The sequence below is a fragment of the Sceloporus occidentalis genome, unplaced genomic scaffold (genome assembly GCF_023333645.1).
Source record: "Sceloporus occidentalis isolate IW3139 unplaced genomic scaffold, rSceOcc1.0.p SCAF_271, whole genome shotgun sequence".
Lineage (NCBI taxonomy): Eukaryota > Metazoa > Chordata > Lepidosauria > Squamata > Phrynosomatidae > Sceloporus > Sceloporus occidentalis.
The window spans coordinates 790,122-930,000 of NW_028317251.1; the positions used below are offsets into that span (position 1 = coordinate 790,122).

The 139,879-nt window shown below is 47.4% G+C and overlaps 6 protein-coding genes across 6 annotated transcripts in view; 4 read left to right on the forward strand and 2 right to left on the reverse strand.

Annotated features, from left to right (window-relative positions):
- Nucleotides 1-28,480: 28,480 nt before the first annotated feature.
- On the reverse strand, nucleotides 28,481-54,317 carry LOC149275690 (rho guanine nucleotide exchange factor 10-like protein). Its single transcript, XM_089504461.1, has 28 exons — nucleotides 54,210-54,317; nucleotides 53,820-53,913; nucleotides 52,190-52,480; nucleotides 51,461-51,488; nucleotides 49,270-49,355; nucleotides 49,045-49,128; nucleotides 48,700-48,860; nucleotides 46,119-46,235; nucleotides 45,361-45,469; nucleotides 44,714-44,826; nucleotides 44,559-44,636; nucleotides 44,253-44,432; nucleotides 43,192-43,308; nucleotides 42,947-43,039; nucleotides 42,693-42,866; nucleotides 42,395-42,540; nucleotides 42,040-42,215; nucleotides 41,818-41,933; nucleotides 41,547-41,680; nucleotides 39,727-39,827; nucleotides 37,938-38,059; nucleotides 36,495-36,581; nucleotides 36,183-36,391; nucleotides 35,851-36,005; nucleotides 35,477-35,619; nucleotides 32,444-32,612; nucleotides 29,313-29,435; nucleotides 28,481-29,016 (listed from the first exon to the last, which is right to left on the reverse strand). Exons 1-28 carry the CDS (start codon nucleotides 54,315-54,317, stop codon nucleotides 28,481-28,483), a joined length of 4,050 nt encoding a protein of 1,349 aa, XP_089360587.1.
- An 8,197-nt stretch (nucleotides 54,318-62,514) lies between these two features.
- On the forward strand, nucleotides 62,515-66,753 carry LOC149275691 (protein RCC2 homolog). The gene is made up of 12 exons (XM_089504470.1): nucleotides 62,515-62,742; nucleotides 63,636-63,729; nucleotides 63,848-63,991; nucleotides 64,435-64,566; nucleotides 64,646-64,734; nucleotides 64,808-64,922; nucleotides 65,103-65,269; nucleotides 65,594-65,774; nucleotides 65,847-65,952; nucleotides 66,095-66,167; nucleotides 66,488-66,565; nucleotides 66,649-66,753. The coding sequence occupies exons 1-12, from the start codon at nucleotides 62,515-62,517 to the stop codon at nucleotides 66,751-66,753; spliced, it is 1,512 nt and encodes a 503-aa protein (XP_089360596.1).
- A 2,946-nt stretch (nucleotides 66,754-69,699) lies between these two features.
- Nucleotides 69,700-78,923, reverse strand: LOC149275692 (protein-arginine deiminase type-1-like). Its single transcript, XM_089504462.1, has 16 exons — nucleotides 78,841-78,923; nucleotides 75,938-76,118; nucleotides 75,720-75,792; nucleotides 75,541-75,602; nucleotides 75,220-75,337; nucleotides 74,837-74,962; nucleotides 74,290-74,453; nucleotides 74,112-74,203; nucleotides 73,661-73,772; nucleotides 73,421-73,528; nucleotides 72,784-72,938; nucleotides 71,628-71,769; nucleotides 71,350-71,443; nucleotides 71,159-71,247; nucleotides 70,839-70,964; nucleotides 69,700-69,933 (listed from the first exon to the last, which is right to left on the reverse strand). Exons 1-16 carry the CDS (start codon nucleotides 78,921-78,923, stop codon nucleotides 69,700-69,702), a joined length of 1,959 nt encoding a protein of 652 aa, XP_089360588.1.
- A 17,032-nt stretch (nucleotides 78,924-95,955) lies between these two features.
- LOC149275693 (protein-arginine deiminase type-2-like) lies at nucleotides 95,956-108,435 on the forward strand. The gene is made up of 16 exons (XM_089504438.1): nucleotides 95,956-96,050; nucleotides 100,616-100,799; nucleotides 101,019-101,091; nucleotides 101,891-101,952; nucleotides 102,223-102,340; nucleotides 102,420-102,545; nucleotides 103,669-103,832; nucleotides 104,682-104,785; nucleotides 104,939-105,050; nucleotides 105,163-105,270; nucleotides 106,233-106,384; nucleotides 106,824-106,968; nucleotides 107,415-107,508; nucleotides 107,614-107,690; nucleotides 107,970-108,098; nucleotides 108,199-108,435. The coding sequence occupies exons 1-16, from the start codon at nucleotides 95,956-95,958 to the stop codon at nucleotides 108,433-108,435; spliced, it is 1,980 nt and encodes a 659-aa protein (XP_089360564.1).
- A 2,669-nt stretch (nucleotides 108,436-111,104) lies between these two features.
- On the forward strand, nucleotides 111,105-113,796 carry LOC149275694 (succinate dehydrogenase [ubiquinone] iron-sulfur subunit, mitochondrial). Its single transcript, XM_089504435.1, has 8 exons — nucleotides 111,105-111,170; nucleotides 112,087-112,232; nucleotides 112,383-112,468; nucleotides 112,554-112,690; nucleotides 112,849-112,965; nucleotides 113,110-113,211; nucleotides 113,349-113,471; nucleotides 113,716-113,796. The coding sequence occupies exons 1-8, from the start codon at nucleotides 111,105-111,107 to the stop codon at nucleotides 113,794-113,796; spliced, it is 858 nt and encodes a 285-aa protein (XP_089360561.1).
- A 9,219-nt stretch (nucleotides 113,797-123,015) lies between these two features.
- LOC149275695 (polyamine-transporting ATPase 13A2-like) overlaps nucleotides 123,016-139,879 on the forward strand; it is a gene marked incomplete at its 3' end in the record, with an annotated part of 18,876 nt that continues 2,012 nt past the window's right edge. Inside the window, exons 1-30 of the mRNA XM_089504464.1 lie at nucleotides 123,016-123,040; nucleotides 123,228-123,304; nucleotides 123,560-123,727; nucleotides 123,858-123,916; nucleotides 124,275-124,389; nucleotides 124,628-124,707; nucleotides 124,980-125,057; nucleotides 125,195-125,264; nucleotides 125,648-125,782; nucleotides 125,942-126,008; nucleotides 126,217-126,348; nucleotides 126,441-126,608; nucleotides 126,725-126,835; nucleotides 127,029-127,075; nucleotides 127,321-127,509; nucleotides 127,909-128,115; nucleotides 128,519-128,620; nucleotides 128,735-128,891; nucleotides 128,988-129,108; nucleotides 129,359-129,483; nucleotides 129,585-129,727; nucleotides 130,100-130,210; nucleotides 130,442-130,521; nucleotides 130,939-131,091; nucleotides 131,331-131,427; nucleotides 131,634-131,857; nucleotides 131,943-132,094; nucleotides 132,985-133,157; nucleotides 133,557-133,720; nucleotides 135,771-135,906. Coding sequence (XP_089360590.1) covers nucleotides 123,016-123,040; nucleotides 123,228-123,304; nucleotides 123,560-123,727; nucleotides 123,858-123,916; nucleotides 124,275-124,389; nucleotides 124,628-124,707; nucleotides 124,980-125,057; nucleotides 125,195-125,264; nucleotides 125,648-125,782; nucleotides 125,942-126,008; nucleotides 126,217-126,348; nucleotides 126,441-126,608; nucleotides 126,725-126,835; nucleotides 127,029-127,075; nucleotides 127,321-127,509; nucleotides 127,909-128,115; nucleotides 128,519-128,620; nucleotides 128,735-128,891; nucleotides 128,988-129,108; nucleotides 129,359-129,483; nucleotides 129,585-129,727; nucleotides 130,100-130,210; nucleotides 130,442-130,521; nucleotides 130,939-131,091; nucleotides 131,331-131,427; nucleotides 131,634-131,857; nucleotides 131,943-132,094; nucleotides 132,985-133,157; nucleotides 133,557-133,720; nucleotides 135,771-135,906 — 3,666 coding nt within the window. The remainder of the gene's footprint in view (nucleotides 123,041-123,227; nucleotides 123,305-123,559; nucleotides 123,728-123,857; nucleotides 123,917-124,274; nucleotides 124,390-124,627; nucleotides 124,708-124,979; nucleotides 125,058-125,194; nucleotides 125,265-125,647; nucleotides 125,783-125,941; nucleotides 126,009-126,216; nucleotides 126,349-126,440; nucleotides 126,609-126,724; nucleotides 126,836-127,028; nucleotides 127,076-127,320; nucleotides 127,510-127,908; nucleotides 128,116-128,518; nucleotides 128,621-128,734; nucleotides 128,892-128,987; nucleotides 129,109-129,358; nucleotides 129,484-129,584; nucleotides 129,728-130,099; nucleotides 130,211-130,441; nucleotides 130,522-130,938; nucleotides 131,092-131,330; nucleotides 131,428-131,633; nucleotides 131,858-131,942; nucleotides 132,095-132,984; nucleotides 133,158-133,556; nucleotides 133,721-135,770; nucleotides 135,907-139,879) is intronic.

Sequence of the window (139,879 nt, forward strand, 5' to 3'; positions counted from 1 at the left end):
GCACCTTGGGGAAAGGAGATGATCTTTTCAAATATCATCCAAACCAATAACGTTTCCATAGCGATGTCAATGTCGTCCATCAATTACCATTCTCAAAGTCGATAACATATGATATAGGAATGTCTTCATCTGCCGTCGTATCAACATTGAAACCTGGAATTAATTAGTTGTTTCAAACATTTTGATAACCGTAGCCTCTTCAGCCCAGTACGGGAGTCTCGGATGGGATCTTTTGGCCATGCTAAGTTTTGTAGCAATCACCCGTAGGTGCGTTCCGAAATATGGAAATTGGACGGTATTGGAGAAATGATGCCTAATTACTAATACAATGCTGGCCATGTTTTAACGCTGGAGGTAAATGCCACTGGAGAGGCGACGTTGTATCGGCCTCCGGTCCCGGCCAAATCAATGTGAGGACATTCGCAAAGGTTTCATTATATTTTCTTTCATCGCGCAGCTTTTGATTGATGGATATTCAGAGGTTGCCATGGAAACTTGAAGTGCATTAGCAAGCAGGGCAATATTTGACTGGACAGTGGGATTTTTCATGTGAAGTGCCACTTACTCTGATAAACCTCTCTAGTGATCTCGTCGTCTCTCTTATGAAACCAATGCCACTTCATCCCTAATAGGCAAGCTCTAGAATTTGCGTGAAATACTGTGCTTTTATTGATATCGCTCAGGACATCTCATGAATTATTATCTAGTCCAGGTGGTTCCTTCGGGCGATTCTCGCTGGGATGAATAGTGAACGTTTCTGCAGGATATGGAGCAAATGATGGATCTTTCCGCGGCTCTCCTTCCACATTTCTGAAGTTACCTAGTAATTGGCGCAGTTTACATTCCTGATAAGGACGTTTTCTTCATTCTTTTATATTACATCCATGATTGTTATGGATTTGTAAAGACATTCGCCTACCTGCGATATACACATGTGTTAATCTAATGCATGATACCTAATAACCTGTATTTATTCACACACGCACAGGTCTTTCACTTCCATAACAATCACCATTGTGTGTACTTTCCCGTCAAGTCCGCCATTCATTCGCAATTTGCTCTGCCCTCATTGACACACACACACAATCAGACTGATTTATTCGTGGGAAGCTGTCTTTCATTCACCTGCAGTGATCTGTAATTTTTTTGTTCAAATCTGGATTATTCCAAACCAATTCCTTTACATTATTCCTCGTGTTGACAGTTTGCATTGTGCCCCGTATAGCACCTGCTGTTCAGCGCAGACATATTTTGTAAACATTTAAATACACCTCAAGTCACAAGAAGTTAATTCATGCAAACGCATTGCAATCTATTTGTTAATATTTCTCTATAGAACTCATATGTGTATCTATATGGGGTCTTTTCAATGTTAAGGACCACCGTATGGGGGTAGATAAATACAGCTTGTGGGTGTTCATTGACTGAAGTCTGTGCACCTCCGACCCCGTGAGAAATGCCTCCAATAACCAGGACTTGGTCTGGCATTAGAACCATCCTAAGAAGTCCACCTATTGACACTAGAAGGACAGTATAACGAGGCTATCAGCATCTCGATAATTAAGGAATGTAAAGAACAACTTCATTTTCTATACTGCGATCTGAATTAAGAGTTCATTTGGAGAGAAGATGTTTGTGGAATACAGCAGGACGTAACATACAAGGGCCGTCAGCCGCTCTGTGATTTGAGAGCTGGGGTGTCTGTCTCGTTCCTTGAGGGGGATATTCCTTCTGTGTTGCCACTGGTTTTATTTATTTAAAAATTCGTAGAAAAAGTTACAGCATCAGAGAATGTGGCCATTATTAGCTAAATATACAGCTCATCAGTGACCCCAGGCTCTAGGATCAGACACCCCTGTTTTGAAAGGTTCTACAGCACCAAAGAGATGTTACTTTGTATCCATCTCTGACTCACCGTATTCCATCCTCGTGTGAGTTAATTGTTGGGATTAATTCTTAGAATTTTCCCGCTTACGTGACATGTTTTCTGTCCTCAACCTCTAATTACCTCTGCGCCTCTCTGTAATAACGACTGCATCTCCAGCCTGATGTATGGATCATGGTCCCCATTACTCATCAACAGAATTACTCAACGCAGGACGGAGAAGTGACCTGCTAATGGAGGTGGGAGCATTTTATGGCATATTAAGATGTATTCGCTATACTTTACATATATTAGTTCGGGTTGTAAGCTGCTTAACACGCACAATCCTTTATTATTACAATAATAATCTGCATAAAGCACGAGAAATGGGGATTCGGTAAAAATCCAAGGCACGGGTTTAAGTGATGAGCAAATATGAGGATAAATGTAACAGTGTTATTAAATATCATCATTAATAAAATAATATAATAACTATAATAAGGGTCCTTGAGGGTAATGTGACATGGAATAGATAGAGCGGTACAGATAAATCCTTCCGTATTGAGACGTTTTATAGACGTCATCTGTCATATCAACCCAATACCAGCCTGCCCATAATCCAGCTTTTAGGGCTGTAGAACCCTGCGATCCCCTCATACTCGGCAAACATTCTGACTCCTAGAAAAGGGGAGCATCAAGGGAGGAGAGAGAGGGGCATCAGGGGTGCGGATGAGCAGACACTGCTTGTTCTAACACCAGTCTGCCCAAATGGAAGCGTATCTTTGCCTTTTGGGGTATTTATGGGTGTTTTCTTAACTGGCTAATAATACAATAAGTTATAATAAAGCCTTTTTATATAAATATTCCCCATATGACGGGGGTCACAGACCTTGACTAGAGATCCCCAACCAGCCAGCGATGGCTCTTTAGGATAACATGTAAAGCTGCAAAAAGCTGGAGCACACGTCTCGTACACGGCTTCCTTCCCATGCACGCAATAAACAAATGAACATTCTACATGCATTGAATGATTAGCGTGTGCTGCAGCCAATATGGAAGCCTGAAACCTTCCTGAAATGAGGAGCCAAATGCTGTTTGCCTTTGATCTACGCAAGCAATTAAATAATTATATCGGCAGCTATTTCCATAATTCATCCAAGCAGGGGCTCAGACTCGGTGAAAGACGGGAGAAGTGACTCTCGCTGAGCTCATTATGTGGAAATTACTGCGAGACCCGGCGTTTTTTCCTTTTTGGAGTTTTAGTTTCATGATTTAATCTTTTGTAGTTGAGCGTTTTGAAGTCTGTACTCGGTTGAACGTGAAATTTGGGGTCCTTTATGATGTAGGGTTCCACTTCGAACTGAAAACCCTAAACTTTCGCTTATAAACAAAGTATCGTTCATTTATTTTTGACTCTGTAATGAAACCTTTTGGAAAGGATAAGATTTGTCATTTAAGAATTCCTAATAATATTCGTTAAATCCGAGAGACCGAGCGCGTCGATGTCACGTGACGCGGAGGGGGGGTTGTTTCCGTGGGTGGTTAATTATAAGATTTACTTTACAAGGTATACGTGGTAAACTCGTTAGGCGCGTGAGGCTAATTTGTCAGGTCTTGTAATTTAGCTGCTGGACAAAAATATGTGTTATCTGTGCAGGAAACATATCGTGAAGCGATGGGGACAGAAATAACCCGGAACGGGGGAAGAGGAGCGGGGAGAAGAATATCTGTAACGTTTCCCACCCTGGAGCTCTTTATAATTCTATTTCATTCTCTTACTTTCACATGGAGGGGGAGCGGGGCATGTAGACTTCATATTATACTCTGCGGACTGTAGAAACAGAGAATTTATGGCAGGCGAGAAACATCCCCACCAAGACTCAAATCAAGACCCTTAAGTCCAGAATGTGTATAATGGAACTGCCTGTGGTCCGGAACTCCTGTCTGTACGTTATATAGAGCTCTATAAGGCCCTGAAGACAGATCTGAATGTTATTTGTAGCTGTAAAAGGTTCCAGAGTTACTCATGAGTATTAAATGCTGCTGTCCAGGGTCCTGAAGCCCCCAATGTAGTATATGTGTAGCGTATGAGGTCCTGAACGTATGTGCGTTGCGTGTAGCTCTCCAAGGTCCTGGATTCAGAGATCTCTGGATATTAAATGTATCTCTTAAAGTGTTTATTACGTGGAGTTGTGAATGGTACATCATTCTTACCTCCCCCTTTACTCGTTCCTTACTATCCCTTTATATAGGTAACGTTCTTGAATGTAAATGCGATCCCTCTGGAGCTATAGCACCGCAATCTATTAACTGACATTGTAAAGAAAGTGGGGCACCTTCAACAAGACGCAACAAAGCAGATGGACAACCAGGAGGATAATAAAACCATACATTATTTATCTATGCTATATCGCTATACAGATATCATGGGTCTGGTGGGCAGAAAAAGTGCTTGACGGTGCTGTACTCGGGTATTTTATGTGGCCAGATACTAGCAGAGGGTCTGATTTAAGAGGTGGGCTTTCTAACCTACAAAATGCTTCTAGAGATTCTAGAGGGTTATTTTTTTAGTATAAGAAGCATGAATGGTGTTTCTTGAGATTTACTCTTTTGCGGTTTGTCTCAATAAATCGATGCTATTGCCTTAATTTGCGCACTTGCTCAAGAATTAAAAAAGTATTAGAATGTTTTACTTATTTATACAGTCATTTTATCCATTGACATAACCAAGAAGCGCTGATGAGTTCCCAGCAAAGAGAAAAAAGCTCGCCTTGAATTCCAGTGTCACCTCCGTGTGTAGATTCGGCTTTGCCCCGGGGCTCCGGAATCAAGCTGTAAAGCAGTCAATGCGAGGAAGAGCATATAATAAGGCCCAAGGGTCTCGGCTAGATATTAATATTCTACCGATTTCCATTGTTTGCTCAGCCAGAGCATATGGAGGAGCTTGAAACGTGTGGAGTAAAGAAATCCCGTCTTTCTCTGATACGACAATAAATAATGTAGCCGCTGAAACGGGAGATAGATTCTCGATGAAATAATCTGCCCAAGGGGATGTCTCGCGAGCGACGCTTTAATCCTGTGAGGTCTTAGCTCATGTTAGACAGAGCAGAAAGTTGTCCGCCTGCTAAGAAGCACCCAATGGGGTAAAAGTGTTGGAGTGGATCTTGATGACTACAATTCCTATGATGCTTGGCCAAGCCTCATGGGCAATGCAGTCTGCCGCAGTCGGAGTGCCAGCGGTTGCCTGTTTCTAATTTCGGGTGGCTGTGACTTCTCAGAAGGTGCATGGACCTCAACTTGAGAACATAAGGAAGATTGATTTCAGGCAGATTTAAGAAGCATCTTGCTGAGATTAGGAACACATTATCTGAGGCTTAAGGATCCCTTCTCGAGTCGTTCCGCTGTGACATTTCTCTGAGACTTTAGGAAACATGTTGCTTTCTACCTGTACCTGCGACGGATGAGTAAAGCCCTCCACTCCAGGCTTTCCCCATTCAGAGTTTGGTCTGATTAACGAGAGCCGCAGTACGAGAAGTAGATTAAACTCCAAAGTAGAGCGGCTGAGCTGTGTCCTGTGACTTATTCACTAAACAATCAACTTATAACCCCAGCGGATAATCAAATCATCAACTCAAAACCCATTGAAAAAGGGGGAAGAAGTTTAAGACGCTTTGTTAATTGTTAAATGCTTTTTCTATATCATTTATCATTCAGACTTTTATCAATTCCGTTCTTGCTGAGTTCACAACTCTGGTGGTTCTCTTTAGACTTTCCCGCAAACTCAGGCCAACAAAGCTACAGCCTTAAAAGTAAGAATAATATTCCAAGGTGAGATGTCACTGATTATAAATTAGGTTTTCATAAAATATTTATTTTTTCTGCAATAAAACAGAACTTAAAGTTATTAGAGAGCTAAAAAAAAATAATAATAATCATACTGCTGGTTTTTGGCGTGTTTGTCACCGTGATGAATGAGCGTGTTTCCTTTATGTGCCGTGTTTATCGGGAATGTGATTGTGACCTAGTCTGGGGACCCGCTGTACCGTCAGCACAACGCAAAGCTACCATGTAATCAATGTCGCTGCGTGTCATATGACGGGGCGAAAACCTCGCGTGTTACCCCCTCGAGTATCCGCGACTCCCGTGCACATCCAGGGCTTTCCGCCTTTGCCCGCTCAGTGTTTATTTTAGCTCTGTCTGTTTGCCAACATGGAATTTCTCAACATTAAGATCAAACCCTCGGGGAATAAAAGGCCATTCAAAGAGGGGAAAATATCTCGACGGTCTGATCTGGCAAAAACAGAACTCATTACCGCTTCTGAACGCCTATTATTGACCGGGCTTCTCCATGTATTGGTTGGTGGCTATGGGCATTAATAATGTGTGTGTAAAGTTCTAGATCATTACGGGGGAAAGCAATTCGATTGTAATGAGAGGTTTATTTCAGATCCCATCTGCTCAGGGATCTACAGAATCCAAAACACTATGGATCCATGATCGATACACTGGACTCAAATCAATAGATTCTCACCCAAAATGCAGGCGGAATCCCACATACCTTCATTGTTACAAATAAGTCCAATAGTTACATTAAGCACCCCGTTAAAACCCGTTGTGGTTACCAGTCCTTGGTTTGGGGGGCTATCATGGGGGTTGTCCCACCCCTGCGTCCATGGTGGGCTCATGTCTCCCTTTTTATAATGCTTTTACAGTATATTAACCATCGCATAGCCAGTACTCTTCCTCTCCATGTTCTGTTCTAGTTAAGGGCCGGAAAAACTAGATTTAATGGATAAACAAATCCATTAGGAGAACTTTCAGCTTTGAAATCAAAATCTATTCTGCGTTGAAAGAGAAGGCAGATAGGATAACAAAGAGAAAATAATTCAAGTCAATGAGATGTAAAGAGCCTTTTTTCAAGGTGACAATGCAAGTAAACAAATCTATTTATGCTGTGACGTGTCACCGATTTCACTTTGTGCTCTATGGCAACAGAGTCATGGATACGGCAACGCGTTTCAAGGTCTGAGGGCGCTGGGGAAATAACTTTTTTTTGGTAGAATTATGAGCCCAGAACGCTGACCTTTTTCAGTTAAAGATATGCTTTTAGTAACTGTAACCGAGAGACAATGAAATGGTTCCGTGAAGGGACACAGTGGAATTTCCTTCCTAATTTTCTAAATGAACTAACCTTCCGTACCTGGATAATGAAGAGTCGCCAACAGCAAAAGGTTTGATGGAGACTAAAAGCTTAAAAATAAAACAAAAAACCACTGACTTCATCTCCAGTCTTTCACCAAAATGAAAGCAAAGCCTTGACTATAAAGAATATTTGGATCTTTGTCTCGTGAGTTGTTGTAAAGATCATTTTAAGGCCACGCGCTGGATTGTTGGGCAATGAAGTCCACGTGTTCACCGTCCTTACGGCTCCCAACATGAAGCCTCCTTCCCTCGGGCTGATTCTTTATATAAAGGCCCTTTTTATGGGGAGATCCCAGAAAGTTCTCAGTTTTGTGGGCTTTAAATCTTCCATCTGTATCTCGTTTTGTTTGGGACCCCGGGTATTAATCCTATGATGGTTTTGTGTCTCATACACAAAGATGGAGCCACTACCGAAAGGCTTCTAACAGGATGAGAACGTTCCTTCATCTCGGGTGTTTGAACCGTTCTCCGCACGCGTTAAAAGTGCTTCAACTCAGGATTTTGTGGCTTTGTTGAGAAATGTATTATCTGCAAGTAAGTCCTGAATCGTCCTGCACTTCTCCTAGCGGGCGGCCGGCGCGTTTTATGTTAAATGCCGGGCTGCTGTTTCCAGATATTATTCTATTTTATACAAAAAAAAAAAGACAAAAACGAAAACCACGGGGTGAAGACCTCTGCGGCTTCCCGAGCTCGGCTGCCAGTTGTCTGTTTTTACAAAGCTTCGCGGTCTATGAACAGATGGAGAGATATGGATTCAATCGCCAGGCCTGTGAAAAAATTTTACCGATAATCAATTCAGCATAAGCAGGGTCTGAATAACGGCAAAAGAGATTCCGCCGTTTTAAAAGCTTTGTTAGTCTCTTATCTATCTTTTGTGCCGTGAACATATTTCCCGCCGTGCCCCGGTTTCCCTCCGTCCGATTGATTGTTTGATTTGTAGCTTATTCGGAACTGGAAGCGAGAAGCTAAATTCTGAAAAATAATCTTTCCTACACTGGTTTTGACCGTCCTGTTTTGGGGCTGACTGTTACAAAGTCACAATTATTGTTCATCCAAATCCTTTTTTTTTTTTATGCCGTTCCGTTTTTCGTTGCGCTGATGAAGACGGAGGTGCAATAACGTTTACCACGCAGCTCGTTCCAGGATCCCACATGTGATCAAACTGTCTGAAAGAGCTGAAAAAGAATATCATTGAAGAACGAAGGGTTTATAGGGTGAAGTAATGATCGGATAGAAGTTCCAGGGCCCTTCCCTGCAGCACATCAGATTTAACTGGGTCACACAACATGTATGACTCGGAATAAAGCTGAGATTAACATGTGACTATGGCAGATGTTGTTGTCCCGTGTTGCAGGAGATCATGTCACCGAGCCAGGCATGTCCCACGTATGATTGGAAGGCATCCATATGGCTAAGCTGCTGCCACAGTTGGATAATAGCGAGTGGAAAGGTGGGAGTATTTCATATATAAAGCACATCTGATGTGTTTTCATAATTCATTTTTTAATTAAGCTTTCAATTAAATGTAGATGACGTGGGAGGAAGAGTCTAAATTTAGAAGGTGCCGTTCCACCCGACGTTTAATGAGCTCCAGCCGCAGAATGCCGGGAGCGCCGGCAGGAGACGGAGAATATCCTCCAACCTTTCTCAGACTGATAAATAATTAGCCTGATTGCACGTTGGTTTCAGATCTAACCTTTAGAAGAATGGGTTTTCTTACTCAGCAAGAAGCCCTCATATCTCCTTTCAATGACCTTCATGACAAGAGACTTACCCCAAAACGATCGCGCCCCATGAATTACTATGTATTGTTTGTTCTTTTGACAATTACTCCGCTACATGGCAGAACCACCCTGCCATCCCATAAATAATAATGTGATAGCGGGGTGGCAAATCACCGTTTGAAAGCATCTCCACTTTGTTTCCTCCGGCTGATTACCTGGGGCTACCCAGTCACTAAATCCAAGGGATACCCCCCCCCCCCCGCACGAGAAACCCAACAACCCCAGCTGTTTCGCCCAGCTCCTCCAACCCCTAGTTTTGTGGTGTTAACTAATAGCGCAGGTAAAAGGCGGCTGATTGACACCTTTAGTGGGAAAAAAAAAGCTTTTTCAAAGTATCGGAAAGCCGCTCTCTTCTGACTTCGGTTAAACGCCAGAGCTTTTGTATGCGAGACAGGCTGCCAATCCCCCAAACGAAAGACGAGGAGTTATTATAGTTTTGTTCTTTGTTTGCGCGACAGCCACGGATACATTGTTATTAGTCTGGTAAACGTGCGCGGTTTGCGTCTCGTTCCCAGGATGTAATGCAGCTTCGCGGCGGGGAGGCATCGCTCCAAGCTGGTTGGGTATTGTATGTGGTTTGGTTTATTGGGGTTTATACACCGGTATTCGTGAAAACTTTGCATGACTTGCCCAGAAAGAGGAAGAATCAACCTAGAGTTTCCGAAATGCCATGATGTATTTTGCAGAGAACGTGTTTAAACCACCATTAGTGACCGAGACGAGGTGGGTCTGTCCTTCAAGACCTTTTGTTAGGAAGAAGAACCTTTTCTGGAGGTCTTTGGCTTGAATCTGGGTGTTTCCAAGGTCCAGGCTTGGGTGCCTGGCAGTAAATGCCTCCTCTGGTGCCAACATTTTCCCAAGAAACTCCAGACTACTCGCTGAGGACAGATGGCAAGTTCTCTTCTGTAGAAGGTATAGACTCCCTCTGGGCAACCAGGACCCAGAGATGGACAACGTCATGGGCCAGTCTACCAGAAGAGGTTTACATCAGGCAAATCTTCACACTCGTTTTAAAATAATCTGTAATTCAGCCCATGGGGTACAGAAGGTGGAATGCACTTTAAATCATCTCCGAATCATTTTGTAATCATTAGGGCTTATAAACACCTTAAGTTCTCCCTTGATATGGAGCGAGAGAAGAAGCGGAAGGATTTTTTTTTTACGTGCGGTAATAAGAAGAGTCTATTAAATCATCTCTCCTCCACTCACATGGCACCGGGAATCACATCAAAGGCATGAATAAATTCATTAAAAATAACTCCTGGGGGGAAACCCGGCAAAACTCAAACTGAGAATCCAGGCGAGTGAACTGGAAAGGACGAGATGTGAAGAGGAGAGCGGGTTCTGGGAGGAAGAGGCTTGTTGGAGGCTGGCTCCCCCCTTAGGATGCTCGGTGCTGAGTCTGGGAAATCGGGACACTTGGCACTCGCTGTAACTGGGTTATATGCACAGAGGGAACAGGGCGAGCGGGGGAGAGACACGGCAGAGAGGTACAGGAGAGATATAAAGGAGATAGGAGGGAGAGACATGTATGATCAGACGGTACCGTGTATTATTATTATTATACGCTGCAGCATATGGAGCGCGGCGTTGTGGGGACTGAGCCCTCTGTTTGGGATGTAGCACTATTATAAACATGGCCGGTGTTTGGGATACCGTCTCCTCTGCCAGCCCCGTGAATATGACCCCTGCTGATGTATGTGAAAGGTCTGGCCGGGGAGTAAATTGGAAGGGAAAGAGATGTTTGCTCAGAGCGGCGTCCGCACGGAGAGCTGCTGTTACTTATTCATCCGCCGGGATGTTTGTATAAGGAGATCTGAAGTTGTCGCCCCCGCTATGGTCTGTTTGGTGTAGGGGACACGCTGGGGGCCGCTGCGCATGTATGTAGGATTAGGAGGAGTGCAGAGTACATCGACGGTATGTGAAGATATGAGAGAGTTTCTCGCAAACATCCAGACACCATATCTGGGGAGCGGCGATGGCAGAGCGGGAGACGGGCTCCGTGCGTATAAATATGCATGGCTTCCCGCTACCTCTCTACCCAGAGCCGCGGGCTTAAAAGACACGACGTGCGCAGACGCTGAGGCGCAAACCAGGCCTTTGTTGCCCCCGTGGGGCACTTCTTAGTAGCCCATTTTGTAGGAAACGGGTCAGAAATCCATTCTTTACTATCGTAGGATGTGTTGGTGCCACTCACTAGGTCCATGTGTATTGAACAGACGGGTTGAATTACCCCAGTTTCAAGTTCTCACTTAATCTTGATTAGAAAAGACAAATCTTATGAAAGCAGAAGATCTGCCAAGAAGTCTTATTTCTGGAGATTTTCTGATGTATCCGGAAATTGTTAAATCTTAATATGCAAAACAATGCAGGCAAGAAATAAAACATTTTCCCTGAAGTTAATTAAATCTCATTTATATTTATAACATCGGTTCCAACAAAAAAAAAAACGAGTAAAGGTCTATTTATCAGTAAAAGCCAATACCGCATGTTTCTGTCTTTTTCATGGCAATAAAGGGGAATTTTCGCTAAATTTCAGGTGCTGTGGCATTTAGGGTGGTGCTGGGGCATTTGGGGTGGTGCTGGGGCATTTAGGGTGGTGCCGGGGCATTTGGGGTTGTGCTGGGGCATTTAGGGTGGTGCCGGGGCATTTAGGGTGGTGCCCTCGTTAGCGGCAGATAGAAGATTCATCTCCCTGCAGAACATTAACCCGGCTCAGTAAAAGAGCGTTTAATTAGGAGAACAGAAAGTCATTAATTGCAAATGTGAGCGATAAGTCATCATTAAGAAGGTAGGAATAATTAGAGAGATTAAGATGGCGGGAGGTGGTAATGAGACTCAATCGTCCAACCCATTGTTTGAAGGTCCTGACTTGTGATGTATGGGGCATTAGCGGGAGCTGAGCTTCTATCACCGGCGGGAAGTCTGCATCAATTGAATAATAATCTGATACGGTGCCGGCCGCTAAAGGCATAAATCGGACCTACGGATGCGCACCACGTAACACGCTAACGGTATGTACATCCGTACAATGATCACGTTAAACAGCCCATGTCAACTAAACAGAGACACAACGTAACAAAATGTCAGGCGCCTACAGCTAACAAATGCATACATCAAGAACTTCATTATTTACCTTTTTTTGGTGAACAGTGCCGCCCCAGATGTAAATGAAGGTAATTTGCATACGATGCCAGGGGCTGATGTCATAAAGGCGGGGTTAATGATTAATAATGAAATCGTAAGCAGTATTTAATTCTTGAAGAGCGTTTCTTCGGTCGTTGCCATCCTTTCTATAAAGTAAGCGTTTGTTACACTGTATCCCAGTCTTCGATCCTTGGCTTTCTTTTGCCCTATTACCCCATCACACAGCTTAGAAGGCTAACAGACGCAGGGCCGTGTAGAGCAGAACAGGAAGGATGGGGTAATTAACTAGCAATAACCCCACTGACTGGGTGAAGACATCAGCCAATACTCTGGCAATATAAATAATGGCTGCTGTCCTCGGTACTAATGGGAGAGAATAACACAATCTGTAATGGAGAACAAACCAAAGTCTGAATTCTCATCGACCGATTCCTCGCGCAGAATTTTCCGTCAGACGATCCGTGGAAGGAGATGATTATTTCTAAATGCTCTGGAACTGATTAAGTGAAAAGCCGACTGAAGTCTCGCTGAACTGCAGACTGAGAGTCTGAGATCTTGCTTTAGAGCCGATAGAACTCTTCCTGGTCCAAGAGTCATAGGAGTTACAATTTAACAACAAATGGACCGCCGACTAGCTTCGCTATACACAGTATTGTGGGGGGTAGGAGGATTGGATAGGGTTGGAGGGAGTGGAGTTATCCAGAGGTCATTCTACCCCCGACCGGAGTGTTTATCAGAGATGTAAGATACTTTTTGAGCTATACATCTGCTGGAAATCTATCCGACACAGTTCCCAGATCCCATTTCTGAGTAAAATGTGTTTCGCGCTGGAGATAGTCTCTTCAGTCGCACGGTTCTGCCTTTTCACGTCGTCCGGTGGATTTTGTTGGAAAATGTATGAGGTTTGCAGACAGCCCCTTTGGACGGCCTCGCTTGCTCCATTATTCATATTTAAACATTGCCCTGCGTTGGAGTGGAAATATCCACCGGCTCAGATGTTTTGCTCCCAGCACCATCTGTTTGCTATCTCATGACTATTGATATAAGAGGATCCAACGCGTTTTTTTCACTGAACAAATTCCCCCTTCACTCGCTTTTCAGGACTTCACTTCCCTTATCGCTGGGAACTAAGATCGCCCATACTGCTCATGCGCAGGTTGGGTAACCGTTACACCCTGGTCCGGTATGTGAAGACTGCCGAGTTCCTACTGGGTTCAGTCACTGGACTGGTTATATTGTAGCTGCCACATCTGCCCCATGTCCTCACCCCGCTGTGTTTATCTGTTTAGTAAATACCCCCTTGGTCGGATCTGGTTTAGCGTGAGCACCCCTGTGATGTACCCGAGAGCCCAGACGTTGTGCACGTTCAGTAACAAGACCTGACGCTTTCCCCGTGATTATTAGGAACATTGTAACAGCACTCATTCCAGTCCTCCATGCGCGGTCTGGGTTGGTAGGATGTTCCTATCATATGCTGCTTCCAGACTCGCTTCTCCCCAGCGTTCCTCTGACGGGTAGAAGGGAGTCCGTGATATCTTCTATCTTGTATTAAGATGTTATTTTGGATTTTACTTAAGGGCGGCCGTAGGGGGGGGGGTCAGAAAGTCCGCCTCGCCTCTTGTTTTGTGGTTGGGGAACAGTCCGTGGGGGGGCTTTGGCTCTTGCGGTCCAAGAACTTTTGTTCTTGCCGTACAAAACTCCTCGCAGGTTTTACGCCCCTATCTACCCTATACCAGGCCTGCCAGTCCGTTTAATGATAACGAAGGACGACACAAGGTGAGGGATCCAGGCGGTGTGAGAGGGGGAAGCGGGGCTGACGTGCGCATGATTGAATCTTTGGGTTTTCGCTGCCTTTGGCTCCACGTGGGATTCGAGTCCTTCTGCCTCCCTCCAAATCAATTACAGCCGGCGATGCCCAGTAGGGCCACCTGGAGAGTGCGATGGCTTATCTTGACAACACAGGCAACTTAAACCACAATGGGCCCTGACTAGAGACGGGAATATAAACCTCATTAACCCTTTTGTATCCAGACACAAAAGCCACTTGACGCTTTAGTCAGGGATATTAATTCCCATCAGTCGCTGGAGGCAGGTAACATGATGAAATGCGTGGAAGCGGCTCACGTGAACATCATCCGAGATGATTTCATTCCCCGCCAGCATTTCTTACGGAGACAGGGTTTATACGGAGATAAAACATCCCGCTTCTCGCCCCTGGGCCCTTCAGACAGTTACACGTCCAGAGTCCGGGAGAAACACAGAGATGACGCCAATTGGGAGTCATAAATATGATCACAGTGGGGTAAAGGAGTCGTATCCGGACCGTGTGACCCTGAGGATCTGCCCATTTACCCCAAGACATGGAGATCGGGGTGAAAACCATGAGACCCCAATTCAAACTCTGATAGTTCCCAGCTATACTCTCCTGTTACACTATTACCCCTGCTGCTCTTCACCTGACTTACCCTGAGAACCCTCCTGGCTTTGACCTAGCCTAGCCTGGTACTCGTTCTTCTACAGATCGGACTTACCCTTATACCCCTCCTGCCCTGCACTTTTTATGTCACGTTGTGCCCTATTGCTAACTTCTGGTTTAACTGACCGGGGCATTTGGAAGAAGAATAATGTAGTTTATTTACTTTATGAAGTAATTTCTGGCTGTTTCTATGCACATTATCGGGGCTTTTAGGGCTGGAGACCCCTGTGATACCCTCATACCCAGCAAACATTCTGACTTCCTAGAAAAGAGGGGCATCAGGGGAGCAGAGAGGGGGTATCAGGGGAGGAAAGAGGGGCATCGGGGGAGGGGGGAATTTGGCCCAGAGAGGGACTGGCTAACCTAAGCAGGGATACTTGGTGCTCGTGTTGTTTGCATATCCCCTGTTTATGGCGGGCAGAAGTGGTTGCTACCGATCATTAATCCATTCTCCTACTTAATCAAATTAGAAATGAGGGGAGTAATGGAGCGTCGGGAGACGTTATTTGCAGGGACGTCTCTGACAATTTATGATACGTAATAAAAGGCCGGTTGTTAGTGGCCGCTCCAGACACATCTTAAAAACCACCACGCGCATAAAAATAGAATGAAGTTATGGAACACGCCGCGCCATTTATAGCCTTTATTTCACCGCCGTGACTTTTATTTTCTTTTATTTATTTATTTTTAACATATGAAAATAAATGTGAGGCGCGTTTTCCCCCCCCCACCTACATTTATTGAAAATATACTGAAATAACACAAAACTTGCAGCGCACCCCACTGACTCCTCATGGGGTAAATCAGGAAGGTCGCTGCGCATGCATAAATCGGCTTTGCGGCATGATTTTCTTCCAGCCGCGAAGGAAAGGGAGGCCTCGTCCTCATAGATCTGAGTATTGATCGCGTTTTGTGTCTTGGAAGCGGGTGATGTACAGCGCTGCAGAATATGATGGAGCTATATAACATCGATAAATAATACCAGTAATAATGCCGTATTAATGACCCAGTCCTGACTACGAGCTGCAAAGCATCCCTTCTCCGGGACATAAAGGCTGTGAACGGGCCGAAAAGAAAAGGGGCAACGCAGCTAAAAAGTTACCTGGAAGCGTTAGTACGTACACGTTTCGCACATGCTCAGTAGCACCCCCTTTGATGTGATAGAAACAGCAGCCAATCGGATGTATGCTACTAAAATACCAGTGTTTAGATGCATACATGTGACAGGCTGCTGCTGCTCCTCCTCCCATTGATTTTAATGGGAGCCCTGCTATTATTGACTAGAAAGTTCTACTGAGCATGTGCAAGAAGTGTACTGAGGTATGCTCCCTGCTCCCAGCAGAGGTGGCTGGGGGAGGAGTTACACGGGACAGACGGGGTATTTTCTATCTCCAATAACTAAGTAACGCCTGCACCGATTTACACGCGGTAAAATGCACCGGAGTCCATGCAGAAAAAGTGTATAAAAAACAAATCTGAGATTCCACTCAATCCCACCGTGTCCAAAGTAAGAGAAAAGAAGGGTCACCGCGATGCTCCGTCAGAGGACGTGTCCCGCTACCGGATCGCCCGGGAAACGCTTCCAATAACCCTTTTGCTTATGTTCGCACAGGGAGAATTTTTTTTTTCTTTTCTTTTTTTTTTTTTTTTTGCTTTCATCTTTTGCCTCAAAAGCCATAAATTGTCAAAAAGAAAAAGATTCTCAGACAGAGGCCAGTATCAGAGCAGCGCTAATGGAGAGATAAGTGGCACATTCAGGCATAAAAATATATCATTTTAAATAAATACCTGTAAAGAGAAAATGGGCTGTAGGTGAGACTCCTGCTGACATTTCTCTGGGAAGGAATAAAACGGCTGAACGTGTGAGTGGGAGACGCAGCATCTCCGGCTTTTATTAGGCACTCAGCGGCTGCGCTGAATGATGATACAAAGTATCCGTGTACGCTGCCGGGACCTAATGGTGTTTCTCTACGAGAACAATGATGAGCGATTGGCGGAGTCAACCTGAAGCCCCTCATTTATATTAATAACCCCGTCCTGGCTGGGAGGGTTTCTCGGCAATAAGAGATGGGATTTCACTCCGTTTCTCCAAAATAATTATTTTTTAATAAAGAGAAAAAGGCTTTTAAGTTTTATTTGTGCAAAGCGGTTATTCCGTTTAAAGGGGTTTTGCGGGAGGCCAAAAAGTTTGGTTTTTTTGGCTTTTTTTTTTTATTGGACTTTTTACATTTAACCCCAAAACTTCATCGACTCCGGTTACGGGGGGGACGCAGTTAATTAAAGCGAAGCCTGGACAATGTTCACCGCGGTCCTCGCTGGCAAACGTATTCAGCGGAATTAATATAATTGAAACATAAATAATTCACAAGGTCGTTAGAACAAATAAAAACACCCACATCTTCCTCCTCGTTGAAAGGATGAAATGGGGGCTTTCAGACACTGAAATGACAAAATAAAAATGTTATGGAAAGCTCTTTATCTCCGATCCGTTTCCCAGTCCCCTCTCTTTTCAACGTTTTTATTGTATTTCCAAATGTTTACTCGACCTAAAGAAAGTAAAATAATAACCGTATTAACGACACTCGTCCTCCGCTCTGCATGGAAAGGCCGTCCGAGCGGCTCGATCCGGGACTTCTAGCTGCGGGATCCCGGATATCGTGAAGAGGAGATGATCCCGCGATAAAGATCCGGGGTCGTTATTTCCCACTCGTTACGTTTTTAAGGCAAGGAGACCAACACAACGTAGCGACATTTTATGGATCAGTTTGGATCTTTTTCACCCCAGAATAGAGTGTCTGGATTCCTGTAGTAAAACAGAATACCATACCTCCCAAGTGTCCTTGTTTGGTTAGCCAGTCCCTCTTTGGTCCCCAAACCCCTCTTCCCCTCCCCTGATACCCCTCTTCCCCTCCCCTGATACCCCTCTTTCCTCCCCTGATACCCCTCTTCTCTTGGGGCTCAGAACTTTTGCTGAGTATGAGGCTATCGCAATTTTTCTGGAGCACAGTATGTGTTAACTTTGACAAGAAATTAATTTTTTTTAAAGTGGTTTATTTAAGACACTCTTCCTTTTTATAGGACCGATTTGCTATAATTACGACTTCATCATTGCACCAGGGCTGGTGCCAAATACCCCCCTCCCCCCCCCGCTCGCCTCCCTTCCTCCTCATCGACGAACTTGACACAGTAACAACAAGAGACGGAAAAAGTTACACCCAAAAATATCCTTGACTGGCTCGGAGGCTTTTATCCCGGCGGATGCTCGGAGGAGATGGAGATTTCATTGTGTGTCAGTCTGTGATAAGATAATGGGGGAATGTTTCGAGACGATTAGAGTCAAATTGTTCAGTCTGATCATCCGGCGGAGAAGTCAGGGGCGCAGACAAAGTTTCATATGTGGCTCCGGGAGCTCGAGCTAAAATTTGAGGTAAAACCAGGGCTATTCCGTAAAAACCATTTGTACTCGGTAACAATCCGAGCGGATTTTCATAAATCTATCCGCGACGCGTCGGAATTTATACCGAGATTCATCTCGGCTAATCCGATGAGATTTATCTGATTCTTGGGGATAAATCCTGCGGTTCTGGTGGGTCCGCGAGTCTCGGAGGGCCAGTGAGATTGTTCCAATACCGCTTTTTTTAATAAAATGCTGCATTTTATTGTAAACTATGACATATGCATCGATTTAAGTTTCAAACCTATATAGAGAATTCCAATGAGTTCAGTGCCTATTACAGCAAATATCCACCTAATACAATAAAAGGGACACCCGAGCTTAAAGAAAATACCGGAATATATGAAGAAGATCGTTATGTATGAGAATTTGTTCACTGACAGCCGTATGCAGCATCGTGGCGGAAACAAGATATTCGGGGACGCGGATTGGAGGCCGTCAGGAGAGGAAGAGTCTGACGTCAGGGCAGGCGGCACAGGATCAGACCTGGCAGAGGTGAATCGACCTTCGGGTACCCGGAGAGGACGACGTCCCCAACAGAGACCCGGACTCTGCCGGCAGATCAGCCCCGTCGGCCCGTCTAGTCACCGGTTTATCCTGATGAGAAGACGCTAGCCTTAATCAGTCCTTGGTCTCTAAGGCTGAACATGGATAGACTTTAAGGTGGACAACATCATTATCTGCCATCGTATGCTTGGCCACTACTTAGGACCATCTGGTTCCCTTCTTGTTGAAGGGGGGTCTCCATCTATCTGACCCTTCTTACAATCTATGTGTCATTTAAATGTATCTGTATGCAAAGGCTCAGGATGCGGAACCATCTCCGATATCAATACCCACCCCCTGTCCCCTCCAAACAAAAATAGTAAAACTGCATGGAAGACTCCAGCCTGAATTAACAAGGCAGCTAATTAAACGGCGCCCTCAAAATCAGCGGAAATAAAAAAAATAAAAATAAAAAAGTTGTATTATGTTTCATTTTCAATAGTCAGTAGAAAGAGTCTGCTTCTAATTAAGAATCTATTCATTGGGTAAATGGATAGGGGGGTGAGGCACGGAGAGAACACAAAGGAGGAGGCAAGAGTGGTACAGACCAAATACTCGGAGCCTGAGAGGGTATTGGTGGGCAATACGGAGCGTATAAATATACCCCGTTCCTTTTTGGAAAGGTCATGGTGCGATTCCCGTGGCCCCTCACTGCCGGAAGTCCTGGGGGTACGTTTATAGATTTTCGGGAATCGGGACGATCAATTCTTTATGAAACAAAAAGGAGATATTTCCATAAACGTCTGTATCAAACAGTCCAAAACCGTGGACTCCACCAGTAACTATTTTAAAAGTCGCTTCTGTTAAAGAAGAAATAAAACCAAAGGAGCTGAAGGATAAATAAGAGTACGAAGTATGACCTCCGCATCAGAAACGAGACCCGGAAGGCTTTTAGAACGCAGACGCATCTTTACGTTATTTGGATTAAATTCCCGAAGTGTGCGGTTGGCAGAGATGCTCCCGGGATTAAGCCGCGGGATGAACGACAAAGACCTCTAACACAAACCTTCTGTGTAAATCCCAGCGCGGCATCCAGCCGAGGAACCTCCGATACAAAACTGGATCTGGATAATCCCGACTCGCCCGAGCCTGCGCTTCGCAACTTTCTAAAGGAGCTTCTGTCATCAGATTCTGATCTCGTTTACTTCTCTGTAAGAATGTAGCAACCTGTTACCTGCTCCTCCTGCGCTCTGAGTTTTCAGGGAGGCTTTTACCCCACAATTATTCCTGCAACCCATTCTATGCTCGCCCCGGGGTACAGACTATCTTTATTTCCTCCCCTAGAATAGTCTCCTAATGGACTGATGAGAAATCTTTCTCTCTGACATTAGCTGAAGTCTCTCACCCCGAAGGATCCGTCGCCTTGGTCCTCTTTAATCGCCGGCAGCCTCTCTTGCTAATATCCGAGTCTGCGGTGACCTGTTGGAATGGATCGCTGCCGACAGACGGGGGTCGCTGCCGACAGACTGGGGATCGCTGCATTCAGGCCGGTTATTTGAAGGCGCCGTCCCCTCAGCGAGATATGTATAGAGAGATAACTACGACAGGACCCTCTCGCTTTTATTCGATCTATACATCGTGTTCTCAAACTCGCTGGAGGGTGCGTTGATCATGCGTTTGGGTGTTGGCACCACTCTTCGCGACGTGATCACATGACACTAAATACATCTTTTTCTCCTCCTTTCTGGTGGTTAATTTGCATATGGGGCTGCCACATGCTCTATATCCAAACATATTCAATAACCCTTTTCTCTGGCTGTTTGCTTGATGTTACGCCCTGTATGTTACCCTGTAGCGGGGCTGTAGATTTGATGTTACGCCCTGTATGTTACCCTGTAGCGGGGCTGTAGATTTGATTTTACGCCCTGTAGCGGGGCTATAGATTCGATGTTTCATTACTAAAATCTCGTGATGCGTGTGTAAGCGGCGCATGCAGGCAGAGCGAGGAAGCGCCGGTACTCGACTCCGTAGAAATGCAATCAATATGTAAGCAGTTTGCTGCAGACGCGCAGCTCCCGCAAAGATGGGGAGATTGTTTGCCGGGGAACCCGCTTCAATTTCAATGCGTTCAGACCTCCGACATACTAATTACTGAGTGAAAGAGTGTCCTTCATCCCCGCGGTATGTTCAGTAAGCTTATTAATCCAGGGAAGCCCACCTGAACGCATGCAGACACTGCAAATCTACTCTTCCCAGCAGGTTATACAGCAGTTTATTCACTAATATCGGTCATTACTGGTTGCCGTCCGTGTCTCCGGCCGCCGGTACGTCCGATGGGACCGGTTACCGACGTGTAGGACAGGAATCAGTAGAAGGTCCAGGGGCGGAAACACGGCCCCGTACCGAGCGTCGGATAACCGTAAGCAAAGAATGAACCAGCGATAACCGTTTGTGACGTCGCTCGTAATTCCGTGTATTAACATGCGATTAAATGATACGAATAATTAATAAGAAAGATGGCGGCTTCCAGTGGCTCGAATCTCCGGTGTCTCCAATGCGGAAATCGAATTGCTGGCTGAGTATTTGGCTGGAGCCCCAAAAATGTGTTTTCTGAGGCACCTGCCTCAATTATTTTATTATCTCTTTAATCGAATTTGCTGTTTCTCTATGAATCGCGCCCGGATTCCGTGTTCTTCTCGTGATACAACATTAAAAAAACGACAGCTTTTCCTGCGTCTGAAACGCGGATCCAATTTCTTTTTCCAAGAATACGTTATTTATTCATATCTGAGAAAATCCATCGCATCTAAAGCAAGGGATGTGAATAATATCCGCGCCGGTCCGCTTCCCCTCCTCCCGTCTTCCCACAATGCACCTGCCCCGGCTCTTCTGATTGGCTGCTCACTTTGTATACGTTTGAAACGTTGTAACGTGTTCTAGAACACTCGCTGACGCGACACAAACCCCGTTTCCGTGCCGATGACTGCAATATCTCCATAAATCTGAAGTTTAGAAAATCCCGGAGTTTGAGCTTAAAAATATTTTCATAAAAATGTGGGAAACTGTTAGTGAACACGAAGCGGTGCGGGGTACCCCCGCCCGGCATACACTGTGGCCCCCATTATTATAGAGGAATTGTTGTGCGGCCCCGGAGGTTGCGCTCTATACATTGGGGTCCGCGCTGAGTCTGGATCAAAGGGTCTTCTGGGAAATTAATCGCCGATTTTATTGGGATTTAATAAGACGAATGTTCTTGTAAATCAGTAAAAACATCACAATGAATCATCCCTCCGCGTTTATGTAGATGCAGAATGGATTTATTCTCTCTCTCTCTCGAAGTCCGCAATAAAAACTCCAGCCTCGTGACGAGCGGGGCGAGGAAAAGCCCCTTTAGGGGGTAATAGAACAAAACAAACCCCGCCAGAATGAGGAGAGCCCGTAGAGAACCCCGGAGGCGGATTGACTTTTCCCAGGGTAGCCGTGGGTAGAATAATTTAATTTATCCTTTTTTTTTTTTAAATATTTTTTTTTTTCAAAACAATGTATACTTTGTTGTCCGCATAATAATTGCCCCATAAAACCACGTCGCAGACCCTATAAAATTTGGCAAAATAAGTGGATTTGCAATGTCCCGGCATCAATGTTTCAGACGTATATGAAAAATGAATTCTTTATGATGTCCAAGAGAACACGTATTAATATTCAGCGGAATAAATGTGCGCCCGCATTAAACGAACATTTTCTTTATGGATTTCTGATTAAATTCACTTTATTTCGAATGAAGATTCCGCCAAATGTGTTTTTAAAGAAAGAGTTCCCCTCAAAGTGAAATGCGGCTGGGGACATTATTACGGGGTATTATTCCTCCTCGTTATTACTCTGTAACAGGGGGACCCGACGCGTTCCGGCTCGGGCGGTGAAAGGAGCCGCGGGTGCACCGGGGATCGGCGGTTATTCCGCTCAAAGGATCACCTTGGGTTTTATGTTTTCTTAACGGTCGCAGACTTTATTGAGAGAAAATGCCTTTTTGTGTCGCTGAAATAAGTGTCATTTGAGATGTTATGGAAGGCCCGGGAACCTTTAAGGAAGAACGTAATTCCGGTGATTACACCGAAACATGCGCGGCTTGGTTACGCTGAGCGGTTACGGGGAAGGTGGGGGCTGGGAGGGGATACCCTGCTGGGGTCTCGATTGCAGTAAATAAGAGTTAAAGTGCGTCCCGGGTAACGCGAGGCAGGCGATACTTATGTTATTCCCTACAAAGAGCTGCTAAGCGGCCTGAGCCCCTTCCTCCTCCTGTGCGTCGGTTATTCCTGCGCGTCGGTTATTCCTGCGCCTGCGCATTGTTATTCCTGCACGCCGGTTATTCCTGCGCCTGCAAGTCGGTTATTCCTGTGCCGGCGCGTTGGTTATTCCTGCACCCGTTTGGCTCTCCGTTCCGTATGGCAGGAGCGGAGGTATAGGAGCCGCGCAGGAGGCAGAGGTACGGGGCAGTGATCAGGCAGAGTAATCGCTGAAGGTAAAGTCACTGGATCTCCATTTATCATTTTAATTGAGGTTTAACGACAGCACGGGGTCATCAATCAGCGGGGCCGAGACTCCGAGCCGGAGACCCACGAGGCGCTCTTCGTATTAATCCCGATCGCGTTAGAGGTGACATCCCAGATCATCGCGGGACCAGAAGGAAGTCGAATCTCTCCCGGGAGAGCCGCCGATGGAGGACGTTAACGGAGTGATCACGTGTTCATCCTTTTCTGTCTGCATCGCATCACCGGATGACATCACCCATAGTTTATCCGAGTCCCGCTAAGACGACGTGTGGCCCGCGGCACGGCCCAGGAGCGCCAGCGGAAACATCGTGGCTTTTTTCATGGCAAGTCCTGAGGATTTCTCCAGGAGACTCTTCCAAACTTTCTAACTCATGGCGGCCGTTTTCTTGTTGGATTTCTGCCCGGCGCCCCTTTCTAGATCTGCCAAGACGGTCCCGGGCCGCAAATAAAACATCCCGCCATAAACGGAGACGTTTGGCTGATGTTGCAGGATACGGGAACGCGGTTCTTCTGCTGATTCTCTAGTTTGGGTGGAAAAAAACAGAAAATGCAAATTTCTAGAAAATGAAAAATGTGCCAACCCTAGCGGGCTTAACCCCTTCCCTGCTGGAAACAATTTGTTTAACATGAGCTGCCGCTGTCCATTCACAGCCAATGGAGGCAAATGTTCCAATGCTTTCAGGACTGCAATTCCCATCATCCTCATCCAGCGCGACAAGAGTAATGGAGCCGCTGTGTAGGTGCCATGCATGGGGGGGGCATTGCTTTGGTGGGGAACCCGAAAATGTTTCTGCTCGTGTCCCCCATCAACCCAAAGGTCCTGTGATGATGAAGGGTGTTCTAGAGTCACAGGGGAGCCTATGGATTCTCCGCTAACCCCGGGCCCTGGACAGCCCTCCAGCTCCATGTTGTTCGCGGCCCCCCCCCGGCACAGACTCTTTTTTTCCGTTGTAAATGGGGGTTGGTTTCCATGATGCTCACGGACCCCTGGGCTGCCAGGTAATTTGCCGTTGGGGCCACTTAAACGCGGGAACGCTGGTGATTTTCTGCTCCGTGGTGTGGAAAAGCTTACTAAAGATCTCCATGTCAGCTCTTTGCGACGCACAGCGAGAAACATGTCCCAATCTTCCGAAATGAGATTAGCAGCGCGTCAGAGCAGGGTCTGCCGCGTCGGCACTTTCTGTACGCCGGCTACCGATAAACGATTATTAATTACGCTCCGGGCCGCGAGCGAGTGAGAGCAGCGGATCCCGCCGAAGGTTCAGGCAAAGCAGGCGCTGCGTTTAGGAGATCCACCCCGGCTGCCCACAGCAAGGACTTGTAGTCACATTTACCGTCGGACACGGTGCGAGACTCCGCTCCTCAGATCCACGCTGCTCCTCGTTAGAAGGCCGGAGACGATCCCCTCTAATAATCCTATTTTATTCCTTTTTACTCTCATGGGATATGATTTTTTTTTTAACTCTTTAGCTGCCGGCCTCAAAGCATTATCTACCCCTTGTGCCACTCACAGCATTATCCTGCCGTGCGCCGTGCTGCATTGGGGGTATTCCGCGCATCCCATCATTATAAGGGGTGATGGACCTCGTGCCTCGTCCTCCCTCTCTGACGTCACATTGATCTTACCCCCCGATCGTTAGTCTGACGGGGACCCCAAGGAGCCGCTAAATCTGTTTATAAGGACGCGCCACCTCTGTGAGAATACAATGTAGCGAACGCCCGTCCTTCCCCACACAAGACAAACGGTTACTTATATATAGTTAGTTTATTTTTTTATATACTTTTATATGTTTCTAAATTATTCAGATATTTTTATTGGTTTCAGCTTTTTGCTCGAGAAATATTTTTTTATACATTCTGGAAAGTAGTCTTATCACCATAGCAACCAATAGAATGTTTTTGCTGATTGGAACAGTCTGCTGGTTGCTATGGCGATAGGATCGCGTTATCACGGGCCCGTATCCCTCCGCCCGTGGCACAGGGGTCCTTGTGAGGCGTCTCTGAGTCCTGTGCGCTGCGTGAGCTCAGAATTTACCGGACGAGGCTGGTGTAGAAACCACACGGGCTTTTTTTTGCTGGAAATTAATAGTGCGAATAATTGTGTAATTATGTGATATAAAAGCCAATGGTTTGTGAGAGCAGGTGTGCGAGGTCTGCGGAAGATCCTTTAATGCGCGGCCACACGCGGTCAGCGGGTTTATTGTGGATACGGAGCGGCCCTCCCCGAGCGATTCAAGAGCTTAAACCCAGCAATTACATGGTTAATAACTAATTACAATGAGGAATATTTTCTTTTAACTAAAAACATCCTCCCTGCGACGGGCAGAGCTGGCGCGGTGCTGGGGATGTTAGTGTGGGGGGGGGGGGTTAATGCCAGAGGAAGGTGCGGCTGGTTATTCCACCTGTGCTAAAGTCAAGTAGCTGATGTTGGGCGTCACAACATAATTTGTCAAGGGTTAAAACTTTTACAATATTCAGAGTTGAGGTCAGGGTTAGTGGCCCTGAGTAGTATTTATATGGCCCCTGTAACTAACACACACACACACACACACATACGTTCTAACACTAACTCACTCATACACCTACACATACACACACTATCCCTCTCCCTCACACCACGGCAGTAACATGTGCACACACACGCTAACAGCATATAATCACACGTGCACACTATACCACTACACAGTAATACGCATGCCAACACCATATGCTCACACACGCACATTCTTACACCATACAGCACCACACTTACTCTGTCACTATACAAATACACATACTCTCCAGCACACGCACCCACTCGCTCCAGCACCATCCACACATTCATACTTACACTCTCTCATCAACAGTGCTTTTTAAACATAAACTATTCGATTTTTTTTAAGGAAAAGGTGAATGTGATGCTAGGAACCAATGCTTGTTGAAATATACGTTTTATTTCTCTTTAGATACAGTTTCTATACATGTTACCATTTGTTAAAAAAGCTTTGTCTGCTTACCGCAGAAATCACTGCATTTTATTATTTTAGGGGTTATAAAGATCTATAGGTTCCTTTTGGGCTGGGTTCCGGGGGGGGGGTTCCGAGTTCTGAAAGAAGTGACAACGTGTCGACAGAGTGCAGGGAAGGGATAGCGAGGCTTGGCGCCCTCTACTGGATAAAGTGTAAAAGGTCGGGTGAAAAACTCTATATGAAGACTGCAGCAAACAGTTGCAGCTTTTCCATCTCCCGGCGCGATTAGGAACCCGCGGTGCCTCCTTTATAGAAGGAGCTGGGTGGAGAGGGACGGAGGGAAGCGCCCGGCTTTGATCAATAAGCCAGTGCTGTAGAAAATTGTTAAACGCTCTACGGGCCGGAGGGACCCGCGGGTATCATTCATATCATTTTATTCCTTTTGATCTCTGCTCTGTATCCCAAACCGTTTTCTGTCGATTCCTAGTAACCTGGGCCCGGCTTGCGCATGGAGACCGGATGCATGTAGGACGCCATTCATTCCTGCGGACGCTGCTTGCAATGCTTGGCTCTGATTGGCTTAGTTGGGCACGCTGCAGCTCTGGAGTTGTTGAATGCAAATACCATCATCCTCAGGCTGCTGGGGGATAATGTGATTTTTGGTGCAAAGGGCATCTCGGACTTCCTGGTCTTGGATTTAAATCTTTTGTTGTTGCCGCGGGGGAAAAAAGCTTTTATTAACAAAAAACATCTCAAAATTGTTCTGGGAAAAAGTGTTGCATTTAGTACTGGAGACTGTTGGTACACGCGGTCTGTACATATTTACACGCACACATGTACAGCACGGAGGAACAGCTGCTGCGCGGTTGCACATCTGCAGCCAAGCTGCTAATTACGTTTCCCTGCGTTTCCAGCCTCGCTCGGTCCCACGTTAACAGCGATGTCCTCTTTAGGAGCTTTAAACCCTTCAGCTGCTTTCCGAAACCCCAATCAAGGGCCATCAGACAGCCCGGTCCTGAAGCAGAGGTGCTGCTCATCACCATGGGGACACCCCCCGCATACAGCGCCATTAAGGAGACCGGCGCAGCTGCTACATTTATTATTCAATTCATTCCGTACCCAACGGAATCAGCCCAGTCTGGGGATGACAGAACTTTCTTGGATAAAGTACATTTTAAACAAAAATTACTGACCCACCACAGGATGAGACGGTACATCTAGATTTACACTCCTATCCCCACGAGCTGCGGCACGAGAGGAATATTAAAATTAACAACAATTCTGCGCTGTGCGATCCTAAATGTCTACGTTTCATCCGCCAAACCACAGCTGTCCCCGGCGCGGGTTCCCAACGGCCCCTGCTCCGTTCTCCGCGTGGACAGCCACTTAGCAGATCTGCGTCTTAATGAATTAAACCCACGTGTTTATTGAAAATATGCTTTATCTGTTAATAGTTACGTTTTAATTTAGCTACGACCCCCAGGTGTCTTATTAAATAAATAAGGCATTTTAACATCATGGTGATCTTCACATTATGCTTAATATCTCAGATTTAATTGAGATAAGACTTTTAATAAACACAATGAAGAGTTTGCGAAATCCCTGAATATTAAACTCTAGAACATTTTATAACGCAGTCTGTTTAACGCTACAGTTATACCATTAACCGTTACGACCCGCGCCCCGAATCCTGCTCCACCAAGACCATAGAGCTAACAATCACTTCGGCCCCTGGAAGTCAGTAGGAAGCTCGTAGGGGAGACAACGCCAGGTCCCTTTATCCCTCATTATAGCCTTAATCCATCACAAAAATACACCATTTTAAATCAAAGCCCAGAGTAACGGCGTCTGAGTTCAGATGGAACCACTCTTTCAAAAATATAGATTTTTTTTAATTGTGTTGAATAGACGTCAAAGCGTTCGCTAGAATTACTTTTAGCGTCCTGATCAATAAATCTCTCACCAGTCCTACTTAGTCCCCGATAGCAAGTAACATCATCAATAAACCTTAATGTGGTCAGTAGGTTAGAAGAGAGTCCAGCGACGTATTTATGTGAAATTGGCATAACGGGGCCACTTTTATTACATAATATACCAAATAGACCGTGCCTACATACCTTTACATATCTGATGTGTTGGCCTGGGGCCCCTGTAAACTTATTTTGCAGCATTTAACACTTCCCACTCCTGTACATTTATACAAAAACTTTGCAAATCAGCATTGCACCCATTTTAAATGTCCCTTTAAACTGTTCGAAAGCTATTGGGTTTTCTTTCCTCTTAGGACTTGGATCTACCATGTTTCTCGTGGCTGGTGGGACCTTTAGAGCTTATGAGTTATCTAAAAAAAAAAAAAAAAATTATTTCAGGGTTCCTATTGATCCTGGCCACGGAGATCAGGTTTTTATCGGATCCTGTAATGCCACGCATGTCAAGAAAGCCTTACCGAGTAAATGCCGTATGTAAAGTTTCCTGAGTACCTAAGGAATCGTCCCGTAATACGTTGTCAATGTAACAGCGTTTAGTTCGTACCCGACGTCCCAGCATAGCTTAGTAAAAATAGCCAGCGCTATAGAATAAGAGGCAGCTGCCACATGAGTAACGTGCTGTCGGTGTCTCCTCCAGGCTGCGAGGTGTTAGACGAGGGATGGAAGAGCCGGTACCCTGGGCCTCCTGACACTATAACCACCGAGGTGATCTCCTTTCGGTGGACGTCCCTAATGTAAGGCCGGCTCCTGAACCACACATCAGGGTCGTCTGCCATTTCGTAGATCGAGCCGTCCTCCTCGCTGGTTTCGGGGGTGGCAGTCTCCATCCTGGAGCCCTCTTTGGCGGACAAGTGGTGGCCCGGCAGATGCGAGGTGCCGCGCAGGCGGTACTGAAGAAGGATTCCCTTGAGCCGAGATGGTGCGTGGTTATCTGTGGAGGCCTCTTGGGCCAGGCTCTCGCCGGTATCATCTTTGGCGTCCACCTGTCCATCGCTTTCCTGCGTATCTCCTTCAGATCCCTGCTCGGTCCGAAGACATTCAGGGGCCATCGTAGTGGAAGCTACGGTGAGAAACTGCACCGGCCCACAGTGTCCATTCAGAGAAACCATTCCTTTTCCTAGCAGTAAAGTAAAAAAGTTAAATGTAAAAATAAAAAAATCATAAAAATACAACCTGTGTGTGTAATGATGACCTCATCGTAGTGCGTATGACCTAAGAGGGGTGTCTAGTCCTAAATATCGATACTGTGACATGGGGCAGCTTAACACCCTCCGTACAATAAATGTTGTTGTTATGTGCATTACTCTGCTCTCTTTGGTACTCGCGGAGAGACAGGAATAACGTGGCCGTGGTCCATGTGGGTCTGCAGTTCCTGAGGTCCATTTAAGGCATACAAAATCAAGTAGGACCCACCTGTGATTTTGGGGATCCCCTCTAGTTTTGGCACGGGTAATGTAATCAGTATGCCGAGGTCCGTTCCCACCCAGAGCAAGCCCTGGCACACCAGCAGGGCCGTGACCTTCACATTCTTCTGGCCTGAAGAGAGATGGACCGAGGAGAAGACATGAGACAAGAGCTCCGATGACATCACTCACACTTCACTTTCGTGTCATTACAGGATATTCCTTGTCAGACTATAAAGCTTCCATACACCATCGGGGTAAAAGGTATTAATGGGGACATTACTCTACAGACAATATTAATTACAGGGAGTATTAATGTATGAATGGGGACATTACTCTAGACAGTATTAAAGAGTATTAATGGGAACATTACAGTATAGACAGTATTAAAGACGGGGTATTAATACTGTCTGTAGAGTAATGTCCCCATTAATGATGGAGTATTAATGGGGACATTAGACAATATTAATGGCAGGGAGTATTAATGGGGACATTAGACAGTATTAATGACGGAGTATTAATGGGGACATTACTCTACAGACAGTATTAATGACGGAGTATTATTGGGGACATGACAGACAGTATTAATGGGGACATTACAGACAATATTAATGACGGAGTATTAATGGGGACATTACAGACAGTTTTAATGACGGAGTATTAATGGGGACATTACAGACAATATTAATGACGGAGTATTAATGGGGGCATTACTCTACAGACAATATTAATGACGCAGTATTAATGGGGACATGACAGACAGTATTAATGACTGAGTATTAATGGGGACATTACAGACAATATTAATTACAGGGAGTATTAATGGGGGCATTACTCTACAGACAGTATTAATGACAGGGAGTATTAATGGGGACATTACAGACAGTATTAATGACGGAGTATTAATGGGGACATTACAGACAGTATTAATGACGGAGTATTAATGGGGACATTACTCTACAGGGAGTATTAATGGGGACATTACTCTACAGGGAGTATTAATGGGGACATTACAGACAATATTAATGACGGAGTATTAATGGATACATTACAGACAATATTAATGACGGAGTATTAATGGGGGCATTACTCTACAGACAGTATTAATGACAGGGAGTATTAATGGGGACATTACAGACAGTATTAATGACGGCGTATTAATGGGGACATTACTCTACAGACAGTATTAATGGGGACATTACAGACAATATTAATGACGGAGTACTAATGGGGACATTACAGACAGTATTAATGGGGACATTACAGACAATATTAATGACAGTGAGTACTAATGGGGGCATTACTCTACAGACAGTATTAATGACGGAGTATTAATGGGGACATGACAGACAGTATTAATGGGGACATTACAGACAATATTAATGACGGAGTATTAATGGGGACATTACAGACAGTATTGATGACAGGGAGTATTAATGGGGACAGAGTACACACAGTATTAATGACGGAGTATTAATTTATTAATGGGGCATTACAGACAGTATTAATGACAGGGAGTATTAATGGGGACATTACAGTACATACAGTATTAATGACAGGGAGAATTAATGGGGACATTACAATACATATAGTATCAATGACAGGGAGTATTAATGGGGACATTACAGACAATATTAATGACAGGGAGTATTAATGTCCCCATTAATACTCCATCATTAATATTGTCTGTAATGTCCCCATTAATACTCCGTCATTAATACTGTTTGCACTGTAATGTCCCCATTAATACTCCCTGTCATTAATACTGTCTGTAATGTCCCCATTAATACTCCCTGTCATTAATACTCCCTGTCATTACAGACAATATTAATGACGGAGTATTAATTTATTAATGGGGCATTACAGACAGTATTAATGACGGAGTATTAATGGGGACATTACAGTACATACAGTATTAATGACGGAGTATTACTGGGGACATTACAGACAGTATTAATGACAGGGAGTATTAATGGGGACATTACAGTGCAAACAGTATTAATGACGGAGTATTAATGGGGACATTACAGACAATATTAATGATGGAGTATTAATGGGGACATTAATACTCCCTGTCATTAATATTGTCTGTAATGTCCCCATTAATACTCCCTGTCATTAATATTGTCTGTAATGTCCCCATTAATACTCCGTCATTAATACTGTTTGCACTGTAATGTCCCCATTAATACTCCCTGTCATTAATACTGTCTGTAATGTCCCCATTAATACTCCCTGTCATTAATACTCCCTGTCATTACAGACAATATTAATGACAGGGAGTATTAATGGGGACATTACTCTACAGACAGTATTAATGACAGGGAGCATTGATGTATTAATGGGGACATTACAGTACATACAGTATTAAAGACGGAGTATTAATGGGGGCATTACAGACAATATTAATGACAGGGAGTATTAATGGGGGCATTACAGACAATATTAATGACGGAGTATTAATGGGGACATTACTCTACAGACAGTATTAATGACAGGGAGCATTGATGTATTAATGGGGACATTACAGTACATACAGTATTAATGATGGAGAATTAATGGGGACATTACAATACATATAGTATCAATGACAGGGAGTATTAATGGGGATTTTACAGACAGTATTAAAGACGGAGTATTAATGGGGACATTACAGTACAGACGGTATTAGACAGGGAGTATTAATGACAGACAGTATGAATGGGGACATTACCCTACAGACAGTATTAATGGGGACATTACTTTACAGACAGTATTAATGTGGATATTACTCTACAGACAGTATTAAAGACTGGGAGTATTAATGTATTAATGGGGACATTACAGACAGCATTAATGACGAAGTATTAATGTAATAATGGGGCATTACAGTACATACAGTATTAATGACGGAGTATTAATGGGGCATTACAGTACATGCAGTATTAAAGACAGGGGTATTAATGGGGACATTACAGACAGTATTAAAGACAGGGAGTATTAATGGGGCATTACAGACAGTATTAATGACAGGGAGTATTAATTAAAGACTGGGAGTATTAACGTATTAATGGGGACATTATTCTACAGACAGCATTAATGACGGAATATTAATGTAATAATGGGGCATTACTGAGTATTAATGTAATAACGGGGCAGTACCTGGCAGCAGCAGGGTCCGGGTGGACACGTTGATCTCCTGCAGAAGCTCCAGGGTCTCCGTGTGGAAGAGACGGATGGAGGATCCGGTTGAGAAGGCCATCCACACACCCCCGCCGGCCCTCACCATGTGGGTGACGCTGGAGGCCTCATCCTGCAGAGCCTCGAAGCTCTACAAACAGTGACATTAAGGGGGTAAAAAGCAGTGATATTACCCCAGGCCCCATTATTACCCCATACCTAACATCACAGGTACAGAGACACAAATATAAAAGGAGGACAGACGAGGACAGACGGACGGGGGGTTTCTCCGGCCAACATCGAGTCGTTAAACATAAAGGAAATATGTGGATCCGAAGCCAAAATCGGCTAATTAAGACTTCAGCAAAACTAACAAAATACAGAGAGGTGACCCCTCCGGGCTGCGCGTGATTAAACAGCCATAAATTATATACATTGAAATTCTAAACTCATTAATCCGCTTCTCTGTCTCCCAAAGTCACCAACAGGTCACATCACACAAGAGCCGCCTGGTAACCAATTAGAACGCAGCGCTTCAGCAGTCGTACTCGCTTTTCTTTTAATTTTCAGGGTTGCTTTTTTTTTCAGATTTTTATGACCGTCGTTGAAATTGCATTTCTTTCCGTGGCCCCTCTGGCGATGGAAGGGCCGTTACTTCTGTTTATTAAGTAAAAATTCGTAGATGTCTCTGTGACTGCGGGCCATGCGCCAGATTTGTTTTTTAACCACGGGCCGGGAGAGAATGCTTTTCATTGCGCTGTAATCCTGACATCTTCACGCAGGGAAGAAATGAGTCCTAATGGTTTTTCCCCGAGACAATTTACCAACAATGTTCTAAAAGCAGCCAGTCCCGGGGTGCGGAATCAAGAACCGAAAAAAAGAAATCCAGACGAGGGCCTAATTAATTTACCCCCCGACTCCCCTACTCAAAGCCAATCAATACTTATAATTAAATCCTGGTTAGAAATGTTCCTGCAATAAGCCGTGACCATGTCATTACCAAGCAACTCAATGACCAAACTCAATGAAGCAGAATCCCATTTGTAGTCTGGGTTACTAAGCATGAAGCCACCGATAGGACGAATTCCCCAGGAGGGGAGCGGAAGGGAGGGGAAGAGATGGCTGCGGCGAGAGAGTATCTGGCTTTCACAGAGCTGAATTTCGATTAAATGCAACAAAATAGAAAAAAAAATCATACAAAGGTGGTGGGCCAGCGCGCAGGTGCCAGGGTCAGTCCTCCAAGCAGCCAAGGTCTCTGCACCATCGCGATTGCGCACAGGTGGATCGAGAAGGTTTAAACCATCATAAAAAAAATCTACCTGCACTGCCAAGGGGCTTGGCTAGGGTTTACCACCATCCACCTGTACTGGGCCCATGCCTAGACTACCTGTGCTGCTGAAAGGTCCATCTATGATGTCATCATTCTACCTCATTGGAGAAACTATGTTCCGTCTCCACCATCATGCTTCCTTCTACCCTTCACTATCCCCTAGTCCAACACTCCTCCTCGCTTCTGCCTACCCCACTGGTGTCATCACCCCTAATCCAATGAGTGGGTCCACCTGCCCCTCTACATCTGTGTCTTCTTTCACACAATGTATCTCCACCTCAACCAACATCCATATTACCCTGCGTCTTCCCAACATCTGCCCCCACACTCTGCCCCATTCCACTCCAAAGACAACACTAAATGAATATAATTCCAGAAAAGCCGTTTTTCTTCTTTTTAATGTCTATTCTGGGGCCCCAATCTTTATTCCCCGAGTGCAGACATGTCTTCCGCTCTCACATATCAATAATCTGTAATTATTTGGACAAAATGAACTCCGTAAATTGCCCCCATGGCTGCCAATGGCTGTTAAAACCCCTGAGTGGTTCCGATAGCTGCCGGACCGCTCCGTGCGCTGGCTGCCGGCCGCGTTTTTCCCACTTACTTAAGGCAGGGATAGCGTCCTGATTTGCATATCTAGTTTACCCAACATGCACTGCTGTCATTGCACTTTTTAAGGATGCCAGTCCGGCGCGTGTCTGCGTGCGATAACCCAGGGCTGGCCATGCATTATTCATCAGCATCCGCCGGCAGCTGCCAGAGTTACGACTTGTAATAGATGCAAACTAAGTTTGTGTGTTAAAATATGCAAGTGCGGAAAGAAGAAAAGGAAAGAAAACAGAAGAAAATGAAATCCAGATACAGCGTGAGCAGCAGGAGCTCTACGCCTCCCGGCCCGGGGGGCAGAACACGGACACGCGGTGCAACTTACAGGGCAAGTCTGGGGCTCAAAAGCAACCCCCCGACTGCCACTCCGTAGGGTTACTGCTGCCGTAAACTAAAAGAGGGCTTTACGTTATAAAGCAGGCATTATATCTGCTAGCGATGACATCACACAACTGTGGCTGCCCCCATGCATTCTCAGGGTCTCAGGGTAAATGGGCAGATTCTCAGGGTCACTCAGTCTGGAGCCGACTCCTTCATATTCTCCTCTGATTTAATTATATCTGAGGGATCCCTCCTTGGGTAGGTTATATGCGTTGCGTTTATTATGGTGATGGCGGCAGCCAAATGGTTCTAATAACGTTGCCTTAAAGGTATTCTGGTGACTTCATCCAGAGGTAAAAGGTATTCAGGATGAAGTCACCGGAATACCTTTAAGTCAATGTTATTAGAACTATAAGAAACGCAGCACACATAATCTACCCAGAGCCTACAAACACAAAGAACGCACTGGGGTGAATTACAAAAGGTTTTATAGAACGTCTCGCTGACAACGAAACAACCATTAACGGGAATCTCTGACATAGAACATTAGAGCGCCATCCCCAGGTCTCTATAAGCACTACTTTGTGGGGGTATTCCAGCGGATGAGAGGAGACGTCCAATAAACTGCCAGTTTCCCAAGCCAACTATGATGGACGTTGTAGATGGTCTTCTCCTCACCTGGTCGGCGCTCTCTATGGGAGAAGTTGGGTGTTTGGAGGGTGTACAGGGAGGGAGGAGAGGAGCAGCTATGTCCATACCTGGGTTTTTAGGGTCCTGGGGTCCAACACAGTCACTCGGTTCTGGCAGCTCACCCATATGCAGTCATCAAGGACCAGCATGGCATGTATTGGGCCTCTGCCCACCTTCACAGGGCATGGGTTCCCCGGGTCCCAGAGACCACCTAGAGCATGAGATCAGCTTCATAGATCACATTTTCCATCCACAGAAACCCCAAGCACCCTGAACACACCCCAAATTATCCCTGATACACCCTACAATTTCCTGAAACATCTCAGAAACTGAACTCTACCAAACCCACTCACCCCAATATCCCAATGTGACCGTCAACCCTGCCAAGAGTTGTGCCTCATGAGAGATGCCGGGGAGCCCACACAAGCTAGCCGGCACGTACCTTGTTTTTTGGGGTACAGGACCACGGTGCCATCTTGCAGCCCCGCACACAGAAAGTCTGGGCTATTCCTAAGGCAGAGGACGGGGTGGAGACCTGGACTCTTCACGGCCATTAAACACGGAGTACCTGTGTCCACATTGCCGTACACCATAATACTGCCGGGAAGAGGACGAAATGATGACGTCACACGATTTACTGAACACATCAGTTTAGTTCTGCAAACCCCCTCGGGCTCCATCTCTGACATCATGGCGGCATTTGCACCGATTATCTCAGAACAAGAAGAGATGGAGTTTGTTTCCACTAAGAAATGTATTCTTCATCCCCCTTACCTGCCATCCTGCAGCCCCACGCAGACCGCCGGACACACCGTGGCAGAAATATATTCCTCCTCTTTCTCGGCGCTCTCTGATTGGCTGTGCACATTTTCCACGCACAGGACACGGGACGGCAGCGGGAACGCCTTCATCATGCGCGGAGACGTATGGTTCAGGGAGAAGATCTGGATCTGCCCTACTCCATCCACCTGCCCACCTCCTAACTGCGCATGGAGAGACAGCAAAGTCAGACTGATGTATAACAGAGGAGGCCGCAGGGGGTGCCACGCAGATAATGGGACAAATGAATGAGATCAGCAAACTTACCCATAAATACCCCTGAGGCAGCCAGGTGCTGACCGACGAGAAGCCCAGGAGCGAGGTCTGTACCGGGGTGTGAACCGCTCCTCCCAGCTGCGACAACACAGGGGAGAGAAAACAATCAAAGAGACGGAACGCGGACAATCAAAGAGACGGAACGCGGGATCAATGTCGGGAAACGACGCTCTATGAAAGGAACAAACAGCAAGTTCCGGGGTGGCTGGATCCAGGATCCCCAGGAATACGGCTCCTCCAAGTGACCCGTCACATGCCAGCTGCTGCCAGCCGGAGACCGGCAGCTAAACAGGACAGAGAGAGCCGTCATCAGACACCCTGAGAGCGAGAGATCACCCCCAAGGAACCTAACCTACCACCTCACTATGCAATTATTAACCCTTCGTTTCTAATCACTCCTCTAAAGCTGAAGAATCTTCTGGGAAGGGGCCACATCTGTCCCTTCCACAAAAAAACTGTAAGAAGACAATGAAAAAGAGACATTAACCACAGCCAAGGCCGAGGAGCTTCCAGTAATTTCCTTCCACGGATCTGGATTGATCCAATTTACATTATCTGAGATCACAACTGTCAACCAATTACAATTTGCATTCATTTGATCCCTTTTAGAAAGATGAAAGGAAGGTTTAACCTTGTAAAGGAGGTGAAGCTCACAGCTCAAGGTCACGTTTCATCAACAAATGACGAGGTCCACAGCCAGGAGAAAAAGCAGCGCAGTGCCGGCGGCGAGCCGACAACCAACAGACTAATAGAGGGATCTGCAAAGGTTTCTCCCGCTAACGTTCCGCCGGTCGTCGTCATCGCTGGGAATTTGATGCTCATTGAGAAGCGTGTGAAGCTCGTTGCGGGGCTTCATACAAAGTTTCCTCGTGATGTATTTTGTTACATTATTATTAAATTAAGTTACAGAAGACAATTTATCCAACAGATGTGTCATATCGTACAATGCGGCACGGATCAGCGCTCACTCGGTAGACAGCATACGGCTATGATCTTCAAACAAAACCAAACAACGGAACGGAGAGAAAAGCAGGTAGAATCGTAGCAGAGAGGTGGTTTGGAGTGCGGTGGGAACGTAATATATACACCCGGGGGCAACAGGGCGGTCGAGAGAATCGTAAAAGGTCCCAATATTGGCAGGTTGGGTAGAAGGTCTGTAGCGTGTCGGCTGCTGTAGGGGCCAACCTCTCATACGTTGTGGTAGCCGTGACGGCGTATAATACATTGGATGCTATCAAAACACTTCATGTCGTATAATAAGTCCCAATTCTAAGGTCACCCCCCCCCCCAACAATAAATGTCCTCCAGAAAAGCTCACCAGTGGACAACCAAGTCCCTCGGCAGCGGAAAATGATCCCCACGCAGCCCATGACCCTGGATTCCTTCCCTTATCCCGTACTCTGTGCCCCAGGATGAGGAGTGATGGTGTCTCACCTGCAAGTCCGAAGCTTTGGTGGAGAAGGCTGGCAGGCGGCAGACCAAGGTAGGCGACCAAAAAGCAGCCTTGGCTTTCTTCTCCTCCTCTGGACACAACCATCCCGGCTGGTTCTCTTCTCCTTTTAAAGGGGAAGAAGGGGAGTCATTATCCTGGCAGCAAACATCAAATTCTACCGGAGGCAGCCAAAGCGGCCCCCTCCACCACACGAAAGGGCTTCAGGATATAATCCGGAATATTACCCCTCCATCCCACGCAGGAACCAGGCGTCGCATTAATACACAAACCTGAAGAAATTAGGCTATAGTCCTAAGCGCGTGAGAAAGGACCTCTATGGATTCACATGGACCGGTAGCCCCGGCACTGAATATTCCCGCATACGACGCCTGCCGCGGCTTAACCTATCAGAACACAGAAGCACCCGGTCCGGGAGACGTAGAAACAGCTATTTATAGCCAACAAAACGGGGGCAAAACCCAGAGATTTACCAAACCGCAGCCAGAACACGACTGGGGGTCTCAGCCGCTTCTACCTTGCTTCTTACTCTCTCCGGGGGCTTCACCAGGACAGAACCCGGCGGCAGAGACCCGACATGAACACCACGGATAGACAGGCCACTGGGGGGTATTACCGGCTCGTCCCGAGGGCAGAAAGTAAGCAAACTTCTGCCACTAAAAGGGTTAAACGTTCTTCACCCGGAATCGGTTATAAAGTCAAACCCGTGATGGGAAAACATGAACGCGAACGCTCAGAAACGCTTGGTTTTTACGCACAGCAAGGAATAAAGTAAGAAAAGTTAGTTTCAAAGTCTTTCTTTAGTATAAATCTCCGAGCCGGCAAGGGCTCCTAATCCAGAGCTATTACCGTGCGAAAAATGCAGTTTCAATGTATTCAAGAAACACTCAAACGACCTGAAAAAAACCCAAAGCGTTTCACTCCGGGGGATGAAAACATGCGAATGCAAGAAAAGCCGCTCTTAGGGGGGGGGTTTTTTGGTTTTTTTTCTTACATTTAGCCCGGATTTGAAAAACCTCCCAGAGCAAAACCATCAATAAATGAAAATACTAAAGCCACAAGAAAAAGGGGAACGTGAGATTAACCCCTTCAGAAACCCCAGACTCTGAAAGGCTTTGCCCGCTTAATGCAGTTTCTAACGCAGCGAGTTGGCAATCGAGCATAAAAAGCGATTTCTTCCCATTAGAGGCGAACGGTCTTTCTAACGCAGTCACGCTCCCCTCCGGAGGAGAAAGACCCGGAGAGACGGTTAAACGGGACGGAGCGCAATCAGCCGGCATTAAACCAGCTTCCGAGATGATTTTAAACAGATTTCCTCCCATTAAACGTCTCAGCGGCGCCCGGAGAAAGCGGAAGAAAGAGAATGGAGAGAGAGAAAGGAGGCTGAAGCTTTAAACAGCCCCGATGAGGCAGGAGAAGCCTTTACTCTCCAGCCCATCTCCTATTCCCGCTACGCTCACTCGAACGCTCACTCACTCACTCACACGCTCGCTGCTAAAATGCGATTTTCTAGAGTCTCTCTCTATCCGCGTTCGTCATGCGCGGCTTTCAGAAGGAGCCGGGCCGCCCACTGGAGATTATGAAGGAAAAGCAGAGGCGGAAAATAATGATAATTCAGCTCACGGTAAGAACGGCCAATGGAAGCTGCGATCCCACTCGGTAAATTGTCCCGGAGCCGCGGATTAGGGCCGGGAGGCAGGTGAGCCGTAGCTCTGCAGACGGCGATTAATCTCAGTACCCGTGGCTCATAATACCCGCCGCGCCCCCACTTACTCAGCGCGATCTTGGCTAAGTGCATTCGGTTCACCCAGGTGATTTTACTCAGCGGGTTCGGAGTGATGAAAAGCGCCATGAAGCTCAGGGGCCGGCCGGACCTGGAATGGAAGCAAGTGGAGAAATCAGGGGTTAAAGAAAAGCTGGACACAGTAATATAAACGCCACCCAGCACTGTATACAGTAATATAACCCCCCCCAGCGCTATATACAGTAATATAACCCCCCTCAGTGCTAAAAACAGCAGAATATTTTTAATCTGATACGAGGAATAAAAATTAGTAACGATGGGGCCGACCGAATCATGAAAGCCTATATATTTAAGAAAATAGCAGATTAAGAGTCGCTGGAAATATTCCCGTTATGGGGGGCACTCATTCTCGCTGGTTTCTGGGCTGGTTTCTAGGCAAAGTGGGTAACGAGGTTTGCGGAGAGACTCAGGAGCTTCATTTAAGGATGTGAATAGAGTTCCGAGTCATATAACAGTCAATAACACACAATGAGAATATAACGCTGGATGAGAATATATAACGCACGATGAGAATATATAACGCAGGATGAGAATATATAACGCACGATGAGAATATATAACGCACGGTGAGAATATATAACGCGGGATGAGAGTATATAACGCGGGATGAGAGTATATAACGCGGGATGAGAATATATAACGCAGGATGAGAATATATAACGCGGGATGAGAATATATAACGCGAAATGAGAATATATAGCGCACGGTGAGAATATATAACGCACGGTGAGAATATATAACGCACGGTGAGAATATATAACGCACGGTGAGAATATATAACGCGGGATGAGAATATATAACGCACGGTGAGAATATATAACGCACGGTGAGAATATATAACGCACGGTGAGAATATATAACGCAGGATGAGAATATATAACGCAGGATGAGAATATATAACGCGGGATGAGAATATATAACGCGGGATGAGAATATATAACGCGGGATGAGAATATATAACGCGGGATGAGAATATATAACACACGATGAGAATATAACGCACGATGAGAATATATAACGCGGGATGAGAATATATAACGCGGGATGAGAATATATAACACACGATGAGAATATAACGCACGATGAGAATATATAACGCACGGTGAGCATATATAACGCACGGTGAGCATATATAACGCGGGGTGAGAATATAAAACGCACGATGAGAATATATAACGCGTGGTGAGAATATAACGCACGATGAGAATACAGACGGCCCTCCGCCATCCCCAAACCGCACACTTCCAGCAGTAATTCAAGTAACGATAGGTAAATATCGCAGGCGTCGCACGCAGACGCCTCTCTCCGCTCCTCACCATATGGCAGCTTCTTTACAGATATTTGTAATAAAGGATTTCACACTAAGATTTAACCCGAACAATCCAAAAATGTACATTAAACACTAGAAAACAATGAATTTTAAAGAGCATTTTCACCTAAATCACCCCATTTTGCCTCCTGCGCACGCTGTAACGGCTCTGCCTGTTTCTGGAAACATCTGGCGATCGGCGCCACCAGGTGGCAGAACAGAAATTACCCAACGAACAATCCCAGCCCTCTCAGGGCCACCGAATCACGGGGGGCATTACTGGATCTTCAGCGCCCGTCAACACCGGGGCTCAAAGTGCTGAGTTTGGGTTTTTTAAGGGCAATTTGACCCCCAAACCACCTTATATTTTTTTTTAAAGCATGGACACTATATATACATATATATATCTATATATAATGTCATATTTTTTGTTAATGGAAAAAGGTTGATGGAAATTAAGAGTCCATCCCAAAAACTTACTTGTCCAATTTCCTGGGCAGATGAAGCTGAAGCCGAAGGTGGCATTTGTTGGCCGACTGGATTTCTTCTTCTTTTAGCCGGATGAGCTTCTGCAGGCCGAGGTACCAGTCCTGGGCCACCGTCATGTTCAGATTCTGGGTTCAACAAAAAGTACAGGTTCATGTGACCCCAAAAGCCAAAGAGCTTCAGACTTAAGCTGCCCCCCATCCCAGTGTAAAGATCTCTCTGTATCCCAGTGACTCGGAGGGACTGCAGGACGGACGTCATTCACCTGGTAGGTCCCGTGCAGGGTGCTGATCAGTTGTGTGATCTGCTCCACAATCTCCAGATCTTTCTTCACCTCCTGCAGTTCTTGGTAGAGACGCGGTGACCCCAGAGACACTTTACCTGCGGAGATAAAAGTCTGATTCAGATGACGGGACCCAGAGGCAGAGGAGCTCACGGACAGAGACGGAAGAACAGGGCAAGGAGGACCTGTCAGCAGAAGACATACTCTGGCCAGATGGTGATTGCCTCTTGCTGGGCACTTGAAGTCCTGGGGTGGCCTCCTTCTCCAAGACGTTATCTTCTTGTCCAAACTCTGCCACCAGCAGCTGCAACAATGGAGCGTTCCACTTCATAACGTAGCGAGGGCCAAGAGGTACCAGATTCCCAATATCCGGCTGCCCCCTAAGAAAGAAGATGCTGGGAGGTCAGAGGGGCGTCGAGAACTCAAAGGGAAGCTGCCTTAATGTTTAGTTCAAAGCATGTTAGGTCAATAGAATTCGTCACCAAACGAGACACGGTTGTCCTGCTGGTGGCGCGTGACCATCATGGTCTCTCATTCCTTAAGCCTTGCAAGGTCTTACTTGAAGTTGATGTTGGCGCAGACCAACACATCGTTCAGAAGAAACAGCCTGCGTTCCTTGGACTTTAGGAGCTGCCCCCGTTCCCCATACACCATCTCGGTGAACGTCTCGCACAAAAGAAGCTGGCACTGTCCGGAGCTCAAACTCTGCAAGTTTACGGCAAAAGAGAGAGAGATGAAGACCCGTAAGTGAATGAAGCTTCGCAAGGCTTCCAGGGAGACAACAAGAGCCGCGCTGTGCTACCTCTGCAGACCGGCAGAAGAAGGCCGCGGGGTGTCCAGGCACAGCAAGGACTCACCTTGTAGAGGGAGCTGCGGTCACTGATGCTCTTGCAGAGCTGCTGTATTTCGGCCATTTGGTCGGCCAGACGTTTCTGCTCATTCAGCTTCTCCGCCAGAGTCTCCAACTCCGTGAGGGCCAACTGGAGCGACAGCCGGTCAGGGTGTCCACGCGGGGTGTTCTTCAGCATGTCCTACAGGGCCGGAGAGGAGTGAATCTCTAGCGAGTTAAGGAGGTAAAGTGGAGAAGGAGGTAAGATGGCACAGACGTTACCTGCAGCAGGAGAATAAACTGAGGGAAACGCTGGATGGGTTTCACCATCAGCCCATAGAGAGTGACCCTGTCCGGGCTGGCCGCCTGCTTCTTCTGCAAGAGAAAGAAACAGCAGGGTAGGCAAGGGCAAGAAGACATGAGAGCTTCACTTGTGGGGCAGCGGGGGCAATTCAGTTGGAGGGAGGTGGGAAAGGCTTCTTTGGGAGTTGAATGCGGAGCTGCAGAGAAGCCTCCGATCCGCTCACCTTCAGGAAGTCCAGGAAAGCGGGTTTTGTAAGACAAGCCTTCTTGATGAGCGTCATGGCGTTGGTGAAGTTATTGACGTACTCGCTGTACACATCCAGCACCATAGATTTGGAGAACTGGAAGAGGAATGGGGGAGAGACGTTTGCGTTACGCCGGGGAGGGCTTCCTGCGATGTTACTTTTTGTGCACAGGTTTAAAAGCGTCAACAAAACATGTCCCAAAATAACAATAACGTCCATTTCTGTCCGAAGAAAGAAAGAACACGAGATACATTGTATCCACATAACACCACAATATGATGGGAGAAGGGCCGAGCGGCTCCCGCATCCCACACGAGATACAAAACCACAGATTTACAGAAAAAAGGGCTTTTCCTAACCTGGAAAATATAGATTTCAGATACTTCCTTTTTTAAGAAAAACAAATCATAAAGAAATCATCACAGAAAGGGTCGGTTCGCGCTTCCTCTTTTCTTTTTCCGGACTCGCATCCAGATGTGGCTTTTTCCTACTCTTTTCGGCGGAATGCGCCAGTTTTCCGGTTCTAGGTCTGCGGTTCTATGTTTAGTGACAAAACGCTCATTTTCAGGTATTTACTATAAAAACGTAGCGCTGGAATTTCTGGATATCGCACACAGGCCCCTGCAGTCTGCGTCTGGATCCTGCTCTGGACAGCGGATGTCAATAGGTATTCAGGAACCTTGTTAGTGGTTACCTCCTCTGCTGGAAGGCTGCTCTCTGCATTGACAAACAGCTCCCCTCTACATTCACAGCACGTCCTCTTGTTTTGTCTCGGTACGTATTTAAGGACTTGGATTATTTCCAGGGTTTATGTCTGTCCTGCCACCAGCGCTCCAACCCGGGGCTCATCCCCAGCAGCTGACGTCCCACCTGGCAAGGGCTGCAGGCGAAGCTATCGGTGCTTTTCCTGCATCCCAGCCCGAGATTCCTGTTCAGACCTAATTGCCCGGGGGGAGGGGGGGGCAGGAGCGGCGCTGAGTGATACCCCAAATCAGGGCATGAGTGATTACCCATGATCCCCACGATCACCGCCCACTCACCGATGCTACGAACAGGTCCCCGACCTTCTCCGATGAGTCCCACTCGGCCACGCGGGAGGCCAGTGCGATCTGGAACACGGAGTGACAGTGCAGGATCTCCTTCACTCTGGAGAAGACAAGCTGGCACTTGCGGGCGCTGAGGAGCTTGGGCTCCATCTCTAGGAGTGGGGTCCGGTAATCCTAGTCGGAGTGAGAGGACAGTGTAAGTGAGGCCACGAAGTGTGCGCTGCCCTGTTAGGTGAGCTCACAGGGTATACCCCGCGCAGGCAGGTAAGCAGGCAGGTAAGCAGACGGGACCCGACTCACCTGCAGGACGCGGCGCAGAGACTCCACGTAGCTCTTCTCGCTCTGCACTATGGAGGCCAGAATGTGCCGCCGCAGGATCTGCACGAGACAGAGGTTTGTGGTCTGCGCGGTGGGCCGGGGGTCGGTGCACCGACTTCCAAGACCCCCGCGCTTACCTGCTGGGCGCTAAGTCCCTCCGGCATCGGGCCGAGCTCGGACGCAGGGGGCTTCAGGTCCAAGTCCAATCCACTGATCTCCAGGAATCCCATCTCCTCCTCCTCCGAGTCCCCTGAAAAGAAAAGACACGAAGCCCTGAAGGACGGACGTGGCTCCTGCGGGAGCGGAGGGGAGAAGTGTCACGCAGCAGCGCATGCCCGGGCCGGGTGTCTGATTACCCGAGGAGACGCTCTCCTCTGTCACGCTCTCCTGCTCCCCTTTCTGGTTCTTGGTGCCGCGTCTCCTGAACCAGTTCTTGGCCCCCATCGGCCCGGGCCCCCTCCCTGCTCGCAAATCCATGGAAAGCAGAGATTTGCCCAGGAAGCTGTGCCGGGGTCCGCGTGGTCGCGTGTGCACGGCTCGCCCCGGGCTTGGGTTTCACTCGGAGGCTTTGGTGTCAGTGACTGGGTAGGGGGGAGAGTCACGGGGAGGGAAGTGTGAGCTGTGGTTGCCAGCCTGGAGGAGGAGGAGGGGGAGAGGATTTTGGCCCTTGGAGGATCTGCTGACAGCGCAGCTCTGCTTTGTGACTCAAATGTCACTTCCCTCTCTGCGCTCACAGCGACAAGCGCTCGGCCCCCGTCTACTAAACACAGCTGCCGTCTCTTACCCGCGGTCTCTTTCCGCTGCAGGAATGTTACTTTGCGCATGACTGCGATGCGCGTTTTCTCCAGCCCGTCTTTGGTGCCGCTCCGAGCCGCCTTCATCAGCTGCGTCATCTAAGGGGGCAAAAAAGCAGAGAGCCTGAACCCCAACACCCCGACCGGGGGGCATCAGCATATCGGGGGGGGCATCAGCATATCGGGGTATTACACGTTCATAACGGGCAGAACAAACAATACGATGAAATATAAAGTGTCTAAAGCCAGGAGAGACGGGAGAGACTGTCTAATGAGAAAGAGAGAGTGTGACAGAGTGTGAGAGAGTGTAAGAGAGTGTACACGCTCTACACGGGGAGAGACACACTCTACACGAATACACAACAACTCAACACACAGACGCACACGCATGTGCCGTGAACACTTTACGGCGGGGCAAAGCCGCCTGATGAGGCCAGTTCATTATGTGCGACACGCTTACAACACGTTCTATTCACATGTATCTGGGTGATGCTGCCCGGCAGTGAGACCCATGACTCCCGCGCTACACGGGGGGGGTTCGTTACTGTGTTATTTGGACACGGATGAGTCCCACACGTTTATTATTTAAGGAAGAGGCACCGGGCGTCATCCTCCAGGGCTGGGAAATCCTGGGTTTGCGGCCCCAGAGGGCCGGTTTGTTTAAAGCAGAAGAGACAAAACAGATAAGATTTTAAAAGCATGCAAATTGGGACCCCGTCGCTTTAATAGGGTCCCGAGGAACATGTACCTTCCAGCGGGGGCTCTGTGTCGGCTGGTGGGCATCTCTTCCCCCGACTCTCAGAGCCAGGAGGTCTCTTTTAGTCCTGCTGTACCTCTCCTTTAACCTATTCAGATCTGGAGAAAGCTGAGCGTCGGCCGGGCCAGCATGCAACAAACGCAGCAGAGACGGGTCCGCAGGGAGCAGAGAGACAGAGGACACAGAGAGGCGACAGTGACACACACACCGGGGAGCGAGAGCGCAGCCGTGTCCAAGCGCAGAGAGCAGCGTGCCGTCCGGGACTATAGGCGTCACAGCGCTAAGCGATATCCCGTGACCCATAGGGGAAGGTGGTCAATGCAAGCCCCCCGTACACACACAGGGACTCACCGTCATCACAGAGATCCCCTCCAGTCCTATTTACTGTATGTAAATATGAAACGCGGCCAAGATCCGGACACATATTTATACAGACTTTCTATTCTATGTATTATATTATATATATAGACAAAACCCGGCTGGATGCGAGGATGGGGTACGCGGGATGAGCCGACTGCAGCGTAATATACCCCAATTTAGATGGGTGACCTCTCATTGTGACTGCGGGGCGGAGGACGGGGGAAGCAGCTGCCTGGCAGAGACCCACACGGGGCAAATGTCACGTCTCCCGAATTCCACAGCAGATGAATGCCCTCTAGTGGCGCCACTCGCACCCTACATTATATATATATATATATATACGCTGTATACATATATATATGCTGTGTGTGAGTGTATATATATATATATATATATATATACTGTATTTATATACACACTGTATACATATATATGCTGTGTGTGTGAGTGTATATATATATATATATATATATATATATATATATACTGTATTTATATACACACTGTATACATATATATGCTGTGTGTGTGAGTGTGTATATATATATATATATACTGTATTTATATACACACTGTATACATATATATGTTGTGTGTGTGTGTGTGTGTGTGAGTGTATATATATATATATATATACTGTATTTATATACACACTGTATACATATATATGCTGTGTGTGTATATATATATATATATATATATATATATATATACTGTATTTACATATACACACTGTATACATATATATATATATACTGTATTTACATATACACACTGTATACATATATATGCTGTGTGTGTGAGTGTGTATATATATATATATATATATATACTGTATTTACATATACACACTGTATACATATATATATATATACTGTATTTACATATACACACTGTATACATATATATGCTGTGTGTGTGAGTGTATATATATATATATATATATATATATATATATATACTGTATTTACATATACACACTGTATACATATATATATGCTGTGTGTGTGAGTGTATATATATATACTGTATTTATATACACACTGTATACATATATATGCTGTGTGTGTGAGTGTGTGTATATATATATATATATATATATATATACTGTATTTATATACACACTGTATACATATATATGCTGTGTGTGTGTGTATATATATATATATATACTGTATTTACATATACACACTGTATACATATATATATATACTGTATTTACATATACACACTGTATACATATATATGCTGTGTGTGTGAGTGTGTATATATATATATATATATATATACTGTATTTACATGTACACACTGTATACATATATATGCTGTGTGTGAGAGTGTATATATATATATATATATATATATATACTGTATTTACATATACACACTGTATAGATATATATGCTGTGTGTGAGAGTGTATATATATATATATATATATATATATATATATATATATATACTGTATTTACATATACACACTGTATACATATATATGCTGTGTGTGTGAGTGTGTGTATATATATATATATATATATATATACTGTATATAGCATGTCTCTCAGCAACGAGACAGGAGAGGGTCAGAGAGGTTTGGGGCCTCCAAAGCTGATGATCAGAAGGAACAATATTCGGAATCATTAGTCTATCGCCGTCTCGGCAGGTATTTAAAGCTGCGCGTGGCAGATATGCGGCTCTTTAACATAAGACAAGACCAAGGTGAGAGTAACGCTTGGGTTCCTAAAGCCGCTGGGAAAAAAGGGCCAATTAGAAGGGCGGACGGCCCCATCTGCCGGCAGGTTCTAGGGTTCTTGCTCTCGGAACGTCCATCTCTCTAACAGACCGGAGTCTTCTCGCTCTGCTATATGTGAACTATATGGCTATTGTCAGGGAGACGGCAACATACTTACTGCGTGTCCCGGTGTGGTTTGACCAGAACAGCTTTGGGTCCCAAACCCCTGATGCCCCTCTCTCCTCTCCTGAAGCCCCTCTCCTCCTCTGATGCCCCTCTCTCCTCCCCTGAAGCCTCTCTCCTCCCCTGAAGCCCCTCTCTCCTCTCCTGAAGCCTCTCTCCTCCCCTGAAGCCCCTCTTTCCTCCCCTGATGCCCCTCTTTGCTAGTAGGTCAGAGTGTTTGCTGGTATGGGGGTATCGCAGGGTTCTCCAGCCCTGGAATGACTGAAGTGGATCTTTCGTACATGACGTTAAATCTCACCTTGGGCTGGAAGGCCACGAAGGGTTTGGCCGGTTTGGGCTTCTCTTCCTCCGAGTCCTCGCTGTAGCTCTCAAACTCACTGGAGCTCCAGCCGGTGTCTTCAAACTCTCCTCCGCATCCCTCGGGGCGAACGTTCTCGTAGATCAGGTGGTGCCCCAGCCCTGCGGAGCCAGACGCCGGGAACGTTACGGCACGTTGGTGCTCATCCACGGCCCCAAGGAGCCAGCAGGAAGATGCAAGGAGCCAGGGCTGCCTGGCTCTCGGCATCCGTCTGTCCTCACGAAGCAGTCACTGCTTTACCATTCCCCCTTCCACACGTGTAACATACATGTAACATGAACTCACCGCCCTGGTTCTCATGCTCGCATGGTACATCGTCATAAATTGCCCCTTCCTCTGCGCTGCGGGAGAGCCGCCCCGACGAGAAATCTGAAAAGGGAGCAGCGGAAATTAACTCCAAAAATAACGACCCCCCGTTTTATATAAAGAGAGGCATCCAGGGCCCTCCTGGCCGGACCTCCCCTCAGATCATTTTAAACCTTTAGTGCTGGGGTAATAATATCCCCTCACCTTCTCTGATCAGATCCTGCCCCAGACTGCGGCCCTCCACTCCAGGCTTTCCCGTAGGGTCCCCATTACCAAGCGTCCGGGGGGTCCTAAGGAGGAAACGCAACGGAAATGAGACAATCTCCAGACGTCCAGCGGAGCAGACGGCAGTTAAAGGGTTACCACGCCTGGGCATTTAGGCAGAGCTAAAAAAACAACAACAGCCCCTCTGCCCCGGGGCAACAAGAGCTGCTAACACCGAGAGCGGCAGACTGAAGGGACTGAACTGGAGCAGCGGCCCAGGAGGGGGGCTTGTATACGGTCCGGGGGGGATACGGTCCGGGGGGGGGGATATGGTCCGGGGGGGGATACGGTCCTGGGGGGGATACGGTCCTGGGGGGGATACGGTCCTGGGGGGGGATACGGTCCGGGGGGGATACTGTCCTGGGGGGGGGGATACTGTCCTGGGGGGGCGGAATACGGTCCGGGGGGGGGATACGGTCCTGGGGGGGGATACGGTCCGGGGGGATACTGTCCTGGGGGGGGGGATATGGTCCTGGGGGGGGATACGGTCCTGCCCCTACTGCCCCAAGCTGCCTTTACTTTAACAAATTTCCCCCTAAAGCGACGAATCGTTGCCCCCCAGGACAGGGCTGAAATCAGGGGGCCGCCTCTCATTAGGGTCCCAACAGTACAAAGAGCCGTAGATACATCGTCATCTGCGGTCACTTTAATTGTCGTTCCTCTCCGAGACCAGGTCACTGCAGTCCACTTTTGGTTAACCAACAACTGCGAACGTCACCCAAAGTCACTCTTAATCCGGGAAGCTTCCGTGGCTGCGTAGAGCGACTCTACAGACAACCTTTCAGACATTCCCATCAATAGCAGCCGCGTGACGACGGCCAAAGCCGTGATTCATACAAATAATAGATGCTGGGAGGCGAAACCCGAGCACGAGCCCGCCGAGCCTGTCTGCCGGGAGATCGGGGCGTCTCATTAGCAATTAGATTGCAAAAACTCGGCTAAAATTAACCTTCTGAATAGCGGGAGTGCTGCTGACGGTTCGCAGCACGCAGAGAGTTAATGGATCTCACAGACGGGCGAGCGTCACCGCGTTACCTCCAGGTAGTCTCTGTCGCTCTCGCTCGCCATCCCGGCCGTCTGGCATGAAATCTGCAGCAGCAGGAAGTGGCTGAGAATGGAGACCGGCAGCCTCCCTCCCTCCCCGATCCTCCCCTCCCCGTCTGAGCCCTGCAGGATCTCCCAGACACGACACAGGAGGGCCAGTCCCGGCCACACGGCCCCTCTATCCCAAACCAAAGCCGCTGCCGCCAACACCAACCAACCGGTGACGTTCATTAGCAACCATTAAACCATTACATAAATCATTACATACCAAATCCTTCAATACCTGCCAAGTGTCCCGTTTTAGACCCAAATCCGCCCGTCTCTCGGTTTCACCCCAGGGCCCCATTATCCGGATTACAGAATCCCAGCCGACGGCGTATAAACTACGTGAAACGCGCCGGCGCTGCGGGTGCCGCTCGCCCAGCTGCCGGACGTTGCGCTTCACACAATTAACTCCCCGTCGCGGCTATAAGAGGCTCAGCCGGGGCACGTAAGGCAGACGCGTTTCCTAAACAAACGCCCCGGCCCCGCTCCAGAATTCCTCCACGACTAAAACAAACAGCGAGGAATTTTTGGGGTAGGAGCAGCCGTCCCCGGGGGCCCCCGACGCATCGGATGTTATTTCCTGCTCTGAATGAGGGATTTTGTAATAAAGGGTAATCCGGAGATATTAGTGATTTCCAGCTCCGAATGACTGACACTGTACAGATCTGTACATTACATACGTGTAGCCATACTTTACATACATGTTACATACGTTGCATACGTGTAAACATGCGCTGACTCAAGGATTAGTAGACCCGGCCCGGCCGGTCTCTCCCTGCGAGATCCGAGAGAACGGGTTCAGTTTGGAAATTTGTGTAAAAATGCAGAATGTTAGAATGTTTGGGGGAATTTCTTAACCCCGCGAGCACGACACGCAACCGTAAGCTCCGAGAACCCGATAACGCTCCCCTAACACGCTGGGCGAAGAGGGGCGCTTGCACTGGGGCGAGGGCTTCAATCTGAATATTTATGGGTAAAAATGGTTTTATGGTATAAACAATAGTCGCCAAGAACCCCGGAGTCTGCGTTTGGAGCCACTTACCGGGGGGGGTCCGTCACGGGCGCAGGTTCTGTAAGGGAGAGAGAGAGTTCTGGTTAGCGAGGCTCGGGACACGCGGTGTAAATCGTCACGCGCCGATCTCTTTATTGTGAGGGGGAGAGTTTCTGGGGGCTCCGCGGGTCGCCTCCGCCGGTTATCCACTCAGCGAGCCCAAAGCTTGGGGAGCAGAAGCCGCTCTCGAGTGAGTATGAGTGCAGCTTTCATGATGCCTTCTTGATTATAAATCCCCTGTTTAAGTTCTTTTAGATCTTGTCTGGGCCGACGGCTGAGGAATGCAACTCCCATCACACCTGGAGGCTCGCTGTCTATTATTAGAGCCGCGCCGCACGTTTTAATTAGAGACTCTAATGACACATTCTGAAAATGACAGATGCTGCCGGTCACAGCCGGCCTGCGCTCACTAACCTGCGCGGTCTGCGCTCTCTAACCCGGCCTGCGCTCACTAACCTGCGCGGTCTGCGCTCACTAACCTGCGCGGTCTGCGCTCACTAACCTGCGCGGTCTGCGCTCTCTAACCCGGCCTGCGCTCACTAACCTGCGCGGTCTGCGCTCTCTAACCCGGCCTGCGCTCACTAACCTGCGCGGTCTGCGCTCACTAACCTGCGCGGTCTGCGCTCACTAACCTGCGCGGTCTGCGCTCTCTAACTCGGCCTGCGCTCACTAACCTGCGCGGCCTGCGCTCACTAACCTGCGCGGTCTGCGCTCACTAACCTGCGCGGTCTGCGCTCTCTAACCCGCCGGTGACGCTCACTAACCCGCCGGTGACCCGAGCTGCGGAGGAATTACCGGTACTCGGCGGCAGGTCGTCGGGCCCTTCCTTCCGTGATGGCGGAGGCGAATTGAGCGCGGTGCTGGAGGACGAGGAGATCAGTCTGACCTTTAACCTCTGGCTGGGCGCAGAACCCTCTGCTTCTCCATCGCTGTCAAAATCAAAAGCCTCCCCCACGTCCTCCTCTTCCTCCTTCTGCCGGGAGCAGCCAGTGGGCTCAGGGGTGACATCATCTGAGGGTATGACATCATCATTACATGTTACCTGGATGATCACTTCTCCCTGCTTCTATCACATTAAACATGTACTACGTGTCTCCTGTCTCCTCCCACACGCCGGATACTCCAGAGCTGGGGTGTCCGATTCACACGGAATAAAACATGTTGGGGGTAACACTAGGGCAGGCTTCTCACACATGGTATAAGGTTAAGCAGCCAGCACCGAGCAAATCACACACACACACAGCACCGAGCACATCACACGCACACAGCACCGAGCACATCACATGCACACACAGCACCGAGCACATCATACACGCACAGCACCGAGCACATCATACACACACAGCACCGAGCACATCACACACACACACAGCACCGAGCACATCACATGCACACACAGCACCGAGCACATCATACACGCACACAGCACCGAGCACATCACACGCACACAGCACCGAGCACATCACACACACACAGCACCGAGCACATCACACACAGCACCGAGCACATCACACGCACACAGCACCGAGCACATCATACACGCACACAGCACCGAGCACATCATAGACGCACACAGCACCGAGCACATCACACGCACACAGCACCGAGCACATCATACACGCACACAGCACCGAGCACATCATACACGCACAGCACCGAGCACATCACACATGCACAGGGGGGCACACTCACCGCCGGGTACTGACACAGGGGGGCACACTCACCGCCAGGGTACTGACACAGGGGGCACACTCACAGCCGGGGTACTGACACGGGGGGCACACTCACTGCGGGGGACACTCAGGGTGCTGGGGGGAGCGTGGGGATGTTATTGGGGGACATTAGAGAGCTTTGCTGTTACCGTACCTACTGGCTGGAAGTGAAACCGGGAGCTCCCTGCAGCCTCCATCTTTCCAGAGCTTCAGCCTGAAACACATCGACAGGAGCTAAGCAACTCTCTCCCTACCTGAGGCGCTGCCTGCCCCTGCCCCTGCCTACCCCCCCCCGGCTTCCTGCCCCTGGCTTCCTGCCCCTGCCTGTGCCTAGGTGTGACCAGCCTGGGGTCAGGAGCCTGTTTCCTGCAACAAAGTAATAAAGCTGTCCCCAGATCCCGGAGCCGAGGTGTTTATTTGCCCCGCGTCGGCATCCAGCAGACACCCCGCCTAATAATAACCCGCCGGGGGCCACCGCAGGGCCACAAAACCAGTTACCCAGGTGTAACTTTCACCGGGAACCAGGAGACCGTCCAACAGAGAACATACCCCGAATCAGCGCATTCCGCCCAATAACCACCAAAATCTACAAATTAGTTTGTGGGGCAATTCTCCTGCACTGAATACCCCCGACACACCTGTACACAGATACAGCGTCCCGTCGTCACGGTAATATATATGAGCCGGGGTATATTTTCCTGCTTCGCCCGGTTCGTCATTCTGTAAAATGTCCTGAAACAACAGAATTACCCGTCACGTCTGTATCTGCCTCAGTGTGTTATTTTGTCACGTGTGGACATTCCAGTTATCCCAGTACAAACCATTATGTTAGCGTGTGACTAACCAGTATCATAAAATAACAGGTGGGCAGATACAGGTTTTATTGACGGAACATGTCGGCACCGCCTCTGCCCTGTTATCATTATCCGGCCCCCCTGCATACCGGGGAAGGGGCCCCTGCTTCCAAACACAATGATACAAGGGCCCCAAACCTTCCACGTGTCTCCTAACGTATTATTAATACATACCCCAGAGCCGCTCCATGGGGCCTTACAACCAATACAATCTTCCAGCACCTGCAACCTCATGGGCAGGGCAGGCTGCAGCTTCTGCTCTGATTGGCTGCTGCCTGTCATGTGACCTCTAAGATGAGAATTGTGGGAGATTTTCCATCTCTTGTAAGACTTATTGAAGATGTCTTTATGTAAAGTATCGGTCAGTCTGCTTTAGTCTCAGCGTTGGGTCATACAGCCACGTGTCTGCTTTAGTCTCAGTGTTGGGTCATACAGCCATGTGTCTGCTTTAGTTTCAGCATAGGGTCATACAGCTATGTGTCTGCTTTAGTCTAAGCACAGGGTCATACAGCCACGCGTCTGCTTTAGTCTCAGCGTAGGGTCATACAGCCACGTGTCTGCTTTGGTCTCAGCGTAGGGTCATACAGCCACGTGTCTGCTTTAGTCTCAGTGTTGGGTCATACAGCCACGTGTTTGCTTTAGTCTCAGCGTAGGGTCATACAGCTATGTGTCTGCTTTAGTCTCAGTGTTGGGTCATACAGCCATGTGTCTGCTTTAGTTTCAGCATAGGGTCATACAGCTATGTGTCTGCTTTAGTCTCAGCACAGGGTCATACAGCCACGTGTCTGCTTTAGTCTCAGCGTAGGGTCATACAGCCACGTGTCTGCTTTAGTCTCAGCGTACGGTCATACAGACACGCATCTGCTTTAGTCTCAGCGTAGACTCATACAGCCATGTGTCTGCTTTAGTCTCAGCGTACGGTCATACAGACACGCATCTGCTTTAGTCTCAGCGTAGGGCCACACGGACACAGATACAGAAGGAGATAAGTGTCAGACACCTCAAAGTTAACCCCTTCTTACAAGGTGTCCCTATGTTGTGACATTACATGCCAAGGCTGCGGTCCCAGTGGTGGAACTCTGTTTACCGGGCAACATGTTTACAGCAAACAGCAGCAAGAACCAGCATCTAGCACAACCAGATCTGGACACATTTACATCGCCCTGCCTGGGGGCCAGGGGCCACTGTATGCAGAACAGGTTAGCCAAGGGTACTGGGCCGGCACGGGGTCCTGGAATACCGCGAAAAAAGTCTCCAACACGGCAAGAAATGGATAGAAGAACGTCCTGGTACAAAGAGCTGGCAATCCAGCTGTGACAAGGCACGGCGGGGGGGGCACGCGCGGGGGGGGGGCATCTGTGTTACACGGGGCAAAGCTTTGCTGGAATTATTCTAGAAGTGGTGTTTTAGACAGTTTGAGTGGATTTTCCGCATCGGGGACACCTCTGGGGTTACGCCGGTCCCATGAGCACAATACACCGTCTGACAAGCCTCAGCAACGACCACGGGCTGCGGAAAAGTAACATGTGACATGTTCACAAAAAGACCCCTGTGCCTGTCTGTAGTGCCACATGCTGGAGACCCCCGGGTACTGCAGGAAAGGGCAGACATTCTTTTAAAAACAGAGAAACAGAAGTCTTCATGTCAAGACTCAAACCTTAATCAGTCCTTGGTCTCCTCTCACTGTATTCACCTCTACCACTTCTACTTGAAGGCTGTTCCTCTTATCTACCGCCCTCTCAGCTGTAGTCCTTTAAACCTCAAGCACAGCCAACAATAAACCTTCTCAATCTTATCCACATTATCCATTTCTTCTTCCATTGGCGGGATGAGCAACTCCTATCACTGCCAACACGAACAGCTCACAGCGAGAGAGGGAGGGGGCGAAGGTGACAGGGAGGAGAGTGCAGCGAAGGGGCGGAGAGCGTCCCCAACACACCTAACAATAACGGCTGTTATTTCTGCAGGGAGGGCCTGTTAACTAGTTAAATGCTGGACAGACCCGAGGTCATGTTCTCCTGGCACGTGTTACAGGTTTACACGTATGTCGAGACGTGTGCTGAGACGTGTGCAGGGCTTTGGGGTACATGGTGAGTTTAGGAGGGGATCGCTCGGGTCTTCTTCAGATGCCATTAACCCTTTATAAGAAGAAACTTCATGGCACACTCTTTTTGGCATTAAAAGTGTTAATTTTTTTCTTTCTGACATCACTGTGACCTCAGAAGGGTAATTCACGTGTTCTAGACAGGCATGCAAAACGCCTGCTAATCGGGGAAAGTCACCTACCTGCAGCGGAAGAGGCGGCGGGCGCTGCGTTTAAACGCAAAAGGCTGTTTGTTTAGCGCTCTTATCTAACGCAGAACATTAGGACAGCTGCTGCAAGGGGGGGGCGACAGGTAGTCACATCAATCAGTGTTTCCCACGGCCGGACCTCCTCCGCTCAGCCACCCTTCCAGTGCCAGAAAGAGCAACTCCATCACAGCACAGAAACCCGGACCCTGCCGGCAGATCGGCCCCCATCGGCCCCCCCGTCTAGTCGCCCCCGTTTCTCCTGCTGTAAAGACTCAAACCTTAATCACTTGTTGGTCTCGTCTTAGATTCAGGAGCCGTATGTCTATCCCATGCATGTTTAATACCCTCACTGTATTACCCTCTACCACTTCTGTCGGGAGGCTACTCCACTTATCTACTACCCTCTTAGTAAAGTAAAACGTCATCATGTTGTGTAATGCTCCACAGTAAAGCATATGAATACATAATAATAATATACGTAGTAACTATTGTAACTAATATATATGTAGTAACTATTGTAACTAATATAAATGTAGTAACTATTGTAACTAATATATATGTAATAACTATTGTAACGAATATATATGTAATAACTATTGTAACTAATATACATGTAGTAACTATTGTAACTAATATACATGTTGTAACTATTGTAACTAATATACATGTAGTAACTATTGTAACTAATATACATGTAGTAACTATTGTACCTAACATACATGTAGTAACTATTGTAACTAATATACATGTAATAACTATTGTAACTAACATACATGTAGTAACTATTGTAACTGACATACATGTAGTAACTATTGTAACTGACATACATGTAGTAACTATTGTAACTAATATATATGTAATAACTATTGTAACTATTATATATGTAGTAACTATTGTAACTAACATACATGTAATAACTATTGTAACTCACATACATGTAGTGACTATTGTAACTAACATACATGTAGTAACTATTGTAACTAATATACATGTAGTAACTATTGTAACTAACATACATGTAGTAACTATTGTAACTAATCTTTATGAATACAAAGTACTTTCTGGTCTGCAGAGCTCACAATCCAAGTAATAATCCGGAGACACCCGGTGGAATAAGACTCACCTCCCGGAGGAAGAAGCGCCTCTCGGGGCTCCCAGTAAAGTCATGTAACCCGAGCGTTTGTGACTTGGGAGGCTATTTTAGACGGGTTTCTGGATGGGACAGTTTATCCGGCGAATTAACCCCACACACGCCGGCCTCTGTAAAACTATCGGGGTGAAAAAACTTTGCTGTAATCTGGAGACGGGCTGAAAATGTCTCCTGCGGCGTTTAAGAGGTCAACGCAGTGACATTACAATTTCCACCCCCTGTTAAGGCTCTGTTTGTAACTTAATGCCCCCCAGGAAATGCCCCTCGGTGCCAGGAGAGGAGGGGACTCCCCGGTGCCCCCATCACCTGGCAGCCCCCATACAGCGGGACTGAAACGGTTAAAGCACTCCTGTAACCTTGTAACAGACAAGGGGTTATTTATTTTTAACCCTTTTAGGCGATGGGAATGTGTGTTTACTTTGAGGATGTGGGGAGCATGTAACCTGACACGGTAAGGTGTGTGAGTCCCGTGTGCCGGAGGATGCTGCGTGTAGAGGCACCGCCAGGATAAATACACCCGCCTCGAGGTCCTCTTCCCAGAGACTTCTGTGTCCTGCGAGCCCCCCACATGTGGATGTGAGCAGGGAATCCCTGCAGGTGTCGGGGGGGGGGCGGTCACAGCCCTTTGTGCAGGGTTTGGGCTGAAGCGGCCTTGTTTTGGGACTCTGGTTACTACGGTTACAAAGCCCTCTTCTTTTGTCACCCATTGCAGGGAGGGGTGGTTAGTGGGTAAGGGGGTGGAACAAGCTGGGGGTAGGGAGGACGAGAAGCAGCAGCCTGGGGGCCGACACTGAGGGTCACTCACCCACTTTACACCACGGTCTTTGTTGTCAAGACGCAGAGTGGGGGCATCTTACAAGGTCTCCGGCGTAGGATGCAAATCCCGAGCCCCCGGAGCGAGCAGCCTGTAAATCCCGGGTCCCCGGAGCGAGCAGCCTGTAAATCCCGAGCCCCCGGAGCGAGCAGCCTGTAAATCCCGGGTCCCCGGAGTGAGCAGCCTGTAAATCCCGAGCCCCCGGAGCGAGCAGCCTGTAAATCCCGGGCCCCCGGAGTGAGCAGCGCCTCCGTTTCCCGGCTCCAGCAGCCTCCTCCGCTCCCAGACTGATCAATAGAAGCCGTCAGTGTCCCCCAAGCACACAGCATCCCGTGCAGCCAATCACAGAGCCCCGCTTCCCACCCCACGGGGGCACACGGAGCTAAGAGCTGTCAGTATCCAGCCAAGGACCACAGGGGTCACAGCCAAACCCCTCCCCCAAAAGCCCCCTCACCCCCCAGACTATACCAGAGCCAGCATGGGGTTAACAACGCTGCTCAGTCTCTGCCAGCACTGCAACAGTTAACATGCCTTTCATTCAGTCAAACACATCTGCAAACATGCATCCCGTGAGCCGTTGACAGAGAGACTGCTGTGGCTTCCCGGCGATCACACCGAATAATGAAAGATATTATTCACCGAATACACAAATTCTGACGTTCTAGAATGCGCTTTCCCAAAGGGCACCAAACACTCACCGTCACGTCGCGCCTGCGCAGCCCCCGGGGTAAAAGTCACTGGCAACAGTATTCCATGGTTGCTATGGCGATTGCTCCACTTTCCAAACTTGGTAACAAAGTTGCTCTTCATAGAGAGTGTTTCTTTCCCTTTTGTGTCTCGCCCCTCTCTCCCACTGAGCCCGTCCTGTTCCTCCCCTTCACTTGTTCCGGGCTGAATGATTGCCCCCTCTTTGAAGCCACGGGAGGCAGAATGAGAACAGAACATAACTGTCCATCTAAACACACAGAACTGCCCCTCCGGCCAGCAGCCTCACTCACCGCGTGCCACCGACGACTCCAGGGAACGGTCAGCGCTGTGGTCCGGAACGGTCAGCTCCGCAGGGAAGGTCAGCGCCGTGGTCCGGTGGTCAGCGCTGTGGTCCGGTGGTCAGTTTCGCAGGGAACGGTCAGTGCCGTGGTCCGGTGGTCAGCTCCGCGGGGAACGGTCAGTGCCGTGGTCCGGTGGTCAGCTCCGCAGGGAACGGCCAGAGCCATGGTCCGGTGGTCAGCAGAGGCTCCTGTCTGTCCCGGGTGTTTCTAGAAACGCGCCACGAAGCAGAGCGTTAAGTAACTCGGGGAGCCCATAACATACATGACACACGCATCGAACCTGTTTAACTCCTCATGTGTGCGAACAAGTACAGGCAGCAGCCCACGGCCCCGCCGCCGCCTCACACCCGAAGCATTAACACCCGAGCGAACCCTATTCCACGTGATGTTTCTGCCGGGGGGGGGCACACAGTCGAACACGCCTGACCGAGGAGGCAGAATGTTACACGCCTGAAATTAACATGGGTTTGGTCACATTGAATCACAATCGTGGCACCACGCCCTGTCACATTCGCCCCGCATCCCCCACCTGTACAGGATGCCCGGGGGCTTTCACCAAGTGAGGGGGGCAGGAATACCCGCATCGCCCACCCCCCAGGGGCAAACCCTGCAGTGACCATTACCAGTCATTGGCCCCTAACAAGGTAATGAGCCCAGCTCTGCCCACCATGATCCTGAGACGTGTTATTTATACTCGTGAAACACTAAAATGTAACGTGTCCTCACCTCACTGCAGTCACGGCTTAACCCTTTCTTTGTCTGACTCCGGCACACACAGGGTTAATCACGGAATCGAAGCTCCACTCTGTGGAATTTGCTGCGGGGAAGGAAAGGTAAATGATTAACATCCCCTAAAAATAAACACAGGTGTCTCAGTCCCACGGAAAGCACGGAGGGGGCCACATCCAACAAAAAGCACAAAGGGGCCGACGTCCCGCGGAAAACACGGAGGGGGCGACGTCCAACGGAAAACGGATCACATATGTGGCATCCCCACACACTTTAAAATGAAAAAAATATTTAATAAATGAAATAAGTTTAAATAAATAACATTTTCTGAACAGATAACAAAACCCAAAAAACACAAATCCGAACGGACCACTCAGTCTATTGTGCAGGTAAACGGAGTCTCATCCTCCTCCTCCGAGCCTCAATAGCTGCAAACTGATCAAAGCTTTAATCATCTTCACTATATACTGAGTCAGACACTGACCATGGTACAACATGACTCCCATCACTATACACTGAGCCAGATACTGATGGTGGTACAACATAACTCCCATCACTATACACTGAGCCAGGCATTGACGGTGGTATAACATAACTCCCATCACTATACAATGAGCCAGATACTGACGGTGGTACAGCATAACTCCCATCACTATACACTGAGCCAGATACTGATGGTGGTACAACATAAGTCCCATGACTATACACTGAGCCAGATACTGACCATGGTACAACATAACTCCCATAACTATACACTGAGCCAGATACTGATGGTGGTACAGCATAACTCCCATCACTATACACTGAGCCAGATACTGACCATGGTACAACATAACTCCCATAGCTATACACTGAGCCAGTCACTGACGGTGGTACAGCATAACTCCCATCACTATACATTTAGCCAGTCACTAACTGTGGCACAGTATAACTCCCATCACCATAGATTGAGCCAGTCACTGACGATGGTACAGAATAATTCCCATCACTATACATTGAGCCAAACAACGGTGGTACCGTACATATAATGCCCCCTTCCTCAGTAACACTATATAATGTACCCCCTCCCCTCAGTAACACTATATAATGTACCCCTCCCCTCAGTAACACTATATAATGTACCCCTCCCCTCAGTAACACTATATAATGTACCCCCTCCCCTCAGTAACACTATATAATGTACCCCTCCCCTCAGTAACACTATATAATGTACCCCTCCCCTCTAACACTATATAATGTACCCCTCCCCTCAGTAACACTATATAAGGTACCCCTCCCCTCTATAACACTATATAAGGTACCCCTCCCCTCAGTAACACTATATAAGGTACCCCTCCCCTCAGTAACACTATATAATGTACCCCTCCCCTCAGTAACACTATATAACGTACCCCTCCCCTCAGTAACACTATATAACGTACCCCTCCTCTCAGTAACACTATATAACGTACCCCTCCCCTCAGTAACACTATATAACGTACCCCTCCCCTCAGTAACACTATATAATGTACCCCTCCCCTCAGTAACACTATATAACGTACCCCTCCCCTCAGTAACACTATATAATGTACCCCTCCCCTCAGTAACACTATATCATGTACCTCTCCCCGCCCAGCAGGGTGAGTCCTCCCTCCAGCAGGCGGCGCTCCCCCGGCACTCTCCCCTGCCCCGGGCCCTCCCTGCTCCTGCCCCTCCATGTGTTTGTGTTTGTATTGAGTGCCGGCTCCTGTGCGTCTGTCTGTACGGAGACCTGGGTGGGCAGGACGGACGGATAGGGCCCGGAACCCTTTCAATGCCAGGAGGGTGCCCACAGTGACCGTGGGGGGTCCAGCTGAACAGAAAGGGCTTTAAAGAGCCGGCGGGGGAGTGAAGGGAAGTGAGGCGGATCCACGTGCTGCCGGAGACACTCAGCCTATTGTTCCCGACCAGCCTGACAAAGGGCCGGAATCTACCCTCCGCTGGGGCATCGCGGCAAATCACTCCATAAGCCAGAAGGTACCGGGCTGGGGGCATTTATCATTCGGGAGGGGGGCAGAAGCTGGGGACAAAGGCTGGGGGAAGGGGGTCGCTGCCTGCTCTCTTGGGGTACTTGGTAGACGGGTCTGGGCTGCTGCAGATCGCTTTTTGCCCCTGCCAGGGGCAGCCTGAAAGTACACGGGGTGAGAAGTCCTGTCCGGGGAGTTTCGCAGAGGGGACGGGGTGTCGCGGGGCAGATATAGGGGCTCAGCGCGTCTCCGGCGGGGGTCAGATATTGGGGGCTATCAGGAAGATGGGTATTTGGGGTAGGTGAAGCTTTAATGGGGGCAGCGGAGGGGTATATTGGGGTATTTCCTTTGTCAGGGCACAGGGGCTTCCCCCGGGGGTTCCCGGCTCTGGTGTGGCCCGGGCCCTCTCTCACCCCACTCTGTGGCCCCCTGGCTTAAGCCGCTATCTCCCCCCGCAGAGATGCCGAGGAAGAAGGTGACGGACGGGGCCCCGCGGCCTGCTGCCCGCAGGAAAGCCTCGGCCCGAAAGCGGGACCGGCACGAGTACAGCAGCGACGAGGAAGAGCTGGACGGCAGCCCGGGATCCGACGGTGCCCCCAACAGCAAGAGGGGCCCCGGGAAGGCGGGAGCCAGGAGCCCCGGGCCCGGAGTCATCGTCACCGAACCGGAGATCAGCAAAGAGAGGATTGTGAGCGGCTTCCGGATCTTCTATACAATTCCCATGAATGAATACACTATGTAGATATATATATCCCAATACTATATATACATCCCCCATGACCCTATTTATCCCAATACTATTTACACCCCTTAATATATATATATATATATATATATATATATATATCCCAATACTATATATACACCCCTATTACTATATATCCAATAATATATATATATATATATATAATCACACACACACATCCCCATTACTCTATATATTCCAATACTATATATATATACCCCCATTACCCTATATATCCAATACTATATACACCCCCATTACCCTATATATCCCAATACTATATATATATGTATATGTTCATTACTCTGTCTTCTTACCATATATACATACACACATACCATTACCCTATATGTATCCCATTACTAATATATATATATATATATATATATAACTACCCTATATTTATATATCCCAATACTATATATACACCCCCTTATTACCCTAGATATCCCAATACAGTACATACATCTCCATTAACTATATATATCCCAATTATATATATATATATATATACACACACACACACACCATTACCCTATATATGTTCCAATGCTATAGATAGATAACCCCCCCCCCCCCATTACACTTTCTCCACCTCTTTCTCTACTATATATCTTTATCCAAATCCTTTACTCTCTATACCCATTGTACAGCGCTAGGGAATATGATGGTGCTATATAAAAGAATAAATAATATATAGTATGTAAATGGATTATTTGCAATATATGCACCAATAACACATTATTCCTGATAACACACACACATATATATATATATATTTATAATAAACCGGCTAAGAGTAGATTTGTTTACTGACTGATTTCGTCTCATATTAGAAACTTGAAGGCTCCAAAGCGAAGGGCCAACTTCTGATTTTTGGAGCCACTAACTGGGACTTGATTGGACGTAAAGAAGTTCCCAAACAACAAGGTACGTTACGCGGGGCGGCCGGCTCTGCGCATCATATAGGGGTACGGAGCGGGTGTCTCGGGGGAGCTCCACGGGATTAACCATTAATGTACCGCGTGCCATTTCTTCTCTCCTACAGCTGCCTACCGGAACCTGGGACAGAACCTTTGGGGTCCCCACAGATATGGCTGCCTGTCTGGGATACAGGTCCGAACGGTGGCTTCCGGACCATGCGCTGCTCACAGTCTCCTCATTACCACCGAGGGCGGGCTCTGGAGCTGGGGTACGTGAGCCCCAAAGGCTGCTAGGGGCAAATAGCGGCTGCTGATGTGGCTGGCGCTCGGCCTGTGTACGTCAATGGTCCCCGTGGGCAAACAGGTCGGGACCACTGAGTCCCCGAGGGTTGCCCGCTAAAAGGCATCAGTAACGTGACGGCAGGAGGAGTCTGTAGACAAGTATCGAGATATTATTCCAGAAACCAGACCGCGCGTGATGTTCATAAGAGACGCTTAGAAACTGAACCATCATGGACCACGTTTCTGATCAGGATTTGTGCGCCATTTTAATCTATCGGTCCACCTTCCTGCGGCGTTAAACTGGTTTCATGGAAGGAAATGGCTATTGGGAGTCTTCTTGCAGGGCTCAGTGTCTCTGTGATGATGGTAATCAGCCCCATCCTGTGTCCGAGCAGAAACGTTCAGTGGTTGCATTCTGTCTGTTTTTTAGGCCGTAACGAGAAGGGACAGCTTGGACACGGTGACATCAAGCGCGTGGACGCCCCAAAACCCATCGAGAGTCTGAAAGGAGAGGTGTTTGTGAGCGCGGCCTGCGGCCGTAACCACACGCTGGCACTTACAGGTAAAGGGGGGTCTCTCTGCGGTTCCTCCGGCCGCACGTGGCCCCTCGGTCTCTGCTTAGCAGTCCCTTTCTGTTTCAGAAACCGGATCGGTCTACGCCTTCGGAGAAAACAAAATGGGTCAGCTTGGGCTTGGGAACAAAACAGACGCCATGCCGAGCCCCGCGCAGGTAATCGCCGCCCAGCCCTAGGCTTTATCTCGCTGTGGATTTCTTTCCCATTAAACGTCTTGCTTCTCCGCAGATCCTGTATAACGGGCAGCCCATCACCAAGGTCGCCTGCGGAGCCGAGTTCAGCATGATCGTGGATTGCAAGGGGAACGTGTATTCCTTCGGGTGCCCAGAGTACGGACAGCTGGGTACGAGCCGCACCAATTGGTTATGGGATAGCGTAAGCGTTAGACTCGTGCTTAGCGGATAAGTCGGAGAAGATGCCCCGTGGAAAATGTGCACGGCAAGCCGCTTGGTGACATGGCAAGGGTGAGCGGACCTTCTGCTTCCGCTCTCTTTTCATGTCTTTCTCCCTCCACCCTGTACAGGTCACAACTCCGACGGCAAATATATCGCCAGAGCCCAGCGCATAGAGTACGACTGCGAGCTGATCGCCCGCCGAATCGCTATATTTATAGAAAAAACCAAGGATGGGCAAGTTCTGCCGGTTACCAACGTGGTCGTGCGGGATATCGCCTGTGGCATCAATCACACGGTAAGTGAACGGGGCCACTCGTCAGATTAAACGTCTTTCCACCGGGAGATCTGCTGCGGAAGCCCCCTGGGTGATGGCAGAAATGCGAGAGCCCAGACGTTATGTTACAGGAGATTCTTGCCCAGCCTGGGGTAGTTAGTGTAGCTCCTGCCCCCTGGTGTGCTGCCCTCTAGCTGATGTAAAGGGAAGAACGGCTCGTTTCCTGACTCCTGGTGATTTAACCCGTCGGGAAGCGAGAGCCTGTCCGGCAGACGTTTGTCGCCGTCTCTGAGCCTGTGTCGCCTTGCGTTCTGCTCCGTGGTCAGCAGCTTGTTTTCTTCTCAGCTGGTGCAGGACTCCCAGAAACGCGTCTTCTCCTGGGGATTCGGTGGATACGGCCGGCTGGGACATACAGAACAAAAGGACGAGATGGTGCCGCGGCTGGTCAAACTCTTCGACTACCCGGGCCGGGGTGCCTCCCAGATCTACGCCGGATCCACCTGCTCCTTTGCCGTCAGCGAGATGGGTGAGTGCCGCCGAGGATGTAACCTCGCGTGTTTATGAAGGGACTCTTCGCTCACTCCGTGTTTGTCTGCAGGTGGCCTGTTTTTCTGGGGAGCGACAAATACCTCTCGTGATTCTACTATGTACCCCAAATCCGTGCAGGACCTGTGCGGCTGGAAAGTCAGAAGCTTGGCCTGTGGGTTAGTATTCAAGGCTCTATACAGCTTCTCCTGCTGTAGACGATGTCTTCCTCCCGCCCCTTCTCTGGCTGTCGGCTCCAGAGAGCGGCTCGCTGTCTTACAAACCATTTATTATAATGTTTGTTTTGTTTTTTCTTTCTAGAAAGAGCAGTATTATTGTGGCAGCGGATGAAAGCACAATCAGCTACGGACCCTCCCCAACATACGGAGAGCTGGTAAGGGAGGACTTTTATCCGATTCAGGGAAGCCAAATCCTGACATTGTACCTGGAGAACCAACACTGCAGGCAACGAGAGCGCGCGAGGCTGAGATGTTCGTGGTTTCTCCCTTCCGTACTGTGTATGGCTTATATGTGTATTAGAAAGCCGACATGTATAGCGGTGCGATCTGGATGTCCTGTTTCTCGATGTGTTGGGGAAAGGCAGTATTGCCGCTTTTCACTAGTTGTTTTCTGGAGCTTCTATAAACCTTCTCTTTGTACATTTTGACTCGCTTTGTGATATCGAAACTTAGAACCCAATTCCTCTTCCACCAGGGATACGGTGACAACAAGGCCAAGTCGTCCACCACTGCTCAGGAAGTGAAGACTCTGGACGGGATTTACTCGGAGCAGGTAAGGCGATCGGCACGGGCTTCGCTGGCCAGCATCACGTCGGCCGCTGGCATTTGACTAACCGCCGGGATGTTGTCTTTCAGGTGGCCATGGGTTACTCTCATACTCTGGTGGTTGCCCGGGATGAAACGGAGCAAGACACAGAGAAGCTGAAAAAGCTCCCGGAGTACAATCCTCGTACCGTGTGATGCTGAACAACACCCCCCCCCCACACTTACCCTGAGAGGGGCAGCAATACTACAACCACTCCTCTCTCACCCCTACTGATCTTCTCAGTGCTACCTACCACTGCTCGGCAGGCATCTCCAGCACTGGAAGTATAAAGGCAGCTGTATCTGGCCAAGGGTACCAGGACTCTTCTCATTCTTACATTCCTTCTCCATGTTCTTTCCCACTTTTTTTTGCTAGAAGAAAAATTCAGATTTAAAATACTTTTTGGGGTTTTGTTTTTCATGGAGACGATCAAGGTGGGGAAAGAAAGCAAGTTTGATGAGACCAGTTGGAGGTTGTTCTGGATCATCCGGTACCTTCTATCCCCACGTGGCTATCTTGACTACCAGGTGAACGATCCCTGCGGGGAATGCTGTCGGTGAATTCTCGCTGTGATGCTCCCAAACCTTTTTCAGTTCGTACAGAACCGGTGCCTTGTCAATGAGTGTGAGGACTTCCATTCCAGCAGAGCATCACTTCGGTGCCTTTCCTCCCATTCCAGTTAGTTTGTTAATAGCCATTAAATGTTGTTTTTTGCTTTAGATTAAGGGGGCCTCGCTGTCTTTTCGTTGGCTGTCGGCTGAGTATGAGCTGGAGAGTCGCTACTCGGGCGTCCCAGTTTTGTCTTATTTTTTAGGTTGTGTTAGAAATGGGGAGGGGAACGCTAAAGAGATAACGTTGCTGATCCTATAAGAACAAAAAATGTTTTGTTTTCTATAAAATGGACACCAGTCACTTAATCAACTGCTGGACTCCGACTCTCACAAAAGCCAAGTAACTTGGGCATCGTGGGAGCTGAAGTCCAACGCTTGCAATCGGTCAGCCCTGATGTAAGGGTGTTAAATGCCCCTCTGCTGTGTTTTTACCCCACGGCCGGGGCAATGAAATTCCACCACGACGATGTCTTCCCGCGGCGATCTAGAATCCGAGCACGAGGTTTACAGGGTTCATGGGTCACAGTTGTATCAGTTATGAGTTTTTATATTTCTCATTGTTTGAATAAAAGACGTCTTTGTGTAAAAGCTCTCCGCTCTCTGTGTTCCGGGGTATTATCCCGCGGCTGTCTGGAGAAGGGCATTTCTTGACTCGTCGTGCTGCGGGTTAAACGTTACGTCTTGGTTTTCCGCTGGTATGGTCTGGTGGTTTTTGCTCGTATTGGGTTGAGAGCGTCGTGGTTGATGCTTGGTCGCCAAAGTCTGGGTGGTCTCTTAGGGGGTTAGAAATCTATGAAATGATGTAAATCTGAAAACCTTAATGGGGAGGGGATAGTTGTGTCCCAGTCTCCATCATACTATAGGGAAGAGGCACGGGGGGCAGGAGGACCGCAGTTATAGAAATAAGCTGAGGCCAACTTGACTTCATCAGATACAGAGGGATTGATTATCCACTCAACCAGATTTCAGACCAATTCAGTGGCTAGTGTGTATTAGGATGGAAGGAAGAACCAGTTGACTTGTAAACTATCGAGCCGAGAACGGGTTCCAACTCGACAAAATTATTTGGGACTGGACCTAAAATTGGGCAAACGCTCAGTCGACTTTCCTTCGCAGCTGCGCGGTGGGCTGTGACTTTAGTGAATACCCTTAAATGCTCCTTCATTCTAAAATTGTATATACAGCTTGTTCGGCCAACCGGGTGCATCCGGCCCCCGAAACCGCAACTCTTAAGAGACTTGGGGCTAAAGCTAACTGAAACAAAATGTATCTTTCTATCGCAGATGTTACAAATGAACCAAATAAGAATCGGTGTTTTGGATATATAAAAATGAACATATCTGGGGTAGCGGGGTCTATGCGTGGATGAGCCTCGTGCGCCGAATGACTCGTTTCTCCAGCAGGAGGCGATGGAGACCTTCGGTATCTACCTGCGCCGGCATCTCTTTGTAGAACGTTGTTCGGGGGTCTCTGGGACGTTGTGAAACTATTTTTTCTCGTTTTTCCAGCTCTGCGAAACCGCTGAAGGTCAGAAAAATTAATTTAACTACTGACGCTAAGAGGTTAATATGATGTGCAAATCATTGTGTGTGTCGGTCAGGACACGCCGCGGGAGTGGTTGGCGTGATGTAGTGCACGCGATACATTAATGGCAGTCGTTTGTATGATTAACCCCAAACACGCTGAGTGTTTTGCTTCACAGCATTTACGGACAGTCAGTATACATTAACAATGTCGGAATACTGCAAACATTCTTATTGTGATCGCAGATGTTCATATTCTTCAAGTTTCCCAGCATCTAGAATTAGTTTTACACAATAAAATAAAGCGGCTCATCAATTTTGGTGCAAAGAAGTAAAGACTGGAGCAGCCAGCAGGGCCATTCCATTGGTTGCCGTAGTGACTGCACCAGCATTACATTTTATTTATGACCCCCTCCGTGCCTGTCCCAGGATTACCAGCAGCTCCTTTATCCCCTACCATCTCTGCCAGATGGTGCAACAGTGCATCAACAGCTATTTCTCGGAAATGACTTCCGAAGCTGATATAAGAAGCAGACCTCCTGCCGCAGCCATCGTTAAATCGGGTGGGTAAATTGGTGTCAACCAAGGGGAAGGGTACTTTAGCCCGCTGGCTGCCCACTAAAAGTGTCATGCCAACATTTTTGAAAGCTTTAAGAAGGTATTGGGTTTTGTGTTACATTAAATCACTGGCTGTTATGTATAAAAAATTATTCTGGTGCAAAGTTCTAAATGTTGTCTTATCACCATAGCAACTGGGTGATTTGTCCCTTCTGTTGGGAAAGCACTTGCCGAGCTTTGCCCCAGAATGACTTTTTATGGTTTCCGTGGGAAGATTCTGCCCTCCGGCCGCGTTACGGGTTGTTGGCTTCCGTGGCAGGATCCCGTATGGAGATGGCTTTCTGCGGCATGCTGGCAAATAATGCATTTCGAAGCCTTAGCCTTCCGTTAAAGGCCAAGCATCTGTGCGTTAGGGGGTACATTCCCACCACTTCCCAGGGAACTGCTTCCTCAGCACGTTGGTTCCACAGTGAACTTCTCCCAAGTTCAGGTGATAAGATTCATAGTCGTCGATGAAGACGCACTTCAACCCTAGAGGTTCCAGCAGAGAGCGGGCCCGCTCCTCCAAGCAACATTTCCCATTAATTACCGGTCCGAACGGCTTAGGGATTCCGAGGTAATTCCCCAGAACCAGCATGTTTACCTTGGGAAAGAAAGAAAGAACATGTCTGGAAGGTCTCTGATCTGGGTGCACAGAGGGCTTTTAACTAAAACACTTTATTGATAAAGACGAGACACGTTGATGGCTTCAATAGAAGGGAACTGGACCGCGTCCAACCTCTAGTACCCAGTCTAGTGACTAGATAGTAGGGCAAAAAGGTGTCTTGATGCCCATGGAAAAAAAACTTTGTGCCTGAAAGCAATTCCTGGACCCCTTCCATCTTCCTTTACCTTCTTGGAGTGGGACTCTAGTCATCTAGTCAACTGGTCATCTACTTGCGGGGGAATGTCAGATCTGTGAATCCACCGACATTGGGCACCGTTCTCTGCTATGCCATGTCTTAATAATGTCATAGGCTGGAACTCATTGCTAATGGAGCAGGGATCTCACCATCCACAGGGGATCCAGTGAGGGTACAATATCCACTCGTTTGTGGTTGATAACCCCTGAAGAACCCTAAGCCATCTGCTTTGTTCTCGGTGGCACCAGCTTTAATATTCTAGTGAAGCCAAGAAACCCGTCCCTACTTTGCCTCATCAGTCACCAGAAATAAAGAAAAGCCTTAACCTCTTGGCAAGAAAAATTAACTTCCTAGTCCCCTCTTTCGGTCTTTTGAAAGGCTTGTGGCTTTCTCCTTCGCACATCTTGTGGTTCCTGGAGCAGGCTTTAAGTACCCCTGGTCTGGAGGTATTTCTATGGACACCCTGTGACTGTGGCACGTTTGTCTAGGTGCACCAGGAATATAAATCCAAACCTTAAAACAACCTGCAATATGGCTGAAAAGAGACCTGGCTTGAAAACCAAGGGTGAAAAAACCTGTGTATTCTAGAGATGAGAAAAGTAGGAGAAACGCGCCGTCCTCGCTGGCCTTTGCGTTGTATTCTCACCATGTTCGGGAAGAAGGCGTCTGCCGTGCCGAACTCTTGCGTGTAAAGTATCGGGATGTCGATGATATCGGATTCTGTCAGCCCGAGTTCCTTCTTTAAAATCTTCCTGTTCAGGTCGATACTGTGCTGTATTATCGAGAGGAAATGCGAGAATTAGGTTATAGAACATGATGACATCATGTGGGGTTATTTGGGGTCACTGGACAGAACCTCAATGTACGTGTTTTAGTTAAAATGTATCTAAATAGGGAGTTTATTAAGAGCGCTTTGTGCGATTCTCTCCTTATTGAAGATTTACCTTTCCGGAGCCTCTTACTGACCTGGGTGCTTTCAGACGCCATTTTCAAGCGGTCGTCGGACAGAATGTCATCGATGGTGGGATACTCCGTATGATTGTTAGTTTGTAACCCTGATAATGTGAAGGGAAACAATAATCATGGAGCCGTCCAATGCAAGCAAACACACGCTTATCTTTCATAGCAAGTGCCCAGGGCGCCTCCATTGTTCTTACCCTCAAACATGACCGCGTTCCCATGTCCGTCCCGCTGCTTCTCTCTGAAGAGCGCCAGACATGCGCGAGGACTGGCCAGCAGCAGCCGGAACCCCTGAAACAAGCGACAGCAATGTTTTATATGACAAATGAAGCCATCTTTACCAGCGCTGGCTCCCAACCCCCTTCTGGTGTATTTTTCTGGAATGTGCTTCTAGCGGCCGATGTCTGGAAGGCCAACGGATATAGAGGGGGTCCAACTGGCGTCCAACCATCTCACACCCGTGATCACGCTCTACCTTCTGATCAGGTGCCGGAACGAAACTCATGAATTCGTCAATGTGACCCACAGTCAGCCAATAAGAATAAAGCTCCACAGGGGCCTGAACCATCTGCGCGGCCAGGAAATCTCGCACCACTTTATTCATTTTTATGTTCAAACTGCAAAGAATAGGAAGAACAGCCAGCTTAGTGGGTCCATTGCCCGTGTCACACTCCCCAGAGTCCACTCCAGTAGACTGATCGTGTCACACTCCCCAGAGTCCACTCCGTTAGACTTAGAGTGTCTGGTACCAGCCACAGCAGGCTGAATCGAATAATGTGTTAAAAAGCTCCCTATCAGAACAGCGTGCATGCGCAAACCAGGCTAGATAGGCAACAAAGTGTCTAGGTTTGCGGGCTTACACATTGTTTTAGGCGGCGGATTCCGGATCTCCCTGCACATCCTGATGTTTCCAAATGGAGTTTTGTTAGTGGGATAAAAGAGTGAAAATGGAGCCTTATTATCAAGTCAATAATGGTCTTCAACTTCTCACCTCTCTCCCTTCTGACCTTTATAGGCTTCTACCAACCATTCATTATTGTATTTTAAACAGGCAGATGTGTAATTCGTAATAATCATATGTTATTAAGTGATAAGGAAATATATAATTAGTTGGGTCGAGCCTCGTTACATTTGGATCCGTGGAGTTGTTGTTACGAGGTTGCTGTCTATTAATAACGTGTCGGAGGTTTGGTGGTTTTCAAATAAAATTTATACCTCCCAATAAATGTGATTTCTGATTATTACACGTATATAAAACACTCCACCTGGCTCCCTATTTTATTTCTGAGGGGTGCGTTTAGAAAATTATTTAGGGCATAAAGTTCCTCGTCCGGCTGCTAATTATCCGCCTCCTCCCAGATAAACGAGCAAACGGTCGCGATTTACGGCTGCAGCATTTTAAAATAAGATAAGGACGTACTGTTATCGAGCAGGTGTTAAGGAGTAAGGACTGGGGCAAATGATTTAGGATTAGAGGGTTTTGGGCCCTGGGATTATGGAGCTTGATCCCGGATTAGGGGATTATGAAGGGTGACAGTACATGTTATGTTAGCAGTGAATGTGTTTCTACTTATTAATCAATGTAATACTTAGATAAATATACTGAGACATCTCCGTGTGCGAAGGCTTACTCCGGCAGGCCGCTCCCGATCAGGATCCTTCCCAGCGGGTACTCCTTTCTGTTCACGGTCACCGGTGGACTCACTTCGAGGTTCCCAAAGGAATCCAAGCTGTTTATCTCGCTGCTGTTCTCCGGTTCCTTGGTCACATATCCAAAATCAGGACCCTGACGGAAGTAAGAAATTCAAATTATGGCCCAAAAACCTGCCCGGATGCATCGCTCGTCCTCCTTCAGCTCAGTGTGACAAAGGCGTGGAACTCCAACTATCGAGGGCCAACGAGACACCCCACGGCCAACTGGGGTGCAATGATTTCAGGATGAGATGGAACGACTTCTTTAAAAAAAGGTGATTTTGGGGCAAAGTTTGAAGACCGGATCAGATTTTTATAAAGACCCCCGCTGACCCCTGATATGCCCTTTTATTTTTTTAAAGACTTAAAACCTCATTGGCCGGTCCAACCTCCCATCAAGATTTTTAATCTCAGTAACATAACTTTTCCTGGGTAACTGGTTTTATGGGTTTGCAGGAGGAATATTCAGAAACATAACAAGAGAATACGAGACACTATAGAGGATGCGGAAATATATATATATTTATGGAGGGTCCGTGTTTCCGCTCAGATACTTCCTCTTGCTGAGTAACGTACCAGGATGTCTTTGAAAGGAAAATCTTTGAGTTCTCGATTCCTCGGTGAGTCAAAAACCACAGGGAATCGCTTGTGTGGAGCCTCCGTGTACCCGAACTCCATCTCATCCTGTGGAGCAGAGGACACCAGTGAGCGTCAAAAAACTTCATCAACTTTAATAAAACAAATCCTATGCCGCCAGACTGCATTAAAAGCTATAGAAATGGAAAATTTAGTTTAGAGCTTTTCAGCCGTCTTCACCTGGATCCAGCGATCCCCTCGGTTTTTCAGCTCAGGGATGATGTTCAGATCACATCTCGCTTTTCTGGTAAATTCTTTAATCTGCTTCACAAAGTTCTGGTTATCAAAAGTACTGCAGAAGAGAAACAAGCGTGAGATGCATTCAGCGGCATAGACAGCGGACACAAGGTGCGTCACCTCAACTGTGTCACCTGTGGTCAAGTAGAACATTATTCCATAACCTCCACTGCCAAAGGACACCGATGGAAAATCCTAAATCATTAGATAACACGTTGCATCAAGTTGCGCCATCTTTTAAACCTGGTGACCCCAAGAACCTTCATGTTTACCTCCAGGGCATTGGGAATGTGTGGTTTTACCCTGAGAATGTTCCCTTCTACCCTAGAGGGACACCATTGTGTCTGAAATCTGCAGGATTGTGGCAATAAAGAGCCAGTGGGAAAACAATTACCTGCACACATAAACCTCCAGGGGCTTTAGGGTGTTGGGCGTCATTATCCACGGGGCTATTCTGAAAGCCAACTTCTCCGTAAAGATTTCCATCTATATGGAGTAATAGACCAGAATGAGATCCCTTTTCATCGAAACTCACTCTGCCCCTCTGAAATCTCCATCTGGCCACCACTTACCCCAGATACTGTCTCCTGCAAGGATAGATTGACAGAGACAAGGCCAGAAAACGTGGCGTCTGGGAACTGCAGACCCTCCACATAGAAAAGTATTTCGTCCCTATGGCTTCGTTCCACCTTGTATGAGAGTTTTCCTCCTCCTAAGACATGTATATACGTGGACTCTAAAAGAGACACAGTTTATTGTGGTTTAAAGCTGCCCCAGACCCCTTAATAATCAGCATTACACCCCAGATGTCATTTGTAGCCCCGACCCCGTTAGCTGTGCCCACACACCTCAGATGGTGCAGATACTAAGAAGACAGGTAACTGTATCGCACGATGTCCTGCGTTAAGTACAATGCTACATTGTATCTACCCTGTATTACTTCACACGAGCCCATAAACAGCCCCAAATAAGAGCAATGTCATCCTTTGAAGTCTTTGGCCGGTCTTTGGACAAGCTGTTGTGGGGGGGGGGGGGGACCATTAAACCTGTAGAGGATTCTTGTGGGGTAAGAGCTGCACCCTGTACAGGTCTGCCGGTCTGCCTCCTACAAACACTTACTCCCTTTGCAAAACACCCTTAATTTATTCGAGTCAGGTCTCTCAATGTGGAGGTTGATTTGATGACCGTCGAAGAATTCCTCTGGACCTTCTGCCACCAGGACCATCTGCGACATGTCCTTGATATCTGAGCGATAAAGCAGGTTAGATCGGATCACCGCGGTCTATTGTGTTTCACATTTTTATCAACGTTCACTGCTTTTCCAGTAACTTTAAGGTTTCTGCGATTGTTTAAAAGCGATGGCCTTTTAACCATTTCACACCATTAAAATGTCCTGTATGTGAACTAGAACACACCATGCTACTGCTTGTTCTGCGCTCACCCGGGACATAAGCCATAGAACTATTCTCATGCAGGGACGCCTACGTTTCCGATTTCCGTACCTGCGGTATTAGGCAGACCCGCGTCCTCGCTGTCAGTGTACCCCGAGCCTTCTTTGTCGCGGTCACAATTCACCAGTAGAATGGCTCCCTTTCCGTTAGGACCCCAAGTCCACGATCCCTGAAACATCAAAGTTTACCAGGGGGTAAAACAAAGCTGCTGCCCAGCGAATATCTAAGTTTGGTTGGATCCGGCGTTCGGGACACGTCGGCGGAGACCTCAGAGTTTGTTTGCACAGCTCTCTATAAACATGATGCGGGTGACAAATAAAGCTCTAAACATTCACGTTCCTACGATGTAGAAGACGCGCGTTCCGGGTATACCTTGTCCTTCTCCCCCACCGTCACGGCTCCGGTGCGATGCACGTCTGCGTTCAGAGACACATCTACAGATCCAAAGAAAGAGACCACAGATTACGGTTCCGTGTCCCGCAATCCAGAACCGTCCCGAGTGTCGGTTTTGGGAGTGATGGCTGCATTATGTGTCAGGGATCGGTACTCACCAACGCAGGTCAAATACGCCAAGGAGCTGCCCAGCAAAGACTTTCCTTTTTGACCATAATACGTGACTTTTACCTAGAAATATGTTATAATTACAATTACTTGAGCCGTTAATGAAACGTAAATCCTAATCGCTGTACTTTAAAATAATCTGCTGTGCCATTGGTGGACATTAAAGAGCATGCGCCATTAACGCCCCTTCGCCTGAGTGCACGCTCACCTTGCTGTCATTCATCTCTTTGCTGGGGCGAGTACAAGACAGCATGACTTTCACCCCTTTGTTTAAGGGCCAGTTGCCTCCAGATTGTGGAACCTCCACCTTGTCCGGATTATAGACGATGGTAACGTCTATGGAACTGGTGCCGCGGACATTGAATGAGTCGGCCCCGGAAGGAACGGACCTGAAACACACGCCATATTCAATTCACGACAAGCACATGGCACGTTCTCTCCGCCAATGGAGATTTAGGACAATAAAACTTTATGTGTCCCATAAAACCATACACTTTGAACAGAGTAACTTTAACACCGCGAGGATCAGGGCGATGGCCAACGCATTTCTCTGCAACCGCTGGAATCCAAAGGGATAAATGCAGCTCTTTCTCCTCTCATCATAAAGGCTGCCTGAACCAATCAATCACAACCAGCAACCACAGAGCGAGAGATGACGTAATAGGGAAGAATAATGATGCCGATCCTGAGGACAGGAAGATAAAGTGACTGCTCACTCTTATACGTCTCGTATTTTAATCTCTGCGCGGTGTCCATACATTACTAAAATCAGAACCCCGTGAAAGAAGTATTGCCTTGTAGTGATAGGGATGATGTTTCGAACTTGTAAACGTGACTTACATGTCAGTAGCGAGCACCTAGGTTTGACCCCCAGCTACTGGGTATAGAGAACCGGTTGGACGAGCCGTGTTCAGGCTCAGGCGTGTTCTCGCCTTATCTCAAGTGAAAGGGCTTAATGGGGAACGAGGAAATATGACCTAGAGAACAGAGAAGAGGTTTGCCCCGGACTGCTAATTAAAAATCCTCCCCGTAGGTTAAAATAAATCCTAATCAGTTTAATCCGTATCGGCGACGAGATCCGGGTTCTCAGGCCATGTTTTAGCCTTTGGGTTGTCTCTTCTCTGGAGTCTCCGGAACCTTCCGTCTCCAATACCTCTTCTCCGACACCCGGATCGCCTGCCTTTGGCTGCTGAATCTGTATCTTTTTAAAAGAGTTCCGTTAACTGGATAAAATGAACTCATGAAGGACCGGAGACCGCAGTAACCCAAGTAATGGCGCTTCCTGCGAGCTCCGGGGACGAGATCCAAAAACCAAACCGTAGGAGATCATCAATTATACTAATCTGCTAATTATACATTCAGCGGCAACATCTTATGAAACATCGTTACCTCTATTATCATATAAATTAGAACCTCGCCGCAGCCTTAGAAGCGAGGACAACGCACTCTGCGCTCTCATGGTCCCCGGCAATTAGCGGCACCCTGATGACGCCGTCGCCCGGCGCAGGTGGTGCCCAGAATCTTGAGTTTTGCAAATGACTCAAAGTATCGGATTGACTCCTGGATACTGGGAGTGCGAGTCCTCTAGGGGCGGCTTTCAGGTTTAGGGCATCCGGGGATCTATCTTCATCCCAAATTATGGAGTAAACGAAGGAACCTGACCCGTGTGACAATGTGTAACATATTAATAGCGTGAGGTGGCATGGGCTCTGACCTCTCTTTCCATACTAAGCACAAGAAGCCATTGAGATGGCGTCCACACCTCCGATTTATTTTCATTAGACTCTATTTAAATTACAGAGAAGGTGGTAGATAAGTGGAACAGCCTCCCAGCAGAAGTGTTAGAGGGTAATACAGTCAGGGTATTAAACATGCATGGGATAGACACACGGCTCCTGAATCTAAGACAAGACCAATGACTGATTAAGGTTTGTGTCTCTACAGAATTAACTATTTAAATAAAGCCATCAGTTTAAGACCTCGGGGACCAGGGGTGGATCCATGACTCTTGGCAGGTATGAATTAGCAAGACTAATAAGGCTGATTGTGTCATCTTAAAAATATTTACTTAGTGAATACAAAGAGCAGGATTTTCTTCATCGAGTTTCTGACATTCTTGTTATTGTCAGAGTTTGTAAACTAACGCGGCTCCCAAACGGGGGGAAACGGTCCGATTTCCTCCATTTCATAGAAATGTAATGTGAGTCCGCCACTCGAAAAATAATTATATTTTATGTAAATAGCACCAACGATTCCCTACTTTCAAACAGTCTGACAAAACTAGAACCAACAGGGCTTGCCTTGGGAGCTTACAATCTAGTGGGGAAAATAAAACATTGTTAGTTATAACATCCTAAAAATATTATTAATATAACGGGTTAAACGCGCATAGCAGGGTTATTTTACTAAATATGTTATTTTAAAAAAATTTCAGCCATAAACGAGCTTTTTCCTGTTGGTCCGGGGCCTAGTTACCCTGTCTGCCCACAGATAATGGCACATGCCATGAATACACGATGCATGCAATGGAATAGTGGTACACGGAACGAATACATGGTACAAGGAATGAATACATGGTACGCGGAATGAATACACGGTGCGTGGAATGAATACATGGTATAAGTAATGAATACACGGTGCGTGGAATGAATACATGGTACGCGGAATGAATACATGGTATAAGTAATGAATACATGGTACGCGGAATGAATACACGGTATAAGTAATGAATACATGGTACGCGGAATGAATACACGGTACGTGGAATGAATACATGGTACGCAGAATGCATACATGGTACGCGGAACGAATACATGGTACGCGGAATGAATACATGGTACGCGGAATGAATACATGGTAAGCGGAATGAATACATAGTACACGGAACGAATACACGGTCTGCATAATGAATTTGTGGTATAAGTAATGACATCAATTTGTGGTATGTGTAATGAAATCGAGGTAAATGAGAGAAATCATCACATATAAAAAAATAATACATATGATGAATTTGTGGTACATGCATTATGTATAATGAAATCCGGGTACCATGAATGAAATCATTACACATATCATGAAATTGTGGTATGCCGCATAGCATCCTGAACTTACCTGTAGATGTCCAGATCGGTGTCATTTCCCACCACGCAGACCCCATAGGTGGGACGCCGGCTGGAAAGCACAACCTGAGACATGGCTGAGTCTTAGGCGTCTTCTGCCTTCTTCTGAAATGAACTTGCAAACAAACAGGCAACGTCCAGTCTTCCTTATCAGTAATCAGCTGTCAGCCGTCAGCAGCCCCCGACGCCGCGTCACGTATACTAACAGCAGAATTATTCTGCCTTAAGATGTATGAAAGGAGCCCCTCCCGAGGGGTGGAGCTAAACCTTAAAAATGTAACAAACTCATCTGGCAGGTGAGAGTTAACGTGGACCCGTCATCACAAGAACGCCGCTTTCCATTAATCCACACAAGTTATACACATATGTGTTTTTTAACTGCTCAGCTCTTTCTTGTCTTTCTGATTTTTTTTGTTGGGGGGGGTTTTCTTCTTTTAAATATAGATTTTTAGAATGTTTTTCTATTGTTTAATGAATGCTTCTTTAGCTGTCATGTTATCTAAAATTAAAAAGGGATCTGATTAATAGCCGCATTCCTGACATTCCAGGCAGTAAAAAGCCCTGGGGTGAATTTAGACAAAAAAACAAAACCAAAATTAAAAATAAATTCAGAATTTAAAAACAAATCAGCAAGTTCTTTCTCAAAAATAAACTTGTCTATTAAGTCAAAATGTATAAGTTTCCTTGCTGCGTTTTGCTGAATAGATAAAGAACAGCCCCGGAGGGAAAGAATTGGACAGAGGGGCCACATGAATGTAGTGCGGACGAGGTACCCATGGTCAAGCCTGTTTAAGGGGTTAAGGCATGACTAAGCTGAAATTTTGGCACTGAAAGTGTTAAGGATTGTGGCACGTGCAGGGCCAGAAGGGAGAGGGTAATTACCCTCCCTGGGGGGTATATAAGGAAGGGTCGTGGCCTATAGGGGCAATCATTTTAAAGAAAATTTTCCCGCCCATCCCTCCCCTAATTTTGGCGTTTGCCGGGTACTCTGGTTTTAAGCTGGTACGGTGCAGGAGTTAACCCTCTAGGTGCGGTTACTTGTGGTGCACAGAGGTGTAAGTGCAGGACACTCCAGGGGCAGGCGCCCCTGTTAATCGTAGGGTCATGTGACTGCCGCGCTAGGGGACGCCGACAGTTCCAGCAGGGATACAGGTGGTCGCGCCCATACCAGCAGGTTACTTATTTGGTTATTAAGTGGTTATTAAATGGTTACAATTGGTTATGTTTGTTTTAATTTTACAATAAATTATTGATATATATTGTGTCAAATTGGTTGTGTTAATAATATTTGACACTTTGTAACATATTAATAAAGGTTGAGTGTCGCGGTGCTGAAGTTATTTTAAGTCCGCACCGCGGACGAATAATTCCATATCTGACGTTTAATAAAAAAAATTTAAGAATAAAGAAGTGTCTCTTGTGTTATTTGAAAAAAGGTACCGAAACTGGACGCTACTTCATTCAAGTGTATGTAAAATGGTTTTTTTTTGCTGGTGTTTGTGCTTTACTTGCCCATTTGGACACTGGTGCCAGCTTGGTGGTATCCCTGGCCAAACTGACCATGTGGGGCAGTTTTCTGCTTCGTATAGAGCCATTTCAGATATCTGGTCTTTCCCCGTCATAATAAAGTGACGCTGGTTTAAGAATTTATTGGTGAAAAAAATAATTCCGAATCCCGCTTTTCCTTCTAAGCCGAAAGCTGGTGACACAGACACGGGTGACCCCCGTCACCTCTCTTATTGTGTCATCTTATGTTCCCGTTACACCAGAGACCCCAGGGAGACCCTCCAAACTGATGGGCTCATGGGTACAGGTCAAGCTTCCTGTTTGGACCCAATCGCCCTGCCGCAGCCGGGTAATTTATCAGCCGGCGGGAAGACGTTAATTATTTCTGACTGCTTATTATACATATTCTTAATTTCCAGCAGTTTTCATACCAGACACATGCCTTCCATTAATTGCCGTTAGTCACGATCAATACCGGAAACACGTTGATCGCAACATATTATGTTAATAAAGGCCTTTCATGAAAATGTTAATGTAGGGTTTGTCACAATTCATCCACTAAATCAATTTTCCTTATTGCTCCCTGATGTCGGAAGTCAAGGAGCTGGTGACCAGGAAAGGTGTCACGATAGAGACTGGGAGCTGGAAGCTGAGACAATGGCCTCCACAGAGATAATTCTTTAGTTATGTAGAATGTTGCGTGTCAGGTACATGTAATAGCCAATTCCGGCCAACCTTCACACGCTACATTCACACATGTCAAAGGTGTTGAAATGCAAAGCAAATCAAGATAGAATAATCATCTTGCAACAGTATCAACGAGAACGTGATGTATTATTGCACAATTATACCTTCTGCAAGCAGAAAGAATGAAAAAGAGAGAGGGCATGAGAGGTGAAGGGGAGTGGGCATGAGAAGGGAAGGGGAGAGGGAATGAGAGGGGAACGGGAGGGAGAGGGCATGAGGAGGGAAGGGGAGGGAGAGGGCATGAGCGGGGAAGGAGAGAAAGAGGGCATGAGAGGGGAAGGGGAGAGAGAGGGAATGAGAAGGGAAGGGGAGGGAGAGGGCATGAAAGGGGAAAGGGAGCGAGAGGGCATGAGGAGGGAAGGAGAGGGAGAGGGCATGAGAGGGGAAGGGGAGGGAGAGGGCATGAGAGGGAAAGGGGAGAGAGAGGACATGAGAGGGGAAGGGGAGGGAGAGGGCATGAGAGGGGAAGGGGAGGGAGAGATCTGGGGTACTCCGGCTAGAACTAATTCTTTAATCACGTCAAATCTGACTTCACATGTGTAATTTACACTGGGAACACCTAACTGCCAAGTGATAGAAAAGCAGGCACCAGTAGGCTGCTCTGGTTTTGTGTGATCAAACCCTCAAAGGAAAGGATGATAAATCTCAATACTAGTGGGGGGGGGCACCTCGAGCTCCATACAGTCCTCAGGACTTCAGCAATCTGAATAAATCACCCCCAGCCCTGACATATCTATCCGATCTGCCCCTGGGTCTGCAGCCACTCACCTGCACCTGCTGCCGCTGGGGCTATGGGATTCAGCGGATACGAAGTAAACATGTCTTATCGCTCTGATCCGTGTCCAACGCTCTACTCTGCGCTGATCCTGAGCCCCTCACAGGGCGTCTCTTTAAACATCCTCCCTCAATCAGCTTATTGTTGTCTTTGTGATGAGAATGTTTGCCGCGTTTTGCCCCCAACCCCTGCTCCCTGGAGTTATTCTGATAATAATTTAGACCCTGATCTCGTATTCATCCATTGGCGGTCTGGGTGCTGATACCTCGGGGTCTATGGGTGGCATCTCCGCGCTGACCGGAGACTTCCTACGGTCACGCCATGGTCTTTGTGTCTCGGTTCTGTTAAATGACCCCATGGGCTGGCGTCACATGCCCCTCGTAGTACGACCTGGTCACGCTTTGCTCTTCCTAACCCTGGGGGACTTTAGGAGAATTTAATTCCACAATCAGACCCCACAAAGAAAATATCTGGGCAACGTACGGCATCTTCTCCGGCACATAGAGGAAGCCTATTATTTAACCGCTAACAATTGGTCTAATTTGACCAAGAGGTTGGACGGCTGCTGGTGGTTCCGCTCTGTCTAAATCCCTGTGCTCTGTATTTACAATAAATGAGGATAATCCCTCCCCGGCACACGGACGTCTCCATAATCCCCAGCCTGACTCCACCATTAACTGAGAAGGAATGACAGCATTGTACAGCGCTACAGAGTTTGTCGCCACCATATCCAGTAACAGTTATTATTGCAGAGAGATCAGGGAGATATTTTATTTAGAAAACTTTTTTCACCAACACCCAGGATGTAGGTGCGCCCCAAAATAACTGCCCCCGAACCTCTCTATCAAGATACCCCACTCTCCCAACCCAAAATCTAAACCCCTTATTACTCTGCATACGTATCCTGCAAAGTATATACAGTGAACGGCGGCAGTTACCTCTCTAATGACAGGGGTCTCGGACCCCCATTACACAAACCCCGTCACACCCGCTGGAGGCACATGAGAGCGCTCTATTTAGAACATAGTGACGATGTAATGATCAGGTGGCATGGGCGGCGAGCAGCTTCTCTGCTGTGTCACGTTTCATAAACATCTAATCAAAAAAATATCTTAAAGATGAGGCCGTGACGGCGAATTCCAGAGCAGCCTGTCCCTTCAGCCCATCGCAGGACAGCCGAATAATGTCACCTACATTCACGCGCGTCACACAACCGTTAACTCGTATTTATTCAGTATTGTCCTCGGCGAGCGGATGAGCCATCGCCCTCCGGTAAGCCTCTCCAAGGAATTCGCAGCTGTTACTAACAATTTCATTTTCACCTCTACATTTTAGAGAGTTACACATTTTAATAAAATTTTAACCAAATGGTCTATTTTTCTTTTTAACGCCAATGGTACAATAAATGTATCCCGTATAAATTGTTGAACATAGTAATTACACGCGTCTCTGGCTAACGTCTCCGGCACATGTCTCCGGCACACGTCCTCAGCACACGTCTTTGGCACACATCTCCGGAACACGGCCACAGCACGCACCTCTGGCCCATGTCCCCGGCACAGGTCCAGGGCACACGTCTCCGGTACACGTCCCTGGCACACATCCGCGGCACACATCTCCAGCTTTGGCCCAACAGAAGCCCTTTTTGGTTTTCTTCATTTACAGTCAAAGCTGCCAAAAGTGTACTCTAACTTGCACATGAAGCCACCTCCCTGCAGGGCTGGATTGTGTGATGATTACTGATGGACCTGCGATGCGTCAGGTATGGGGGCAGGATGTCAAAATCCAGAAACAGCAGACTGAAGTGGGGCGACCTGTTACTGAGCCACGCAGACCAGGAACGGGGTCACGGCGCTGGATTCCATGGCAAGGGAGCAAATGCTACACCTCTCCGACACAAATGGAGAACTTGGTGGCTAATAAGGGCCCTTCAGTCCATAAAGTCTGGCCCCAGCCAAGCTTTAAAACCTCAGACCTGGGCAGCCCTCAAGTGCCAATTTCCTGATTATAGGGGTTTTTCAGAGGACGCGTAACACTGGATTGTAGCCCAGACACACAGGGTGCCACGTGGGCTCTGGTGGCTATCGGGTCATCTTGCTGTTTCCCCTCGATCAGATGGTTAGTATGATTTCACTGTTTGTAGTTGGGTGACCCATGTCCGGTGGGAGATGGTCGGATTGGTGTCCAATCAGTCACGAACGCTAATTTAATTATCAAGAAAATCACCAATAATTCCATAAAATGGGAGCCCAGAATCCCCCTCCGATAATTTCAGCTCCACGGACCCTACTGAAGCCCCTGATCCCACCTAGCGATGGCAGGTGTATGGAGACGGAGGCACGGCGTGGGCTGCATGTCAGCGTTAGAGGCAAGTTCTAGACTAGAAATGGTAATATAACTCATATAATAGCCAGCAATCTGGTGTTTGGGTTTCTCGGTCACAGGGAGACGTTTCACAAAGGATTAATTCATGACGTATAATAACAAATCTCTTAGTAGAGGAAAGGCCGATGTCTCGGGAGGCGTCTGTCACGTTGTGACCGTGCCACGCTGTCACTCTGACTGTCACTCTGCCAGTATGCGATCCGAGTGATCTCAGTCACTTTATCTCCTCGCTATCGGATCGGCGACTCATGCCTTTTGTTGTAAGAGGCTTCACCCAGATGACTCCCACCTGGTATTCGGTACCCGGTACCCGGTACGGCACACCCCGAATTGACGTAGCCCTCAATTACCCCTTCCTGCATTTAATTCATTAACCACAATCTCTCGCCCCATGTGGGGCATTTATCGGTGGAGCTGTGACCCCCTGTGCTGCCCTGCTGTAAAGATGTTGGACCTTCGCCGAAGGCTTTTAATCTATTTTGTGTGTTTTACTAACGGTCCACTGAATATACACAAAGTTCCCCCGAAATAGAAGGTTCTTACAATGACAGGAAACTGAATTACCCCCCAGGGGTAAACAAGGTCATAATAGTCACACTAATAGATTGTCAGCTCACGGGATCTTGGCCTTCGCCTCGGTCCGTCCCATAATGCCTTATAATATAATAGGTTCAGGTCCCGTCCCGACCGACCAGAATAACGAGAACATTCATTAGGAGGTGATTAAGAGAGGACGGGGCGGTTATAGTGCCTCTATCCCTAGAACAATGGTCCCGGTGCATTAATGCACTCAATAGCGAGAGCTTTAATCTAGCGGCAATTTAACCACGCGTGGGACAGGCTGCCTTAAACAGCCTCCCCAAGAGTTTGCATGAACGTGGCCCCAAATGGAGCTTAAAACCACAATTAAAGGACTATAAACGCCGCTTTACTGCGCGTATCACCAAGGCTGTTTATGTTAGATGCAGGAAGGAAGCGTTTATATGATGTAATAATTACACGGACGAGGATTCTTGGCCCTTTGTTAACTTCTGCATTTAATAAAGCCCTAGGTGCGGCTTCCACAACCAGATCCTCGAGCCGAGAGCACTGAGACCGACGTGCTAATAAAGCATGGATTTTCCAAGAAATTATTTATAGGATCAGCTTTGATCTTCAATAAAAATAAATAAAATATAAAATAGCCGCTGCCCTCTACTAGCGAGGCGGGGGATGGCCTGGTTTTATATCATTAGATCATTTTTTCTCCTTATTTCTTGTTTTTCCGATTCCCCGAAAGTCTCATCACTTTTATCATCGTTAAATCACTTATTAAAGCCGCCAGTGGCTTGTGATTTATTTTTGTCAATCTCTGTCATTATTTCGTATATATTCTATGTCATGAGACATGTGACTTATTGTTATTGGTTAAGGATTTATATAGCGCCATCATATTCGGCAGCGCTGTACAATAGGTTGTAACAAATCTAGTGGATGGATTCCTAACACATTTATTTTATTGTTTTCATTTGTAAGTGACATTACATTTATATTCATGCGAGTTGGCTACCAATGTACCTGAGCAGGACAGGTGGGTTACTGATAATCCCACGCAGGTATAGGTTACTCCGGGCGGACAGTGAGAGAGGTCATAATCATCCAGGGATGTGAGCGAGATGTGAGACACCCGCGTATAATCCGCTGAAATTGCTTTAATATAAGGGCGCACTGATAGCTGCCTATCCTAGATGAACCTGTTTGAGAACTTTTTATTAAAGTTTTAATAACTTGTGAATTTAAATACTGTCCAGAGGTAATTCAGATTATAAGTAAAGTATTTGGAAATGTGCTAAGCGAGAGATTAACCCCGATGTAGGGACGGAATCATCGTCCTGCGGTGTGTGTCGAGCCGAGAACTGCTGACCGGGTCTATCTATTCAGGGGTGTTTGAGACAATAAAACGCTATGGTCAATGAGACAATGTAACTCTAATGCCAATGAGACAATGTATCGATATGGTCAATGAGAAAATGTAACTCTAATACCAATGAGACAATGTATCGCTCTGGTCAATGAGACAATGTAACTCTATGGTCAATGAGACAATGTAACTCTAACGCCAATGAGACAATGTAACTTTCCCTCGCTGTGCCTTACTGTATCTGTCCAGCAGGCGGAGACAGAGAGCTTCCGAGACTACATAGATCATTGGCCTGGGTTATGGATATACAGGGGGTCAGAACTAAGGCAGGGGTATTAATGACTCATTCTGATTTATCAGTGGTGGCTGATTAATTTTATATTTAATATAACATTTGAATACCTAATTCTTTGCAACTGGTGAGACCTTAGAGCATGACTACCGTCAACCGTATCTGTTATATTCTAATAATTTATTGTGTCAAAGGGGCCTAAACCCAACATTCTGAAATAATGTGATTTATTAGCCACAATTAACAAAATAGGACTCCAGGGGCAGCCACTTGGCTCTGTAGAAGAGTTTCTTGAACACTCTTGGTGATGTATTATCTGGTAAAGCACAAACTGGGAGGTGATGACATCATAAGACACCATGTTACCCCCGCATGACTGAGTTTTCTCCTAAACGTCCAGGCAGATGTTCCTTGGATGTGCTGCAGAGGCATCTGTCTGGGGTTGATCTATGTGGTGGGGGGGGCATGCACAGACTTGCCTCCATACCCTGTGAGGCTCAGAGCCCAAACATTTGCTGGGTGACTGGGAACACAGATATTTAGTTAGTCTGGTAACTGCCATGTTTACTGCGTGTGCCTGCAAGTGAATATGGCTATTGTGAACTCGGGAAAACAGATAAATAGAAAGAGACATGCACAGAGAGGGGTATTTATATATACTGGTATATACACCCCTTTGATGTTCTGCATGCCTTCAGGAGAGTCTGGTTCAAAATAGGTTGAGCCCATTTAAAGACCAGAAAGTCTTCTGGCAATTACAGTGAGCCATAGATCCTAACATTATAATTACATGGACCTTAATTACCTAAACTTTGAGTTCACTGAGCACCATGAGAATTGTAGTTCTAAAACAGCAGGGGAGCCCGATCTCTTCTGCTCCTTAAAAGTCAATTCCTGCTTTGTAAAGTATTTTGGTCCTAGAAATTTAAGGTGAACTAAAGCCCTATTTTCATGTTAAATGCATATCGGACTTTGTTCTGCATGGGTTCCAGTGCATTGTACTGCGTGTAAATCGCTGCAGGTGTTACTTAGTTACTGGAGTTTGCACTTGTCTTATGTAACTCCTCCCCCAGCCGCCTCTGCTTGGAGCAGGGAGCATACCTCAGTACACTTCTTGCACATGCTCAGTAGAAGGGTAGGGCTTAAAAAAAGAGAAATCTCATTATCTCTAATAACTGAACAATATATGTTCCAGTTTATATGCAGTAAAGTGCATTGGAGTCCATGCATGTTTTAAAAATAAAAAATACAATTTTGGGGATTAGATTGTTCCTTTGATAATAAGAGCAGACCATACCTCTCAACAGTGTCAAAGCTGCAAAAAGGAGGACTTATGTCTAAGTCACATTCACTTATAGAAGGGGATAAGCCTAAAACCCACTAACTTTACATGTGTATAATAAATATACAAGTAATTCCACAAGTAACAGCTTGTATCAGAAAGTATCATAAAATTTGTAGGGGAGTGAAAGAAAGTTACGTGAAGGCTCTAGTGGGTCCACTTTAAAAATTAGTTCTGTGTCAATCAATATTTAACATTCTGTTCAAGTTTAATGTCCTCCAACATCAAAGCGAGATTCCCCTGCCTATATAAATACTTGCCCCTGTGTGACTTGGTGAAGGGCATTGTGGCTTCCCATTTGCCCCTTTGTACAGATGACTGAATCGCGCAGTGATATAGTGCCTCTGGTGTCCTTTACACGGAGTGAATGTATCTATGTAGAACCTCCCTGGAATGTTCTGCAAAACTTATACCATGAGCTCGCATTGTCTAACTGCTCTATGCAAGATTTAGTGCAGGCGCTGGGACTTTTCGGCTAACCTGGGATCTCCATGTTTAACCCTCCCTCCAGGTAGCTCGGGGCAGGAGGAAACCTTCATGGTATCAACAATGTTATTGTCCCCCGACCTCTACATGCTCTCCATCTCCATGTGGCTCATTCACACCTTCTTGTCGTGCAAACAATTAAAAGTAAAAGTCTGTGCTTCCTAATGCCCTCGATGGGCAAACAGCCCTTATCTGCCATTACATTGTGTCTTGTGTCTTCCTGGCTGACTGATAAGAGTCCTTTATTCTAGCAGAATCAGAAGCAGGATGTTCCAACATTTTGGGGGAAAATGCACCCTATTTAACATGTGATATTGGCAGGAACCATGTAATTATAACAAATGGTGGCGGGTCTATGTATCCAGATACAATAGCCGAGTTTGCTGGTTAACATCATAACAAAATATTCGGCGGCAGGCACTGCTAAATTTAGCCTTCAAGCGATGACTCTAAACCCCCATCATGGATACTGGGAGAGAAGGTTTCAGGGGCTCTTGCAATAACGTGTTAGAATTACTCAGCTCCAACAGAATCTAAATCCCATCCAAATGACACCAGCATGAAATACCCCGTGGGTATCACGTATCTCCCGAAAGGCGATGGTTTGTGGAATGCCCGCCATGCCTGGGCCAGAACAAATTCACATGATCTCCCCGCACTCAATATGCAATAACTTTCCTTAAAGAGGCGATTGGGGTTTTGGTGACCCTGACGGTTATTTTTAGAGAACATTGTACTGGGAAGACGGAGCGCTGAGTGGTGGATTATAACGGACAAGATGGATGAAGTCGTTATTGGGAATGCTTCTCATCGAGAGGACAGATTATCCCCTGATTGTTCGAGACCCATTAGTGAAAGCCTTCTGTGAAAGATGCTCACCGGATCCGCCTCGTGGACCTTTCCAAACGCTCGATGACTGATACATAAGTGATTCCTCATTAATGCGTCAGTCGTCAAATTAATATCCGAGCTGTGGACTCATCTGCACTTAGAGGTTCATTAACATCTCCAAGCCTTGATCTTTCCAGGGATGCTATGTACAGACATCCTGGGTATAGGACACTGATAGTGTCCCAGACGTGACCCGACAGCTATCCGTCTGTCTCACCGGCAGCGGCTTTCTCCTTATCTCGAGTAATGTGGTTATGGTTGCAGGAATTTGGGATACCAGCTGGCGACCGTTACCACCGCGTTCACTGCTATGGAGCTGCATGGCCAAACCGCAGTTTGCTAATGGATATTTAATTTAATAAATCGTTAGAACATGCGATCTGGTCTCTCGCGCAGGGAAATCTTTTCCCGATCTTTTCCATGAGTGCACTTTGATTGAAACACCGTAGTTCTCCTCTGTGAGCGCCAGATTTCATGGATCTCCTCCATGGAGAACGGAGGTCTATTGGACATCAGTCAGTAGAAATGGATCCCCTCAAAGTCTGATCGGGTGATTTCAAGATCCTGAGGCTTCAGGCCATGTTCTGTGTATTTATAGATGATATATCAGCAAGTTTAATGTGCAATAACTTGGCATGTAACGTGTTCCGTGTTACGCTTTTTCACTCCGTGCACTTGGTAAGGTACCGGCTTCTCCAATCAGACCATTCCCCGGATTTCCTGAACCCGTCGTGTGTTTTAAACCATGTTTTCCGGCTCCGGAACCTTCTGTTAAGTGTGGCGATAATCTTGGGAAAGGCCGGTCTATAAACACGGTGGTAAATTTGTGGTGTTAATAGGAGATGGCTTTCTCAGCCGAGTGAGGATTGCCACTGTCCCATCACCATGATGTCACCAAGATCCACATGGGGCAAATTATCTGCCGTTTTTTTTTTTTACCCTCTCCCGTCGGGGGACTTTGCTGCGTCCGCAGGAGAATGACATTCAGACGCTATGCGCTGTTTCAGGGTTTTGAAAACAGAAACCCAATCCTTGTAATGCATCCTCCAAGTGAAGCCTTCCCGAACTTCTTGGCACCTTGTTATCCCCACCGAAAGCTCTTTGGGGACAGGCTAAACCTAGGAACGAGCAATCTGCTCTTGGCCGCCCATGGCCTCCATACCACGACTGGCTGTGTTATGAAACAGTCTCTGATATTAACCCTTCGGCATGTGTGAAGCACGCTTCTCAGAGATTTACAAGAGAGGAATAAAGCGAGGGGCTATTATTACTTTACTGGGATCATTTTGTCCGGGTCGATGAGTCCAAAACGCAAAATTCTCGAGCCAGTTGTTGCGTTCATCAGTCTGTCTGCAAAACCTGCAGGGGTCCTCTCCAGGGACACTCAAGTGCTATTTAATTAATACCATTACTAATGGCGACACCTTATCCAGGGCATAATGGGGGGCAAATTATGGTATAGCCAGAAATTAGGGGAGATGGAGATAAACATACCCCAAACAGCCCTTTACTCCAGCTTCGGGGCATACAGGTGCATATTTATGTGCCCCAAATGCTGGGTATCAGACATTGTATTCACAGAGCTGAATCCAAGAAACTAATTCGAGGTTAAAAATATTCACCCTCCACGTAGATCCCACTTAGAGGACCTGTGTCTTTTTCACCCTGATCATCCACATACTAAGACCTCTTTAAATATTTATTCATTTATTGGTCTCTCCTTGTTTTCAGAGATTCATAGAAATCCACAAATTAGGCAAAATGGATCCGAATGCACGAGTTTAATATACATGTTTGGGCTGGGGGAAGCCTTTTTCTCTCGCACAAGCTCATACTGGCACTTCCTTTGAGCTTCCAGAGCAGGAAGGTCATCTGACCTGGAAGTTAAGAAAGTAGATATCCCCAAGTAATGTCCAATGATGTCCAAGTAATTCATATTCTGATGGGAAAATTGATAGTTTAGTAACTCGTTCCTCTAATGTCACTTCATTAGAGATGTAGAACGGGCTCCAGTCATTTAAACACAAATAAAACTATATTGGGTTTTCTTTATTTTTATAACGGTTTCTATGTGGAGAAAAATCCTGCATTTCTTCTTGTTTTCAGATTGTAGAAATTCCGTTTTCACGGTTATATGGATGAACCTTTGTACAGCGCTGCGGAATGTGATGGCGCCATATAAAACAATAAATCATAATAACACGCGAAGCCCGATGAGTGTCGATAGGTTGGAGAACGCGGCTGGAAAGTATCCAGCAATGTGTCCAAGATTTCACTTGGTAATTAGGAAAGCGCGTGGTCTGCTGACATGATGGCTGATCACACGTCCGCGGAGGGATTTAGGGACGTGACTTTGGGGGATCTGGCAGCCGCGTCTGGTCAGATCCCCAGGTAGAGGCGGTAATTGTTAGATCCGCGCTGCGTGTTTCCTAATTTGCACGCTCCAGGATTTCCTCCCGACGGTTTAAGATGGAAGGAGAGCGCTGCAGACAGAAGAAATACACAGAACTTCGCTCACACCGGGAATAGTTAATGGCGACAAAACAAGCCGATTTCTTAAATATGTTTTCATTATGCAGATGAGAAATTTCTAAATTTACTCCAATTGTGGTAATTAGCTGGATTCATTTAAATTAATGTAATTATTATGGAGAATGGAAATAAAAGTTATTATCAGGAAAGTAAACGCTTTACCGTCATTTATTCAATCAGTGTGAAGCTTTTGGAGATATATCGTTTAAAGGTTCACTTCATGGCGGCAGCCTGTGGCAGAGCCAGCATTATCTGATCAATTTACTCTCCTGAAGTTCTCTCCCTCCTCCTTCCGATCAGCAATTTAACAGGGGAGCGATGATATAATGGGGAGGAATAACCGAGAGCAGGACGTTACGATGGCTGCTTCCGTGGCTTTATTAAGGTGTTTCATTAATTCTTTAGACTTCGGCAGATTCGTGAAGCTGCAGCTTTTCATATTATTCACCCCAGGCGTGTGTGTTTTCACTGGACGCTGAGGATCAGGTACGGAGACGCGTTTCGGTTCCAGGAGATTTATCGGCGATACATTCGCCCGCGGCTGACTTTCCCAAACTTTCCCCAACCTTTAGAGAGGGGATTTGGTTGCTCAGTGAGAACGTGATGGATCTTGCTTTTCAAAAATCCGCGCTCGGTACAAATCTTGGGCAAACATTTAATATGCGGACGCGGCATCGATGCCCCCGTCACAGCGCTCCACACACTGACTTGGCACAAGGAGTGCTGGCACCGTGTCAGCTCCTTACCCTCCACGGAGAGCCCCAGTCAGCTGCTGCGCTCACCTGCTCCCTCTCGTCTTTCCTCTCCGAGGGCGAAGAGCTAGAACCCGATGAATGGAGGAAGCCGTAGGAGCGTACCTGGCAACCTGAGCTGACTCTTGGAATATTAACCCTTTAATAGCCCACCTTGAAGATTCTATGAATGCCTCGCCAGTTGTGTTACCCAACTGTCTCTAATACCGGCCCTCATGGAGACCTTGGAGTTTGTATTTTCTCAGCAGCTCATCCCAGATGTTAATTCTCTTGGAATTTTTTGTAAACTAGTATCATGTAAGAGATTTACACTTATTGGCGCCAAATGCACCTTTCCTTGTATTTTCCCCACCAGAGAGTAGAAGAAAGTCTTTAAAAGCCCGTAAGATCACGGGGCAGTTGTGTTGCTTCTAAAACCGACGTGTAATATTACTTTCTTAACGCAACATTTAGCTAAATGGGCCAAGAAGACTCAACGGTACTTCCCAAGTGTGGATATGGAGCCTCGGCACACGGCGGGGCAGCTGAACCCACCCGAGACCTCCCGTTACAAGATGGGATGAGATTACTTTGCAGTATTTTGGCCCAAACGCGACCGGAATAAGAAGCCGGTGCGGCCGGGTATCCAGAAAGTCCCTTCTGTTTATTTCTGGGTCTCTCGCACAGAGGACACGCGCCGCACTAAATGTCACATTCGCTCGTAAGACGACGGTTTATAAGTCTAAGTAACAGTAAAAAATATACGTTTAAAACGAACAGTTATTGGAGCTTAAAGTTTATTAAATTCCCATCAATGCAGGGACCGAAATGATGCCCTTACGTACAGGTACCCCCCTGGCCCACCAGGAAAGGCTTTTACGTGGATGTTCTGAATAGTGGTCATTAATAAGAACTTGGTTAGCGGGACTGATCATCGAGAAGAAGCCGGACATGGTCAGTAAAGGGTCTCATTGACCGCCGCGTCCCGCTCATCGCCATTAAACCAAGGAGGTGAAAAGCTCCAGCAAATGGGCCGCGTCACTCAGGGGGTACGGGCCGTGTTTGAACACGTTAGTCCCCCCACGTAACGTTACCATTTGATTAGCGGCTTTGTGCTCCTATTTCGCTATTCACTAGATCCGGGATTTATCGTCTGTCGGGTGAATCGTCGCCGCCGTGTATCCGATGGGGCGTTACATTTTCTTTGGCGGGTCACGCACCGTTTTATAAATAGAGGTTTGCGCCCAGATAGCGGATTAAGACGCGGTGCGCGTTACATTCACGGAATCCGTTAATATCTCAGCCGCCGTGAACGTGATTTTTGGCTCGGAGCGTATCACATTTTCTCACGAATTCGTATCTTTCCTCGGTAATCGCTATAATCCTCCAATCCCAGCGTTCCGGAACGTGAAATACCCCTGTCAGGGGCTGTGGAAAGATTTGAATGCTATCGAAATGGTTTCTGGGTCTCGTTGCCATGTGCGTATCTCTACAGCGGCCCAGGGGGTGCAGGAGCCTACAGAGCCCACCAACCCTGTAACCATCCACTGGGGAGAAAAAAGATGGTGCAGAAAAACCCTATCCCCATATGAGAAACTGGAGGCAGAGGGGTACAACACACGCAGGGGATAATCAATAGGGGGCAGTGCTCTTTTGCCATTAACTTATACAGGATTCCTTGTCTTCCAAAGAAAGATGTGTACCCTACTATAGCCGACCACAGGAGCTGACACTCTAATGTTTGCTTTCAGCTGGTTTTTCCCTGTAATGAATTCACAGTTTTCATATTCCCAAAAGGAGGGCGGCTTCCCGGACGCTAAACACTACCCGCCGAGCCTTTTAAACGTAAGGAAACAGATTTATTATTTAGTTATGTGTTTCTTATTTGTTTTCAAACCCCCAGAGAAACAAAAAGGAAAAAAAGAAACATTAAAGGGAAACAAACTGCATCGACGGGAAGGAATAACCAGACCCCAACAAACAAACAAACCCTGCAACGGCTACAAAGCCTATACCATGTATGAAGACATATAAAAGGGGCGCAGAACTGTATACACTTATGTCCTGTTTACCCATTGTACAGCGCTGTGGAATATGACGGCGCAATATAAAGCAATAAAAAATAGCGGAAAAGGGAGATTCTGGGTCAGTTCCTACCGAAGCCTTCAGAATTGCTCTTAGTTTAACCTTTTGCTATCCTGTTGGCACCCTGGCAGGCTATGTCACCCTATTTGTTTGACCCCGGTTATTTGCCCCTGGACAGGTGGTGTCACTCCGTTTGTTTGCCCTTGGCAGGTTTCCAAGACAGACGGTGCCCGCGCATGAGCCAGGTGTCTCAGGATGGATGATGGCGTAGCCGTTCTGGCCGGGCTTGTATCACGAGGAGTTTTCTCCCCTTCTGACAGGGGGCTGTTAGTGGTAAATCTCTCTATAATGTGAGGGGGTCGCCACGCGCGGAGTCAGCAGTGCTTGGCAGGCCTGCCACAAGCTCCATTGTTCCACGAATGATGGAATAATCTGGGTGATTGTCACGGGCCGGGCGCTGGCAGCCGTCTCCTGGCTGCACTCGATCCCTTTGTCTTTGGGTTAAAGTGTTCAGAATCAGACAAAGACATTAATTTACATTATTATTTTACCGTTCGTGGCGTCCGGGGGGTTAATAGTTGGAGCTAATAGGGGTAATTGTGGCAGATTAATAATTGACCAGAGGGCTATTTGCCTCAGTACCCTGGATATTCTACTGGCCAGGTGTGGCCCTCTTACGTTCTGCTCCTGGGGCCCAAAACCAGGCTATAAATTCAGCGTAAACTGAAATCGTGATAAGTTCTGCCACGAAAATGCATGAAACCGTGGCACGGGGCGCTCCGCGTGTTAATGATGATCTGTTTGGTGGGGATCTGCGATCACTGGGGACACAGAGGACCTTCTGCTCTCTCACAGGGACCCCGGGGCCAGTTCTCAGTGAGCTGTGCGGTGTTTTAACCCTTTCATTCATGAACCATTTCAATTAATAATTATCTCCTACAGAGGGGGAGCGGTGGGCAGCAATACCTACCGGATGCCCAATCCCTGTGTTTCTGGCTGTGTTCATTAACCCTGTGGATGCCATAGCAGTGTATGTGCCCATTAACCCTGGGGGTGCCATAGCAGTGTCTGAGCCCATTAACCCTGTGTGTGCCATACCAGCGTCTGTGCCCAATAACCCTGTGAATGCCATAGCAGGGCCTGTGTCCATTATCCCTGTCTGTGCCATAGCAGAACATGGGTATATTGCCCCTGTGTGTGCCCTGGCTATGCCCATTAACCCTGTGTGTGCCCATACAGGAACAGTCTACCCTCACATGAGGTTATCAGGGGAGTATTAAAGAGTGTGCCTTCAGGGGGCGTGACCTCCAGTATCGGAAAAACAGAACAGCCAGTGAGAGTAAAGGGGCGTGGCATCCGTTCAGGGTAGTCTTGCTGCTGCTACTGCAGGGGCAGCCCGGCAGTTATCCAGACACCTGGGACAGGTGACGAGAGGATGCAGCCGCTCAGGAGGACCCTGCGCCTGGACAGGGGGCAGAGGCTGCAGGCAGTGTGTGTGCTGGGCACCTGCCTCACCATAGACATCAATGGGTGAGATACTGCCCCAGGGGAGAGGGGGGCATCAGTGGGTGAGCTAATGCCCCAGGGAAGGGGAACCTAGCCTAGGAAGGTAAGGTGGTATCAGTGTGAGAGCTAATGGGTGGTTGTGTTAATGCCCCAGGAAGGAGTATCTAGCCTTGCTGGAGGGATTCATGCCCCTGTCTGAGCTGGGTTTTTATTATTATTATTATTTATTATAAGCACCACTTAGTAAATACCCCTTGAAGTGGGAGCCATAGGTTACTCAACACCACCTGGCACCCCATACTAATTAACTATCCACCAAATACCCTCCGGGGCCACTCACATCCCCAAAAGCTTTCAGAACTTAACCTGTGAGTCGTGTTTTTCTTCACCGATTTATGCGGAAACATTTCTATTTATATAACTGAATATGGGGGTAATATGATGCCAAAATACACCTTAACCCCTTAATGTGCGGCCCCCGCCACCTACACGACCAGGGTTACAATTACGTTTCAATAGTAATTTCTGTGCGGTTCGGAACCCTGTGATGGACGGAGAAAAGGGCAGGTAATCACTTCTCACGTACTGCTATTGCCCCATGCGGTGTATATAATCAGGTGGTTTGTGTCCTAGGGGTGCTCAGGGCTAAATCGAGCGGACGGCTGTGAAACCCGTGTATGATTTTTCTGCCGTGATTACAGAGGGGCGTTTAGAATGTTTAAATCCTCAGGCCGGGGGTAAAGTCACGGACCCGGGTATAGAGGGGGCGTTCTGTGTTATTTTGCCAGGTCCAAGCCCAGGAAAGCATTATTACCTAAGTACTGTGCTTATACCCCTTGCTTACGCCCCATACGTAGCACCTGTCTATCTAAACCCCAAGTAGCCCCAACCCATATCACTGGTGTTTTACCCTAAATCCCTGTCCTCTGCTTGTGCCAGTTTAATACCCCCCACCCTTCACGCCTCTGCCCCATCTTAGATCTCTGGCAGAATTGCCCCTGTACTTTAGCCATTATGAAGAGTGGGAATATGGTGACGTTCTGGGTCATTTGTATAAAGTGAGACCTGTGTGCTGCGTTACTGCTGTTGGCGCAGACGTAAAAGATGTGCAAACAGGTCCCTAGAGTCCTAACAGAGGTCTTAATTTCTACAATTAGCTTGTAATTACTCTGCTAAGCAATGTGCCCCCAAAGACCCAGAAAACCACGTCTACTTCTGGCTTTCAAGGGCTGGGCATGGAGAGCCCCTCTTTGGAAGGTGTGTGTGTGTGTATATATATATATATATATATATATATATATATATATATGTGTGTGTCGGGACTAATACCCCGGCCTGGGGTTCCCTTACATTACGCATAATGTGTATCGAGGGGAATGTAAACGGAATGTCAGCCTCATATGTGGAGGAAGACGTTCACGACCCTGGGTGCCTTCACCATCATTAATCTGCGGAGTAACGTTTCAGTGTTTGAGGTGTATGGAAAGGTCACGTATGTTTAAAATCCCCATAATGTCCTGGAAACCATTAGGCTCCATTTCATTCCATGGTATAGACTTCTTGCACAGTTCAGGGCTTTCAAAGTCCATGATGATGTATTCTGAGTCCATCTCATGTTGGTAGGCGCTCGGCAGCATGGTTTATCAGTGAAAAGGCATGCTGTAGTAGTAAAGGACCATCTTGCGTGGATTGTCCTTCCCAGAGAGCGGGTAATTACAGCCATTATGAGCTCTGATTGCGGGCCACTGATGGAGGTCTTGCTGGCCTCCAGCGGAGGTCTCAATTACTGCCAAAGAGCAACATGGTTCGTACATGCTTGGCTTGTAAACTTCTGTGAACATTGACTCCCTGTGGAGGTCTACGCGGTACAACCAAAGGTCCCGCTAAGGTAACTTAACTTTTTATTTATGAAATAATTGCAGTAAACTAATGCGTTCCCCATCTCTTGTGTACACCGACACTGATCCAATATATTATTTATCGATTTATATAGTGCCATCCTATTCTGCAGCGCTGTACAATGGATAATCAGGACGTAACAAACTACATAGAAACGAAAAGTGAAGAGGGACACCCAAAGAAGTTAAAAATCCAGAACATATGTGATTAAATGCATCGATATCCGTGACAGGGATGTAACATGTTACGTTTGAGGGGTTTGTGTCTTCCTCTATCCCTGTTACTGTGTCGAGTATTATTTCGAGCAGGATTAACAATCCCTATCAGCACGATCGTTTCTCGGTTCTATAGAATGATAAAAGTGGTCGATATCGGCAGGGCAGCCCTGGTGCTGGAGTTGCGGTGTCTGGCTCGGTGTCCGGCTCGGTGCCCGACGTGTGCAGCTGTGGCTCAGTAGTCTCCGTGACATGCGATGTCTGTCAGCGTATCAGTGTTGTATGTCAGGAGATATCCCGGTGCTGATGGATAGATTAGAATAACCTTCTAAGGATTTGTACGGCTTATAGCTAAGTGTGTCCTTTGGACGCGGCCGGGCGGCGGTTTTTGTCTTCCGTCCAACGCGTTCAAAAGCTCTGCAGAAATTCATCATTATCTAGCTTTTGGCTGTTGGTGATTCGAGTGAAGGTTTTCATCCAGGCAGTGACGCCATTTCAGACCATTACATATAAATATACATTCTGGTGTCTCTGACCCTGGAACTGTAAAATATAACTCAGTTAATCACGGTTTAGATTATTCATTATTATTAAGTGCAGATTGGGGATCTCGTGAAGTGCTTCTGTCATGAGCCCCATCCTATCCAGAAAGTAACCGGTTTGTTACTGCCTTGTAATGTTTGGAAATATAACCTCCTTTTGAAGAATTTCGCCAACGGAAGTCACATCAGTAAAGAGAACCAGATACAAGGGTCCATTAAACTGGCCAAAGCTTGTCTCTGTCCCGAGAAGCGTAATGATTGACGGCCACTTCTCCAGCCACGCTTTTTAGGAAGCTCTTTGTGGGATCCGTTTACTGCCCTCGTAAAACCGACCCCATCAGAGACGTTCAGCATTTGGTCAGAATTGTGATAGTCTGTGTTTTCCCTAAATTTCCATTAAGTTAGAAATGGATCCTTTTTTTTTTTTTTTTCATAATTCCGCTTTAAACTACCTTTTTTTGCCCTTTTTTCGCCTTTTTTTCATTGTTTCACTTTTTCTCATGCTGCCTTCTGTGGGGTTTTTTTATCGCAGGAATTGCTTCTACATAACCCAATATTATAAATAATATAATAGTAACTTGCCGGGAAAACAAGCTTTGTGGTTAAGCCGACGTCTAATTTCCTTTTCTTGCATCACGTATTCTTGGTAAAACATTTGGTGTTTTTTTCTTTTAGAAACCTTCTTCCTGTCCCAGTAGTTAAGAGAGAGGAAAGCGAATCTCTAGTAGTAAAAAGAATGTTGTGATCGTATTTATTCTGATAAACTGTTTAGAATTTTGTGTGAATGTAACCATGAAGAGAACACAAGGTCTCTGGTTCCTATTTTATGTAGGTTAATGGTTAGATACATTCTTTGCTGCAGGACACATGGTGAGGGTCAGATTTTTGTGGCCATGTGGCACATGGTTGCGATCATGGCTAGATGATGAGAGATGGAGAAGTGATACGTGTCTCTACCTCTATCCCATGATTACGTATTTACTGAGGTTGTATGTTCCAGTTCTGCATGACCGGCCTCATAGTAACCTGAGGGGATGGTTCCATCAAATGTTAACGTTCACGGAACCTCTTCTGCTCTTCAACCTTGAAAGAAGATGGTTTGTGTCCATGTAACCTTCGTTGTATCAGAGTCCAGGATGGGTTCGCTTCCTCCCCATAATACTGGATGGTGTCCCAATGTGGGTTGCTGGGTGATGTGCAGTGTTTTTATGGTAATAGGATGTCACGGGATGTGAAGTCACTTAGGTGTTTATGGGTGGACACAACAAACCAGAGCCCAAGTAGGATCACATTAGTTCTTTGATGGGTACCATGAGGCTCTCGGATTATGGAGAAAAGCTCTAACAATTAATCTCTAGCGAGTTCACTGTTTTCTGGATCTGAGTAAGCTGTGCCTGGCTCTGAATTCCGGAGGTCATATTCAGATTATTAAGAGGGTTTTGCTTGACACTCCATAAAGAGGATTTCCATTATCCCAATCGGGATTTGTTGGACTATTCTCTGGAGCCAAAAACTGGGTTTATCTTTTAAAGACTCCTTTTAGTACAGGGCTGATCCCTCAGACTACACAAGTGTTAAACTAGAGCCCCTGAATAAACCCTGCATCGGTCTCATTGACAGTTAATGGTGTTTTATTTTATAAGGTTACCCATATTTAGCCTTCAGCAGCAGTAGCGGGACGTGGGGTTATGCACAGGACTTTGAACATGCGTAAAGGCATCTTGCATGTGGCCGATTCTGTTAACCCCGTCAACGTCACGTTCCAAGCAAACATTGTTATTTTTCTTTCATAATTATGCTTAAACGTTACTTTTAATAGTTTAGTGTCATTTTTCACATCCTTCAGATGAAACGTAGAATTCAGACAGTCGATTGACGGGTGGCGGTTAGTTGGTTGGATGGGCTGACCTACCAATGGTTTTGTTACCTCCAGGGGGGCGCCAGTGGAATGCAAGTGGTTCAGCATGCGCCACACACAGAACATCGAAGCTGAAATTCTCAACAGTGATATCTCCAACCAGAAAGTCATCAATGGAGAGAAACTGTGGCCTCTGTCCAGTAAAACCATGGTAGAACTACAGATGAGCGCCCCGAGCTCTGAGGCCAATGATGGAAAGGTGAGTTGGTGCTACTCCGCCATAATACACTTGACAGACTAGTGATGGGTTAATGGCGGTAGGGAGCCAAACCATGACAATATATATCTCGGCACTTGCTTCTGGACTGGGGGCATTTCTGTAGCAAGATGTACATGATTTGTTTTATGTTCTTGGCATCTCCATTGCCATAAGTGACGCTGGCATCTTATGACATTAACACGAGGACTGATTTTGCAGGTCACGTTTGCTTACTATGGGAAAGGATCGGACGCGCCTGTAGATAAAGCCGGATTATATCTCACTGCCGTTGGTAAGTGGTGAAGCCCGATTTAGGTAATGTGAGGAAGTTCTGGCAACTATAGATCCTTCAGCCCATGCCATTAAAAGTAGCTTTGCATGGCTTTGCAGACGGCACACAGACCACTGGCAATGGAATGGTTAAGGATCATGTTGGTGCAGTTATTTAGAGGGTACATTAAATGCAGACACATGGATATTCGCTGATGTAACTGTTCATGGCATGGGAACTATAGGTCTCACAGCTGTCACCAGAGAGGGGCCTCGGCTGAACTGTGACTTAAATGGTATCCCTCTGTCAAGTTTTGGAAACTTGAACCTTGCCATGTCCTCCCTGCATTTCTAATAAAGATGTCACACAATGTGTACTATGTAAGGTCAGTGTGACACGAAGGAGCCAAAAAAAGAGGAGCTTGATTGAAGGAAAATCGCTGGAAAAATTGTTAAATATGTGTCCAGTAGACTAATTTCCTTAAAGTCCTGATTCATGACTTGTTATATGCATAAAGCATCATGGAGCTGAAGTCCTTCTTCATCTTCTCGTCTTGATACATATTATTAGGTGTCGGGGTCTCCTAAGACATAAACTTACTTGCCTTTTGTCCACTTTTTGGGTATCTATTTTATTATGTTTACCTTTATGATGAATATTCCTTACTTGGAGTAAATCCTTCCACAGAGCAATGGTCTGTCATATCCGGGATGTGACCTGGTAGGGCAGGGAATCCGCTATGCAGACATGTTTAACACGGCACAGTCTTAGGTTCTAGCCTTTGGCTAGTGGGTCATAAGTTAATGTTTTCTTTCCCCAGAAATCTCCCTGGATGTGGATGCCGACCGAGATGGTGTGGTAGAGAAAAATAATCCTCAAAAGGTAAATGTGTGAAATTTACTAATTGAAGCGAATTAAGTGGCACCACAACACTTGGGGAGAAACCTTCACATATATTTATATATATTAAAGGATTTATCAAAGTTAAACATTGGATTAAGTGAGAAATGTGAAGATGGATGGGATGAGGCAGAGAGCAAACTTTGAAAGGTTTAAATTAGAGAGGGTAGTAGGTACCAGGAAAAGCTTCCAGTAGGCTGTGTTGACCATGTGTCTAATATTTAGACATACTGTGTATATATATACATTTAGGCTTCATGGACATGGGGTCCTGATGGTAAAGGAGCCATCTTACTGGTGAACTGTGACAAGGACAGTCTATTCTCTCGCACGGTGGATGGAGGCGATGAGATTATGCTGAGTAAAGCAGGTAATTATCAGACTGCTCCGAACTCCGGCTGTATAATTCATTTGTTCTGAGTTCTGGATCTGTGTTTGCTTGAATGTAGATCTGCTGGACATGTCACGCATGGTCCTTCGCACCCGTGGCCCAGAGAAGCTCCCTGCGGGGTATCACCTCCTGCTTTACATCTCAGCCTCCGACTCCCAGAACCTAGGGGTCTTTCACTACCACAGTGAGTAATGGTCCGGGCATTGCTAAACGGCTGTATCTTTTTTTTTTTTTTGTTTTTCATCTTGCTGTGACTTTTATTCCTTACATTAGTTTTCCTCCTTTATGCTATGTATGTATGTATGTGTGTATGTGTGTGTGTGCGCTGTTTGTTCTCAGCAAAGATTTGAGGCACAAATCCCTCCCAATCCCCGACTGTGTTGGGTCTCCAGCTGTCAGTCTTCGCTCTGGGACAGGGGTGTACTGTTTAGTGATCATGCTGTGTCTATCGGTTTTATAGACTCAGCAAGGTCAGTAATGACGTCACTGCGGATTATCGTAGACCCGAGAGTCAGGTCGAGTTAAGCGAAGACCTGTCCCGGAGTACTGATTGATAATGCAGATGTGTGTCCTGCTGGACAGTAGCGTCTTGACTTACAGACTTCAAACACTCTTCTTCTTCACTAAATCCGCTCCCGTCATGCACGGCAAAATGCCACCGTTACTTCCACGATAGCATCGATTTCTTTGTCTTTCACTTTTATATGTTAATAATAATGTGTCCTTGTTCTTGGACGATTAAAATTAGGACAGGTGGAGGAAGAACAACTTCATTTGTGGTTGGAATGAATACACCCAGACGGTCCTCGCTAAATTGACAATGACAAATCTACTGACTCCATGAAGTGATATCAACACCAATGCAGGAACTCAGAACACGATCTGTGTTTGAGATCCCTGCTCCATTAATGAATGTTCCAACAGACACCGGATACTACAACAACAGGGAGCGGTGCAAGTAACGGTATTCCTCCCAGCGAGAGGAATGTATATTAGCCAGATTAGAGATATCACAAAGCCTGCAGTAATGGGATATTAGCAGCCTGGCAGGTCCCTAATGTTGAACTTTGAAATCATATTCAATCCTCCGGCAGAGAGTTGTGCATGGGAGAGTTTAACCTTTTGATAAATAGAACTCATCATTGATCTAGGACAATAACATTTGTGTGCTGATGGGGATAGCGTTTCTTTAAGGTTATAGAATGGATTTGCAGAAGAAATATATACTTTGGACTTCTTTTATAATGATGATCAAGTTATTAGCAGGTCCGCCAGCTTACGGATTTGTATTTGTCTTCTTGCTACAGATAAGATGTACACCCACGTCCTTGGGAGGAGAAAGCTGTTTTTTAAGGCTAGGTACACGGGGACCAACGAGCTGGAGTTCTTTGTAGAAGGTCTGCGTTTTCCCGACGTTGGGTTTAACGGGCTGGTCACAATCAAAGCCAGCTTGCTGGAAACTAAGGTGGAGGTAAGGAACATCATGGACTCTTTTATTGGTAGAACATCTGGTGTGGACAGAGTTCCGCAACTGTCGAGTCCAAAATAATCTATGTATTCCGGAAGACTTGCAGAAGATCCATCGTCAAAGTGAAATAAAAATGTTTTGTTTCCATGTAAAGATGGCCACAGCTCAATCATTTTGGCACGCTTAGAGTTGGAGCTGGTTTGGTAGTTGTCCCATTATTCCATGTGTCTGATGGCCACAGCTCAATCATTTTGGCACGCTTAGAGTTGGAGCTGGTTTGGTAGTTGTCCCATTATTCCATGTGTCTGATGGCCACAGCTCAATCATTTTGGCACGCTTAGAGTTGGAGCTGGTTTGGTAGTTGTCCCATAATTTTGTATTTTGGGTTACTGCCCCTCTCATTTCTCGCCTCCAATTTTAGATGGTTCTGTCTCTGGTAACAGTATCCAGCTCTTGACACCGCTGGGTTGTCTTTAGTTTCATTCCTCTTTAAAGCCGTCTCTCAGTGCTAACAACATTATCAGCTGGGGGGGGATGCTGCCAACATGCGCAGGACGTGCGCTCCTCAGAACTTCACCGTGTCAGGAGGAGATCTTAGGGGCTTACACCAGAGGGTGCAGGGTTACCGGTTCCCTTAAGTTAATGTGTCCCCATGTGATGTCTTAATTCGGAATACAGTTGACACGTCTCGTCATGTGGAAGACTTTTCTTTTCTTGTCCTGAGATCTGAGCTGTTTATTATAGGGCACTCACAGTCTTGGCTGTTTAGTAGTAACACAAGAATGTGATATAATAAAGTGTGTTACATTTTCAGCAAAGCTTTACATTCTTTGTCATTTCTTTTTCACATAGGGAATTCCAGAGACTCCTATCTTTACAGACATGGTCACTTTCCGCATCGCCCCCCTCATCATTACTCCAAATACTCTGGAACCCATCGAGGTTTATGTCTGCAGGTAACAGGGAAAGACTTTGTATTTCTATAAAATGTACATTTTATCAAATTTCAGCTTATTTTGATTACATGGTCTGATAGGAACCAATAGAATATTTCTGCAGACTTAAGGAACGGAACGTGTAATTGCTTGATCCCGTTTTTCTCTCCGTAGTGTCAAGGATAATTACCTTTTCCTTAAAGAAATCAAGAGTCTTGTGAGCGAAGCAAAGTACAAGATTCAGATCTGCTTTGAGTACGTGAACCGCGGGGATCGCTGGATGCAGGTCTGTGCTTTCCAGAGTCATCTGCGTTTGTGTTCTTTCCCAAAGCGTGAGCAAGATTTTGCCCTGTGGATCTGATACTAATGGAGGTATGACTGCTGTGGTTTCTTGGCAGGACGAAATGGAATTTGGGTATATCCAAGCTCCGCACAAGACCTTTCCTGTGGTTCTAGATTCACCGAGAGATGGAGAACTCAAGGATTTCCCAATCAGGGAGCTTCTGGTAGGAGAGCTTCAATGTCTTATCAATAAATGATCATACTTTGCAAAGCTTGAGAGACCAAAGGATGTCCATGTCAGTCGCATCCTGCGGACACAGAATTATTGCACCAGCTGTACCATAGGGGTGCTATTATCTTTACCAGCGACGATTGGGACTGCAGCCAGCCATTTGTATTTCAGATGGCATCTTTGTTATTTGATGACATTTCAGTTCAGATCCACTTCAGTTTTGAAAATAATTGTTATATTATTCTGATATTAATCGCGACGCCTTTAGCATTACAGGAATGGAAGAATAAGAAAAAAACTTTAAATCTCTTTTTATATGAAAAGAAATCAATGAACTTTCTCTGCAGATGTGACCTCATGTTTCAATCCACGTACTCTCCATTCAAATGTATTTTCAGTGAAAAGCTGTTTATAATTGTATCGTAATAAGTAGACCTTGCCAAAAGGACTTGGGGAATAAGTCTCGATTTCATGTCATCCTGAGAGACGTAAGATGTCTCTTTCGAGTGTGTAACAGTAGCAAACCTGCTGACTGATCCCCTTATAAACGAAGCAGCTGCCCCATGCCGCTAGACCCACAACGAGCACAACCACTCAGCACCTGCCATCATGCGCGGGTAATCACTCTGTGATTGATTATTATCTAATTTGCTATCAATATTGCTCTTATCTTGCAGACACCTGTACACACAAGCAACATATATCACAATGATAGCGTAAAAGGCTAACATGACGGTTACCATTTCTCAGCCTTTAATCCCCATATCTAATTTCTCTACAAATGCAAATCTTCACTTCATAACTATCCAAAACAGAATGCTGCCTACTTTTTTTTTGTGATTCTTCGATGTAAAATTTGTCTTTGACCTACTTTTTTGTTTTGACAAAACTGTATTTTCCTAGAATTTGGCTTTTTGTCTATACCATTTCTGTTTTTGTTTTTTTTCACGCCAGGGACCAGACTTTGGATACGTGACGAAAGTTGCAGCCTCTTCGGAAGTGACAAGTCTTGACTCTTTTGGGAATTTGGAAGTCAGTCCCCCCGTGACTGTTTCAGGGAAGAAATATCCACTGGGGCGTATACTGATCGGGAGCAGTTTCCCCACGTAAGGATAAGAGGGAGCTCTGCGTGTATGAAAGCTGCTCTGTTACTGAACCTGTGGCAAGTTTGCCGAGCGGGTGGGAGATAAGAGACTGCACTCAGTGTATAGAGGGAAGCCTGAGGCAGGGCTCCAAAGACTCACACTTGCATGATCTGCCCCTTTGTGGTTTAAATCCTCCAGTAGAGAAACCACTTTCCTCTATCATAGATTCCATGTGGTTTTTGGTTTAATCAAACCACTCAAATGGTCCATTAATTAGTTGTTTGAAGCCTATTTGGATGTCTCCCTCTTTCCAACAGAAGGGGTGTTTATTAAGTAATCCAGATGAGGTAGTGAGACGTATAGGACAGATAGTGAAGAGCTATCGCTCTTTAGGTTTTGCCTATAATGTTCAGGTGGGATGCTCACGCCCTGTGTTGTCTTTCATTTGTTCGACATGCAGTACGACTGGAAGGAGGATGGCCAAAGTCATCCGAGACTTTTTGTACGCACAGCGTGTTCAGTCTCCTATCGAGCTTTACACGGATTGGCTGTATGTGGGACACGTGGATGAGTTCATGACTTTCATACCAGCACCCGATAAAAAGGTAGTTTTCAAAATATTCCTTTATGGGGTTTCACTTTTATTCCGTTTCATTTAAACGGTGCAGAAGGTTTTTTCCAGTGCTAGAGAGACGCCATGAACTGCAAGTGCCCCACCAGTTTATACCCAGTACCATTCTGCCACCTGCTGGGGAAATGACTAACCGCACCTGTCCAAGTCCAGTATCCTAGTGATGAAAGGCATGCTGCGAAATACAAAATATACTTTTTTAAATATATAAAGGGTATAAGTATTTACAATGCATCTGTATATTATATACAGACAAACTTTTTTTTAGTATTAGGTAGTAAAGAAGTCACATTTGTAGGGCAAATTGCAGATGGGGAATATATTGTGAGCCAGAGGCATTGTTGATCAAGACCCCCATTTATTTTCCTCCGTTGCCAAGTGTTTTTCATGCTGCCTTTTAATACCGCCGCATGTTTCCAGGGGTTCCGTTTGCTCCTCGCCAGCCCTGCTACCTGCTTCCGAGTCTTCCAGGAAAATAAGCAGGAAGGTCACGGGGACGCCACAATGTTCCAAGGTACGATGAACCAGAAGAGTATTGCTACCCAAATTCACCTTTATATAGTTAATTTACAAACCTGCAACTAAAGAATGACTTTATCTTTGACAAACATTTCTCTAGGTCTAGAAACCAAAAGATGGACCATCACCAAGATCCTGTCGACGGATGCCATTGTGCAGGAGAATAATTATGCACAGGTAAGAGATCCGTATAAATAAGGGCGAACAGATCTTCTAAATATCCCTGCGAATCAGAGTTGGGATTGATATGGCGAGAGTAAAGCTGGACAAATCTTAGGACTAAGTAGCCAAAGTTCCTAAAAATGTTGCTGATGCAGAAAACGTTGCTGGGATATTATAATGTATTGAGATCTCTGAATACATCCATTACGGCTCAAGAAAACATCATCCTGGGTTCTTGAACTCCGTAGTTAATGAAACGTTGGTCAAGGTTAATGATGAGCCCTCTCTTGCCAGCACTGCATTGACTGGAACCGGGACATTCTGAAGCAGGAGTTGGGACTCACAGAAGAGGACATCATCGATATACCTGCGCTCTTCAAACTGGAAAAAAATGGCCAGGCTCTGGCTTTCTTCCCAAACATGGTAAGTACCGGTGAAGCTGGGACTCGACGTGCTGGACATGGTGGTTTTTCTACTGCACTGAACTCGTGGTTTTCATGACTCTCCTGGTTTCTCTGCTCAGGTTAACATGATTGTTCTTGGGAAGGATCTGGGAATCCCCAAGCCTTATGGTCCCATCATTAAGGAAACCTGCTGTCTGGAGGATTATGTCATCTCGCTGCTCAAGCCCCTGGAGTTACGATGCACGTTCATCGACGACGTCGTGTCATATCACAAAAAACTGGGGGAGGTGCACTGTGGCACCAACGTGCGCAGAAAGGCTTCCACGTTCAAATGGTGGCAAATGGAAGAGCCATAATGACCAGTTCTCCCTGTAAACCACCTCCTCTCTCTGCAGCAGCCCCGGTTTTCCCTATAAAGCATATTTTAGGATGTGACTGGCTTTGCTGATTACTAAACTTTTAGACACAGCTAGTGTAACCCAAATTCGGTGACCAAGATAACTTTAGAAATATAGTTTTGCCATCCACCTGCGATTAAATTATCCCTCCTTTGTTCTGAATGAAAACGAAGTTCTGTAACTTATGTATAAAAGGAATCCTATAATAAGGATGCCCGTAGCAGGCATATGAGGATAGCGCGACAGAAACGTATGTAAACATTTAAGGCGTGCTTCATGTATGACACAAGGTATTTCTATCGCTCGGGATCGGCAGCCGAATGTCCTGCTTTGCCAGTCTGTGTTTCTCCGAACACTAGCTGCTCACCTTGCGGTACTTATGGTCCTGCCCCGGTATTCTAGGTGGTATATATCATTATATATATATATATATAATATATTTAACTTTCTAAACAGATGTGTTTAACACGTAACACTGGTTAAGCAAGACTACACTTGTTAGTAACATTGTCACAGATCTGGGAATCCCTGCATTCCCAAAAGTAAAATATATAAATGTTTTACTGACATTGTGTCTGTCTGCTCAATGATTATCCAGACATTAACCTGTTAACTGGAGCACTGACTCCTAACTTATCTTCTCAATAGTCTAGCCTATCTTGAGTCAAAAGAGAAATGTTTAACTTGAAACGTAGATTCTACCTAAAGGTGTTCTGGTGAAACCGAGGACAAATGCCTTCTGTAGTTTTTAGTGCGCCCCCTAGTGGCTGTGCTATTCCCGGCAGTTTCCAGTTGTGGGTGGCCATCTTTGCTGGGGGGGTCTTTTTTTTAGTTGAGCAGTGGAAATTGGTCATTGTGTCATTTGGGCAGCCTGGACACACGTGGTGGGTCTTCTGGTAAGACAACAGGATTCCAATGGGAATCTATCAGATCAGAAGGGATTTGTCCCCTGGCTTCACACCACCAGGTTCATTAGATTTTTGTTCCTATTTTAAACAAAATGGATTTCTAGTGCTTTGCTATGGTAACCAGGGATTGCAGTTTATATACCGTCTGTCCGCCCCTCCTATTTCCTTCCCTTGCTTTCTTTGTATTAAAATACCTATATTTTGTATTGTTTTTGGGACTAACTCTGAAAGTGCCTGGAGAAGGATGCAATCATATTTTTTTTACAGTACTAACTTGTTGTTCCACAGTTTTCTAATTCTGTTTCTGGAAATGTTGTCATTTCAGCTACTTTTCCTTATGGGCATTCATTTCTCCATTTTCTGGGTCTTTCTGTATCTTTTTGGATTCTTTAGAACGTAGACAATAAATGTATCTCTGCTGTATGCTGCTATATTCACCAATGTTGCTCTTGTGTCCTAATTTTATAAAGAAATTGTGAAAACAGCCTCTTTTTGTACGGCATCAGGAAGCTCCTCCAGAAGAGGATCACTTGTTACTAAATTAAATTTCCAAACAGGTCCGGCATTTTATGTGGAAGAATTAAATTGATTTAGTCACAATTCATCCATCTTGCCACAAAATAACAGCCATGTTTCTGTCTCGCGTGTTAAAGTGTATCCATGATGTCATTAAAGCATGTGCCCCGTGTTCTGTGGCATTGGGAATATGACATATCATATATTACTAATGTAATAAAAACGCATTGGAGTCAAATAGATTCAAGACTGTGTTCTTTACCGGCAGCCATTTCTATGGAGCCTTAGTCTTTAAATTGGGGTGAAGGTTGAAACCTTTCCTTAAAGAGAATCCTTGGACTAGTTTCTTCAGATATGGTTGGATGGTATGACTGAGGTAAAGACTCATAATCAGTCGTTGGTCTCGTCTTAGATTCAGGAGCCATGTGCCTGCCCCATACTGCCTCTTGGCCGCGCGTCCTCTCAGTTGGGAAGAGCGGGAACAAATACATCACTGGAAGCCATCTCGCCTTCTCGCTGCATTCATGAGGACACCCAGCTGTGCGTTTTACTCCGGGACACCATTCATTTACACTCTCCACGCCAGATACACAGAAACCCCATAACAAATGCACCCCCTACACGTACGACATGACCGTACCTGGGAACTCTCAGGGTTTCACTCGGAGTCTCGGGGTGAAGGGGCAGATTCTCAGGGGTCACACAGTCTGGAGCTGTCTCCTTCATATTCTCCCCGGTGGGGTCACATATAAGACTCTCAGTCGGTGCTTTTGCTCCCAGTATGTTATGGTTGATATCCCTGCTTGAATGCAGGTGACTATTAAATAATGAGGACCGGTACTGGAGCCAGTTGGGTAACACATTTGGTGAGTCACTATATAGAATCGTCATAACTGGCTATCAAAGGGTTAATTTTTCAAGCACATGCAAACTGGTTTCTCTCTTAGCCATGGACCCGGTGGCTGAGGAGACTTACACAACTTCTGTAACCATAGAAACCCTAGATGGTTATCCAACCAACCAGAGAGATCACCACCCCGGGACAGAGCGCCCGCAAACACCATAGAGAGCAGAGACAGACTGTACGTGTTGTTGTCGTCGCTCTAGCCAGGAGCTTTAAGGAAGGTCGTTGCGTCTCTATGCTGAAAGGTCCAGGCGCATGCATTGTGGGAGCTCGGAGGAGGCTCAGTTGTCACAGGAAAAATGGCTGCGGTCGTGTTCTCCTTGAGACTTAGCGCACCCGTCCTGAGGACTGCAGGGGCCCTACAGGTTCGTGCTTGTCCAGGAGATGGAGCCCTGTGTTCTACACCGCTGTGACTCGCCTGTCACCCCGCAGACCCCCTGCTTCTCGCCTGTAACCCCCTGCCACTCGCCTGTCACCCCGCAGACCCCCTGCCACTCGCCTGCAACCCCCGTAGACCCCTTGCCACTTGCCTGTGACCCCTGTAGACCTGCTACCACTCGCCTGTCACCCCTTGCCACACTCCTGTCACCACATGCCTGCCACTCTCCTGTCACCCCCGCGGACCCGCTGCCACTCGCCTGTCGCCGCTGCAGACCCCCACAGACCCACCGCCGCTCGCCTGTCACCCCCACAGACCACTGACACACGTTTGATTATTAGGACGGGTAGGTCAGAGTTTGCGACAGATCTGCCTGTTGTCACCTTTACGCAGTAGGAGGATTCAGACCCGATTCCTGATGGGCTGCAGAGAACCACTGATAGAGGGTTTATATGTCGAGGTTGTTTTAAGGCATAGAATGCAACAAGTAATATTGTTTAAGCGGGTTGTGCTCCGGTCTCCTCCTAGAAGGATCACTGCCAAATATATGCTCAGAGACCAAGGGTCAGCTTAATTCCAGACTCTGGTGACCAGGAACAGAACGTTTTATGTTATAATATGACTTGTACTCAAAGATCAGGCTTTTTTGCTTAAAAACAAAATACACATATTAATTTGAACTTAAAATAACCGTCTGATGATTCCCAGTCACAGGCTTTTATATCTTCTCATTTATAATAAGCCTTGTGGACATCTGCTGTCAATTAAAGGTGACGCCTTACAATTCCTGACGCAGGTGAAACATTGTGTCCCGCTTCTCCGAGATCATGTTAAGCTCGTTTCAGGAGTGTTACACACGCGTGTCACCTCGCAGCCTTCTTATCTCAGTCTTTTGGTTACAGGTCTCCCGCGGGGCTCAGACGGCAGCGGCCGCTGCACCGGCTTCTGAGGCTGCGGCAAGAATCAAGAAGTTTGCGATCTACAGATGGGACCCAGATAAGGCTGGAGACAAGCCGCGCATGCAGACCTACGAAATTGACCTAAACACGTGAGTGGGAATAGAGGTGGCTGTTTGGTTCGTTCACACTTGATCTGTTACACACGAATGTAGATGTCGCAGTCTGCTGTATAGTTTCTGATGGATTGGTTACTTCTCAGTCCTGCTCACATAGTCTCTGTGGTTGTTTTGTCATCCCAGCTGCGGCCCCATGGTTTTGGACGCTTTAATTAAGATAAAAAATGATATCGATCCAACGCTTACGTTCCGCAGATCCTGCCGAGAAGGTAAATTGACTGTAATTGGTAATGATGGAGAAAATATGTATTATCATGATGATGATGATGATTATGTTCTGTAACTTTGCTCTAGGCATCTGCGGGTCTTGTGCCATGAACATCAATGGCGGTAATACCCTGGCCTGCACCACAAAAATTGACACCAATATTAATAAAGTGTCAAAGGTCTACCCTCTTCCCCACATGTACGTTGTGAAGGACTTAGTGCCAGTAAGTATGGCGAGAACGGGAAAACCTATGCTGTGTGACGCTGAATGTAATTTCTCTTGATAAATACAAGCTGACCATGCTAGGAAGGTACTGTAAATGATAACATTAATGGGTGCATTTCCATGTCCAAAAGAACCACATTTTTTTCCCTTTCCAAGGATCTGAGTAATTTCTATGCCCAGTACAAATCTATTGAGCCTTATCTGAAGAAGAAGGATGAGTCCATGCAGGGCAAAGAGCAGTATCTCCAGTCCATCGAGGATCGCGAGAAGCTGGTGAGTGCTAGCACACCTGGCCAGGGGTTTGGTTCACGGTTCTTTTCAGACCAAGAGCCCGGCTGAGTTTGGGCTGAGATTTCCATAAAAGTGATGGATTATGAATAATAATAATAATTCTCTCCTTCTCCCCTCTCTGCGCAGGATGGGCTGTACGAATGCATTCTGTGTGCCTGCTGCAGTACCAGCTGCCCCAGCTACTGGTGGAACGGAGATAAATACCTTGGGCCCGCTGTCCTCATGCAGGTAAGGTAGACTCGGTGCCTTCTGGGTCCCTGTCGGTGATTATTCACCTGTCTAGTAATTATTATGTAAAATCATGATATACATGGGGGGTACTTTAGCATGAATATTTCACTTCCATCCCCTCTTGTGATTTGCAGGCGTATCGCTGGATGATTGACTCAAGGGACGACTATACAGAGGAGCGATTAGCCAAACTGCAGGATCCCTTCTCTCTTTATCGCTGCCACACCATCATGAACTGCACCAAGGCCTGCCCCAAGGTATCTACCCCACCAGGTCTCCAGAAATGAAAGCATTTTAAGTGTTACCGTGGTAACCTATTTTCGTGTTACGTATGCAGAATTAGCAGGGATGTGGATATGTTGGATCCTGGATTATATACAAGAATATTATATATATATATTATATATAATGAATAATAGTTGCCGTTTCCGCACGTGTGTTTTGTTCTGTAACGCTTCCTCGTTCTAAAGCGGGTTCTGTCTTTTCCTTTCCACCTTTAAGGGTTTAAATCCTGGGAAAGCTATTGCTGAAATCAAGAAGATGATGGCAACCTACAAAGATAAAAAAGCGGCCAGCGCATAAAAGTGTACATATATATATCCGCTCTCTGGAGTGACGCCTGTCTGCGGTCCTGACAGCGGAGCGAGGACCCAGCAGCACTCGCCTACCCCTTGTACTCCGTGTGCTTCCTAGGGCTTGCAGGCCATTAGCACTGCTGCTGGGTGTTTGATTATAAGTTTCAGGATGTTAAGAGGTAATAAACAACTTACGTCTTTATTTTCCTCAACTGGCGTCTTCTCTCACGAACAGGAGGCTGTAGCAGGATGTGTGAATGTGATAGAACGTGGCGTTTTACAGATTACAGAGATACAGATTACTGCGTACCATGGAGAGCTCTGTATGCCGATTGCGGATGACCTTTAACCCCCTTAGTAAGCACCAGCCAGACATGTATCGGGCTGCAGCACTGGCAGAGGAGGGCTGGGCAACCACAACGCTGCTCGATATGGAGCCCTTGATACTGGGAACCTTGTCTAAAGTGTGTTGTCTACTGAGGAATAAGCAGCCGTATTTCACCCTCAACGGTGCGTTTACATCTCGGCACCCGGAGTAGAGTGATAGCGGGGGCGCGGAAGGCAGCGAGTGGTTTATCTGTTTTGGTGATAAGGCTTCACTATATAAAGCCCCCGTTGCTTTCCCCTCTCTGGTTGCATGCTTGCACATTAAGGAAGCCGGCGTAACCGCGTGCTGGACCTAACGTTCGTTATTTTCACTTCCCCGTGCGACCCGTGTGATTAAGCACATGCGGCCGTTTTCCTGCAGCCAACACGTCGAATGTCTGCGGATCTTAACATGTTTACAGCTGAGGTTCCACAACTCTCATCAAGCTTAGACAGCCACAGCCTATGATTTTGTAAGACCTACACATCCCCAGCTGGTCATGGTTCCTAGAATCTCTAGGGCCAGTACTGGATCCTTTCTGAGTGTGGTTAGAGGTGGGGCTGGTGGCAGGGTTTTGGGGTTTCCTGCTGTTTCTATAGACATTATTGGGGCTTTTAGGGCTGTAGAACCCTGCGATACCCTCATACCCAGCAAACATTGGCAAGTATGGGTGTCTTCCAATTCACTCTATCAGCAGGCAGATTTTATTGGACTGATTTGATGTGCTGTGTGTGATGGGAGTCAGGAGCCTGGTTAATCTTCACATGACATTGTGTCAACACATGACTAACTGTCATAGAGAATGCAGCATAACAAGGTTATCCCAGGACTGCCCTGTTACCCCAGCACAGGGTAAGTTGATTATTATTTATTATTATCGATAACCCTGCCTGCCCCTGATAATACACACAGCATGTGCCTGTGTACTAAATGTATGTAGTAAAAGGGAATAATCTGCCCCTGCCCTGTCAGCAGCCTGGGGTATTAACTATTATTTATAGAGCTAATTCCTTGTTAGATATGGAATTACTCCTCCCTGACCCGAGTAACTCCTCCCCTGGGATGATGCACATGGCAGAACCCCGCCCCTCCGCTGACAGGCTAGTGGAGGTACTACAAGTTCCAGCATGCTCCGCGGGACAGCCTGTGCCCGGTTGTTGCCGGGATGAGAGCCGGGCTGAGGGGGCAGGATGGACGCAGGTGAGAGCTGTGGGGCCGGGGCATGAGTGAGGCAACAACACCGCCCAGGGACTGGGAAATGGAGGCCATGGCAGCCACTGGGCACCGTGACAATAGTAAGAGGTGGGCACCGGGGGGATTAGCCTTCTGTGTAGCACTGAGAGGAGTCATGAGGTGAAAAAACTGTCAGGGGGCAGCTGGAGACCCTGGGCACTGGAAGGAGGGAATGATTTACTATGGACTGGCACTAAAGGGGTACCTGGGGGACTGTCTGGGTAAGGGAGGCTGACACTGAGGGGGCACCGGGTGGACTGGCACTGAGAAGGTACGGGGGGGACTGGTTGGGTAAGGGGGGCTGGCATTGAGGGGGGGGACTGGCACTGAGAGGCCACCGGGGGACTGGTATTGAGAGGGTACAGGGGGGGTATGGAGGGGGACAGGTATTGAGGGGGCACCAGGGGGGTGACTGGGATGTGCAGGGATGAGGGGATTGTAAGCTATTAGCTGTTACACTGTAATGGCGGAGCGAGGCGTGTAGTTAAAACGTACATTTGGTTGGTAAAGCTGCACCTGGCATCTTCTTCTAATATCTAAATGCATGTGACTGGTGCGGAAGAGCTACAGATACCATACAGCGTCCCCGGCAGGGAGACCGCCGAGCTTTCTCTGGGGCCCATTCCTTTAGGAGAAATAATGTGAACTTTATGTGGAATTCCTGTTTCCCCGAATTCTGCATTCGGGGCAGGAGGTCGGAGCCTGGGGGTGGGGGGACACCTGGGCAGATGGCAGATATCATTATCACCCAAATAGATCTAACGAGGAAGCAGCACAGACAAGGACACATGACGTGTATGAAGCGATCAGTCATGTAATAAGCAACGTCTGCATGGAGTCAACACAAAATCCGTGTCTATCGCGTGTCTGTCACAAGCAGCTGTGATACTCATTATTAATTTACACCGCGTGCCGCTCGTACATATTGTGTAAAAAGCCCCCCCGGCAGACTCACCGCGAGAATATCATTATTTCCAGTCTCTTCTCCCCGCTCCACAGTGACCAAAGTCATCCCAGTCCTTCCCAGTGGGGACCAGTAAACGTGCCCCTATGTGATGAATGCTTTTACCCTCCTACATTATACTTACCCTGTAACCCATCACGCGTGGCCCTGGAAACAAATGTCATGTATGTTTGCCCGCAGATCTGTTCTGCACGTTCCGTGTTTCCCGTTAAATGAGGGCGATTTAGTGGAAGTTTTTTTTTAAGGCAATTTTGAAGAAAACGGAACGTTAGAAAAGCTCTCGGGACCTCAGAGGGACGGTGACTTGCAGCGTGATCAGCAGCACTCGCCTTGTGACCCGGGGCTCATGTGTCGTTACTGGAAATGAACAACCAAGCGGCTACATTTTGAGGAAGCAATTCCTGTACGAGGTCAATGCGGGGTTAAAAAATGGGAAGACATCTTTGGCTTTGCTCGTAATTGAGATAAAGACCTGGGGGGGGGGGGTAGGTAATTTCCTTTATTTTTTAGGATTGTAGGAGGGTTTTTGCGTAAATCGTGGATTTGGAAAGACGTTCTGGGCCGTTGGCAAAGGTTGAATAATACGGAATCTCCAGAATAATAACCGTAGCAAGGCTTTATTTGTTGGCCCTCAGGGCCGGAACGTAACAGAACGTCTACAGTATAACGTATCTCGGGCAGCTACCGGTAACTCGGGGTGTTTCTGCCGGTTAGTAAGGAGAATGGATTCAGGAGTTCAGGTCCAAGCGATGCGGGGGTCTGAAGTCAGAGACGGCCAAAAAGGCGTGGAATTCCGAAGACCTCCAGCCCCCCCCCCCTCTGAAGAAGAAACCTCTTAGGTCCTTTCCTCTGATTGGAGGTGGAAGTCTCTGATGTCACTATACTATACGCGAAAGTCTTCCGGAGATCGCCAGGAATCGCGTGTTTGTGATGTAACGGATGATGTCGTGTTGTTGCCGGGCTGAGACTGTGTATTGTGTGATTTCAGAGAAGTTACTTAGTATTTGGAACGTATTTCCCCTGCAGGTAGTAAATCACTCCCGTGTTTATTGATTCCCGCAGATAATCAGACAGTGTCTCGCTTGGAGTGTTTGAATAGAGATGCAGAGCCGAGACACACGGTTTGTACGGATCGATGCGGGACTCATGGAAAGCGCTCGGATCAGTAATCGGGCATCCAAAGGAGGATGTGGGCCGCGGGTCCGTAAATCACGATACAGATCCCAGAGCTGCTGCAGGAAATATCCGACGCGTTTCACTGACAATGAGGCTTTTCCCATATTGGCAAGTTCTGTTCATGGGGTCAGTTTAGTGGAAAATGTGTCCTCGTAGCCTCTATGACACTTGATGTGTGCGTACGGTGGGCTTCTGTGGCCGGCAGCGGGGGTGTCGGGAGGGTCTGCAGTCTCTGCCGTGGATTGGGGGGTTGCGTTGGCCCTTTATACCCTTATCACGCTGTGTGTTTTGGAACAGGATTGCTGAGATACTCCAGTTTGTCAGGTTCTCCTCTGCATTGCCGGTTAATCTGCTTTCCAGGATTTTCGTGTGCTTTTTATTATTTGTTTTCACTTATCGCCACTTTTTCTTCCCCTGGAGACTTGCTGCGGTATCTGGACGGGGAGACTCGCCGCCGCGGCAGTATCTGGACAGGGGAGGCTGGGGTATCTGGACAAGGGAGACTCCCCGCCGCCGCGGTATCTGGACAGGGGAGGCTGGGGTATCTGGACAGGAGAGGCTCCCCGCTGCCGCGGTATCTGGATAGGGGAATCTCGCCGCCACAGCGGTATGTGGACGGGGAGGCCGCCCCCCGCGGTATCTGGACAGGGGAGGCCGCCCCCCGCGGTATCTGGACAGGGGAGGCCGGCCCCCGCGGTATCTGGACAGGGGAGGCCGCCCCCCGCGGTATCTGGACAGGGGAGGCCGCCCCCCGCGGTATCTGGACAGGGGAGGCCGCCCCCCGCGGTATCTGGACAGGGGAGGCCGCCCCCCGCGGTATCTGGACAGGGGAGGCCGGCCCCCGCGGTATCTGGACAGGGGAGGCCGCCCCCCGCGGTATCTGGACAGGGGAGGCCGCCCCCCGCGGTATCTGGATAGGGGAGGCCGCCCCCCGCGGTATCTGGACAGGGGAGGCCGGCCCCCGCGGTATGTTTAGGATTGGCGAAGGTGGCGAGGCCGGTATAAAATGTAGTCTCTACTTCTTCCGAATGAAATCACTCGCGGGTTACGGCTGTTTTTATCTGAACATAAGTCTGCATTGTTGTTCCGGAGACTGACGAGCTTTTCGAATGATCTGTGGGTCGTTTCGGGGCAGTCTCTGTGACGTGTTACTCGTGGGATCACATGCTTTGTATCAGACAGATTAACCCCAAACTCCCTGGCGGTCTCTTGCCGCTCCTATATGGTCACCGTGCCCCAGCACAGGGCAATAGAAAGGCAGAATCTGCCGGCGGATGAGAGCCGTCGGCCCGGTCTGTCTAATCCCCCGTTTACAAAATGTATATTATCGCCGGGTCACTTTGCAAAGCCCAGAACTTTGTCCCGAACGCCACCCAGTTCTGGCCACCACAATCCAGTAAGACCAGTTGTGCCGTTGGCCCTGCACCAGCGTGTTGACCAGGTTTGTAGGGATTCTGGCTGGACGTGGATTCTGCTGCGGACCCCCTATGTGTCGTTACCCTATAATCAGCGCTGATTATACCTTGCGTATGCGGTGGGGCTCAGTGATTGTGGCCCCAGGCGGCTGCTCTCTTACCGGCCCCTGCGGCGAGCGCCCACAGCCATACGCCTCTACGTTTAGGGCTGATTTTCTATCTCACAATGTTTGACAAAGTGGAATAATTTCTTTATATTTTAATTGGTTTAATTACGGGGCGCCCGACAGCGTTTGAGCTGTACTCGGCCCCCTATGTAAATCAGGCCAGCATAGGGACAGCTCTTAAAGAGACAGTACAGCAAAAGTTTAGGAGTCCCGCTGATTCCAAGTCGCCATCCTTCATATATCGCAAAACAAAAAAAGTCTAATTAATTTTGTTGTAGAAATTAGAATTTTGGGTAATTTTCAGCATTTTCGTTAATATCCCTTTAAGTCTGAGATCCTCTCAGAGGCCGCGGATCCTGTTTCTGCTAATCACACAAAATTATCTACATTACCTGCATCGAGGCGATTCCCAGGATCGAGCCGACGGGAAACAAATAGCCTCGTGTTTATTCACTAACACGCGGGTTATCAGCGGCGGTGCCAGGCATCACTAGCCGGGGGCCAGAGTGCCCACGTCATGCCGTTAATTAAAAATTACATATGTCACTGTCGCCGGATGGAGCTGCATGCTTTAAAGGGACAGTGTAGGGCATTTCAGAATGATTTAAAGGGGCTTGGTGGATTTTTTTCCTCCCCATCGTGCAGATTCCAATGTTAAATTGTGAACGTGGTTTGAAACAAGGCACTTTAACGGTTAGAGTTAAGCCTGTTGTGATGATAATCCTGTTTGTAATATGCAGTGCATGCGCGGCCCGTGTCTGTACCCCGTGCTGTGTATAGGTAAATACCCCGATCCCAGCTCGTAGGTCCTGGTTCTGTAGGGATTTGGGTCTCTTTATTTAAGGGGACGCTATCCTATAGCACAGGGAGGCGCAAGCGCTGAAAGAGTAAAGAATACTGTTTGTTTTTGATCTTATCATGCGTGGAAAATACATGTTGCAGGGCGCACACGATTTAATGGGAGCCCCCCCCGGTTTATACGTCCCTTGTGGTGGTTGGAAAATACATGTTGCAGGGCGCACACGATTTAATGGGAGCCCCCCCGGTTTATACGTCCCTTGTGGTGGTTGGAAAATACATGTTGCAGGGCACACGATTTAATGGGAGCCCCCCCCGGTTTATACGTCCCTTGTGGTGGTTGGAAAATACATGTTGCAGGGCACACGATTTAATGGGAGCCCCCCCGGTTTATACGTCCCTTGTGGTGGTTGGAAAATACATGTTGCAGGGCACACGATTTAATGGGAGCCCCCCCGGTTTATACGTCCCTTGTGGTGGTTGGAAAATACATGTTGCAGGGCACACGATTTAATGGGAGCCCCCCCGGTTTGTACGTCCCTTGTGGTGGTTGGAAAATACATGTTGCAGGGCACACTATTTAATGGCAGCCCCCCCCGCTTTATACGTCCCTTGTGGTGGTTGGAAAATACATGTTGCAGGGCACACGATTTAATGGGAGCCCCCCTGGTTTATACGTTCCTTGTGGTGGTTGGAAAATACATGTTGCAGGGCACACGATTTAATGGGAGCCCCCCCGGTTTATACGTCCCTTGTGGTGGTTGGAAAATACATGTTGCAGGGCATACGATTTAATGGGAGCCCCCCGGTTTATACGTCCCTTGTGGTGGTTGGAAAATACATGTTGCAGGGCACACGATTTAATGGGAGCCCCCCCGGTTTATACGTCCCTTGTGGTGGTTGGAAAATACATGTTGCAGGGCACACGATTTAATGGGAGCCCCCCCGGTTTATACGTCCCTTGTGGTGGTTGGAAAATACATGTTGCAGGGCATACGATTTAATGGGAGCCCCCCGGTTTATACGTCCCTTGTGGTGGTTGGAAAATACATGTTGCAGGGCACACGATTTAATGGGAGCCCCCCCGGTTTATACGTCCCTTGTGGTGGTTGGAAAATACATGTTGCAGGGCACACGATTTAATGGGAGCCCCCCCGGTTTATACGTCCCTTGTGGTGGTTGGAAAATACATGTTGCAGGGCATACGATTTAATGGGAGCCCCCCGGTTTATACGTCCCTTGTGGTGGTTGGAAAATACATGTTGCAGGGCACACGATTTAATGGGAGCCCCCCCGGTTTATACGTCCCTTGTGGTGGTTGGAAAATACATGTTGCAGGTCACACGATTTAATGGGAGCCCCCCCCCGGTTTATACGTCCCTTGTGGTGGTTGGAAAATACATGTTGCAGGGCACACGATTTAATGGGAGCCCCCCCCGGTTTATACGTCCCTTGTGGTGGTTGGAAAATACATGTTGCAGGGCACACAATTTAATGGGAGCCCCCCCCCCGGTTTATACGTCCCTTGTGGTGGTTGGAAAATACATGTTGCAGGGCACACGATTTAATGGCAGCCCTTTCCCGGAAGCTGCATTATTTTGGGGGCGTAAGGTGTGAACGTTGGGGCAGGAATCCCTGGCCATCCTTAGGGAGCGATAACTGTTTTGTCTGACGGTCCCTGCCGTCTTTTCATTCCAGTAAAGAGCTTTGTCTGGTGCTGAAAGGGTTACGCAATCTCCACGTCTGGGTGGAAAAACCTGTTCAGGAGGCAATAATTCCGCCCCCCCCCGGTGACCGTGTGGCTGTTTGTGACGCGTGGGAGCGGCCGCCGTGGATTCCGAGTGACGCAGCGAGCAGATTTACCCCGGGAGAGACACCTGCTACGGGGCATCAGGTGCACGGCGGGGACGGTGATAACGGTGAGGACCGGGGGGTGTAGGGGGTAATCCGGCAAGGTCCGTCCGGTCGCTGAACCTCCCCGGCTCTCGGATGGCAGTGAATGTGCCCCACGCTCAGGGTCCTTGTTAAATGAGGTTAATGTCTCGGGTTATAGGGGGTCCCTTTAATCCGCTGGATTCTGAACGTTCCCGGCTGCTGATCTCTTTGTTGGGTTTAACTCTTTCATCTGACTTTAAGGGCTGCTGCTTCCAGTTGCCGCCCTGCCGGTACGTCTCCGTCCGGTAGATTATGGCGTTAGTAGAGGGTTGGGGAAAGCTAATGGTTTCCGGGGTCCTGAGGTTCGGATATAGAGCCTGGCCCATATATGTTGTCATGTCGTGTTTTACTTTGGGTGTGTGAGGACGCGTGTCGCCAACATGTGCTGTAGTGTTGTACTCTGTGCAGCAGGCAGATCTTCCAGAGTAATGCTCAGAAAATGTACATGTTTTATTTCTGGGGCGCTGGGACTTATTCCCCCCCAGGCGGATTTTTTTTTTTTGCTAACTCCAGAATTTGGGGCTCGGGACGTAGGAACTCGGGGGACGTTTAGGAGCCGCTGGTGTCGCGTCTCTCGGTGGAAACGTTGCTTTTCCTCGATAAACTCCCAACGAATGATTGCACGCCGCAGAGCAAACATACATCCGCCCTCTATGTAATGAATACGGGTGTTTCCTCCCCGCGATACTCAGGATAGTATGGAAACGGGCTGCTATATTAATATTAAAGAACAATTTATTAGGACCTGCTGGCAGATACCACCCATTCAGCCCGTCTAGTCTGCCCGTTTCTCACTGTATTAGCCTCTACCACTTCTGCTGGGAGGCTGTTCCACTTATCTCACAGCCTCAGTAAGATAAAGCTCCCTTACGTTCCATGTGAAGCCTCTTACCCCTAGTTTAAGATGATGGTCTTTTGTTCTCTTCCTTTGAAATAAACTCCCCTCCTGTACCGTTAAATGCTCTGACCCGGCTATGATGTCATTTACCCAGATGTGACATTAAGTTAAGAAACCAAAATATTGGGTATGAAGCCCAGCCGAGCCTTTATTCTCTTCTTCCTTGTATACGGGCGAGGCGTCCCTGAACTAAACGCAGCGACGAGCTGCTGGTACCATCAGGTTTTATTGCATTTAAAGAGGGGTAATTCCCGGGGCTCTTTTCCTGGGGTGATGGCGGCTGCTTCCGTTACTCGGGGTAAAGTCCAGCGAGGAGACGGAGCGCAGGAAGATCTCCGGGTTAAAATATAAACACCGGGAACCACGTGAGATCCCCGCCGCGGAATAACAGCCCCCGGCTGTCCTGTAAATGCCCCGTTTCATGCGTTATATCGGGGCTCGCTTGCCGTGTGTAATAGCGTTGTTCGTCTTTTGTGTGTTTACAGATAGCCGCAAACTGCTGGGTGAGCAGCTGCCCTGCAACTACGGCTCCCTCCCGGCCCGCGAGTCCCAGCCGCGCATGGTGAGTGCATGGGGTTACGACTGCCCCGCCGGATGGCGTGGGGACTGTTGCGCTTCTTGTGCGTTAATCAGCAGCACGTAGACGATTATGCGTATTATTCTAAATAATCAGCATTTATTATATATTCCCGCTTGATCCGCCTGGAATGTCCTGGAATGGAGTATTTCCATCACCAAACCTCTCTCTCTCTCTAGATACCCCCTCTAGATACCCCCCACCATGTGTAACCCCCCCCCCCCATTGTGACCCCCGCAGGAGATAATCGGCTACCGGAAAGTAACATGGCAGACGGTCGCTTGTTACACGCTGTGCGTCCTGACCCTGGGCGTCCTGCTCGTCGTCTTCCACTGGCGCCCGCGGCTCTACATCCTGATGACCTGCCGAAGATGCCCTCTGGCTGAGGCTGACTGGGTGGCGATTAAGGTGGGTTACCCGGCGGGCGCTCGCCCTGTCTGCGTGCGTCGTGATGAAGGGATTTAGTATTTGCTGTATACGAGTGCAGCCCGCGGGTGCTTCGGCGTCTCCACTCACAGGTCATTTGCTGTGTTTGCAGGATGCGTTCAGACAAACGGCCATTGCCCGGGTACAGACCGAGGACGGCGTGGATGCCAGGTACGTCACCGAATGTAACCCCCCCGTCCCCGTCCCAGCCGAGTAGATTCCTGCCCAGCAAAACACAGGCTGGGGGGGAATAATTAGGGGCTTGAGTGGGAATTGTTTAGCTAAAACCCCATGGGCCACTTGGTGTAGACGATCCCTGGATGTTTCAGATGGTAAAACATCAACTCGGTCAGACAAACTGTGCTCAAGCCTTCAACGCCGAGAGCTCCATTCCATGAGTGCGCCGGGTACAAAAAATACAAGACGCGGTGTAATGAGTGAATTTACGCGGAAATGTTTATTTGGGGGAACTCTTAGCTTTCTGAGTCGTCCAGTTACCCCTTTAATTCTGTGTTTATTGCCCCCACAGCCTGGAGCGCGATGCCATCGGGCGCCTGGGCACGGCGGGTAATGGCAGTGTGGTGATCGGGGTCGCCGATGAGGACGACTTTAAGGACACGATCCAGTTACACAACAAGGAAGAGGTGAGGTTATCAGAGCCGGGGGGGAATAATACTCGGGGATCCCGCACCTTCATGAAACTGAAGACAAAAAAAACCTGCTACTACTCCAGGCTCTGTATTTTGTATCAATGTCTGGAAACATTTGTAATTATGTTTGTGATTGTTAGTGACAAAGTAATTTTTGGGTGGGAATCGGCTCGTTCCTCTGTGTACCCGGAGACTCTCGCACCGTCGTGACTCTGCTGCTCTCCCTCCGCAGACTGCCACGCTCCGATACTTTGTGTTTGAAGGAACGCGCTACATCTGGAGTCACGCTTCACACGGATTCATCCAGGTCTGGTAAGGGAACCTCTGGCCTGGAATAAGGCGACGGCGTGAGCCACGGGGCATATCATCAATCGATACTGACTCAAAGGATTGGGATTAGAAAACTGTAGCCTCCTCGAGGAAGGTGATTGGTAACAGGCGCTGAACATTGGGGCATTATAGCGGTCTCTGAGTCAGTGCCATACCCCGAGGACATGTCCGTTCTGTGTTCGGGACACAGCTTAGGATTTGGGGTGTGGGTTCCGGGCTCGCGTGCCGGGTTATTAATCGTTGTTTTCTTACAGTTCGTTATCTGATGGTCTGACTTGTGGGGATTTGCGGAGATCCCAATCCGGGCTGAGCCAGACGGATCACAGTATGAGGTGAGACAACGTTAATGGATCCCACATGAAGCCCCGACAGACTCAATCGGAATGCCGGTATTCTAGTCGCCGGTAATTTCCCAATGCTGCAATGTAACGTTCAGTCCGCTGCTAATGTTCATCTTTTTTCTGGGCAGAAAGCAAATTTATGGCCCCAACGAGATCAACGTTCCAGTGAAATCTTACGGGAGGCTGTTAATTGATGAGGTAGGTGTAGAAGTTGCTTGGCAGGCGGCTGGATGCACTACCCCCAGTGACCACTAGCGGGCTCTGCCGTCCTTCCGAGACCTTGCTGTCGGTGTTCTACTTCCTTTAATTATATGAGAGTTTTGCGCATGGCTAGTCGGACTCTGTTACCCGGTCACTGTGCATATCTGCACCTTAAGTAACAACACAATAACATCGGAGTGACATCATGTCAGTTGTACACAAAGCCACGTGTGATGTCACAAAATCCTCGTTTTTATGTAATGTTTTCCTTTGTAATTTTACCAGCGCACATAATTCAGTAATAACTGTATATTCTCCCGGTTTTCTGTGGCACTCGGCAGACTGCGCCCTAATCGTCCTCTCTCGTGCTCTCTCTCCAGGTGCTGAATCCCTTCTACATATTCCAGGTGTTCAGTGTCATCCTTTGGATGTGTGACTATTACTATTATTACGCCGGCTGTATCATCTTCATCGCCGTTGTGTCTATCGGGGTCTCTCTGTACGAGACCAGGAAGGTAAGTGGGTCTGGCCCAGGCATGGCCAGCCGGCAGACCCCATTCCCAGGCTTGATGGAATTGTAATTTCATTTGACTTTACATAAACTAAACTAGATAAACTATTGTATAAATTTGATTTATAACTGCTCCTGTCTGTCTGTCTCTCGCACCTTTTAGCAAAGCGTGACCCTGCGTAACATGGTTAAAGTGTCTGTGAGTCTGAAAGTGAGACGTGTAACTGGAGGTGAGCATGAGAAGCCCCCTTACTTACGGTGGCCTCGGTTTAAACAATTACTGCTTTATTTAAGGGAGCTCATTACCCACAGTCGGATACAGTAAGATAAACCTGCGTTCCCAGTAGATTTGGTGACTGGGGGTCCGTTTCTGCTGCACCTCCGTAAATTGATGTAATAGAGGGGATGCTGTAGTTACGCCGGTGGGTTGTTTTGCAGAGGAAGTTTTTGTGAGCTCGGAGGATCTGGTGCCCGGGGACTGTATCCTTCTGCCTCCCGAAGGCTTGTTGCTACCGTGTGACGCTGTCCTGCTGTCCGGGGAATGCATGGTCAACGAGAGTCTGCTGACAGGTGAGTGAGCGTGACGTTAATAGCCCCCGATATACTACCAGTTCAGGCCATTCTCCCCACCAGCTTAGCTCATGTTCCATGACGGCGTTTAGGTGAGAGTGTTCCTGAAATGAAGACTCCGTTACCTGACAGCCCCCTGTCAGCCAGCGCGGTGTATTCTCCGGAGGATCACAGGCGGCACACGCTTTTCTGCGGGACACAAGTCATCCAGGCCAAGAGCTACCTGGAGAGAGACGTGATGGCCGTGGTGACCAAAACAGGTGAGCTCTATGGCACGAGAGATGGTACTGCCGTTGTAAATAAATAATGAGCAATGAGAGTTTCGGAGAGCATGTCTTGTTCTTTGGGGTTTCTCTGATGAATTACTCCCGTGTAGGTTTCTGCACCCTCAAAGGGAATCTCGTCAGCTCCATCCTGCACCCCAAACCCATCAAGTTCAAGTTCTACAGGGACTCGTTCCTGTTTGTGCTGGTCCTGGCTGTTTTTGGTGAGGATTATTATTAAATGCTCTAATATTTTGCATGTTTTATGGCGTTAGAGGCAGGTTTAGGCTCTCTAAATGTTTTATCGATGCAAGATCCCTGTTGGACTCCATGCGGCCCTTTTCCTTATCTCCCAACGCCATTATGTAGCTAACAAATGTAAACTCTAAGTTTTTACCCAACATCTCTCCTTTTCAGCCATAATTGGGAACATTTACAGCATTGTGATTCTACTTCGGAACAAAGTGAGTGAATAAACCCCATTACCACCCCCTGCCAGTCCGCTTATTGCCCCCCCTTTATAACTTCTGCCCACTTCTTCTCTTTCTGCCCTCCCTAATAATGAATCCCTGCCTCGTAATTCTCCTCTCCTCACTCATCTGGCCCGTCTTCTTTCCTCCACTTAATTCCATTACCATCTCTCCCATTGTTTTTTACTCTCTCCTCCTTTTTCTGCCCCAGCATAATGTAAATTGCGCTGTCTCTGCAGGTTGGCTTGTCGAATTTGATCATTCGCACGCTCGATATTATCACCATTGTGGTGCCTCCAGCGCTGCCGGCTGCCATGACGGTGGGCACAATCTACGCTCAGAGTCGTCTCAAGAAAAAGGGGATCTTTTGCATAAGCCCTCCGCGTATCAACGTTTGCGGCAAGGTCAAGATGGTTTGCTTTGATAAGGTAGGTTAAGTAGATACGGCCAAGTCCATGATGGGTTAGACTCAGTCGGCGGGACACGTTGGCCGGCAGTGTCGCTGTGAACTAATAGATAATCGGAAATGTGTTTAGAGGTATTGTGCGGCTCAAACTCCACCAACACAACCAGGAGCTCACATCAGCGTAATAAAATCATTCGACTCCCAGAAAAGCAGTACATTCAAACGGAGCCCCAGAATGGTGACCACCAGAATGCTGCGGGCCCTCGTCGCTGTCTGTATCGACATTAATGTTACTGTCCGCTTGGGATCTTTTCCGTTCTACTGTTAGCTTTTTAACTGCCGGATCTGCTGGAGCTCCATGAATAAATTGTAATGTAAGAGCATCCTTGTCAGGAGGCTTACTGTCCTCTCCTGCTCCCAGACAGGCACCCTGACCGAAGAAGGCCTGGACGTCTGGGGGGTGGTCCCCCTGGAGAACACTCATTTCATGCCCATTACACACGAGCCCCGGTGTCTGCCCGACGGACCTTTGCTGTATTCGCTGGCCTCCTGCCACTCGGTCACTCTGCTGAAAGAAAGTCTCATTGGAGATCTCATGGACCTAAAGATGATGGATTCCACAGGTTGGGTGAGTAAGAGGTGAACAAGCGCCCGCTCCTCTGATGGGACCCTCTGCCCTGTGTCTCTGGTCTCAGTCCCTCCAGTGATCAAGGCAAATAACGTGAGGTTTTTTTTGGAGACTGAAAAAGTGTTGAAATAATCTCTTTAAACCCCAGAATCTAGGAACCGCCATAGAGGGATTGTCTGGAGCCAGGTTTCATTAGCTCGTTAAAGAATGTGTACCGCGTGGCAATCGTTGAGAACTTGGAAGAGATCATTTGTACCTAAATAATTCTCACTCTTATTACACGTCTAAGGGCGGAGGGGTTTTCAAACTTCCCTCAATGAATTATGTAGTTACTGATACATTTCTAGAACATGAACATGTATGTAACTGTAAGGTCAGAATTTATTTGGTTTCTGTGTATCAGACCCTGACAGATGGAGACACAGAAGAGGCAACTGGACTTTTTGGGACCAAAGTTTTATCGGTGATCAAACCCCCCATACTGGAAGAGCAGCCCTATGGACCGGTGAGTGTCTGTCCTACATAATATGTCCCATCTCGCCGCTGCTCAGTGAGTATTTACTAAAGGGGGATGACTCTCCAGTTTCGGTTGGTGTGAACTGCTTTTTTCTTTTTCTAGAAACACCATCTCTCGGTGGGCGTCTTACAGAGATTCCCGTTCTCCTCCGCCCTGCAGAGAATGAGCGTCATCTCCAAACTGCCGGGAGATGCCCCCTGTGATCTCTACATGAAGGGGGCGCCGGAGATGGTGGCCAGCCTGTGCAGGAATGAGACAGGTGAATAAGCTTCTCCAAAACGAGTCCGAGCGGACACTCGCGTGGCGTTCTGATGTACGGAGTCCAAATTCTTGGGTTCTGTTCTGTTTTTTTTAGTGCCTCTGGATTTCTCTGCCATGTTGCGCCAGTACACTCAGGACGGTTACCGCGTGCTGGCCTTTGCCTATAAAACCCTCAGCTCTGTCAAAAACTTTGAAGAGGCTCAGGCCATATCCCGGTGAGTAACTTAATAAAGGACACTTTTGCTTTTGGACCATTTCCTCCTTTTTTTTTTAGTACTGTTTTTGAAATATGAATATCAAACATCACGATCCTCAGTAGGAGGCTGAATTAGAGAGTACAGGGACGATGGTTAGAGATATATTTATGTATTTTTGGAGGATGTTCCCGTTATTCTTAGGACTATTCATGCTTGTTATGGGCTTTTGTAGCTTGAACATTTCTGTTTTTGCTCGCCTTTCCCGTAGAGAATCGGCAGAACGTGATCTCGTCTTTTTGGGATTTCTGGTCATGAAGAACGTTCTAAAACCAGAGACGTCGCCCGTCATCTATGAACTGCGAAAAGCCAACATCCGGACTGTCATGGTGACAGGTAACGGGGATTGGAGACCGCGGCCAGCGCTGGGAATAACGGGAAATGATGCTGGGACCGGCTGGGTGTTAATGGAGGAAACTCTTCTCGGTATCCTCCAGGAGATAACATGCTGACCGCTGTAAATGTCGCAAAGAGCTGCCACATGGTGGAGCCCACGGAGAAAGTGTTCTTTGTGACCGCGTCCCCTCCTTGCTACAATAACGCGGCCACCTTGAAATTCATCCCGGCTGACCCATCACCCGTAGAGGATTCGCGAGAGGTGACTGCTCTTTTCATTTCTCTGTCATTCACATCATGTTTGTCTTGTCATAAAAATCAAGCTTTGTGAAGTTTAAACATTATTTGCCGGAAGGATTCGCAGAGTAAACTTAAGACTGAGGTTCTTACCCCATCCTCTGGGAAATGCGTCGGGTAAAATCTTCACCAGGAGGTTGTTGGTAACAAGTCCAGCAGCTAATCCTCCGAAGGCTCTTCAGCACCGCTTTCCAACTTCATAAAATGTTTTTCTTTTCTGTTGTTTCTTGAAATTATTATTGTTGATGTTTTACCTGTTTCAGGGGTCATCTTGTCGTCCTTGTAAGAATCTCTCCTTCCTCTTTGTTGGTTTTCGCAGGGTCTGTACCAGCTTGGAGGAACCTTCCTCAGTAAAGACCCCTATTGCTTTGCGATGAACGGCAAATCCTTTGCTGCGTTGATGGATTATTTTCCAGATTTAGTCCCCCAAGTAAGGCTTGTTCTACTTCTGGTTCTATGTTTATTATTATTAATATTATTTTATCATTTTTATTTCAGTTCCTGTTATAGCGCCATGATATTCTGCATCACTGTACAATGGGACCTCTATTTTCATTCAATTAGATTGAAACTCTAACATTACAATATTTAGCTGAATTAATTGCCTTTATCCTTTATACCAACATCAGTAACGCATCGGTCTTCTTCCTCCCCTCTTCAGATCCTTGTCCGCGCCGCCATATTTGCCCGAATGTCTCCGGATCAAAAAACGCAGCTTGTGCACAGCTTCCAGGAGCTGAAGTAAGTGGTGTTTCTCGGGGCACGGAGTGCGGGTTCACCGGCAGCTTTGTGGCCCCGTTTCTTATTCTTTTCCTTTCTCACTTGTTTTAGGATGAATTTAGGTCTCTTTTAAGTCTGTTTAAAATAAGCCATTTAACATATCTCTTGTTCTGTCCGCTTACCATACACGCGCGTGAATATTATATTCACATTGGATAAATCTGTGCCGTTAATATCACGTCCATTTACATGTTGGTGTGATACCCAGGGAATGCATAGCCAGTAGACAGTGTTCTGCCGGCGCCCTGGCAGGGAGAAGACCCTATAACCACTTGAACAGGCTCTTCTTATAGGGAGAGACCCTCAGATTCACCCTGCAGGTGTTCTTTGTGCCCCTTGCCCCCGGGTTCGGACTGACTTCTCCTCCTTTTCCTGCAGTTACTGCGTCGCAATGTGTGGGGACGGAGCCAATGACTGCGGAGCCCTGAAAGCCGCCGACGCTGGGATCTCGCTGTCCGACGCCGAAGCGTCTGTCGCATCTCCTTTCACCTCCAAACTCAGTAACATCGAGTGTGTGCCCGCGGTTATCCGGTGAGTGCCCGCTGTCCTCCCGGATAACGCACCCATGTGGATGATACTATTTAGATTTAGACTGAAATTATTAGGAGAAATGTAAATATGTGAGTACATCCTAGTTTTTTATACATCTTCTAAAATTGGGAAAATATCTTCTATTTTAGAAAATATTAAATGCAGTCATTTCAAAGTTAAGCACAAGCTCAAATTACTTTTTTGTTGTTACCATAGTAACTATTTTTTGGGTGTTTCAGGGAAGGACGCTGTTCCCTGGAGACCTCTTTCGGGCTGTTCAAATACATGGCGCTGTATAGCCTCACCCAGTTTATCACCGTGCTGATCCTATACACGGTGAGTATAGAGAACGTACCCTGTGTCTGTGTTTCTGTATAGTGGCTGACATGTTTTTTACGTTGTGGTTTATGGCGGTGTATCTGGCTGCACGTGGAGTCACTATGACCAGTTACTACACATACATGTGTCTCGTGAGCAAGTTACCGGCGGCGGTAGCGATTTCCAGTTATTTGAAGTGCGTCACCCTCATGCTTCCCCCTCAGGTAAACACCAATCTCGGGGACTTCCAGTTCCTCTTCATAGACCTGGTGATCACTACGTCTGTGGCCGTCCTAATGGGGAAGACCGGTCCGGCCGAAGAACTGGGCATTAGAAGTCCTATGGGGACCCTGATTAGCATCCCGGTGCTGGGGAGTCTGATCCTGCAGTTCCTGCTCATCCTCATTATCCAGCTTCTGTCCGTTTTCTTTGTGCAGTCGCAGAGCTGGTAAGTCTCTCCTACATAATATGTTTCGTGTTGTCTCCAGCACGCTCTCTGATCTTGGGATGTCTCTGGATCCTCTCAATCACAGGTTTGTCTCAGTGAATTCCACCGATACGGCTCGCCTCCACCTGCCAAACTATGAGGACACCACGCTGTTCTGTGTGTCCGCCTTCCAGTATCTGGTCCTGGCTGTCGTCCTGTCCAAGGGTTACCCCTTCCGAAAACCTCTGTACACCAACGGTAAACTGCCAGGCTAATGTATCATTCCTTAGTGCATCCTATGGATTTGCACACCGGCAGGTGGTACGGTGCTCCCGAGCCCTGCGCGTGATTGGCACACCGGCAGGTAGTACAGTGCTCCCGAGCCCTGTGCGTGATTGGCACACCGGCAGGTAGTACGGTGCTCCCGAGCCCTGTGCGTGATTGGCACACCGGCAGGTAGTACGGTGCTCCCGAGCCCTGTGCGTGATTGGCACACCGGCAGGTAGTACGGTGCTCCCGAGCCCTGTGCGTGATTGGCACACCGGCAGGTAGTACGGTGCTCCCGAGCCCTGTGCGTGATTGGCACACCGGCAGGTAGTACGGTGCTCCCGAGCCCTGTGCGTGATTGGCACACCGGCAGGTAGTACGGTGCTCCCGAGCCCTGTGCGTGATTGGCACACCGGCACATAGTACGGTGCTCCCGAGCCCTGTGCGTGGCTGTCACCGGCACTTAGTACGGTGCTCCCGAGCCCTGTGCGTGATTGGCACACCGGCACGTAGTACGGTGCTCCCGACCCCTGTGCGTGATTGGCACACCGGCACATAGTACGGTGCTCCCGAGCCCTGTGCGTGGCTGTCACCGGCACGTAGTACGGTGCTCCCGAGCCCTGTGCGTGGCTGTCACCGGCACGTAGTACGGTGCTCCCGAGCCCTGTGCGTGATTGGCACACCGGCACGTAGTACGGTGCTCCCGACCCCTGTGCGTGATTGGCACACCGGCACATAGTACGGTGCTCCCGAGCCCTGTGCGTGGCTGTCACCGGCACGTAGTACGGTGCTCCCGAGCCCTGTGCGTGGCTGTCACCGGCACATAGTACTGTGTGATGGATCCCGCCTGTAGACTCATGGTTTCTGTGTCTTTATTCCAGTCCTCTTCCTGCTGCTGCTGATCTCGCTGCTTGGGCTGGTGCTCTGGATCACTATCTACCCCCTCGGTTTCATGAGGTATTTGCTGCAGCTAAAAGACATAAACGACTTTAACTTCAAGTTCGTGCTCATCGGACTGGCGGCTGTGAATTTTGTAGCTGCCTTCATAGCGGAGGTAGGTCTGTACCCGGCACGGGGCGCGTTCATCACACCTGGAGCAGGCCTCGGGTTAATGGCTAAGGGCTCACCATCCAGGGGCTTTGTTCCAATGTACACATTTTTTGCCGTTTTGGGTTTTTATGTGTGTGTAGCTGAAAGACACGCGCGCATGCAGGTGTTGAAACGTTCTCTCGGTGTTGAGGGTATCAGGTCAGGGGCTGCCTGTTCAGACATGTACCTCGCCTGCTTCAAATTACACCAAACATCTTAAACACTGTAATCGCTGGGAACCCGGACGGGTGTTGTCGTCCCCCGACCCCGCCGATAAATGCTCGGTCGCACGCACCGCCTGTGTTTTATATTACGTGTGCCACGTCCGTTTGGCCGCTCACTCTCGCCTACCGCTGTTTTCCAGACTGCCTTAGACCACGGATATCTTAACTGCCTGCGGCGTCTACGCAAGAAAAAAGAATCCAAGAAAGCCTATAAAAGACTCGAGGCGCATCTTCGCGGCCCGGGCTCGTGGCCCCCCGTGAATCAGACTCTGCACCCCGGCTCCGTGCAGCCCTTCCTGGTCAGGTAGCAGGAGCGCAGAGCCGCCGAATGCCACGTGAAGGGCCACAGGCCTGAAAAACTCTATGCAAGCGTTAGGTCAGATCTTTAACACGGACTTCCCTGTTCCATACGAGGAAATGACTACAGCCGGAGCTTTCCATTAAAGAGAATTTAATATATATAAATATAATATATTGTTTTATTTTTCTGGGATTTTAAATGAATTTACGGATCTGCTGTTTTCCCAAATACAACCTTTTTTAGTGAATTCTTTGAGCCGCCCCACACTCCGCTCGGTAAGAATCACTTGATCTCCAAGGAAACCTCCAAGAAATCCCGTCCTGACGCGGGCAGGGGGCACGTAAGCCACCGTTTTGCCCTGGTTTTGAGTGACCATTTTTTTTTCTCTACTTTTGTTTGATCCACAAAACTGGAAATAATGTGAATTTTACCATTTTTCCTCTGAATGGTTAGTGAAGCTCTTTGTTACGCAGCCCCTGGTCCCCAAACAGACAGAAAATGAATATGTTTTTTTGTCCAATATCATTACATGATGCATTTTTGGGCCAAATTCAGTTGTTTACATTGACTTGAAAAATGAATAGATTTTGATGTAATAAATCAATATATAACTTTTTTAATGTTTGTAATAAAGTTTTTTGTTTTGTTTTTTTGAACCTGACCATAGGCTATAAATATATGAATGAATCTCTACGGTGTCTGTGTGTTTTCCACTCTAAAGCAGAGCGCTCTGCAGCCAATGGGAGCTCAGCTGGGCTGACTCAATCTCTCATTGGCTGAAGGTAGCCGAAATGCCATCTCCCCCTGTTCTGCCAAGGGTATCAGCCGTCACCCCGGTGAGGTTCGAGTCGAGCCCTGAAATCGGTTTACAACAAAAAAGAGATTTATTTTCTCTTCATTGTGCTTAAAATTAATTTATTTGTATTTTTAACTCTAGATCCAAAGAGAATTTTTGGCACTGCCCCCTCGGCCCTGTGTATTGGTTTATCCCAGAATATTTGGGGTAACGTAAGTGTCACCAATACGGCCTTACTGCCCCCCCCCCCAAATAATCACCAACAGCTCTAACCGGCTCCGCATTACGGGTGTGATGTCACCATGGCGACCGATTGATGCTATTCCTTCTCTGTAACGTTGTTATCCAATATTCTGATATATCGGGTTATACGATATGTTTATTTCTCTATTTTGACTCTTTTTTTTTTTATGTGTAATAAATTATAATGGTATCTTTGGTTATCAAAGCTAATGATATAATTTGGTGATTTATTTGGATGCTGGAAAAATTATTTTTCTAGAGAGCTGTAAGAACTTTTCAGTAGAAAAGCCGATAATACGTCTAGAATGTAAAGGGATACGCCACGGCGACGGGACCCCTTCAGCAACGGAAAATTTAGGTACAAAAACATCCAAATTTGCAAAATGTTTTTGGTCTCAGAAACTGAAGATTAATATCGGTCGGTCTTCAGCGATCCGGAGGGAGCGAGTTCTGTTTTAAGGTACTTTTCGTGGATAAAGACACTTTGGGTAAGTGCAGGGTTGATATTTTGAGCATATTCGGTGTTTGCACCCATTTGCATCGATACATATTATTAATTTTTTTTTTAAATAATTTAAGATTGTACTGGTTTTGGGAAACAAAGCTTTTATAAATTGATAATTGCAAATGAGCGTTTTATGACCCAAAACGAAGTCAAGTCTGGCGACCCACAGGGTTTGGAGCCCAAGGAAATTATTTGTTTTATATAGCGCCATCATACTCCGTAGTGCTGTACAATGAAATGTTGTTCAGTCTTGGAGTAAAGGGGGCAGGTTCTCTGGGCAAAAGGGCAAAATCTTGGAGTGAATGGGGCAGATTGTCAGGGTGACAGGGTAAGTAGCAAGATTGTCGGTGTGAATGGGGCAGACTTTATTTTTTGTTATTTTGGTTACGGTCGGGCGTGCTGGAGCATTTCTGAAAAGTGATATTTCTCTTAACCTGCTGTATTTTGACAGTTCTGTGCGATTTGCATTAACCCTTTGTTTCTCGTGTAACTCCTTCTGTAACACACAGGCGGTCCGAGGCAGCGGCTGGGGCAGTTAGCGCAGCAGGACGCGGCATGTGCCCGACCGTTTTGCCGCCAGCGTTTTTCTCTAAGCTTTTCAAGAATTTGGAGCCGGGAGACTTCCACGAACACGATGATGTAAAGGTATAAATGGACTAAAATAAACTAAAGGTGCGCGAGAGGAAAGGGCGAGCCAGACTTTTCCCGTCGGCTGAGGATCATAAATTAAGAGGAACAGGCAGAGCTGTAGAAAAGTGCTGGGTTTTGGGTCTCGGAGTCCCCCCTTCCCTTCAAGTGACCTCATTTGGAGCCGTGACAAATCTTGGAGATTAAACATGCTTGGCCGGGGAGCGCTAAGGCACTGGACGCCTGACGTGGGCCATGTCTGCTAAGCTACGTTGTGGTTGTTGGGTTAAAGATTGTTGAGTTTACATGTTCGGGTTTTGCCAAACAGCCTTGGCCCGGAGGGACCCTCATGAGTCATGTGGAGGGGGGCTGAGATTAAGCTTGTTTTGTGCGAAATCCAGAAATGAAATGTCTGAAGTTAAATGAGCCAGGTCCCCCGCAGCGCAGAGAGCTATGAGGCTCAGCGGCGCAGGCTCTTCTGCCACCGCCAGCCGTTTAGTCTGCAGGGCACCTGGTTGTGGCTTCACTGCTGATTTTTACTAGTTTTTCTATAACGAGGCGTAAACCAACATGTGAATATTGGACGCTCGGGGGTGTCTGGGGGTCTCCCGCCAGCCTGATGCCACCAGGCCCTGTAGGCACCCTGGGTGGTGACCAGGCCGACTCCCCTGTTAAGCAGACGTGACCCCCTTTTTGTAGAGAGGCTCAGCGCAGACGCCTGCGGCGAGGGGCCTGTCTGAACAGATCTGCCGTCTCCAGATCAAATATTTTCCTGCAAAGCTCAGGAGTGATTTCATGTAACCCCCGTATCCCGGACCCTCACCTACAATCGTGTTTAACCATTTCCTGAGCAAACACTAAAGCTCTAGGAGCAGGGGGGGGCATGTTCATATCAAGAAAACTGTCCCAGGGAATGAGCCAAAAGGCCAGGAAATGCCCCAGAAAAGGGCTAATAAATCACAGCTCTGACAGTCCTTGTTGATAGAGAAGACCCTCTTCACACCTTGTCTCCTCATTCTGTTTTCCTGAACAGCTGACCTTCCACCTCCAGCTCTGTGAGGACTCCTTTATCTCCTGTTTGGTTTATTTAACCCCTCAATGCCCCATTTCCTCCTGACTCCTGTTTTTAGGCTCTACATGGAATGGAGTGCCTGTAACAATGTGTCCAGCGACCATTCCCTGCGTTTGCGGCTCTGGCTTTAGTAAAGAAGCTGCGTCAGAGGAGACTCTGGGGCTGACATATTGTGAAATGCGTTGGCGGCGCTCAGCGCCTGAAAATCCTACAGCTTCACCTCTCGATGAATTATCGTTTTGGCCAAAGGCTCATCTTGTTACCCCGTTCTAGGCCTCCCATGGAGGTCTGCCCAGGATTTTCACCCTGGACCCCTCTCCATGCAGCCGGGGGTCCGCAGGGAGCGGTGTTGATCATGTGATTGTTCCTTGAGCTTGGCGCAGCGCGGTTTATGCGAATTTGTGTAAATAACCTGTAAACGAGCAAATTGTGGGAAACGTATCATGTTTGCTGATCTTTTTGTCGTGAATGTGGGGGTAGATTTGAGGGTAAATGGAGTCTTTTCGCTTGTTGAACGGGGAATGAACGTGTTCTGGGATTTTGCTTTCGCTGGCGGCCGATGTGTCTGTAATTCTCCTTAAACAGAAAAAATGAAGGTCGTGGGGAATGTCGGGAATCTGGGAAAAGCGGAAATGGTTTACATTAATCTGAGGGTTCCTCTTTCACCATATGAAATGTTTGGGCGTCTGGCTTTTCAGTGAATTCAGTCTGATTTGGGGAATTTTGTACTTTGGGTTAAAAAAAATTGTAATTGCGTAAATAGTTGGCCGTAAAATCTAAACTGCCCATTTGGTATGGGGGGGCACATTGGGCCACAGACCGCTACCCACTGGTGTCTCTCCGCAGCCGTTGGAAATGGTGGGGAGCAATCTGGGGGGACTGGCATGTTTGGGGTGGTAAATTATAGGAAGGGGCATTTAATGATGAGAATAAAGGAAATGGGGGTTGATGAGAGAGACGTGCAGGTGTCTGGAGTGGGGAAAACAGCATACAGACCATTTCTAGAGAGACAATCCCCCCAGGTAAGGGTTAACACAGGCTCTGTATTGCACGGAGGGGGGTGCTGAGGACTCTTTAAGTGAGTGTAAATCCCCATGTCTTCCCGTTACAGCCTCCTCTTTGATCCTGTTTCTTTAGGACCCAGAAGAAGAGGCCAGATGATTAGAGGTAAAAGGCTGTCCCCCCAATGAGAGCCTCAGATGCAGAAAGAGAGGGCAAGTCCCAGCCAGACTCCAGGAGACCCCCGTGCTAGACTGAGATCTGCTAGACTGAGATCTGCCGGTGAGAACAGACTCCAGGAGACCCCGGGTGAGAATAGACTCCAGGAGACCCCGCGCCAGACTCAGCTCTGCCGGTGACACCGAGACCTGCCGGTGACACTGAGATCTGCCGGTGAGAACAGCCTCCAGAAGACCCTGTGAGTGGTAGGAGATGGGACCTCATTCCCCAGTCGTTGCACCTCCATGAGCCGGGAGGGGGGCACATTACATTACAGCCATAATGAGACACAGGTTGTTGCCGCAGCGGGACCCCTTAATTAAATACCATGCCTATCAAACGCTGGGGCTCACGGTGGGGTCTGACTTCAAAGGGGAAATGGACGGGTGCAGATTATTGGCACATTTGATCTAATTTGGCTTCAGGGCTCAGAAAATCTTTAGAGGCTTAGATCACGGTGAAAAAACTTACCTGCGGGTTTGCCCCAATGCCCCGATCGCAGCAGCCTGGGCTGGGGGGTCTTAGTGATGCCTCTTACTGTAAAATACCTTTAAACTCTGGTCCGTAGTAAAAATGTTTTACTCTGAATACATTGTATCTATCCTGGCCACCAAACCTCTCTAACCGAGAAGTCACATATAGATTGGTAACATTGAATTGTTTTATTTCACTTGCCAACAACTCTTTCTGCCAACCCTTCTGAGCCACAGCGCTACGGAATATGATGGCGCTATATAAGCCGATAAATAATAATTTATATAATAATTAAGAATAATGGGACCCCTTCGGTGCAAACCCACCCCCTGGCAGTGAAGATGTTAAACCTGTCTTGTAGGCGTGACTGACATCTAAGGGTTAATATTGTGAATAAACCGTCTTACTGGTTACTGCAATACATGTTTTTTTTTCTACGGTAATTTTTGTTTCTTTTATTTTAATAATTTTACTTTTATTTGATAAAAATATTTAAATAAAAGAAAAAAAAATGTTATGTTGCCAAAGTTCTAGGAATTCCTTTTTTTCCCATTTCTATTTAAATCTTTTAGCCAATTAATAAGAGATCAAATAATTAAATGTTTAATAATATTTTCGAGTAGAAATGTATTTATAATAAATCACCTAGATAATTTTTTCCCGCGGATGCCGCTGTGTTCCGGCAGTTTAATGTTAATGGTTGTTCTCGGCTACCCGTGCTATTTTGCCGGCGGCGGCGGCGGATGCCCGGTGCTCTGGCGCAGCGGTTGCCCGGTGCAGACGCGACGTTTGTTCCAGTTACGTTTGGTTTCTGGATCTCCAGAGCTTTGAGGGTCTGACCCTGTGCCCCCCCCCCCAGTTTAGTAGGTTGTAATTGGAGTGAATTTTTTTGTTCTGGTCATTGGCCAAAATAAAACTTGGTGTCTCGACTCCTTTGTTCCTTCCCCCTGCAGCTGGAAAGCTATAAAAGAAAGTTAGTGGGGGGAGGGGAGCGGTCCCTGGGGGGAGGCATGGGGGGAAGGCTGTCCAGTTTTGGGATGGGGTGGAGGAGAATATCCTGATGATTCCCAGATGTTTCCATACTCTACGAGTCTTTGGAGGCTCTTTCTCCGCCAGCCCCGACTTACAGCGGAACAAAGAGATTCTTTGACTTTGTGGGCAAGCGGTTCTGGCGGCCGACGGGGGGGCTGATTGGTGTCACAGCCGCCGCGTGCCAATCGCCCCAAT

Bases quoted from the DNA above. Each gene is read 5' to 3' on its own strand.
- LOC149275690 (XM_089504461.1), bottom strand. From the start codon at position 54,317: ATGACAGGCAGCAGCCAATCAGAGCAGAAGCTGCAGCCTGCCCTGCCC. The intron at 52,481-53,819 runs GTGTGTCGGGGG...TCATACCCTCAG, and splicing joins GACGCTGTATCTGTGTACAG to ATGATGTCACCCCTGAGCCC. The intron at 46,236-48,699 runs GTGAGATTTAAC...GCCGACGCTCAG, and splicing joins TCGTGGCCTTCCAGCCCAAG to CTTTCTCCAGATCTGAATAG.
- LOC149275691 (XM_089504470.1), top strand. From the start codon at position 62,515: ATGCCGAGGAAGAAGGTGACGGACGGGGCCCCGCGGCCTGCTGCCCGC. The intron at 64,735-64,807 runs GTAATCGCCGCC...GCTTCTCCGCAG, and splicing joins CCATGCCGAGCCCCGCGCAG to ATCCTGTATAACGGGCAGCC. The intron at 64,923-65,102 runs GTACGAGCCGCA...CACCCTGTACAG, and splicing joins CCCAGAGTACGGACAGCTGG to GTCACAACTCCGACGGCAAA.
- LOC149275692 (XM_089504462.1), bottom strand. From the start codon at position 78,923: ATGTCTCAGGTTGTGCTTTCCAGCCGGCGTCCCACCTATGGGGTCTGC. The intron at 73,773-74,111 runs GTAATTGTTTTC...TCTCTTCTGCAG, and splicing joins CTGGAGGTTTATGTGTGCAG to TACTTTTGATAACCAGAACT. The intron at 70,965-71,158 runs GTCAGTAAGAGG...TCGATAATACAG, and splicing joins TGGCGTCTGAAAGCACCCAG to CACAGTATCGACCTGAACAG.
- LOC149275693 (XM_089504438.1), top strand. From the start codon at position 95,956: ATGCAGCCGCTCAGGAGGACCCTGCGCCTGGACAGGGGGCAGAGGCTG. The intron at 101,953-102,222 runs GTAAATGTGTGA...ATATACATTTAG, and splicing joins AGAAAAATAATCCTCAAAAG to GCTTCATGGACATGGGGTCC. The intron at 105,051-105,162 runs GTCTGTGCTTTC...GTTTCTTGGCAG, and splicing joins GCGGGGATCGCTGGATGCAG to GACGAAATGGAATTTGGGTA.
- LOC149275694 (XM_089504435.1), top strand. From the start codon at position 111,105: ATGGCTGCGGTCGTGTTCTCCTTGAGACTTAGCGCACCCGTCCTGAGG. The intron at 112,469-112,553 runs GTAAATTGACTG...ACTTTGCTCTAG, and splicing joins CCGCAGATCCTGCCGAGAAG to GCATCTGCGGGTCTTGTGCC. The intron at 112,691-112,848 runs GTAAGTATGGCG...TCCCTTTCCAAG, and splicing joins TTGTGAAGGACTTAGTGCCA to GATCTGAGTAATTTCTATGC.